Raw genomic sequence first — 110919 nt, forward strand, 5'->3', positions numbered from 1 at the left:
TTTCATACCACTGAGGATTGCCCCACTTTAGCGCAAGGGGTAGCATGGCATCGAGGGTCAGAAAGAAAGGGGAATGCGTCCTCAGTAAAATCACCCTCCCAAACCCCACCCCCCAGAGCAACAGATACTTGCACAAGACACACGTACTTTGAACAGGGGTCCTTCTGCTCCATTGAACACTCATCCAATGGCGTTTGGGTTAATATTTAAGAAAGGAACCAAGGAAAAGGTAACACACTTGAAAAGGAAGATTCTGCTTTCCTTGGGGAGCAAACTCTAAATTTTGTTTTATTTAAATTGGAGCGGGGGAGGTTGCATCCAATGTTAATCCTACCCAGAGCACACCTATTTAACTTAATGAACTCGACTAAAATGAGTCCCGTTAATTTCAACGGGTCTACTCTGTCCATATGTGTGTTTGCAAGCGTAATGACACATCCAATCTCGGATGGGGACAATTTAGAGCAGGGAAACGGCAGGTGGGGAAGGGGTTAAGCAGCCTCCCCTGCCATCACTCTCCCACTCAAAGCATAACCCCCTGGAGCTATTTTTCATTTAAAAGCGGTGTGCTGTATGTACATGAAACCCCACTTATTAGGGTTTCATGACACACCTTGCATATATGCGGATATTGTGTGTGCTTTTCCGCAACACATCACGAAAAGGCTGTTCCCTGTTTCGACTTCTGAGATAACCTGCACAGTCATGAACCTGGTCTGTGATGCCAGCCTTCATTTCAAAACACAGGAAGTGAGTAATGGCATCGCCGTGGGCAGCAGAAACAAGATGCAGTGACCTTCAGACCCCTAAAAGGGACCCATTTCGACAGGCTGAATAAATTGAGCTTGGCGGCGGCAGGTGTTACTGGAAGATTCTGCTGGGATGCAGTGGGGGGGGGGGAGGAAAACATCACATTTGGACTGGACACCCTGTAAGGGGTAGTTCTGAATGAACAACACCTGGAACGGTGAGCTGGCAAAGGCGAGTTTCAGGTATGAAACACAAGAAGTGCAGAAACCCTGAGAAGTAGCCTTCAAGCTCCACACCCCAGTCTGAAGCTCTTCAGAATTGAATGCAGAAGGTTCCATGTTCAATACTAGGGCATCTCCAAGTAGGGCTTTTAGAATCACAGAATTGTAGAGTTGGGAGGGACCCCAAGGGTCATCTAGTCCAGCCCCTTGCAATGCAGGAACCACAGCTAAAGAATCCCTGGCAGATGGCCACCCAACCTCCGCTGGAAAACCTCCAATGGAGTCCTCTACCTACTGACAGAGTCCACTCGGAGGCAGATTTAGGGGAGCATGACTGGTTCGGTCACACTGGGTGTGGAGCCTTGGTGAAGCGGGTGGTGCTGTGGTCTAAACCACTGAGCCTCTTGGGCTTGCCAATCAGAAGGTCAGCGGTTCAAATCCTGCGACGGGGTGAGCTCCCGTTGCTCTGTCCCAGCTCCTGCCAACCTAGCAGTTCGAAAGCACACCAGTGCAAGTAGAGAAATAGGTACCACTCTGGCAGGAAGGTAAACAGATTTCAGTGCACCCTGGTTTCCGTCACAGTGTTCCGTTGCACCAGAAGCAGTTTAGTCATGCTGGCCACATGACCTGGAAAGCTTTCTGTGGACAAATGCCGGTTCCCTCGGCCTGAAAGCGAGCTGAGGGCCGCAACCCCATAGTCGCCTTTGACTGGACTTAACCATCCAGGGGTCCTTTACCTTTGGAGCTTTGGGGACTCTGCCAGGGACACTGCAACTATGATTTAGAATGGAGCACAAGAGGTGGGAAGGGGGCAACTTTTGGCGTCACACAGGGCGCTGCTGAAATTGGAGACTAGAAGATCAGCCACTGGTCCATTCCACTGTCTGACATCTCTTATCAAAGTTCTTCCTAATGTTAAATTGGAATCTCCTTTTTTTGTCATTTGAATTCAATGGTCCAGGTCCCACCTTCTAGAGCACACAGAAGATATTTGAAGGTGGCTATCCTTTCACCTCTCAGTCTTCTCTTCTCCAGGCTAAACGTACCCAACTCCTTCAACCATTCCTCATAAAGTTGGGAATGTTGTGGTGGTGGTTCCAACTTCTATACTGCCCTTCACCCAAGGATCACAGGGTGGTTTGCCATTGCTGTTGACACCCGTCTGTCTGGAGAGACAATGGAGTGTGCCTCCAGGGGTGAAGTCAAACCACTGCATTGGCTGCTGGCATCAAAGTGATCTCTCTGAGGCAGTGTGTATGGAGGTTCTGGGTTGTCCAGAAGACAAGACCCCTCACTTGGCCTTGCTGATGTGGTTTAAAGGAAAGCAGAGTAGCACGTTTACAATATAAAACAGGGGTAGGCAATCCAGCCCGCGGACGGTCCGGGAATCAGTGTGTTTTTACATGAGTAGCATGTGTCCTTTTATTTAAAATGCATCTCTGGGTTATTTGTGGGGCATAGGAATTCGTTCATTTCCCCCCCCCCCAGCAAAATATAATCCAGCCCACCACATGGTCTGAGGGACGGTGGACTGGCCCACGGCTGAAAAAGGTTGCTGACCTCTGATATAAAAGAACAAAAATACACACCATAGTAGCAAACAAAAACAGTACCCTACACAACACACTCATGGATTGTTTAATTAGCTAAAGGCCTGGGAGAAAGGGTATGTTTTTGCCTGGCACTTAAAGATATTCCGGAAGGTAGAGCCGAAATGTCAGCTCCTGACCTTGTAAAAAAACATCAACAGAAATATTATTGTGTCTCTTCATGCAAATAGGATCCTAAAGCCTTAGTGCTATTTCAAAATCATGCCTGGGTCTTTAGCAGGTAAACCTTGACTGCATTCTATTTTACACACTCCAGTCTATGGGCATCAACAGAACTAGGGCCTCTTTCTTTCATTTCGGGTAAAAAAAAGAGAGTTAAAATAAAGGAGATATAAAGAAGGAACAAAAGGGAGCAAGAAAAGGAGAAGGGGGTGGAGAGAAAGAGAGAGAAAAATAGATTATTAGTGGACCCTGAGTCTGGAAAGGTTCAAAGCTGCTTTCCTAGAGCTTCCCATAGGTATCTGGTTGGTTACTGTGAATGCCGGCATAGATGGTCCTTTGGCCTGATTGAATAGGGTTTATGTTCTTAGCAGCTGGGATTCTGAAATCGCCAGCAGCTGCACAGCAGAATAAGCAGGTACAGTGGTACCTCGGGTTAAGAACTTAATTCGTTCCAGAGGTCTGTTCTTAACCTGAAACTGTTCTTAACCTGAAGCACCACTTTAGCTAATGGGGCCTCCCGCTGCTGCTGTACCGCCGGAGCACGATTTCTGTGCTCATCCTGAAGCAAAGTTCTTAACCCGAGGTACTATTTCTGGGTTAGCGGAGTCTGTAACCTGAAGCGTATGTAACCCGAGGTACCACTGTACACACCCAGAAAGATCACTGGTCACAGTCATCCCCACTACAGTGGGGTGTATTATACCGCTCTTTAAAGATTTGCATCTTTGATATATAAATTAGCACATGCACATTTATGTAAATCTCTGTCATCTTGACAATGGGTAAATGGCCACCTGATGCAATCTTGAGGAGGATGCCCTATTGATTACAGCCGCACTTTCTTCTGAGTAAACATGTGCAATACTGGACTGCAAGATGAGACTTTCCTTGCCAATGGGCCCAGGTACAAATTTTATTTTGGGGTGTGTGTGACCCAATGGAACGAGTGTTATTTGTTTATTCCCTGCTTTTAAAACAGTTTTCAAAAGTGGCTTACAGAAAAACAAAGTGTAATAACAACAATAAGAAAAGGTGACACTTAAAATATATAATGTATAAAACGCAGCAGTTTTTTTAAAGCAGCAAATTTAGAAATTCACAATCAAAAGACAGCAAAAGTCAATTCTAAAACACCTTTTTTCTTTTCTTTTTTAAAATCAACATTTGCCTGCTTCCATCCAGCCACTTTATTGAGATGATTTGTTTGAAGGGAAGTTAGATGTTGCGCCATGAAAATGTTATCACACATTTTCCAACACATTTCCTCATCACTTTCCTTGTTGCAAAAAATCCCGTTCGAAATCAACTTTGATTGTGCAGCCTTAATTTGCCGGTACGTAGTTGGAATCCTGCCTGAAAATAGCAACAGCCTGGAAGTGTCCTAAAAACAGAAAGGGAGGGTTCTTGCTGGACCTCCCTGGGAGAGAGCTCCACATCTGTGGTCCCACCACCAAATAGGCCCTGTTCCTGATGTCCATCCATCAAATATTTGCCAAAGCCAAGCCAGAAAGCACAATCACTGGTGCTGTTTGTGAACCTATTTATTTTATTTATTTATTTAACCAAGGGGACTCACCCACACTCCTGCATTTTTGGTCTTGATCCTGTTTGCTCACCAATCCATTCCTGGACTCTTGCAGATAATCAATCAATCAATCAATCAATCAATTAAATTTTCTATGCCACCCTTCATCTGAAGATCACAGGGTGGTTTACAATATGAAAACACAAAATACATACCATAATAACAAACAAAAACAATACCCCCCCACAAAGTTTAAAAGGCCATAGATTGTTTAGTTAGCCAAAGGCCTGGGTGAAGAGAAATGTTTCCGCCTGGCGCCTAAAGATACGCAACGAAGGCGTCAGGCATGCCTCCCTGGCGAGAGCATCCCACAAGCGGGGAGCTACTGCACAAAAGGCCACTTCTTAACTTGCCACCTTCCGGACCTGTCTCAGAGGAGGCAAGCAAAGAAGGGCCTCAGAGGAGGAATGCAGGGTCTGGGTAGGTTCATACGGGGAGAAGTGGTCCCTGAGGCTTTATAGGTCAAAACCAGCACTTTGAACTAGACTTCTGTCAATAAATATGCCCATAAACCGATCCTATGAAGATGATTCCAAGTGGGGCTATGTGAAAGGAATAATCTTCTATTACTGCTTATACAATTAAAGCACATCACCACCAAAAACCAAAAACAGGGTTTGCTCTGTTAGGGGAGAACTACAGTTCCCACGAATCTTTGGGTAGAAAAATGTGCTTCACATGTACCTTGTGCGTGCAGCCTCTCACTGCTGTTGACCGGTTTTGGAGGCGAGAGTCACGTTTAGCACCCTGAGATAGTTAAAAACACCTATACACTCATCTCCTTCCAACCTCCTTTCCCACAAGACATGAAGCCGTGGCCCTTGATCCAGCTAGTGACCCTTCGTAAAGGCAAAATTGGTTGTTTAGGGTCCTAATTTGATTGTCTTCTCCTTTCCCAAGAGGGCCTTGGGTAGCTGGGTGGGGGAGGCATGGCCAAAAACTGCCCTCTTTCTCGAGCGAGTTTCCTACTGGATGCATCAACCCTCTTCTCAGCAGACCGAACTCGATCTGGGGGAGAGTGTTAGCGGAGGCAGTCTCCCAGAACCCAACGGTTAGGCCCAGGTGTGGAATAATCTCCAGCCGTCAACCAGGGAAGCAAGGGGCCAGGGGACGACCTCAGCTTCTAGGCTGAAAAGCCTAAAGCTTGGAAACTTTCGTGGGGGTCTCCGAGAAGACTGGCTTTTCAAAACGAAGGTTTGTTTATTATTATTTTAATGAAACAGACTCGCACACAAGTAGAATGAAGGAGATGGAAACGGGGAGAGCAATAAATATAGATTTTTTTTCAAAAAAGGGGAAAAAAATCAAAGAAAATTGGCCAAGCCAATGGCCCGTGACCGAGTCGGCCTCAGCGACTGTAGTGTGTGACTTTGATTCTCCTATCATAACCCTCCTGAATTAAAAATGCGGGCAATTACTTGCATGGCTTCCCTCCGATGAGGGCCAGGCCTGGGCCTCATTAATGCAAGCGCACAGAGGAAAGTCGTTAGCGCTTGTGAAATGGAATGTTTCTCTGAGAACAGTTCCGCTTGAGGGGGGAATTTAAAAAAAGAGAAGAGAAGAGAAAGAGAAAAAGTCCAGAGAAGAAATTGGGAGGGTAGGGGAGAGAGAAAAGGAAAAAAGTTAAATTTCACACCGTTCTGAGCAGAGCGAGAGTGATGGAGTCACGCAGGTGGCCTGGATGACACCTTCACTGGGGAAAGCCAAAACGACAGCCACCCAAAAGTTAAAACAGAGGTTCTCCTCGCACGTTGCCCACGCTGCGCCCTGTAAAAGGTGAAATTTGACCCACCCACGCACACAGAGGAAAATATAGGCATGTCTCTTTCCTTAAACAGGTGGAGCTGGCTGTTAACTGGATTTCACTGGAGCGCAATAGAAAGGGGGCCACGGGACTGCCATAGGCCAGCTGCCTCACGTCTCCAAGCTGGAAGGCTGATGGTGTTCCCAGTGGGGAGTTTTGCACCTCTCCTTATGTTAGACCCGCAGGCAACGGCGGGCTGAAATTCACTGCCCACTGCCCGCTTTGGGGGTTTGGCGGAGAGGTGCAAGGCGATTAACTCTCCCTCATTTGTAAAGATAATAGTCTTTCTTGTTTGTTTCCGAATTTCACAAAATACGCTGAGCTGGAGAAGGGAACGTGGATAGGTGATATACATACTGTAGTTTGAGGCTGATGGGTATATAAAGGTAAAGGGACCCCTGACCGTTAGGTCCAGTCATGACCGACTCTGGGGTTGCGGCACTCATCTCGCTTTACTGGCCGAGGGAGCCGGCGTGCAGCTTCCGGCACATGTGGCCAGCATGACTAAGCTCTTCTGGCGAACCAGAGCAGCACACGGAAACGCCATTTACCTTCCCGCTGGAGTGGTACCTATTTATCTACTTGCACTTGACGTGCTTTCGAACTGCTAGGTTGGCTGGAGCAGGGACTGAGCAATGGGAGCTCACTCCATCGTGGGGATTCGAACCACTGACCTTCTGATCGGCAAGCCCTAGGCTCTGTGGTTTAGACCACAGCGCCACCCGCGTCCTGATGGGTATATATATTCCTTATTATTATCATTTAGTACATCTGTATCCCATCTTTCCTCCAAGGAGCTCAAGGTGGAGAACCAAGTTCTCCCCCTCTTCCCCATTTTATCTTCACAACAACCCTGTGCAGTAGGCTAGCGTGGAGTGAGTGACTAGCCCAAGGTCACCCTGGGAGCTTCATGGCCCAGTGGGGATTTGAACCTGGGTCTCCCATGCTCTAGTCTGACACTCTAACCACTACACCACACTGGCACAGCAGCAGCTAGGCCATATTGCACCACAGGGGTGGCTGGGCAAAGTTGGAATATAGAGACCCAGTATGGGGGTCAAGGGTGGAGTCTAGAAGATTCTGGATTTTGCAGAAGGGGTTCCTCATAATTTTGTCCCTACTAACATTGGGCTGTTTGAGATCAATTTAAAGAGGGTGCCATAATTACGCCCTTATCTCTAAGATTATAAGAGCAGCTATCCTGGATCAGGCCAGCACCCTTTCTCATTGTGGCCAGCCAGATACCTCTGGAAGCTCAGAAGCAGAACCTGAACGCTCTTCCATTTTCTGATTTCCAATGACTGGCATTCAGAGTAACGTAGTTGCCACCGATAATCTTAATTTGTCTCATCCTCTTCTGAAGCCATCCTAGTTGGTGTAAATCACCACTACATCCCATCGGAGGGAATGCCATTGTTCCACCTTGCACAAGACTTTATTTCGCCTGTCCCGAGTCTTCCAGCATTCAGTTTCATTGGATGTCCCCTGGTTCTAGTATTATGAGAGAGGAAGGAGAAGCTTCTACAAGCTCCGAAGCTCCTATGTTAGTATATGTGATCAATCACATTTGTTTGATCAACACACATCTTTCCTCCAAAGTGCTCAGGGTGACTCACGCTCTGAAAGCCGCGTGGCACCTTCAAGACTACCACATTTACTGCGACACAAGCTGAAGACTCCATTGGTTTCCACAGCATTTTAAGTGACAACGGAGAATTAGAGGGACGCGGGTGGCGCTGTGGGTTAAACCACAGAGCCTAGGACTAGCCAATCAAAAGGCTGGAGGTTCGGGGGCAGTTCAGGGTGAGCTCCCGTTGCTCGGTCCCTTCTCGTGCCCACCCAGAAGTTCGAAAGCACCTCAAAGTGCAAGTAGATAAATAGGTACCTCTCTGGCGGGAAGGTAAACGGCGTTTCCGTGAGCTGCTCTGTTTCGCCAGAAGTGGCTTAGTCATGCTGGCCACATGACCCGGAAGCTGTACGCCGGCTCCCTCGGCAAATAAAGCGAGATGAGCGCGCAACCCCAGAGTCGGTCACAACGGGACCTAATGGTTAGGGATCCCTTTACCATTACTTTAACAGAGAATTGGATAGTGCTGAACTATCACCATCCCTGAATATGGGCCACTCCAGCAGGGTCTAAGGAGAGCCAGAGGAAAGCAATATCTGGCAGACCACAGGTCCCCCCCCTCACCCATCCCTGATGAGCTTCAAGAGAAGAAAGGGGGTTTGCACCTTTAACAATTGTGTAGTAGCCAAAGGAGTTTCAGCAAGTTTGTTCCTTTGTTTTATTTAGCAAAATTTATAGGGTTGGGGTTTTTCTTTGTTCTTAATTGTTTTAATGGGAAGTCACTCTGGGTCACTCTGTGAGGACAGCAACAAACAAAATATTTAAGAAATGCAGTGTGCAATTTCACCCAACTGTCCCCTGTAATGCCAGAGTAATGGCAGCCGATGCCAATTTTAATTTTAATGACCTACGGATAATAGCCATCTCCTTAGAACCTCACCGCTTTTGCCTTCTTCCCCACCTGCCCTTCCCTCCTTACAAGCACCTCTTCTAGATGCAGAGCCAGCTAGCAACTCCCAGGCTGAAGCTGGCTGCTGTTATTATTATAATTCTTGGGAGCTCAATATATATATATATATCTTTGAACCGCCGCGGGGAGGACAAGGGGAGTCAGAGTCATCCCAGAAACACATTCACTTGCAACCTCCTCCTCCATGTTGGCAAGTCAGGATCTTCTGACATCCCATAAATCAAGCCAGCTCAGAAATCGGCTAGGAGGGAAAACACCACCAAAGGAGTTGCAAATGTGGGAGGAGGGAGGGAGGAACCAGAGGATCTATGGGAATGGTGTGCTGCTTGGAGGGGTAGCATTGCAGCTGCACTGAGTGACTGTTGGGTTCCTTGTTACCAACGGAGGCAGGTCCATAAGGGCAAACTGGGCACTGCCCCACCAACCTCAGTCTACCTTCAGCCAGACAATCATAGAATCATAGAATCATAGAGTTGGAAGAGACCACAAGGGCCATCGAGTCCAACCCCCTGCCAGGCAGGAAACACCATCAGAGCACTCCTGACATATGGTTGTCAAGCCTCTGCTTAAAGACCTCCAAAGAAGGAGACTCCACCACACTCCTTGGCAGCAACTTCCACTGTCGAACAGCTCTTACTGTCAGGAAGTTCTTCCTAATGTTTAGGTGGAATCTTCTTTCTTGTAGTTTGGATCCATTGCTCCGTGTCCGCTTCTCTGGAGCACCAGAAAACAACCTTTCTCCCTCCTCTATGTGACATCCTTTTATATATTTGAACATGGCTATCATATCACCCCTTAACCTCCTCTTCTCCAGGCTAAACATGCCCAGCTCCCTTAGCCGTTCCTCATAAGGCATCGTTTCCAGGCCTTTGACCATTTTGGTTGCCCTCCTCTGGACACGTTCCAGTTTGTCAGTGTCTTTCTTGAACTGTGGTGCCCAGAACTGGACACAGTACTCCAGGTGAGGTCTGACCAGAGCAGAATACAGTGGCACTATTACTTCCCTTGATCTAGATGCTGTACTCCTATTGATGCAGCCCAGAATTGCATTGGCTTTTTTAGCTGCCGCGTCACCTGCCTGCTTCCTCAGCTGACCTCGTAGAACTCAGCGGGGAACAGGATGCAGGCAAAATTAGATTTAGCCTTGCCTGTCGGTTGGTTTTGGCTTCATCTACTGTTGGGCTCCCTGCCTTCCACCCCACCAACCCCAATGGGCACCATCCACTACAAGCAAAACGTTAAAATGCCAGGTTTGCATTTGATCAGCCACCTAAGAAGTACCGCGGGGGACCAGACCGTGCCTCTCCTGTAATCCAGTTGCCTCTTTGGTCGCCTCCAGACTGCCAGCAGTTTGTGGGAAGAACTGGACAGCACATCATAAATGTGCATTTGTGCAGCACTCTGTTGCAACAAAGTAACTGGGGGAAAATCCTATAGACTTTTTGCAGTTAGGAAAGTGATGGAGAAATATTCTGAAAAGCATGGGATAGACAAATAATTAATGGGAAGACATATTCAATATCCCACAAGTAAATCAGGATGAACACTCAGTGAAGACTGAACACAGTCTAACCTCCACAAAAGCTTTGTGCAAGCAAATTAGGGTGAATGTTCGTTGTCCCACAACCTCCCTGCAAACAAGTCAAAACGGATGCTCATTAAAGATCAGACATGATCTAACATCTCTGTATGCTTTGTGCAAGGAAATTAGGCTGAATAGCCAATAAACAAGTGTCTGGAGGAGCTCTAAGAGTCTCTAAGACCATCATAAAGATGGCATTCTGGAACTGTAGAGTTGAAAGGGAGACTGAGGGTCATCTAGTCCAACCCCCGGAAGTGCAGGAATCTTATCTGAAGCATCAATGACAGATGGCTATCCAACCTCCAGTGAAGGAGAGTCCACCACCTTCTGAGGGAGACTGTTTCAACTGTCGAATAGCTCTTACTGACAGAAAGTTATCCCTAATGTTAAACTGGAATCCCCTTTATTGTCATTTGAATGCACAGGTTCAGGTCCCACCCTCTGGGGGAGAAAACAAGCTTGCTCCATCTTTCACACATAACGCACTGCATAGCTGGATTACGGCAATGCGTTAAGCATGGGTTTCCTTTTAAAGAGTATTTGAAACTTCAGCCATTTCAGAACTTGGCAGCCGGGTTGGTTGTTAATGTACATTATTTTGCCAATGCTTTAAAGATTTGCAGTAGCTTTTGGGTTATTTCTGAGCACAATTCAAAGTGCTGGCTTTGACCTCTGAAGTAAGACTGAGCTGAAATGGTGTGTGTGTGTGTGTGTGTGTGTGTGTGTGTAGAGGCATGAGGTGAAATACAAAGAAACAATGTAGTACCAGCGATGAACAAATATGTTAATTTCATTTTCTGCTGGTTTCTTGTTTTTCCCCAATCTTAAGACCAGTTCCCCACATCTCCATATCAGTTTGCAATTCTTCTTTCTTTTTTTCCTAAGTCCTCATGAAAATCTAGCATTTTTAGTGCAATTTTCTCTATTGACAACTACCCTTAAACAAGATTTCCAAAATAGAAATTGGGACACAGCGCCACCTAGTGCTTGTGTGGAGTTAGCACAGGATATATTTCCTCATCTCGGTCTAGCGCAGGGATGGGGGGAACCAGTGGCTCTTCAGATATTGCTGTACTCCGACTCCCATCATCCTCAGCCCCAACATGGCCATTGGTCAGCAATGATGGGAGCCGAAGTTGGGGTTTCTCACCATTTATGAACACGTGGGACCTGTTGCCACACAATATTGCCAGCTGCAGTACCGCTGTTCAGGATGCCAGCCAGCCAAGCCCACAGACCTTTTCCCAGGCTACTCCATTCCATCCCCCACCAGCATTTTTTCAATCCCTCCCCCAAACAACCCACAAGGGGTTTCTCAATAGATACTGGTGTGTGCACATGCCTTCAGGCAAACAGAGAACTAGGGCCATGCATCAGTGTCATGAGTCCCCTACTGCTGGACATTTCAGGCAACACAAAACTTTGCACACAGTGACCTGGGAATCTTGGTGGTCCAAGGTGCATGAAGTGGATCATTATGTCCGATCCTGCCTTGGGACCTGCTGGTCAAGGGCAGGTAGTGAATAATAAATACAACTGCTGAAATGTTGGTCTATTTCTGCTAGGTCCAGCATACCTGAAGGAGCGTCTCCACCCCCATCGTTCTGCCCGGGCACTGAGGTCCAGCGCCGAGGGCCTTCTGGCGGTTCCCTCACTGCAAGAAGCCAAGTTGCAGGGAACCAGACAGAGGGCCTTCTTGGTAGTGGCACCCACCCTGTGGAACGCCCTCCCACCAGATGTCAAAGAGAAGAACAACTACCAGACTTTTAGAAGACATCTGAAGGCAGCCCTGTTTAGGGAAGCTTTTAATGTTTAATAGGTTATTGTATTTTAGTGTTCTGTTGGAAGCCACCCAGAGTGGCTGGGGAAGCCCAGCTAGATGGGCAGGGTATAAATAAATTATTATTATTATTATTATTAGTGGGCAAATGTGCGGACAGCAACAAGCCTGCTCCAACCACTGCCTTCCTCCTCTGGGCCTTGGAAGTTGCTCTCCATACAGTGGCCCACTTAGCAGAAACAGACCAACATTTCAGCAGTTGTATTTATTATTCTTATTCACTACCTGCCCTTGGTCCCAAGGCAGGTTACAACAATTTAGCATTCTGAATCAAAAGCAGTCACAGATATGGGTGGGTCCTGCAAACACACATCTCAGGTGGCAAAGGTCAAGGAAAAGAGCATGCATAGAATCAAAGAGTTGGAAGGGACCCTGAGGATCATCTAGTCCAACCCCTGAAATGCAGGAATATGCAGCTATTCCATACGGGGATCAAACCTGCAACCTTGGGGTTATTAGCACCATGCTCTAACCAATTGAGCTATCCAGTGTCACAGACATCTGCTTCCCGCTTAGCTTTCTTCATTTTAGCTGTGTAATCTAGTTTGGGCACCGGGAAGTCATTTTTTGCCCTTGCCATTAACACTTAGCTCATCCGGGGAAATTTTACTCCTGGCCCTGCACCCTACAGAATATTGCAGGGTGGTGACTCGGAAATGGGAAATTTTCTGCCACCGCCCCAGTACTGTGGAATGCCCTTTCCTCGGCCTTGTATGAAGAAGTAACCACCAGTCGCTTCAGATGCATTGCAAAAACTTACCTTTTTGCCCAGATATTCCCTGCTCCATTAGGGTGGAGCCTGATGCCCTGAAATTTTAATTTTCTTTGCTTTTATATGTTTATATACTGCTGAGCTATTGGTCTGACATTGTGCTTTTTGCTTTAATTATATTGTTGCTGCTGTTGTTTTTATAATGTACAGTGCTCAGAGATTTTTAAAAAGAAAAATATGAATGAGTTTACAAATGTTTTAATAAAACAACTAGGCATCAGAAATACATCCCAGGTTCAATCACAGTAGAGCTAAGAATGTCAACGGCCTTAAACCCTGGAGAGCCACTGCCAGTCAGAGCAGACAATACTGAGCTTAGGGAGATTAATGTTCTGTACTCCATATGAAGCAGCTTCCTATGTTCTTAATATGGGAGAACTGGTTACTTGCCCTTATCTAAATTGGAACTCTGGATTAGATAATACTGTTTAAATCCTTGTTTTATCTGTCTAAACCAGCTTCCCCCTCCCTGCTCCTTGGAAAAGTAATGGAAGAGGGTGCAGCTAACCCCAGCTGCCACCCACTTGATAAAAAGCTACAATCAGGAGCTGGCATAACTTCAAAAGCAGACGGGGTCACACCCACTGCAGCTTAGATGGGAGACGGCTGGTGTTTGATGTCCTCTCAAGAGGTTGGCCGGGTTTGGGCTGAAGCCCAGATTGTGCAGTGGGGTGTTGGCGGTTTTCTTCTTGGAACCAGAAACATCTCACTGGCTCACACATGCATTGGTGAATTGCAATGAAATCCTCCTGGTAACAATTGAGGTTTGCTAGTGCGTGCATGTGTATATACGCATGTCTCCTTTCCCCATCTAACCTTAAGAAGCTACAGTCCTAAGACTTACCTTGAAAGATACAACTGTTGTGTACCATTAGGGCACGGTGATCAGCGGTGCTTGGTGAAAACTGCAATAATGATGATGATGATGATGATGATGATGATGATGATGATGATAATAATCATAATAATAAATTACTTATACCCCACCCATCTGGCCAGGCCTCCCCAGCCACTCTGGGCAGCCCCCAACAGAATATTAAAAACAAAATAAAACATCAAACATTAAAAACTTCCCCAAACAGGGCTGCCTTCAGATGTTTTCTAAAAGATAGTTGTTTTCCTCTTTGACATCTGGTGGGAGGGCATTCCACAGGGCGGGCGCCACCACCGAGAAGGCTCTCCGCTTGGTTCCCTGTAACCTCACTTCTCGCAGTGAGGGAACCACCAGAAGGCTTTTGGAGCTGGACCTCAGTGTCCAGGCAGAACGATGGGGGTGGAGATGCTCCTTCGGGTCTACTGGGCCGAGGCCATTTAGGGCCTTAAGGTCAGCACCAAAACTTTGAATTGTGCTTGGAAATGTACTGGAAGCCATACGTGCAACATACAGACCAAGGCAGGGGACGGGAAAGAAGTTGCCTAGTAAAAATGATACCACCAAGGAAGAATGCTCTGCTCTGTGCCTTTCTGTAGGAAGAGGTGTGGTACAGCCCACTCTTTCAGGGCTGTACCACTTCAGACGTGCTGAATGTCAAATACTGAGATCCTGCCCTTAATCCAAAGATCTTGTATATCCAACTAAGTGCTACTCATAGCAGACTTATCGAAATGAATGGACATAAATAAGCCACGTCTATTGTTTCAGTGATTCTGCACTAGAATGTAGTTAACCCTGCCAGAGGTGGATTTAGGGCAGTGCGACCGGTTCCACTGCACTGCGCACTGAGCCTAGGGGATGCCGCATGGTGCCACAGCTATGACATAGTGAGTTGAGCAGAATGGCAGCTGGGAGGTGGGGGGGGCGTGTATCAAATTTTGACCTCGCACAGGGCACCACTGAAATTTGAAAGACCAAAGTTATGCCCTGACATTGGATATAGGTAAAGGGACCCCTGGCCATTAGGTCCAGTCATGACCGACTCTGGGGTTGCGGCACTCATCTCGCTTTATTGGCCGAGGGAGCCGGCGTACAGCTTCCGGGTCATGTGGCCAGCAGGACTAAGTCGCTTCTGGCAAACCAGAGCAGCGCACGGAAACGCCGTTTACCTTCCCGCTGGAGCGGTACCTATTTATCTACTTGCACTTTGATGTGCTTTTGAACTGCTAGGTTGGCAGGAGCTGGGACCGAGCAACGGGAGCTCACCCCATCACGGGGATTCCAACCTCCAACCTTCTGATCGGCAAGTCCTAGGCTCTGTGGTTTAACCCACAGCGCCACCCGCGTCCCTCTGACACTGGGTGCAACCCAATAAATCTTTGACCCGCCACATGTTGTTGAATGTCAACTCCCAGCAATCAGCACAGCCAACTGTGAGGAATGATGGGAGTTGTAGTGCAGCCGCACCTAGGAGGCCACAGGTTCCCCCACCCCTTGCAAAAAATTAAAATCCTAGCCCTTCAATAAATACCAATCAAAAGCAGTAAAACAGGATATATGACCCTGGCAAAACAAAAAAACCCACCAGATCAAGCATAAAACCAGCCACAGAGCCTAAGCGCCTTTGCAGACACCCACATTTTAAGATGATGTCAGAATGGCATGGATGTAGATGCCTGTCAAATCTCAAGCTGGCAGGAAATCCAGAGCACTGCCCCTGGAGAAGGCTTCTCACCAGTATTTCACGAAGGCCCCCAACATAATATGGCCACAACTGTTGTCAATCCCCCCCCCCCAACTCGCTAGCTTTTATCAGTCAAGATTAGGGATGGGGGAGAAATTCTGTCCACCTAATTCACATTTTCTGAAAACAATAAGCGAACTGAAACAACACAGCCAGCCTGTGAAATTTGCACCTCTCTGAATACTGCAGGGAAGTTCTCCCTCTAAGTTATTTGTGGAGAAACGCATCTATTCAGGTAAAGTGTACACAATAAAGCAAACATCTGTGAAAATAGCATGCAAAACATTATCGGGCAAAATGCTGGGCAAAAATTCACTGGTGAATTTTTTTCAAGGCCTTTAACAAGCAAATAAATCACAATCTTATGTGGAAGTGAGGAGTACTGGACTTGAGAGTGGAAGAATGAGAACTGGATAAAAACCAGAACTGATAGATTCTAGAAGTTCATATTGTTGTTGTTGTTTAGTCGTTTAGTTGTGTCCGACTCTTCGTGACCCCCTGGACCAGAGAACGCCAGGCACTTCTGTCTTCCACTGCCTCCCGCAGTTTGGTCAAACTCATGCTGGTAGCTTCGAGAACACCATCCAACCATCTTGTCCTCTGTCGTCCCCTTCTCCTTGTGCCCTCCATCTTTCCCAGCATCAGGGTCTTTTCCAGGGAGTCTTCTCTTCTCATCAGGTGGCCAAAGTATTGGAGCCTCAGCTTCACGATCTGTCCTTCCAGTGAGCACTCAGGGCTGATTTCCTTAAGAATGGATAGGTTTGATCTTCTTGCAGTCCATGGGACTCTCAAGAGTCTCCTCCAGCACCATAATTCAAAAGCATCAATTCTTCGGCAATCAGCCTTCTTTATGGTCCAGCTTTCACTTCCATACATCACTACTCGGAAAACCATAGCTTTTACTATACGGACCTTTGTTGGCAAGGTGATGTCTCTACTTTTTAAGATGCTGTCTAGGTTTGTCATTGCTTTTCTCCCAAGAAGCAGGCGTCTTTTAATTTCGTGGCTGCTGTCACCATCTGCAGTGATCATGGAGCCCAAGAAAGTAAAATCTCTCACTACCTCCATTTCTTCCCCCTTCTATTTGCCAGGATGTGATGGGACCAGTGGCCATGATCTTCGTTTTTTTGATGTTGAGCTTCAGATATTTTGCGCTCTGCTCTTTCACCCTCAATAAAAGGTTCTTTAATTCCTCCTCACTTTCTGCCATCAAGGTTGTGTCATCTGCATATCTGAGGTTGTTGATATTTCTTCCAGCAATCTTAATTCTGGCTAGGGATTCATCCAGCTCAGCCTTTCGCATGATGAATTCTGCATATAAGTTAAATAACCAGGGAGACAGTATACAGCCTTGTCGTACTCCTTTCCCAATTTTGAACCAATCAGTTGTTCCATATCCAGTTCTAACTGTAGCTTCTTGTCCTACATAGAGATTTCTCAGGAGACAGATGAGGTGATCAGGCACTCCCATTTCTTTAAGAACTTGCCATAGTTTGCTGTGGTCGACACAGTCAAAGGCTTTTGCATAGTCAATGAAGCAGAAGTAGATGTCTTTCTGGAACTCTCTAGCTTTCTCCATAATCCAGCGCATGTTTGCAATTTGGTCTCTGGTTCCTCTGCCTCTTCTAAATCCAGCTTGCACTTCTGGGAGTTCTCGGTCCACATACTACTTGAGCCTTCCTTGTAGAATTTTAAGCATAACCTTGCTAGCGTGTGAAATGAGTGCAATTGTGCGGTAGTTGGAGCATTCTTTGGCACTGCCCTTCTTTGGGATTGGGATGTAGACTGATCTTCTCCAATCCTCTGGCCACTGCTGAGTTTTCCAAACTTGCTGGCATATTGAGTGTAACACCTTAACAGCATAATCTTTTAAAATTTTAAATAGTTCAGCTGGAATACCATCACTTCCACTGGTCTTGTTATTTGCAGTGCTTTCTAAGGCCCATTTGACTTCACTCTCCAGGATGTCTGGCTCAAGGTCAGCAACCACACTACCTGGGGTGTACGAGCCATCCATATCTTTCTGGTATAATTCCTCTGTGTATTCTTGCCACCTCTTCTTGATGTCTTCTGCTTCTGTTAGGTCCTTACCACTTTTGTCCTTTATTATGGTAATCTTTGTACGAAATGTTCCTTTCATATCTCCAATTTTCTTGAACAGATCGTTTAAGAAGGCCTTCTTGTTTCTCCTTGCTATTTTTTGGAAATCTGCATTCAATTTCCTGTATCTTACACTATCTCCCTCGCATTTTGCTTGCCTTCTCTCCCCCGCTATTTGTAAGGCCTCGTTGGACAGCCACTTTGCTTTCTTGCATTTCTTTTTCATTGGGATGGTTTTCGTTGCTGCCTCCTGTATAATGTTGCGAGCCTCCATCCATAGTTCTTCAGGCACTCTGTCCAGCAAATCTAAATCCTTAAACCTGTTCCTCACTTCCACTGTGTATTCATAAGGGATTTGGTTTAGATTGTATCTTATCGGCCCAGTGGTTTTTCCTACTTTCTTCAATTTAAGCTTGAATTTTGCTATAAGAAGCTGATGATCTGAGCCACAGTCAGCTCCAGGTCTTGTTTTTGCTGACTGTATAGAGCTTCTCCATCTTTGGCTGCAGAGAATATAATCAATCTGATTTCGATGCTGCCCATCTGGTGATGTCCATGTGTAGAGTCGTCTCTTGTGTTGTTGGAAAAGCGTGTTTGTGATGACCAGCTTGTTCTCTTGACAGAACTCTATTAGTCTTTGCCCTGCTTCGTTTTGATCTCCAAGGCCAAACTTGCCAGTTGTTCCTTTTATCTCTTGATTCCCTACTTTAGCATTCCAATCCCCTATAATGAGAAGACCATCCTTCTTTGGTGTCACTTCTATAAGGTCTTGTAAGTCTTCATAGAATTGGTCAATTTCAGTTTCTTCAGCACCAGTAGTTGGTGCATAAACTTGGATTACTGTGATGTTAAAAGGTCTGCCTTGGATTCGTATCGAGATCATTCTATCATTTTTGAGATTGCATCCCAGTACAGCTTTCGCCACTCTTTTGTTGACTATGAGGGCCACTCCATTTCTTTTACGGGTTTCTTGCCCATAGTAGTAGAATTCATCCGAACTGAATTCGCCCATTCCCGTCCATTTTAGTTCACTGATGCCCAGGATATCAATATTTATTCTTGCCATCTCATTTTTGACCACATCCAACTTACCCAGGTTCATGGTTCTTACATTCCAGGTTCCTATGCAATATTTTTCTTTACAGCATTGGACTTTCCTTTCGCTTCCAGGCATATCCGCAACTGAGTGTCCTTTCGGCTTTGGCCCAGCCGCTTCATCAGCTCTGGATCTACTTGTACTTGTCCTCCGCTCTTCCCCAGTAGCATGTTGGATGCCTTCCGACCTGAGGGGCTCATCTTCCAGCGTCATAACTTTTATATGCCTGTTGTCTTTGTCCATATATATACATATATATGCATGCATGTTTAAAATATTTATATTCCACCTTTCTGCCTGACAACCAATCTCCATGGCAGCTTATAAGAAATGAAAATAAAATGCATTCATCAGTAAGTCTCTGTTTAAAAAGGTGATGAAGGCTCGGAGTGGGACAATGATGGAAACGTCCACCTCCCAGGACACAGGTGGTGCTCTTGTACTGACAATACATACGGTCACCTCTCAGGGATGCTGAAGTGGGGCATCCCTTGGGGAAAGGCTGTAGCTCCGTGGAAGAGCATCTGCTTTGCATGCAGAAGGTCCCAGGTTCAATCCCCAGGCATCTCCAGGTAGGGCTGGGAGAGATTCATGTTTTAACCTGCTGCCAGTCAGTGCAGACAATGCTAGGTTAGGTGCACCATATATCCGTTTTGGTTTCTCTCAGTTGTTAAGGGTGCTCAGATGTGTCAGGGGACCCCTGTTCACTTCACAGAGCAACAGTTCCAGAATGGTTTGCCAGTACCTCTTCCCAGGGAACTCTGGGAATTGTAGCTCTGTGAGGGGAATAAACAACTCAGTACCCTATCAAACTACGGCTCCCAGAATTCTTTGTGGGAAGCCATGACTGTTAAAGTGATAGTGATACTGCTTTAAATGTATAGTGCAGATGGGGCCTGTGTGTTGGTGTCCTGTTACACACTTTCAATGTGAATATTTTGTTCACGTGTAAAATGTCCTTCTTGATTTTAGAAAAAGAAGGTGCGTCCTTCTATCTATTAGAACTGCAGGAAGCCCCAATACACTTTCTGCATCTCCCTGAGCACACCCAAAGACGACAAACACAAGAAAACACAACCCTGGTGGTAGATTGGATAAAGTCAGTTTGCAATCTCCCTTCTTGTGTCAACACAAAATAAGCTAGATATACTGAGGAGGCTTAACTAATCTTGCAATACGTGATCCCAAGGAAGTACCTTCAGCTAATTGTTCCTGGGTCACCCGGTTTGAGGGTGTTCTACAATCTCCACAACAGAGATGAGCCTTTCTGGATTATTCTCAAAGACCCATCTGTTTCTCACAGTGCCTAACTGGATGTTACTGGGAAGCCCACGAACGGGATGTGGAAGGAACAGCCCTGCCTCCTTTCAGTTTCCAAGCAAAGGGATATTCCAACATCTACAGCCTCTGATTCTCAGAAGCAGCAGAAAGCAATCATGGCATGTTCTCATGGACAAACCTGTCCTCCATAAAGTTACAAAGCGGTTGCAATCATCAGGAACAAGTGGGCTTGCACTAAGCTATGGTTCGGATTAGTGTTGTGTGCAAACATGGTCCCTGAGAAGCAATGGAGATCTGATTGGTTGGAACCCAGAACAGAAGCACACTTATTAGGTGGCAACCATACATTGCCATATTCTGAAGGCAAGTTCCCACTTCTTTCATTGGTTAGAAGGTGGCTGGAGAATATATAGGAACATAGGAAGCTATCTTATATTGAGTCAGACCACTGGTGCATCTAGCTCAGAGCTGGAGAACCTTTGGCCCTCCAGATGTTGTTGGACTACAACTCCCATCATCTTTTAAGCATTGGCCATGCTGGCTGGGCCTGACGGGAATTGTAGTGCAACAGCAGGAGGGGCCAAAGGTTCCCCAGCGCTGATCTAGCTCAACGCTAGTAAAAACTGAACAAAAACACAACGGTTGAACTGAGAAACATGGGAATCAGACAAGTGGAGCCATCAAGCTCAATAGTCTCAACGCTGACTTGCAGTGGCTCTCCAAGTTTCCAGGCTGGTAATATTTTCCCAGCCCTACCTGGAGGTGCCAGGGATTGAATCTGGGACCTCCTGCCTGCCCTACCACTGAACTACAGTCCTTCACCTAAAAGTAGATCCCAGTTCTCATGACTCTGAAGCTGTCTTATACTGAGTTAGCCCATTGTTCCACCTAGTTTAGTGTTGTCTACACTGACTGGCAGCAGATCTCCAGGGGCTCAGTTAGGGGACTGTCTCAAACCTCCCAGGAGACGGCTGGGGACTGAATCTGGGACCTTCTGCATACAAAGCAGATCCCCTGCCCCCTGACTTACGGACCTTTCTCTACGGTTGTCTCCCTGACAGAGGAAGCCCTCCATTTAAAATAGCCAGCTCCTCACAAGAGGAACCCTCTGCCCCCACCCTCAAGCAAGGTGGAAGACAATTCAAGCCAAGAGGCAGTCAAGGATGAAAGAACAGAGAACTTTCCACCAGCTGAGCTCAGCAGATTCCCAGCTGAGCCCCATGCAGTTTAGACTTTGGACCCCACCGAAAAAAACCTCTGTGGTCAGTGATGAACCTGCCATGCAAAAAACCCCAATAAAAACAAAATAATTGAGCTGTGCACCAGGGTTTGTTTGACCTAAGATTAACTCTGTGTTTGTTTGCAGCTCTGCAAATTGGGGGGGACGGGACAAAAACACACCCACAACCCTTTAAATTGTGGATTTTTTTAATCTGTCAAAGGGTCACTCGCAGGATTTCCTGGATGAGTCTTTATCATTGGGGGTGGGGTGTTAGAAGAAGAGAAGGAATGGATGGGGAATGAATGGATTCCAGCCAGGCCTCACTCTTATCCGTTTTATTGCTATCTTCTCCCATAGTTACACTGGGGTCATTTCAGCGCCACCCAGGACAGGACAGACGGCAATTTGGGAGACCCAAAATGTCATCCTAATCTAAATTCCAGCAGGTGACTCCTTTGGGCCTCTCTCAGGGCGGCTTGGTACACCAGATAAACGAGGTTTGCTTGGAATGACCTGCGTCAGGCTGCAAGGTGGGACGTTCAGCTCCCCACCCCACGCTGGCCCCCTGGAATTTAATGCAAGAACTTAAGAATGTAAGAAGAGTCCTGTTGGATCAGGCCAATGGCCCATCTAGTCCAGCATCCTGTTCTCACAGTGGCTGAGCAGATGCATGTGAGAAACCCGCAAGCAGGACACAAGCACAAGAATAATCTGCCCACATGCAATTCCTAGAAGCTCCATAGTTTAACTGTGCGGTCTACAATTGCAACTCGGTCTACAATTCTGAATGTTGTTGCTGTTCTATAGGAGGGATTCAAGCGCATATCGGATTTTTAGGTCTACACAAATAAAGTGGGTTAAAGTGCTCTGTTGCTCAAGTACAGTGTAACCACCCACTTTCTGTTTTAAACAGGCGTTTTGCAGTTAGGAAAGCAATGGGAAAATACAATGAAAAGTGTGGGGTGGATGAAACTAATCGGGATGAATGCTCATGGATGGGAAACTGCCCCGTAAACAAATGAGAACCACTGCTCAATAAAGGCCAGTCTTGGGAGGGCTGGCTGACCAAAGTTTGGGGCACAGCCAACAAGGTCAAACTGGAGGACAGTGGAAGAGCTGAAAGCTGAAGAGAGGGTTTTGATTTTTGTTTGTTTTTATAAGCTCTGAAGCGGGGTGTGAGAGAGGTATCGTTGCCCACCAACCGGCATGCAGAATACAGGCTGATCACTTTTCCTTTTATCTCCATCGTTCAAAGGGCTAGACATTCATTAAATGAATTTACAAAAGACGTTTCAGGGAAATTGTCTGGAATACAGTGGTACCTCAGGTTACATATGGTTCAGGTTACATAGGCTTCATGTTACATACGCTTCAGGTTACAGACTCCGCTAACCCAGAAATAGTGCTTCAGGTTAAGAACTTTGCTTCAGGATGAGAACAGAAATCGTGCTCCAGCGGCGCAGCGGCAGCAGGAGGCCCCATTAGCTAAAGTGGTGCTTCAGGTTAAGAACAGTTTCAGGTTAAGTACGGACCTCCGGAACGAATTAAGTACTTAACCTGAGGTACCACTGTATACCCCAACAGGCAAGAGGTTGGTATTTGCACCACACAGACCATTTCTACTGCAGACCCAGAAGATAATTATTTATGATTGTATCCCATTGTGATCTTATGCAGCTGGCAATAGGAGTGAAGACTCTAATCCAGGCATCCCCAAACTCGGCCCTCCAGATGTTTTGAGACTGCAACTCCCATCATCCCTGGCTAACAGGACCAGTGGTCAGGGATGATGGGAACTGTAGTCCCAAAACATCTGAAGGGCCGAGTTTGGGGATGCCTGCTCTAATCCACTGGGGAGTGTAAGGTGATCCATGGTATTAAAATAGGGATATTGCAAGCTGGCCCCTATTGCAACCTGTGAAGTGATGGAGGATATGGGGAAGCATAACAGTTAAACTTAGGCTATTTGTCCATCTAGGCCAGGGAGGTGCCTTCTGCATGCAAAGCTGGGGCTTTCTGCATGCCAGAGACTCTCTCCCCTTAAATATAGATTAAGAAAGCACACAACTTTTAAATGGCAAGCTGGGAATGGAGTTCAGCATTTAGCAAACTTTTTTTTTTAAAGAAATATTTATTAAGATTTTACAAAGACAAATATACAAAAACACATAATAAAAAAATAAAACAAATAAGAGTAAACATACAGAAAAAATAAGAAAAATTAAAAACAATTCTTTTTCATAACTTAAAACTCATTTGCTTGTTTCTTTGACTTCCTCACACCTCCCCTTCTTGTATTCCCATTTAAATAATCAAATCAGCAAATCCTTACCCTCTTTCATTTATCTTAGCAAACTTTTGGAAACAGTCGCCTTAACCCCTGTGGGGTTTGCAGAGTCCTCGCTGGGGCAAAGTCAAGAAAGGAACTATCTTGTTCCTTTTTGAACAGGAAAATGGCATGTTTGACCTCCATAGGTCATGAAGCTATAAAACTGGGTTGTATAACTAACTCAAAGCTGCAACTTGAGCTTTGGACTTCTGATTGCTCGAGGCTTAGGAGGGCGGGAGGGGGGAGAAGGTGGAGATGGCCTTTTCAGGAGCAGGACAAGCCAGGAGAATCTCCACTCCAGTCTCATGCCATTTTCAACCTTTGCCTTCAAAGATTTTGCAGGAGAGCCTCAACATCCAAGCTAAAATATGTGCATCATCTTCCAAAGGGCACCCTCGGTTCACACCAGCGGTGGCACCACAAAATATGCCAAATGCACTTTTTAGTGGTATTCTTCCACCCTTCCCTCCTAAACATATGAAGGAAACCCTCTAGACTTTGCTAGTTCACATTCAATGGAAGCACATTTCAGGTTGCAGCTTGGTGGACCCTGCAATTCCTTACAGCCCATCAATTGCTGGGATCTTCCCAAGTTCAGCTTGCTGTAACTATCTTACATGGCTCTGAAGCAGCCTTTCCCAGATCTTGTTCGAGTACAACTCTCATGTTCCCTGAGCACTGGTCCTGCTAGCTAGGGATGATGGAAATTGTAGTCCAACACCTCCTGGGGAATCTAAGGTTGAGAAAGGTTGCTCTAAAGGGTTGTGAAGACTTATCCTCCAAGAATTTGCCTTTCAGTTGTTACTAGTGACAAACCTGGAACTAGTAGATCACCACAAGCTATATATTAGTTCCAGATTCTGAATCATCAGCTTCTGGGGAGAAACAACAGGGCTGTTGCTTTCATCCCCTGCTTGGAGACTTGCCAGGGGATTTGACTGGGCACTATGAAGACTGGATGGAGCTTCAGATCTGACCCACGAGGGCTCTTATTTATTTTGCTGAACATTGTTGGCCACATTTTAGGGCAGTCCCTAAATGACAGCATGAACTACAATATACTATTTTTAAAAAATACAGTCATATAAAACAGCAGCTGAAAACCTCTGGCAGTCCAGCACACTGGTATAAAGACCTAGCTTAAATAATTAAGGAATAATTTAATAATCCACAGCAGTAAAACACTTTAACACACGCACACACAAATTCTGCCCAGCATCCGTTAAAAGCAGCTTGAAATAAATTGAGCGTGAGAACCATTTAAAGGCCAATGCTGATGTCTCTTGGGAGTGTGTTCCACAGGTATTGAACCTGCCAATCTGACTAATCTTAAAAGAAGGGCCTGCAAGAAGGACTTCTGAGGCTGATGTCAAGACCTTGGCAGACTCATATACTAGCAGGTTGACTCTCACATCACCCATTTCCAAACCATTTGGGGTTTAAAATCAGAAAGCATTTAGAGAAACTCCCTATTAGCTTTCAAGAAATCCTAGGGTTTCCCCAGAATACTGTTTGAAAGCCAATGCAGTACAGGGATGTTGGGGATGAGTCATAGTTCAGTGGGTAGAGCATCTGCTTTGCAGGCCAAAGGTCCCCAGTTCGATCCCTGGCATCTCCAGGTAGAGCTGGGAATGCTCCCATCTGAAGCCCTTAGGAGCTGCTGCCAGTCAGTGTGGACAATGCTGAGCTAAATGGACCAGTGATCTTAACACAGTAGAAGCTTGTTATGGACACTGACACAGGATGGAAACATGTTCCTAGTTAAGTCACAGCGGACTTGTTTTCACTCGGAAAGATTAATTCACCAAGTTGTAATTCCTTGTAGGTATGGGATTCACAAGGCCACAAGTGTCACCTGAGCAAATCCCGGCAGAATGCCAAGAACCAAGAAACACAATCATTTGAATCACAGAATAAGGTGCATAGGAGAGATGGGGAGCCTGTGGCTCTCCAATATTCCTTAGAATATAACTCCCATCATTGCTGAACTTTGGTATGTTAGATGCAGTTCTACCCACAGAGCAAAAACTTTAAAAGCCACTACCCTTAGCTTTCAAAGAAGGCCTATGTTGCTCTGATGCGCCCTGTTGCTTCTTAGGTGATAATAAATCATTCCTCCAGCTGATAAGCTAAGTGGCCTCACCTTGAAACAATTCACAGGGGAGTCTATAAAAAGGGCTGTCTTGCAAACAGAACAACAAGGCGAGCAGCTCAATAAAAGCTGATTCAGGGCAAGGAGGAAAAAACACCTCCACCTTTTAAAAAGGCTGTTAAAGCCCATTCCCCACAAACGTGAGGCTGCCAAAAGAAAAGAAGAGTTAGGAATCAGTCATCTGTGTGATATTGCTTTGAGAACTCTGCTCTCAGGCTTGCATTTGAAATCCCAAGCAAAGTCACAACCACTCTTACACCACTTTATGGCTCCCCACTCCCCCCCAAAAAAGAATCATGAGAACAGTTGTATCAGGGTGCTAACCTCAGAGCTGGAATTCTCAGCATCCTTAATAAACTAGAGTTCCCAGGACTCTCCACAACTGTTCAAGTGGTATAAAAGTGCATTGAATGTATGGTGTGGATCCAAGTTGCTAGTCCTTAGGACATCCTTAGATCGAAGTTCGAGAAACAGTGCAAGAGTGCAGCTCATAACAGTTCAGTACCCAGAAAGGGGCTTTAGAATTCCTCCACTAGTCTCTGGGCATTTATCCTAAACTGCTCTTTGCTGACCTCCTCTGCCTTGCACCATAACTGCCTTTTCTACTCTTACCTTCATCTGGCGGCACCACAGAGGCAGCCAGACAGGGAAGAATCTGCAGTGCACTCAAGGTATGCACTGTTGGGTTTCCTGTCTCAATCTTCCAATATTTGATTTTTATCTCTGCCGATATATCTCAGGGCAGGATCCAACAAAGCCATTGGCCATGTTGCCTGTGACTGATCTCAGCTGTAGTCCAAAACATCTAGGGCTAGAGGTCAGGGAAGGCTGTAACAGACCAACAGCAGAAAGGAAGTGTCAACTGCAATCCACCAGCACAAAACAGCTTCCTTGAAAAAGCAGGGTTTGACCGGAAAAGAGCAAGCTAAACGTGTCTACAGAAACATATCCCTGGTGTCACCACAAAAAAGGCCAGGTTCTGTCAAGCCAAGGTAAATTATAAATTTAGGGTCAAGTCCATGCGTTTTAATAACACCAATTAAGTAAGAAAGCCCCACACAGTCTAACACCTTAAAAATTCCCAAAGGCAGAATAATCAGAGGACTGTGAGCCACTTTGCTGTGCTGTGGGTTAAACCACAGAGCCTAGGACTTGCCGATCAAAAGGTCGGCGGTTCGAATCCCCGTGACGGGGTGAGCTCCCGTTGTTCGGTCCCTGCTCCTGCCAACCTAGCAGCTCAAAAGGACGTCAAAGTGCAAGTAGATAAACAGGTACCGCTCCGGCGGGAAGGTAAACGGCATTTCCATGTGCTGCTCTGGTTCGCCAGAAGCGGCTTAGTCATGCTGGCCACATGACCTGGAAGCTGTCTGCAGACAAACGTCGGCTCCCTTGGCCTATAAAGTGAGATGAGCGCGCAACCCCAGAGTCGGTCACGACTGGACCTAATGGTCAGGGGTCCCTTTACCTTTAAAACAGTCTAACACCTTAAAAATTCCCAAAGGCAGAATAATCAGAGGACTGTGAGCCACTTGGGATGTATAACATTTAGAAGTTTCCAAATAAGGCTTGTTATCCTCTGCCAAGGGAATAAGCCAACTTGATCCAATGTGTTTTGCAATAAAGAATTTTAAACATTTCACCAAGACAGAGGTAAATATTTTTGAAACCCACGAGTAAAAAAAAAAACTGGATGAAAGATTCAACTAAGATCTTTAAAGGGTTTCTGAATAACCACAATACAAGACTGCTTCTAAGCTTGCTAGTTGTGGGAGCAGCACACCCTTAAAGATTCTGAAAAAGGAAGCTGTATAACCATCTAGGCTAGGAGCCTTGCCTGATTTAAGATGCTTAATCGTTTCCAAAATCTCCTTTGCGGTTATGCAGTGCTCAAGAATGTTCCGGCTCACCTCCCTGAGCTGAGATATTTACACAGTATCCCAAAAAATGTTGTCTTGGCTGGGGGAGGCAAACAGGAACCATACAAACTGTTATAAACGTTGGCAAACTCCTCAGAGTTTGCCAACTGTATTTCACTCCTGACTATTTAAATATATTTAAATAGATTTTCCCGTTATCTCTGAAACTCCAGTTTTATTTTTTATGTAATTTATTTGCCATTAAATATGAACCCTCCATATTCATAAAGTCTGTGTTTCTAGTGCAACAGATCAACAAGTTTGATTCCTCTCTAGTACTTCCTGTTCTTTCTGTTTACATTCAAGTGGTTTGTACATCTGACAAGAGCCAGTGACTTTACAAACTTGTTCAAGGTCCTGAATATTTTCCCCCCAGTGTTTTGTGTCTGACCCGCAAACCACCCCCTTTTCAAAGTAAGTGAACCCATCGTGCACTCCTAACGATAAACAGAAGCTGGTTCGCTGACTTGGCAATACTTTTTCAAGTTAAGAGACACAGCAAGAGAGGCAATACTTTTATTTGGAGAAAACAGATTTATTTATTTTTTAGAGGCAAACTGTTGAGTCATAGGACTTTTCTTCAGGCTTAGATGTTGGGAACTGGGTTGGGTGGTTGCCTCGTTAGGCTGTTTGCCTGGACAGATCTGCTTTAGTCACAGCACAAAACTGCAGAAGTTAGGCAAAACAGACACTGCATTCTGCAAAGAATGCATTCTGCCAAAATGGAAATCACACAAAGTCGCCTTAAGTACAAATCAGCAATATATAAAGTATGGTAAGGTAAAGGTAAAGGGACCCCTGACCATTAGGTCCAGTCGTGACCGACTCTGGAGTTGCAGTGCACATCACGCTTTACAGGCCGAGGGAGCCGGCATACAGCTTCCGGGTCATGTGGCCAGCATGACTAAGCCGCTTCTGGCGAACCAGAGCAGCGCACGGAAACACCGTTTACCTTCCCGCCGGAGCGGTACCTATTTATCTACTTGCACTTTGGCATGCTTTCGAACTGCTAGGTTGGCAGGAGCAGGGACCGAGCAACGGGAGCTCACCCCGTCACGGGGATTCAAACCGCTGACCTTTTGATTGGCAAGTCCTAGGCTCTGTGGTTTAAGCCACAGTGCCACCCGCGTCCCATATAAAGTATGGTACTCCTACCAAAAAAGGGAGGGGGGAGGGAGAAAAACCTAGAATTGGATATATTTTAGCTCAGATCAGGCTTCACATGCAACCAGAGATTGTGCCAAGTCTGGTATAATATACAAACTATGGCTGAAACTTTGAAAACATTCAACAGACAGTTGAATAGTTGCAGTTTCCTAAATTTACTCCCATCTCCATAGTACAGGAGGTTTGGGAGATGAAGGAACAGTCATAAATATGGCATGTCAATTCATTCCAAACCATGGTTGGCTTGTTTGTTTTACTTCATAAAATTTATATACCACTTAATTGTAGATAAAATCTCAAAGGGGTGTACAAAAAAAGATACTGTAAAACAATAAAATCATCACTTAAAAAATTACAATAATTTACAGAAGGTTAAAACCACAATAGAGGTTAGGTGTGATGTCTGAACAGAGTCATAGTTTATCCACCCTGATTATTATAAAATTCTGAAAATGGAATACTTTCTTCCCTCAGTCCCTTAACACCAAGGACATAAACACCTGTCATATGACCAGGCCTTTTTGTCAGCTAAAACTCAGTTCCGGCACTTCTCAGGTGGGTGCTACTGCCATTATAAGAAAACAAGGCGTTCATGGTGATTTCCGGCACCTCTTTTTCTAAAAAAATAGCACTATATATGACGGTAGCCAAACTATGTGGGAATAGATGGGGGATGTGATATAACGGAAGGCTACCTCAGACTGCCACGGACTAGCAGGAATGGAGCTCTGAAAACAGGTCATGTGACAAATATGGAAACGTAGAGGAAGGCCCCCTTTCCCTCGGTTTCTGAATCCTCATATTGGGAGAGGAGGAAGGGTTGTTTTTGTTCATTTTATTATTTTAATTATCTAGAACTTTTTGATTAAATGTATTAGTTGCCTGGCAACCCAGGTTTTCTGACCAACCAATAATTTAGAGCCACTAAAATCCAATAAATAAGATGACTGCATATAGGAAGGGAAAAGTTTATTAGTGATTTATTATTATTAAGCACATGACCCATTTATTTTTCATCAGAACAGAGTTGGAAACTGAGAATCTTACTTACCAGGTTCTTTCTATTTGGTCTGAATTTGTGTTTGGCATTTAACTCCCCTTTTCCCTGACAGTACTGGACACTCCGCTATCTCTTCCCTTTCCTTTAATGCCTGTATCTTCCACTATCACGCTCCTCACTTGGGGAAAGAGTTTTTAGGGACCTGAAAGTCTGCCCCATCCATGTCAAAGTGCACTGACTCGTCTACAGAAAGGGGCTTGATTTTACTTGCTGTGTGCTGCTACTGCTTCTGAGGAACCAAGGCAGCCATGTCTAAGCCCCCTACAGGAAGGCTCAAGGCAGTTTTATACTGCCAGCAGCAAAGCTGTCTTTTGTGGCACCCGAGAAGATGCCCTCTGCTTAGGCCACATTCCTTTAAGCTTCCGAGAGTCCTGTGGCACTGTTGTGAGCTTCCAATATGTCTTCTAGATAAGCTACTGTCCCCCTTTTCTTCCGGCATCCTTCCAATAGCTCCTCGATACTCCGCACATGCTCAACAGCCCTTTCCAGGAATTTGCTCCTTTCGGGAAAACTCTCACCTATCCCCACTTCCTCTTCGGAAACTCCAGATTTCAAATACTGCAACATGTAAGATCCAATTACTTCTCCATGCTCAGCCACCGCCTTTTCAATGGCCGGCAGGTCCACCTCGTCTGCCAGGCTCAGCAAATGAAGCAGAGCGTGGCAGAGCTGTGTCTGCAGGCTGGCGCTGTACTTGAACTCCAGGAAGTCTTGGGCCTCCTCGCTTCTCTGCAAGGCCACAACCAAGGCACTCCAGATCTGGGAGAACTGCTCAGGGGTCCCGTAGCACTTCCTTTCGGCTGGCATGGAGAGGGCAGCGGCTGATTTGATGCGGACTTTGAAATTCTTGCAGGACTTGACAACAGAGGTAAGGGCGTTATAGGCTTGGGCGGTCCAAAGGGCTTCTCCTAAAAGAATTGGAACCAGGAAAAAGCAAGGGTCAGGAGACTGGATAAGGTGCTTCACAGCCACATTCTGCCAAAAATCTAAGAGACAGATGGGCTGTTTGGGGGGCTTTTTTTACTCACAGAATGTAGAATTGCTGTAATAAATGTCTAGCTATTGTTGCTAGATAAATGACAGCTGTGCTGGCTGCTAATCAGCTACTAGGCCATGTTCAAGGTCCTGATGTTAACATATAAAAGCCTGAACAACTCAGGACCAGATTACCTGAAAGACCACCTGCCCATGTTCACTTAGATCACCAGTCTTCAACTGGTGGGTCAGGACCCACTCGTAGCTTGTGGCTGATCCAACGTGGGTTATGGCAGCAGCACTACCACAACGCAAAAATATGATAAAAGGTTGAAATGGGTCCCAAAATGCATTTGGGGGCTAAAAGTGGGCCTTGAGTCTGAAAAGATTGAAGATACCAACTTATATCACCAGGGAGAAATTCTACTCATGGCAGCACTGCACGCTACAGAATATCATAGGGTGGTGACCTGAAAACAGACATTATCTGTTACTGCCCCTGTACTGTAGAATGCCCTTATTTTCTGCCATATGTGAAGCAGCAATTGCCAGTTGCTTCAGATGTCTTGTGAAGACTTTACCACTTTTGCTGGGGCTTTCTCTGGCCTATAAAACCAGGCCCCAATTTATTTGTACAAATCTCCTGAACATCTGATTTATTTGCCTTCATGGGGTTTATATAAAAAGTTTTTTATTTTATTTTAATGTATGTTTTCATATTGTATGTAGTGTACATGGCTTAAGAGATTCTCAGAATATTAAGTGGTTTTGAAACACTTTTAAGTAAAATAAAAATGCAATGAATAAATGGAATTTCAGAGGCAGTGTGCCATTGAGTATGAGTGCCATCCTCAGTATGATACAACAGGGGTTTCCTTGGATTCTTACACCATACTGCCTGTGATCTGTAGACCAGGTGCCTTGAAGAGACCAGAAAGGAAATCTTTGCCAATATCCACTCAAAGGACACATGATCCTAGGCCTCATTTTGCACATCCATTTGGGATCAGTAACATACAAGACAAACGAGGCACAGAAACATTGAACCATTGTTTTGCACTCACCCAGCGGCAAGGCAGGATTTTTGAAGACATTCCCAAGTGCGTAGCAGGCGTTCCAGCAGACTTTCATTCTGTTTTCACTCTGCACTGTAGAGATCAAGGCATGTACGGATTCCTCAATGGGTTGGCTGAACCTGGGATTAGCAATCTGTGACGGCTGCAGAAAATGAAGGAGGTTTCCAAGGGCACGGACAGCATTGCTTTTCACCTGGAAGAGAGATTTTGAAATTCTGGTATGTGCAAGAAAATGGCTGCTACCACTGCCTTCAGTCACAGATTTACCCAGGCTGTAAGATGACCGGCTTTGCCTTCTGTGTCACTGTCTTGGGCCTTTAGGTGACTGAGCATCAGAAACAGGACCTTCTCGGTGGTAGCGCTGTAGGTCTGGAATACCCTCCATTCGAAAATCTACCCAGCTGCCTCTGTGGCTTCTTTTCATTGTGAGTTAAAAACAGGTTTACCCAACTACTGCTGGTTTTGTGTTTTAGATTGCTACTTTTAATTTACTTTTGTGTGCATTTTAAAGAGCTTTGCTTTATTATATGTGTTTGCAAAGCCACGCCAAGTACCTATGAGCTGGAGTAGAAATAACCACACTCCACACTCCATCTGGTGTATCACGCGAAGTCTGGGAAGCAGCTTCATTCCATGTTCCTTAAACTGAGGAGTGCACATATTGAACCAGGTTCAAATTGCAATTCGGCCCCAGAACTTTTCAGAACAACCACTCCAAAGTGAAACTACCCCATAATGTTGCTAAGACTGTAGAGAGGAGATAAATGTTTCAGAGGGACAGCCACGTCAGTCTGCTGCAGCAAAACAAGAAGTCGCATAGCATTTATTTTTGTAAATCTCTTTTTTCAGTAACAATCAAGCAGTATATAAATTTTGATAAATAAAAATAAGTTTAAACACTAACAAATTTATTACGGCATAAGCTTTGTGAATTACAAGCCAGTTTGTTTATTCGACAAGACTCGTATACTGCTCAAACAACAAAAAACATCTAAGCACCTAAGAACAGAAGAAGTTGACTTTAACTCTGATGAAGTGAATTTTAAACTCATAAAAGCTTATGTCACAGTAAATTTGTATTTCAGGTGCCACAAAGGCTGGAAAGATGTAAAATAAAGAAGCCACAAAACCTGCCCCCTTGTGGCAAGAGGTCATGTGCAGAACTGCAAAGAAGTGCAGTACCAGACTTCACATTCCCCTGAAAAGAACCGATTTGGAGCTTGCTTACAATCATAGTTGCTTACCTCTCTGACAATGCAGAATCCAAGCTGGAGGCAGGAAACATCTTGAGGAAAATGTACTACATTTCCCAAAACACTCCAGCACCTAGTCTATGTGGGATGACAACTACAGGTCCTGCTTTCAACTGCAAAGTCTCACCACTTCAGCCAGCCAGAGTGACATCACTGCCCTCTATGAATGCACTGGTCATTCCAATGCACTCCTGTTCTGGTCCTGGCTGAATGGTTAAGTGGATACCTCAATGCGTCTAAATAACGAAACACATTTTGGCCACCAACTCTGGAACTCTTGGCACTCCCAGTATTTCAAGGGTGTCTGAATCCAAGAGCTACACACAAGTCCACAGCACCACCAAATACAAAGAGATCGTCAATGTACTTGCCTTGTCTTTGTCCTTTGACGCATCAGTTGCCGACCGCAACATTTTCAGAAGCAGCAGGTCTGAGAATTCATCCTGGAAACTTTGTCCCAACAACTCCCTGCATTCCCAAAACAGGAAAGGGGGATCAAAAGAGGAGAGATCATAATTAGAATTGCTGCAAGAAATGCACACATAATGCCCAACTGAGTAAAAGACGAAACTCAAAACTATGTTAAGTTTGCATCAGACAAAACAGCAGTGCCCTTGGATTGGCAATTTCAAATTGTGGGAAGGGAATCCACGATTAAATTAGGAATCTATTGATTGTTCTTCTACATACTTCCACTTACTGCTTTTTTAAAAAGAAAGAAATGAGTGATGTAAATTGAAGTCCCAAAATCAGATTCATTATGGACCTCCTGCCCAATTCCCACAAACACACACACACAATCTCATTAGGACAAAACAGCAATATCAAAAACTAGGCTCTGGTATAGGCAGGTAAAAAGGTAAAGGTACCCCTGCCCGTACGGGCCAGTCGTGTCCGACTCTAGGGTTGTGCGCCCATCTCACTTAAGAGGCCGGGGGCCAGCGCTGTCCGGAGACACTTCCGGCTCACGTGGCCAGCGTGACGAAGCTGCTCTGGCGAGCCGGGACCAGCGCAGCACATGGAAACGCCGTTTACCTTCCCGCTATAAAGCGGTACCTATTTATCTACTTGCACTTAGGGGTGCTTTCGAACTGCTAGGTGGGCAGGAGCTGGGACCGAAGACGGGAGCTCACCCCGCCGCGGGGATTCGAACCGCCGACCATGCGATCGGCAAGCCCTAGGCGCTGAGGTTTTACCCACAGCGCCACCCGCGTCCCACAGCGCCACCCATGTCCCTACAGCGCCACCCGCGTCCCACAGGCAGGTAGTAAAGTTTTAAATGCCACTGGGGCAACAGCACACAAATAGGCTTGTGTACCAAAACCGATCTTGAAGGTTGGTATCTGGGTCAAACCACTAAAGGGAGAGGACAGGGCCTTCTCTGTGGTGACCCATCAGCTTTAGAACTCTCTCCCCCCCCACCAAGGTGTTATCTTTTTGGCACTGAATAGAACCTCCCCCTTTCCCAAACACTTATTTCTTTTAAATTTTAATTTTATGGGATTCAGTTGCTGTTTTTCCAAATGTCATTTAAATAATGATTTAATAAGATGTTAAAAAAAAAGTCCCAAAGGAGTTTGCTACATACATGTTGATGATCAGAGTGTCTGTCAAGTTGCCCAAGGACCAAGCTGCTTTGGCACGGACGTTTGGAGAACTGTCACAGAGGGAATCCAGGATCGCGTTGGCTGTGTCCGCAACGAACATCACATCCTAAGGATAGATATTGACCATTTTTTTTGGTCCATTTGATTTCACCCTCTTCCCCAGGAACCCTGCTTGGCTGATTTTATATATCACAACCCAGCAAGGGATTTTTGTAGGAGTGTCTAGCTCAGCTGCCACACAAGGGTGTCTGGATACATTTGCAGCTTTTTAGTTTAGAAAAAAGGTAAGCAGAAGGCAGCATGAGTGTATAAAATTAAGCATGGTATGGATAAAGTGAGTAATAGCAGCAACAAAAAGGTCTCCCTGTCTCCTAACACAAGAATTCAGGGGCATCCATTAAAAGTAGAATGCTGGAAGATACAGGACAGACAAAAGGAAGCAGAAAGAATTTGCTTCCACATCAGGCAGTGACGGCCACCAACTTAGATAGCTTTAAAAGAGAATTGGCTAAATTCGGGGAAGGCTATCAATGGCTACAAGCCACAATGACTAAGTTCTGCCTTGACTGTCAGAGGTAGTAGGCTCCTGAATGTTAGTGGCTCGAAACCACAGGCAGAAAGGATCCCTATAGGCATCTGGGGAGAACAGGATCCTGGACTAGATAGACCACTGGCTTAATCCACCAGGCTCTTCTTAAATTCTCCTGCCGGTTGTCGCTGGCTGAGCATTCTTACCCTGCTTCTACCTACGACTGGCCAAGCTGCTCTTATGGTTACCCATGAGAGGGATGGGGCAATTAGAGAGAACTGAACGGAGTCTGGACCATGAGAAAGGACAGGAAATGGGGGCAGAAGAAGAAAACTGAAGAGCAAATAAGCCAGCAGTGAAGCTGTAGCCCTACGGATGTTGGTCTAAAACACCCATAAGCTTCAGATAGCATGTTAATGGTAAGGGATGACGGATGTTGTAGTCCACCAACATTCTGTCTCAAAACAGCTGTCGGCTACATGTTTTCAAGAAGCCTGCAAGGGCAGGAAGGCAATATCTCTTCCCTGTTTAACTCCAGCATGTGGGAGTTTTGCTGACTCTGAATACGGAGTTCATTTTATTCATCTTGGCACGGTGACTACTCCTGTGGCAAAGTTGTCCTAGTGACTTAAGCTTTTAAAAAGCCAACCTTCCTTCAGCTTTGTAAAGAAGCCTGGAGAAGTTACTAGCCTGCAAACTTTAATAGGCTGCTAAGAGGCTAATAGTCTGCATTTCCATGTTGGCCATGAAGGAAAGGAAGCCCCTTGCTCCTTGGTAGGCAGGGAATCACAGGCTACTGGCCTCTTAGCAGCGGTTGGTGGAAGAAGAATGGAGCTTCCGGGTCATGTGGCCAGCATGGCTAAGCCACTTCTGGTGAACCAGAGCAGCGCATGGAAACGCCGTTTACCTTCCCACCAGAGCGGTACCTATTTATCTACTTGCACTCTGACATGCTTTTGAACTGCTAGGTTGCCTGCACGGAATTCCTGGTTGCCTATGACTATCTGGTGCATCACTAAATGCAGAGTTGGCCTTCCTCTACACATTACGGACACTGTATTACATTTTATCCAATATACCCCGTCACCTTGATTGATTGTTAATTACTGACGGGTTGTATGAGGTGCCCAAACCTCACTGGTCTCCTGATACTACAAGGGCCTCTGAGTACATTTTCATCTAATTGGAGCTCCAGCTACTTAAAATCAAGTGCAATTACCCCAAACCGCTAATCTTATCCTTTCACTAATCACAACCTATCATTAAATTAATTGCTTCTCAGTACTCCCCAGTGACCTTACAACTCTAATCTGCTCTTCAGTGTCACGCTCCATTTGTCTTCTCCTTTCTTTGCCATTGCTATTATTCATTTAAAGAAAAAAAAGCCACACACTCTCTTTTTAGCTTCAGCTGTTTGGGTGTTTAGCTTAGCAGTGCTCTCTGAAAGAGCAGCCTGCTTACTAAAGGACTTGCAAACATAGACGTGAGGTTTGAACAGAAATGCTGATCTCAAGCTGTGCTTTGAGAGCCCAAAGGATTGTCAAGTGAGTAGTTATACTCAGTTATATACAGGAGAAATTTATAATATCCATGTCCCACCCACTGGAAAAGGGGGACATTTGTCCAGGACCCAAGTAGGGTGATGTGTAACTAGACCTGTATACTTGCTTCAGTCCCGTGTTGAAAGAAGCTAAGAGCAAAAAGGTCCAAAATTTGAACAGGCTAAAGACATTGGTGCAAATATAGCAGTGATTTTACAGGTGGTTTAATTAAGACTTGCAATCTGCCCTTCGTGGCAAAAGTGACAGAATTTGCAATTGTGTGTGGTGGTGGTGGTGGTGGTGGTGGTGGAGAAAAAAACAGAAGATTTTGAGGGCTTTTGGACCCCTTTCATTTTCTATGCAAGTCAGAAATTCAACACGGACATGAATGCATTTAAACATTTTCATGGCAGTGAAAAAGAACCATAAAACATTATGAAGTGTATGAAATTTGCAGTTGTAAGGGTTAGTGTACAGTCGTACCTTGGTTCTCGAAGGGCTTAGCTGCCAAAACAAGTCGGCTCCCAAAACCGGAAGTGCTCTGGTTTGTGAACGTTTTTCGGAAGCCGAACATCTGACATGGCTTCCGCTTGAGTACAGGAAGCTCCTGCAGCCAATCGGAAGCTGTGCCTTGGTTTTCGAACGGTTTCGGGAGTCAAATGGACTCCTGGAACGGATTAAGTTCGAGAACCAAGGTACCACTGTATATGCATTTTGTAAATGATACAATTTAAATGACCCACAGCACATGTTTAACGTTTCGTAAATTAAAACGCTGAAGACTGATTTAAAATAGGACAGAGGACCACACTTGTCAATGCCACAGCAAAGTGAGAGACTGAACACACTAGCAGACCTCATTCTCTCATGGAACTCACTGTCATAAGATGTGGTACTGGTCTCTTGCTTTGACAGCTTTAAAGGGGAATCAGCCCTCTTCTCATCCCTGAAGTTGCCTATCTAAAATCTATCTTCTACTGTCAGAAACCCTATGGCCCTGAATACCAATTGCTGGGAATCCCAGGCAGGGAGATCACTACTGTGCTTAGGTCCTGCTTGTCAGATTCCAAATAGGCATCTGGTTGGCCAATGTGAGAACAGATGCTGACCTGGACAGGTCATTGGCCTGATCCAGTGTGCTCTTTTTAAGCTGCTGTTGTTGGACTAGATGGGCCACTTGCCTGATCCAGCAGGGCTTTTGCTATGCTCCTATATAAATTATTATTCTTATGTTGAGTGAAGAATTACATCTTGCCTGCCTTGGATTTCACTTGGTGACCCTGAGTTTAGGAGTCTAGTAGCTCAAAGTTAGGTTTCATCTGTATGGTAAAAGCAGAACAGCAAAAAAACCCCACAATTCCCCCCACACACACTAGTAAGTTTTGTGGGCTTATTTACAAGGCTAGACTTAACAACAACACTGTTCCCATTTCATAACAAGATACAGAGCAAAACCAAAAGGAACAGAGGAAACAGAGATCAAGCTATGACCTGCTGGAGAGATGGGAAGACAACGTAGACCCCAAGCGCACGAGCGGCAGCAGCTTTCACCAGTGGATTCTCACTGTGGTTGAGCCCAAGAAGAATAGTGATGCAGAGGATTTGCTTGTCGCCCTGCCCATCGGCAAAAGGAGAGAAGTCATCAGTCAAACATCACACAGCCAAACTCATTTTGTTGAAAGGATTTCGGCCCAGGGTTAAAATGGTAACATTAAACAAAAAACAGAAAATATGGAAGTCTAACAGACTGAAGGTACTGCCAAGGGATTTTAAACCAAGTCACAGTGAGCCACAGTAAAGGCATCATGGCAAACCACATTGGAGGGTTTGTATCCTGGTGTCCTGCAGGGGTGAAGAACCTGGAGCCCAGAGGAAACCTCACCCTGAGCCACACACCCCTGCACAGCCACAACCTCTCACCCCAGGCCATCCCTTTCACCAGCCTTGAATCACACCCTCCTTGAATACTTTTTGCCAGGCTGGAATGTGTCTGTGGTCCCTGACAATGCAGCATCTTGCTTGCTTGGATGACAAAGAGGTAGAAACCAGCCATCCTTACCAAGGCAACGTTTACACCCATTGCTCCACCTACTTTTTGCCTCTTTCATTCCCACAGGAATACTGACATGTAAAGCTTAGCAACATGCTTACCGGGAGACCACTGAAAGCTTCTGGTAAGATGGAAGAGAGAGCATTGCAAGAGCTGGTCTGAAGTGTTGGATGCTGGGCGTTTTGGAGTGCGCTCAGTAAGGGTCCATTCAGCATTCTAGTCCAGAATGTTACAACCTACAGGGAAAGCAAAAGCCTGGTTGCAGTTATAACCCCTAGGAGTCTTTCAGTAAATTGCTACATAGAAACACAGCACTGGAAGAGATCACTCAGTCAATGCAGGGTTCAATGAGAGCATCCCTAACAGGAGACTGTCCAGGCACTGTCTGTTACATACATCCAGTGAAAGGGAATCCTCCAGTTCTAGCTGTAAGGAGGCTTATACTGAGACTTCACCAAATTCTGCTTCCTTGTAAGTTTCCATCCATTAAGTTCTAACCCTGCTGGTTAGAGTAACAGAGAATAAGTCTGTTCCTTAAACCAGTAGGCATAATATCATGTCTCCCCTTAATCGTCTCTGCTCCTGGCTAAAGATACCCAATTTCTTGCCAACTACTTCTCACAAGAGGTGGTTTCCAGACCCCTCACCCATTCATTTATTGCTAAACAAAGGATCTACATTCAGACACTATTTCAAAAGCTTGAAAAATGTAATCAACCACATGCATATTATACACACCAGGTCAACAGGCACCCGTTGATCTGCAGTGACAGCCTCATCTGACTTGTGCTGCTGTATTATACCGACACCAAGCTCATCCAGGAGCTGACAAAACACACATACAAGGAAAATGAATAAACTGAAATACATCCACAAGTATATGGAACAAAACATCATGTGGCTCCTGGTAACTTTCTTACTGATCTGTCTTATTGACCAATTCCCATTCTCCCCAATTTAGAAAATAAAAAACCTCCAGGGAAAACGACAACAAGGCAGTCACAATATATATGTTGCTGTGGTGTCCTTTAAATGTTGTTTTTCAAGTTATAATATGGAAGCTGCTGTTAGCTTAACTGGACGGCCTTTTCAGCTATGGAATTTAACTTGTATAATGCCCTCCACAGAGATGCTTGTCTGACAACCACACAATAGTGTTTTACCAGCCAGGTGAAGAACGCTCTTCTGTTCTTACAGGTCTCTTAAGCACAAGGAGTACAGTCATCTGGTACTTTTAGATGCTTGAACCAAATTATTCCTCTTGCAGGTTTTTAGATTTTAGCTGCTCTTATGCTAGGTTCCTCCACAAACACACACCAGTGTTATTTATAAATTGGTGTTGCTGTCTTTATTGCCATTTCTTAAATTTTGATTTGTTATTACATGGGTTTGTAAACTGCTCAAAGAGCTAGGCTAAATATATATGAATTTAATGAACAAAAAAGTGCATTTATCTGGAACCAAAGAAATTTGGACAGAAGCTATTTTTTTTACCATACAACACCAACACTGGACAAACTCTACAAGCTCTTACTTTTGCCCCGTGGAGCTGGATGGATGGATCTGTTTCCTCCATGCACTTACAAGCCACTTCACCAAGCTCTAGCAGATAGCTCTGGGAGACTGAGAAATACCCCTTGACAAGTAGGGCTAGGACCTGTAATAGATAAAGATGGAGAGAGGAGCATGTGTCAGATAAACATAGGCAGCTACATGACTCCAGCAGTGGGAATCCTCTGGGTCATGGGCCAATCCTGGTCTGTCAGTAGGGCTGCATCTAAACAGCTATAAAAAACGCTCTGAAAACACTCTGCAAAAAACTGTTTTAAAGTTCACAATGGAAAATTTCATAGTGTTCCGATTTCAGCTCTACACCATTTATTGTCAGTGTTATAACGCATTTATAACTTTAAAAAAAAACACTAATGTAGCTTAGTCCTGGGTCTAATTTAGTCCGCAAGACCATTCCTCCAAAACCACACCCACCTGCTTATCAGCTGATGTCACTTGAAATGCCACCTGATGGGCAGGAAGACAGGGATAATTCCTGTATTGGCTGTTCTCAATGGGCACAGCCAGAGCACCATAATGTAACAGCCCCCAACTGAGCAGTTGATAAGTTGGGGCTGAAGCCGGATTCAGGAGGGGTTTTTGCATGGAAACGCCTGCTAAAACAGAGGGAGGAAACTTCATTTTGGCAGCGCCTTGCAACCAACTTCCCTGTGACATCAGGTGATCAACAGGTGGGCCAGCATGTGCTTTCTGACTGAGCTATGGTCTTCAATGTGCCAGAGGACTCCCTTGTTTTAACTGTAGGAAAAAGGTGGCTACTATTCTGGTCATCTAGCCTCATTGACTTACCTGCAAGGACTCCAGCCGAACTGGAGAGGGTTCGTATATGCTAGTGGCTGGCAGGCAGCTGGTGTCGCTATCTGAGTAGCTGTCTTCCTTGGGCAGCACAACCAGAGAGATGCAGAGATTTAGGAGCCAGCAGGGCTCTGCTGGTTCGTTTCCCACAGCAAGGGGCTCCTCTCCTGGAGCTGCTGGGGCTTCTTTGCGCCATTCAGGTACGCCAGAGCATGTAGCTGAATGCGGTATGGCAGAGCGGCAATCACTGATCCCTGAAGAGCTGGGCAGCTGCAAAAGGCGGCGAACCTCCGGCAAAGGAGCCTGAGCCGATACGATGGCTCCTAGCAGTGTGAGGCTTAACACTCGAACATTAACATCTAGTAGAAAGAAACAAAGAGACCTGTGAGGCAGCTGCAGTAAGGCCACGGTCAGGCCACTACCTTGTATGCATTGTATACTCTGGAATCATGGTAAGTCTTAATATGCAGAGATCAGCAACTGGAAGCCCTAGGTCCAAATGTGACTCCCCTTGGCTCGCCGCCAGTTGCCAACCTAAATGGGGGGGTGCTCCAATTCGTGGAGCAGAAATATTTGACACCATTCACCAGGGTTTCTGGCAGCAACTGACAAGTACACCGCTGGGTTACATGCCATAATGCAGCAGACAATTTCTCAGAATGGAAGTTTAATACACAGAAGACCATTAACATGCAAGACTGTGGCACAAACCCACACCCCCAAGGAGAACTGGGACCTGCGCTTACCTTTGTGTCTAATGTATGGCTTTATCTGGTGCCATACTCTCGTCAGCAGCCCAGGCTTCAGACGGCTGTATGGCGCGTTCGATACCAGATTGGCAAGGCACTGGAAACGTGCAAGGAAAAGAGAAGGTGTTAGCAAGTCACTTAAAAAGCAGACACCATGTATGCTTCTTGTATATTTGTACCTACAGAAGGACTGCCTTGGGCAAGGCCTAGTAGCAGTAATAGGTTTAGTAATCCTTATTTCTGGTTGTCTGGAGATTAGCAACAAGAGCATAGCCATCATGGCTAATAGCCACTGATTATGAGAATCTGCACAACTGCTGGAGAAACAATGCATGCTGCAAAAAATTACTTTTAAAACCTGCTGGCGAGCAAACTAGTAGATTTGACAACATAAAGGGAATTCCTGCAGGCAAAGGTTTACCTTGATTATCTGGGTGAGCGTCTGGGAAGAGGATTCAGCCACCAAGGCCAGCAGCAGACAGCGGTGGAGCTCTCGGATGCTGGATGCAATGGAAACCGAGAAGGGTGTGAAGGCTCTCCTGTGATCAACTGCATCTTCAGCAATGGAAAGGAACTGCTTGGAGCCTTCCAAGATGGCCGAGAGAACTTGGAGGGCGCAGGCCCGTGTCTGGAAGAGGGAGGGATTCATTTCATGGGAAGGACAATAGCTCAGTGGTAAGGCAAAGACCCTATAGACAGATGGTCCTGGGTTTGATCTCTACCATCTCCTAGTTAGAAGGAACAGAGATCAGGCAATGGGGAAAGACCCTGGAGAGCCATGGCTGGTCAAAAGTAGACAATGCTGGGCTAGACTGATAAAGAGTCTGACTTGGTATAAAGCAGCTCCCTACAACTTAATAATAATAATAAAATAAGATCGCTTACACGTCAAAATGGCTTCTCAGTGGTTTACAAGATCAATGATTAAATCCATGCACAATTAGAATACACAATAACACAAGCCTGTTATAAAGTGTTAATAGTTTAAAAAAACCCAATTAGATTAGGTAAGACTTTCCTTGAACTTGGGACTTCCCAAACAGGTGGAAGAGCCAGTGGAATGCCAATACTGATGAGGCCTCTCGTAGTTCAGCCACCAGTGAAAAAGCCATCCTCCGTGTTACCACAAGTCACAAGTGCTAGTACCAAAGCTGGGTATTCAAGGGATAAAGAGGACAGGCAGTCTGACATGGACAGGTTGGATAAACCAAGAATGAAAGTCCGCCAGTGAAAGTCTACAGCCGCCAGTGAACTTCTTACCTTTGGAGAAGGGTCTTTTAAAGCAATAGTCATCAAGGATGCAGACTGTGGGCTTCCTATTCCAGGCACATCGGGAACGAACGCGGACCAGTAACCATAGAGGACTTTCTTCTCTATCGATTTCACAGTGGAAAGGAAGCAAGTTAAAGCCCCTTGACGAACTTTAGCTTGGAAAGACCTTGCACCAAACAAGAGAATGCATTTTTAGGTGCACAGAACAAAAAATGAATTTAAAAACCTGGATTAGATTTATTTATTTAGAAAAAGTATTTATATACCGCTAAATCATAAAAGATATCAAAGTGGTTTACAACATCAAAAAGATAAAAACCATACAATAATAGTGTTAAAAATAATCTTAAAGTATACCTTATAGGCTTACACCAACCTTGTTTTACTCTGCATCCCTCCTTCAGCATCAGAATACTCTGAGTCGCTGCTGCTAATTCTTTTCCAGCCCAAAGCACTCAGAGGTACATGGTCATTCCCAAATGACGAGTGTATGTCACTGGAAGCTCGATTCCAGACATCTGAATCAGAATCTTGCAGTGCATCTCCACGTAACTTCTGCTTCTCTGGTTTACCTCCTCTGTCACTTTCTGGCTGCCCTTTCAGCTCTTCTTCCAACTTTCCCTTCTTCTGCTTCCCTTTGGGCTTTTTCTTCCTGCTCTGTTGTTTGAGAAGAGAATCATGCACAGAGAGGGGTAATCAGAGTTTTGGTTTTATATAACGAAACAAGAATAATCTGCATCAGCAGCCAGAGTACATCAACTTCCCCTAACCTCTTCAGCACAATTTAAGGTTTTATTCCTGCATGCCTAAGAAAGCATCTTGTCAGAAATGTCATTCATATACAAAATTTGATCACCGATATGTATGTGAGTAATGCTTTCCCTGAGTGCTCAAAGAGCTTAACACTTTCCCCCAGAAATCCCGATGACTCTGTAGAGGAGATCAACATTATTAACTACAGACATAATGGAAAATATAGAATGCAATGCCACTTTGAATCTGGCAACCATCTGACTAAACAGTCTAATCTTAGATGCACAAGGAATCAAGGAGAAATAACTGGCTACCAGATTCAGTCTAAATCTACACAAACACATACATTCCCTGTGTTACAGAGGAGACACTGTGATCAATAAAAAGTGCTTTGGCTGAGCTCTCCCTGAGGTGCTATTTGAACCAGAGGCTTCTAGCTCACAGCTCATGTGGTTAACCATCACACAACTTTTTCTGAGGAAAGTCTGGCCCCTTTCAAAGTAGGCAAAACTTTCTTAAAAGGGTAAAACCAGCCTCTTTGCTTATTCCCTTCAAACTTCCCCTCAAGCCCCCTTTGCCAAAACCCGATTACAAGGCCATGCTGAAACTCACCTTGTAGTTAAAACAGTGATCTGTACTGAAACAAAAGCATATCCCACCCATTGACCTGTCTCTCCTTCCCCTGAACTCTGTAAACTCTCATGCATTTAGAGATTAATGATTCTAGACAAGCATACAAACCAGGGGAGTGCATGGCATGTATTTTCACTATTCTCTTTTATAGATGGCCCCCTGCCCTTCCGGTATCTGTCGCAAAGTGTCATTGCCTAGACATGCTTAAAACATGGTGAAGCAGAGGCCAGCGAGTGTATTAAAAATGTGCTCAGTCTGTGCAGATGCAGCGTTTGAACTATTTTTAAATGGTAGATCTACACAAATGAAAGATCAATACAAAAATATGTTTACCCCAGTCATTTTAGCATTTCTCAGGTCTGACTTCTCCTGCTTGTCTGGCGACCTGCTGTCATATTGAGGAAGCAATGCTGGATATAAAACTGCCGGCATTTCTATGTTCAGTCCAGGAAGCCCATGGAACATGCACTTCTAAAATGAGAAACACCCCCCCCCCCATGAGAATTGCATTATTTGGTGACAGCAAGTCAATACGCAGTGGGTCCCTTCTTTTTGGAAATGGTCTACTTTAGTGGTTCCAGACAAAAGCTACCCTCCTCTTTCTTCAAGGTGCCTCTGGATTCCTGTGTCATCCCTCCTAATTCTTTTGCTAAACATTCCTAAATTCACTTCAGATTTCTCACTATACATTTTAAAAAAACCCCAGCTTTGATACTCTAAAATTCCTTGTAAGATTTTTAAAGCATGCCAACCAAATCTATCCATGCAAACTAAGCTGAAAATGTCCAGCTAAAACCTGCCCACATAAGCTGCACTCAAATGTAAAAGATGATGATGATGAAGAAACCATGGTTTATCCTAACGGGAATTAGCCTAACCTCCACCAGAGGCTCACATGTTCCCTGTCTCTCCTCTGGCACAACCATAGAGAGATCAGAAGCTTTTGCTTTCATTTTAGGTTAGTGAGTTTAGCCCTAAACTGTGGCTAATCTTAACTATGGTTTGTGGGAAACGTTGCTTTAATAATCCATGGTTTAAAATGGACTTGCTTCAAATGACCATAGATTAACAAGTTTGCTGATTAAAGTGACACAAAGGACAGTTAATTAAAAAAATGGAAGTGAGAGTTTCCCAAGTCTTCCTTGCAGCTGCAATAAAAGAGAAGGGACAGGGCAGCATTCAAACCTGGGGGAGGACGAGGACAAGGCTCATTTCTGTCCTGATACACCAGACTTCCCCATCTGATGTACTCTGGATGTCGTTGGACTAAAACCCCCAACATCCCAACTGTAGTCTAACAGATCTGTAGTCTAACAGATCTAGTTGGTCTTTAAGGTGCTACTGGAAGGAAAAAATTTTTTTTTCTTTTGAGATCTAGAGAACACCATGTTTGGAAATGCTTCGATACACTACAGTTTTATCATGATGTCCAAACTCAAGACACAAATCTAGTCCTAGAAAGTGAAGGAATTTCAAAAGCAGACTGCAAGAATGGAATACAGGAGGTTGAAAAGCATGATCTATTGCTAAGACAAGTATTTGCAGTGCAGATTATGAGAAGCATCCTTGCCAGAAAGTTCACCTTCCTCTATGACAAAAGGAATAGACTTCCATTTTAAACAAGTCACCTTTAATACAGCAAGAAGGGAACCCAGATGATCAGTTTGTGTCAACTTCATCTTCCCACCATTTAAGAGTAACTGGATTCCTTTCAAGGCGTTCTGCAACAACTAGAAGACCGGGGGTGGGGGTGGGGGAGAGAACAACAACATTAGCCACTTGGCCCATCAACTTGGCACTGTCTGAAGTCACAATGTTGTAGCACATGATACTATTAGTGTAAAGCATCAAATTTCATTGAATTTCATCTGCAAATCTTTCCCAAAAGCCAGAAAGTATTTCACAGCATCACACCCAAATTTAGTCACAAGCTCAGCATGTGGCTTTGACCAAATAAGAATCTTTGGGCCTATGATACAGGACTGCACATTAAATCAATTTCAAAATGTTATCAGATTGTTTCACCGGCAAGATCTGCAACATTAAAAACAGGAAAGTAAGAGGAGTTGGCCAACTAATTATGAGTTCCAAGCAAACTCATTGGGGAGGGATATAACTGTGAAACAGAGCATATGCATTCCATTATATGTCATCCCAGTTCCAGTTAAGAGATTTCCTGCACTTCGGACAAGGAAAAGACTTCTTTCCGAGAACCCGGAGCATTTTCCAAAACATGACTGCAAGCAAACCTGATATGCTCCTTCAGCAATAGGTTGACCACAATTTAAGACAACACGATGACCAAGTACAACAATGCAATATCAATATAAACTCTTTATATAATCTATACGGAACATTGAACAATATGAAAAACCAAATAAACAGAGATCTTATAAATCTCTGAAAGTCACAAAATGTGCACTCTTGATGGATTCTCTTGAAAACATAGAACCAAATAAACATGAGTCTTATAAGTCTCTGAAAGTCTTTGTAGACTAAGCAAGTCTCTGAAAGAAGCAATGGGTCAGGTTCTTATCTGATGAAAAGAAGCTGTAAAGCTTTGTTTTATGATGTCCGATGCTGCCGAAGTGGTCTGCAAACAGACATAGTGAACAATGATTCCGGATATACCCACTGTTTTGTAGAATTCTTCTTCAGCACAGCAGAAAGTTATAACTTTATGACCACTGCTCCATTAATATTGCTGTTACACAATTCCATTCACCATATAAATGGGTTTATGAAGCATTTCTGTATCCTTCTGCTGTGCTGAAGAAGAATTCTATGAAACAGTGGGTATATCTTTCAGAGACTTGCATAGTCTACAAAGACTTTCAGAGACTTATAAGACTCATGTTTATTTGGTTATATGTTTTCAAGAGAATCCATCAAGAGTGCACATTTTGTGACTTTCAGAGATTTATAAGATCTCTGTTTATTTGGTTTTTCATATTGTTCTATGTTCCGTATAGATATATAGAGTTTATATTGATATTGCATTGTTGTACTTGGTCATCGTGTTGCCTTGGATATTACTGATAATTGTTTGCAACACAGGTGTTTAATTGTTTGGTTACACAATTTAAGACAGGCACAGAGAATCTTATTTAGCCCAAGGGCCACTTTCCCACATGCACAACCTTCTGGGAGCCATATGCCAGCAACAGGTGGAGCCAAAACAAAAAGCAGGCATGGACAGAGCAGGTGGTGTCAAAAATGGCACAAGTACACCACAAACATACATGTATGTTCAACACACATGCAGACTCTTACCCTGCTCCAAAGCAATTAGGCTTCGGAAAAGGAATGTTATTGTTAAATAAAAGGGACATTGCTGTAGGGCATTGCTGCATTTTACAGTTGAGGAAACCATCCCCAGAAGTGATCGGGAAAGTTGCTGCTTACCAGTGTGTCTTAGACAAAAGGGCCACATTTGCTTACCATGCAAAAGGTGATGTCATCCACCCCAGATCCTTTTGAAGACTGTAAGACACTAAGAAAAGCCTGAAAGCAGAGTTCTCTGTAAGGTTCCTCCAGACCTGATTGCCCAGGTGTGCTAAAAAACAACAACAAGCAGTTAAACCCAAATCAGAGCAGGCGAGAACGTCTATTACAGAGAAAAAAGACCACCACCAGAGCAGTTTTCCTTACCTGAGGCAGAGATTTGCCATGCTAAGCACTGCGGCCCTCTTAAGCTCGGAGTCGGTCTGAGCAGGGCTGCTGAGTTGCACCAGAAGTCCATTTTCTCCCAGCAAATCCGGAAGATACTAAAAATATAAAATACCAGTCCCCACACTGCTAGATACATGATCCAATTATTCTTATTATTCAAATGAAAACGGCTTAATATCTCATAATATCCTGAAGCCAAAACAGACTAATACTCAGCTGCATGAAAGATAAAAATAGAACAATGATGAGGGGCCCCCAACATGACATCCTCAGACACCCCCCTTGGCAACTGCTAAGGCTCCTTGGCCCTGCATCATCCTGAAACCAGATGACTGATAGGGGAATGGCTCCACCTTGTTCTCAACCCACCTTTTGGCACTTAGATCCAGTGTTGTAGACAGAAGCTGCCAAGGCCTGCAGGATTTCAACATGCGTCCAAGTGCTGCACTGCTTCAGCGCAGAGATAAAATAAGGCAGAAGATATTTCAGACTCTCCTCATCAACTATAACCTGCAATTGTATAAAGAAATTGTTTTAAACCTCTATGACATCTCACCTTACCTTTTCCTAAATTAAAAAGTCCTAAATGTTTTCTCATATGAGAGTTGTTCCAGCCCCTTGATCTTATTTGTTGCCCTTTTCTGTACCTTTTGCAGCTCTACAATATCCTTTTTGAGGTGAGGAGACCAGAACTGCCCACAGCACCCCAAATGTAGTCACATCATGGATTTGTATTGAAAGGAACGGTATCAAAAATTTATCTAACCATCCCTCAACATGGTGCCTTTTTCATAGGTGCCGCATAATGAGTCATCATTCTCACACGGTTATTCCCAATGAACCCCAAATCTCAGACCCCATTCATATGAAGTTAGGACTTCTTGCCCCAATGTGCATAACTTTATACTTGCTCAGGAAACTACCTGAGATCAGACTAGTTGTCCACCTAGCCCAATACTGCTTGTTCCGACGGGCAGCACCTCTCCAGGGTAACTGGCAGAAGCCCCTCTCAATCACCTGCTCATGATCCTCTTTATAACTGCAGGTGTTGGAGCATATGCTCTACCAGTCACCTACGGACCCTTCCCATTTCAGAGAATAATAATAATAAATAATAAATTTTATTTATATCCCGCCCTCCCCAGCTGAAGCTGGGCTCAGGGTGGCTAACAACAATCAAATAATCCAACATTCTAAAAACATTTTGTTATAAAAATTAATTAAAATCAAATTGATGGCAACCGTTAAGCAAAATTCTGTGTGGATTGCCAGAGGAGGGAGTCAGGCTGCGCCCTGACCAAAGACCTGGTGGAACAGCTCTGTCTTGCAGGCCCTGCGGAAAGATGTCAGGTCCCGCAGAACCTGCGGAAAGATGTCAGGTCCCGCAGAACCTGTGCTGCAGTATTTATTGCAGTATTCCGCAGAACTCGGAATACTGCAATAAATACTGCAGCGCAACAACCATTCAGTTCTCTGGTCCCAGAAACAGCTGAGCAAAAACCACGTGGGGGCACAAACATTGCACATGTGTGTGAACGCACACCTAGCTTCAATTCACACACTGGATCAGAAAGTAGGGGAGGCCGGGGTGGGAGAAATTAATTTTCTTACCGGAAATCTGTTAAGCAAGTGATGAATCAGCTGGCAAACTTTGTTGACAAGGTGTTCTTGATTAAGTGGTACAAGCTTGCAAGCCTGAACAAGTAGTTCACAGACATCCTGCGAAGTAAGGCACATTCAAGATTTTTAATTTTTTATTTTTAAAATTGACTTTATATGCCGCCCTATACCAGGAGGTCTCAGGGCGGTTCTCAGAACAGAACATGCGTTTCCAGCTGGCCTTTCCTCCCAAGGAGCTGACAACCCGACCCCACTTCATCTTGTATCCTCACGAGGACCCTGCGAGGGAGGGTGAGGGAAGAGAGATTAGCCCATCGTAAGTTGCCCACCCAGGTTCATGGCTCGGGGAGGATTTGAACCCCGGGCTCTCACGTCCTGAACTCTCCGCCCTCCCGCCCCCATTGCACCCCGCTCCCCCCCTTCATGCGCCCCCGCCCACCTCTACACCCTCCTCCTCCTCCTCAGCCCCCTCACCTCCGGCCTCGGCGCTCCCGGCCCCGCTCCCCCCGGCCCGCAAGTCTCGGAGATGAGCTGGTCGAAGAGCAGGTGGAGCTCAGTGCGGCGGCCGCTGTCGCCTCCCGGGGCATGGCTGGCGTCGCCCCCGAGCCGCAGGGCGCTAAGACGGGCGAGGTAGCGCTTCAGGAAGGGCGCGGGTTCAAGCCCCGCCGCTCCCTCTCTTAGCGTTGCGGCCTCGGCCGCCATTTTCCCAGCTCGGCTGCCGGTTGCCAAGGCGACGGAGCCGCGCAGCCGGAACTTCCGGTGGAGAATGGAAAAGCCGCCATTAGCCGTGCCCGAGTCTCAGTGGGCGCTGCTCTAGGCGGCGACGTCTCTGTGGTGGAAAGCCCCGCTTGGCCAGGCGTTGGAATTCGCTTCTCTGGGCAGGCGCTCACGTCCTCGAGCGCCCCCTGGTTGCAGCTTGGCATTTGGCTTGTAGGACTTAAGTCTGAAACTAAGCAAGCCACAAAACTATGACACAGCTGGATATTGCTGGCTGATGTAGTCCAAAATATCCGGAGAGCAGCTCATTGGCAAAGGCTGGCACAGACACTCAGCGATACTGGCGGTCGCTGTTTCAAGTGCCTCGGTTTGCACAGCACGTTATATGCATTGAGATTTGTAACACAAGCTTCTGTTCTGGAGAATGGGTGGGGAAACACTATGAGCTTCAGATTAATCTCCCTGTATAATCTCCACCATCCCTCTGCTGAGCCTTAAATTATTATCCGCTACATTAAATATTTTTATCCCTTCACCATCCCCCTAAATTGTTGTCTCCCCCTTCGTTTTTTTGCCCCTTGCATTTCCCTCTCCCTCCATGTTAGTCACACAAATTACTGAAAAAAGCAAAACAAAAAACACCTGGGTATATTTGCAACCATCTATCTGCCTAAAAGCTGCAATTTTGCCTTCACAACACAGCGCTGCTGATCGTTTTCTTTTGCATAATGTGTAAACTCTGGGTGCTTCATGGCAGCTGTATAAACTTTAAATACAAAGGTCATGATCCTTGCCAAACCGAAGATGTTTTCTCACATGCCTTTGACTCCCGTATGCTCAGTCTTAAAACCCCCCAGTGGGTTAAAAATGGGTGCTTCATTTCGACTGGAACTGCCCTGTTCCCCCCCCCCAAAAAAAGGCAGCAGAAATGCCATACAGCCTCTCTCCTCCTATTTCTGCGAATGAGGGTGGACATATTTGAGATGGGGCAGTCCTCTAACTGAAGTTCTGTCCATCCAAGTATCATTTCAAGGCCAAGGACCCTAAGAAGGGGTGGGGTGTTGAAGAACATAAGAGGTGTGCTGGATCAAAGCTGTTCTAGTCCAGCGCTCTGTTCTCATGGTGCCTGACCAGATGCACCTGGAAAGCCTGGATCTGCCTAACATCACCCTCCCCATTTGTGGTCCTTAGCCATTGTTATTCAGAGGCACACTGTTATGTACTGAAGTTCTCACCCTGGGCCAGCAGGGGGATACTGTAGATAGTTTTTACTCAGGTCCACATATGCAAATAAGGAATTGAAAGTGATGTTCAGTGATTGGATAGTTACAGAAAGTTGTTACTGTTCCCTTGTAGTTGAGCTCTATATAAGCAGGTTGGCTGAACCCTTCAGTTCCGTTCTGTTCTGAATAAACAAGAGCTGTTTGAAGAATTGCTGTGTCATCTAATATGTTCACCCACAACTTAACACACACTGCCTCTGACCAGTGGAGGTGCATCGCAGCCATTGTGACTAGCATGGACAGCACTAGGACGGGGGGGCGGGCAGGGGAGAAGCACTCCCCAAACAAAGAGCATGCGTCCCCATTTGCCCCCCCCCAATGTTGGACTCACCTGCCAACATTTCCCCTATGAAAATAGGGACGTCCTATTCCAAAAAAATTTTATTATTATTTCCAGCCCATCTATTTGACTGAATTGGCCCGGCCACTCTGGGTGGCTTCCAACATATATAAAAGCATAATGAAACATTGAACATTAGAAAATACTTCCCTATACAGGGCTGCCTTCAGATGTCTTTTAAAGGTTGTATAGTTACTTATCTCCTTGGCTCAGGGGTCGCATAACTCCATACCCTCCAACATTTCTGTGATGGTAAAATAGAGACATCCTAAGGAAAAACCGGGACCTTTCAGGATCAAAACAGAAACTGGGATGGCTTCTGTAAATCCAGGACTGTCCCTGGAAAATAGGGACACTTAGAGAGTCTGCTGGACTCCTTTCATTAACATATACTGTTACTTCTCTTTCAGAGATCTTAACTTGGGGATCACAACTTGCTCTCCTGGAAATACAGTGGTATCTCTGGTTACGTACTTAATTCATTCCGGAGGTCCATTCTTAACCTAAAACTGTTCTTAACCTGAAGACCACTTTAGCTAATGGGGCCTCCTGCTGCTGCCGCGCCGCCGGAGCACGATTTCTGTTCTCATCCTGAAGCAAAGTTCTTAACCTGAGGTACTATTTCTGGGTTAGCGGAGTCTGTAACCTGAAGCGTATGTAACCTGAAGCGTATGTAACCCGAGGTACCACTGTATACTTTGCTCCTTCTTCTGTGTTGCCGCTCCAAAATTTGTTTCTGGTGCCTTATCTTTTTCTCATAACTTTCTCATAACTTTTTCTCATCTCCTTTTAAAGCCATCCAAGGACAGTAGGATAATTACACAAGACGAGTCAGGTAACTTTTATGAATGAATGAATGAATGAATGAATGAATGAATGCGAAAGGGACCGTTCATTCATTTTGCACGATTTCTCAGCTGTGACTCAGTGTGGCAAATCACAGCCTTTGTGCTTTGTGTGGGAGCCTTGCATCTTAATGTGGCAATTACCTTTCCAATTAGTGTTTTGTAGTGCAAAAGGGGTACGGAGGTATGCATTCGCAAGCCTCTGTGGTGTTGCTGCAGCACAGCCATAACAAAGAAATCCTTCCAGCCCTGGGGAGCACCTTTCCTTAGAAAGCGGCATATTAGTTGTTTTGGTTAGTTAAGGCCCTGTAGGACATTTCCTGCTTTAAGGCTGAATAATCACCCCAGGCCCTGTGTAGCAGAACACACGCCAGGGGGGAAATAAGGAAGAATGGCATATGGATACAGATATTTACACATTTCTGAGCAGTGAGAGACTCCAGGGGTTCTAAGAACTCTTTTGGGGTTCGGTTTCCTTGGAGTGAAGGTCAGCGGAGACTGTGATGTATTTAGGATATAGGCAACTCCCCATTTAAGCACATTCAAGGCACATGCTTTTTTCTGTTTCCTGGATGTTGTCACCAGCTCTGCTCCTGGATTTGATCTCAGTTCAGAAGAGTCCTTCAGATGAGATACTGCTCCATATCAACAGAAAGGCTGCCAGAGCCGCCACTGTCATCAGCTGAAGCTTTAAGAACTGTAACTTTAGGGACTTGTACTTGAGTTTGCTTTTCCCTCCTCCCTCCTCTTCCTTTTTCCTCATGTGCCATGTCTTCTTTTCTTTTCTTTTAAGATTGCGAGCCTGAGAGCAAGAACCGTCTTAGAACTGATATTTTTGGAAGATTCTCTCAGAGTGCTCTTTCAGCTCATTTAGTGGTGTAAATACTGTAGATAGATAAATACGGCTGTGCCCTCTCTGGATTTTAGTGGGAACTGTGGCCAACTTTCTCTCTGTTTTACTTCCCAAGAGATCTGTTTTGGGGCCTGAGACTGAAACTGTTAAGTTGTGGGTGAACATATCAGACGACACAACGATTCTTCAAACAGCTCTTGTTTATTCACAGGCCAGAACAGAACTGAACTGAAGGGTTCAGTCAGCCTGCTTATATAGAGCTCCAGTACAATGTTACTGTAACAACTTTCTAAAACTATCCAATAACTGAACGTCACTTTCAATCCCTTATTTGCATAACTATCTACAGTATCCCCCTGCTGGCCCAGGGTGAGAACTTCAGTACATAACAGAAACAGTGAGTGGGCTTCTCAGAAAACAACAAGGAAAAACACAAAGGCAGACAGACTCAGGCTGCATACACACAATACATGTCAAGTACACATCCCTTGTCCAAGGGTGCTGGAAATGATAGTTCCATTAAGGATAAACTACTATTCTCAGGATCCTTTGGGGAGAGTGCTTTAAACGTATGGTGCCAATTTGAATTCCGTAATGCCAATCAGATTGGGGTCAGCACTATGGCCAAATCCGCTGTTCCATCTTTTCGATTTAGCCCTGTATTCCCACCGCTGGAAAATCCTCAGCAAATTATACAAGGATCTCCAGTTACCAAGGGTGGATTTTGGGGTTGTTGTGGGGTTTTTTTATATATTAAAAAATGCAATTGCAGGCTAAGCACTGCTCACTTTACACAAATGCCTCTGGTACTGCAGCGGACTTCAAAGGACGTATATGTCATTAGAAATTGTGCAGTTCAAAGCGGGGGAAAATGAGCTGTGCAGCACAAGGCAGCTGTCAGGGGAGCCAAAATAGGTCTCTCTCTCTCTCTCCCTCTCTCGTGTGTGTGTGTGTGTATCCTCCGCCGCAACGCTTTACTTGCTGAATTTTTCATTCATTTTAAGAATGCCTCTCAGGCCTTGTTGGCAAACCATGTTCCTGTTATTATTCATAAAGGAACATCTTGGGTTTTCGGCGGTTGGGGAGAGATGGCTCATTATCACCACAAAGCAATCGTGCGACCCCGTATGTGAATGCTTCTGGGAGGGCAGCAACTCTCACTGAGGTAACCCCGCCCTACAAACAACAACAACAACAATAATATGCAAAATGACATTCTTACACATTTGGCAGAGAAACATACTATTTCGAGCCAGGGCTGGCCCAGGACATTTTGCTGCCGGAGGCAAAACAGAAAATTCCGCCCCACCATGGCCTCCCCCTCATCCATCTCTGCTGCGTTCCTGTCGCCATGCGCCACCCACCCGCCAAAAAGCACAAGAGTTGGATCTGCTGCCCCTCCCAGCTGCCCTGAGCCAGTTTGCTGCCTTGTTGAAGGTTGGCGGTTTGAATCCCTGTGACAGGGTGAGCTCCTGTTGCTCAGTCCCTGCTCCTGCCAACCTAGCAGTTCAAAAGCACAAAGTGCAAGTAGATAAATAGGTACCACTCCAGCGGGAAGGTAAATGGCGTTTCCATGCGCTGCTCTGGTTTGCCAGAAGCGGCTTAGTCATGCTGGCCACATGACCCGGAAGCTGTATGCTGGCTCCCTCGGCCAATAAAGCGAGATGAGCGCCGCCACCCCAGAGTCGGTCACGACTGGACCTAATGGTCAGGGGTCCCTTTACCTTTACCTTACACTGCCGAGTAAAACCTTGGGGGAGGCCCCAGCCCCTTCATTAAAAGTTTCTGGGTGCTCAGGCACCCAAGACCCTGCATAGTCGGTGCCTATGCAATAAATATATTTCCAACAACATGTGTGAAGTACTTGAGTACTTGGGTACTTGAACTGTGCATGATTGGCAAGCGCATGTCTGGATCTCAGATTTCCCACCTGACACCACAGCTTTTCTAGGACATACCTATGATAGATAGATAATACTTTATTCGGCTATAAGCCCACAAGGTAAAACCAATCAATAAATAAAATAGCGTTTTACATTCTAAAATATCAACTAAAATATTTCAACGCATAATCTCCTTCACGTTACATACAATCTCTAGATGTACCATATTGTGGCCTTGAATATAAAGATGGTGGATAGAGTTTACTAGATTTTTAAGAGTCATGCAGCATTCCATGAAGTCTTTTATATGAAAGAACTGAATTCCGGAATCTGGCAACCTGTAATGTTCTATAAGAGTCAATGTCCTGGAGTAGGTAGGCTAGATGTAATTCAGGTGGTTTAGCAACAGTTTCCAAAATGATTGAACTCAGAATCCTTGATCGGGGAACAATGTATAAAGGACAATTAAACAAGATATGGTAAAGGGATTCTATTGATTTGTTGTCACATGCGCATAAAACAGAGGTTTTACCGTTAGAAACTAGGACATACCTATGGTGTTTTGATGATGCTGTGCGAAATGTGTTATGGGAAATCGTGCGAACTCCTCAGAGCCTACGTGCCCTTTGTTCTGGGCTTTTTCTTCCTTGTTTTGCTTGGAACCTTGCTGCAGCGATAAATGATCAGGCTTCCTAGCCACTGTTTTGCTTCAAATTTGCCTGGATGAGGTCTTCTTGCTTGAACCGGACATATTCTGAACCCATAGGGCTAGACCGTAGCGAAGCTGGGAAATGATTTAAGTATAATGATGATAATAATAATAATAATAATAATAATTTATTATTTGTACCCCACCCATTCGGCTGGGTTTCCCCAGCCACTCTGGGCAGCTCCCAACAGATTAAAAACAGAATAAAACATCAAATATTAAAACTTCCCTAAACCGTACCCCAATATTTTGTCCCTTTCATAAGGTACTTCCTTTGCCAAAAGCGTAAAACCAAAAAAAAGACTCAACACCAAAGATTAAAAACAGGATAATTAGTAGAAAGTCCTTGGGCACTTTCTGCATGTTAATGCATGCAGTCTGTTTTGAATAAATCCCAAACTTGTGGGTGCAGTGTGGAGAACTGAACTGAACTTCAGTTGCCAGCCTGAGGTTGGAACAATGAGAATAGGGGAGAAACAGAAACTGGCGGATTCACAGATCGCTAGAAAATGGGGAAAGGATGCTGGGTGTTATGGGGCACGGTTTGGAGAAGGATGTGGCATCCAACCACCGCTGATCTGACACCAGGGGGGAAGGTTAAATGTCACGCCCTGCGCACCCACTGTTGTGGGCCTGCGCCTGCTTCCTTGTATATAAAGCTGCTTTATAGAGTTTAAATTCTAGAGTGCCTTGGCAGGTAGGTGGCATATAAATCCAATACATAAATGTCCACACTTTATACCAACGGATGCATTTTACACATTGCTTGGCTGGAGAATTGCACCAAAACATTTGGGAAAGCACATGCATGCTTTTCAAGGTTGGCTGTGTTTCAATTCAGACATCGTTTTGGAAAAGGTGAGCTTTAAAGGCAAACTGAACCAAATTTCTCCCCATCCTTAATCATCTTGCTGGCCGAGGGCAGAAAGGACCTGTTCCTGCTCAGTTTCTCATTATTCGAGTAGGACTTTGTCCGCTGCTCATTCCGCACTAAAGCCTCTTTCCACCTGACAAAGGAGGGCAGTGATTAGAAAGCCAAACATAAAATAAAAATAAATCATAGTTGCCATGGTACAGGTGATCATGACCGCCTGAAAAGGTTTCCTTCGCAAGCGGAGCAGCCTAGGTGACTTAACGAGTATATTATAAAGGAAGCTTTAGGGCAGGGACAGCCAACATGGGTCCTGCCAGATGTCATCGGACTACAACTCCCATCGTGCTTCTCCATTGGCCATGCTGGCAGCAAAGGTGTCTCTTCAGTATTCAGGGGAGTAGGTGCAGGCTGTCTAAAGACGGCAACTCCATGTGATACGGACCAGAGAAGGGATACATTTCCTCCTCGGGGCAATAGGTTAGCAGCACAGCATCTGCCTTGCAAGCAGAAGGTCACAGGTTCAATCCCTGGCATCTCCAGGTAAGGCTGGTTTCCTGCCTGAAACCCTGGAGAGCTGCTGTCAATCAGTGTAGAAAACACTGAACTACATGGATCAATGAGTCTGAGTCAGCATAAGACAGTTTCCTGTTCTCATGAGGACTCTCTTTCCGAGGATTCCTCGGACGTTCCAAATGTTCTTGGACTGAAGCTCCCCTCATGCTGCCTGGGGTGGTAAACAAATTTAATAAAATCATTAAAAAAACACAAATTCTTAGGTAAATGATTTTATTCTCATTTTATTATTAGGATTCATTTTTGGATAACAAAAATATAATGCACTTACTACTTTTCTAACAAACTGTCTTACATTTTAGAAGGAAAGGCAGTTTGTCAATAAAGGACTAAAGCTGTTTTGCAATGTTTGCATTCTGCCACTAGGTGTCACTATATGTCTTAGTTGCACAACTAATACAGCAAGTAATGCCTTTTTATTTAACAAAAACAAACAAACAAGCAGGGAGACAATCATTGCTTGTAAACAGCTAAGTATGGGATGCTCAATTTAAATTCCCCACAATGCCCTAGGACTATGCTGCATCAAATTGGGGCATTGTTGAAAATTTAAAATGATGGGTGGTTTCCCAGACTCAGCCACAGGTGCCACAATCTTACTGCTAGGACAACAGATAGCACTGGTGAGCCCCACATGGACATTTTGACCCCTGGAGCCTGCCAGAGGGCTCCGATGTTGATGCTGTCTGACAATTCTAGAGAGAAAGCTACCTTAGCAACTGCTCAAACCTTTTTAGCATACTTGAAGTCATTGGTTGCTCAACGGCAGAAAAATAAACCTATTTTGCTCCTTTACCAAGAGAAAGAAGAAAACTAAATTTGCATTTCCTAACCTATATATCAGCAGGCTACACAGAGATGCAATATTCTCTCCCTCCCTCTCTCTCTCACACACCCCAGTCTAAGCAATTTAGCTGCAAATCTCTGCCACCCGACTTGATAAAAGAGCACTCACCATTTTTCACTCTCCACGCATACTAAAAATCTGAAATAATCATGGCAATTAGAGATAATTACAGTTATTTTGAAATAGGAATTCGAGTTGGATTCCGACTCGGCATCCAAGAGAGAGAGAAAGGGGAGGAAAAAAAGAAAAGGAAGGAGGAAGAAAGCCTGAGGAGTGCTGCCCCATTTATCATGCAAACCACTCACTCCTTTAGTTGACGATTTGCCAGATCTTTCTGTTGAAGGATTCTCTGTATAAATTACTGGATGAGAGACAAGTGCAGCAGAAGCTGGCTGCCTGCTGTTGCTTAGCATAGCATGCGGGTTAGTTCTGCAAAAAAGAAAAAAGGCAGAAGCTTGGATTAAAAAATGCAGAGTCACAGAATGGTGCTTGTCACCTCTCATTGCAGCTGCATGCACCTTGTATTAATGTGTTATTTACTAAAGGAAGGGGAAAGGAAAAGCTCTGCCATACGCTTGTCTTTCACTAAAGCAATACGAAGGACTGTACACAATCAGCACACAAACCCAAAAATATTGAAAGCCTGGGCAAGAGTACCAAAAAAGACTGTGGGCGCTGTCTTAAATGTGCGCACATCACAAACCTATTGTTGGAAGATTGGGTGCAACTCAGTTTGCAGGAGGAGGTTCTTTGCATGAGTTAAGGCAGATAGAGTTAGGGACCTCTAGATTCCCAGACTATACCCTACATCTTTAACCTCTTGAGCCAGCCTCAGCCTGGCAAAACCCAGCCAGATGGGTGGGGTATAAATAATAAAACTATTATTATTATTATTATTATTATTATTATTATTATTATTATTCTCACTGTCTCTCCCATGTTAGACAGATGTTCTCATATTGTGCTCTGCTTATAAGCTGCACCTCCTTCTCATACTTTTCTCTGCCTTGTTCTTCTCTAGACTAGAGCAAAAACACTTTCCTATGTATTTCCTACAATAAACACAGTGCCAGATTTACTGAAGTGTGAGCGGTTCCCACGAATTGGGCGCCAAGCAGATGGGTGCAAAATTGAGAAACTCCTTAACTGAGAAGATCCATTTAGGGGCGCCAAATTTTGGGCACACTCAGGGCACCATACAGTGGTACCTCGGGTTACATACGCTTCAGGTTACAGACTCCGCTAACCCAGAAATAGTACCTCAGGTTAAGAATTTTGCTTCAGGATGAGAACAGAAATCGTGCGGCGGCAGTGGGAGGCTCCATTAGCTAAAGTGGTGCTTCAGGTTAAGAACAGTTTCAGGTTAAGAACAGACCTCCAGAACAAATTTAGTTCTTAACCCGAGGTACCACTGTATTATGAAGGATTCCCAAAGTCTGTGCCTGATAAGCAACTTCTTTATTTTCTTGCCTATAATCATTGCGACAGGTAAAGTCTACTTTCAAACTGAGATTCACTAGTTTAAACGCTGTCCACTCTGCACAGAGGTTTCAATAGGTAATAGGCTCTGTTATCCTATTGCATATGGAGATCCATGTTGGCCTTAGCACTCTCTTTCCAGCCAGGATTTGGAGCATTTGCAAGCTGGATCATGGCGAGGGGTAGAATTCTATTGCACTGTCATTAACCAATGGCAAGGGCAGGGAAAATGTGGCACAGTCCAGGCATTAGGACTACAACTCCCATCATCCTTAACCATTGGCCATGCTGATATGGGTTGAACTCCAACAACATCTCGAGGGCCGCAGGTTCCTGATCCCTGAATGATGGGATCATAGAATCATAGAGTTGGTAGTGACCACGAAGACCATTTACTCCAACCCGCTGCAATGCAGGAATCTTTTGCCCAACGTGGGGCTCAAACCCACAGCCCTGAGATTAGGAGTCTCATGCTCTACCAACTGAGCTACCAAGGATGGTTGCTTTTTCATACAAAGAAGAAGAAGAAACACCTCCAAACGTATCTCATGAAAGCCTTTAATTAAGGTAAATTGGCTTGTCAGGAGGAGGAAGAGGAAAACAGTTCCTCTCCATTTTTGTTTTTTGTTTTTTTGCTGTAATTGACTGGTAATATTGTTTGCTAGATTTTGTAATAACTCATCTAGTTGGCATAATAATAATAATGCCCTCACATGCACATGTCTAAAACATTGCAGTTGCTATATTTAACATTCTTACCACAGTCCCTACTTGCTTATAATAAGGAAATCTGGTAGTTAAGAACGGAATAATTTCCTTGCTGAGTCAGACTTTGGTTCATCTCATTTGGCATCCTGTTTCCAAAATACCATATTTTTTGCTCTATAAGACTCACTTTTTCCCTCCTAAAAAGTAAGGGGAAATGTGTGTGTGTGTTATGGAGCGAATGAGGGAAGCACAGCTATCCCAGAAGCCAGAACAGCAAGAGGGATTGCTGCTTTCACTGCATAGCAATCCCTCTTGCTGTTCTGGCTTCTGAGATTCAGAATATTTTTGTTCTTGCTTTCCTCCTCCAAAAACTAGGTGCGTCTTGTGGTCTGGTGCGGCTTATAGAGCGAAAAATACGGTAGGTTTCCTCCTGGTGGAATAATAGCCTAGAGACCCCATACATCCTCCAAGGAGGGATACTTGCCTTCCCCTGGAAAATCATTCAGAGCGCGATAAGAGTCTTCTGAATCAGGCCAATGGCCCATCTAGTCCAACCAGGTGTCCCTACAGTGGCCAACCAGATGATATGGGAAGCCCCAAAGCAACAGTTTTCTCCCAACTTGTGATTCCCAGCAACTCATATTCAGAAGTATCATTGCCTCCGCCCACCACTGGGGTCCAGGTCCTGACAGATGAGCCCTGTCTCACAGCCACACCATGCATTTGAAAAGCACTATTACCAATCGTTTGTTAAGGGCTGCAGCCTCAGAGGGTTGCAGTTCACAGCACCCTTAACGAACTGCGGCTCTTCTCCCTTACCAGTCACAATGGGCAACAGTCATCGCCGTCAAACTGACATTTCTAAGATGTCTGCAGGAGTCTCTGTGTGTGTGTGTGTGTGTGCCCACATCACTGAAAGCTCTGCTCTCCCTGCTGAACACTGCACTCGTTTGCTCTGCAGGAACCTGCCCTCCCCTGATTTAAAGAGCCAAGAGGGTGCTCGTTCTTTGGGTCTAAAAATAGACAGGGAAAACATAATTGCCCTATTGTATACTATTGACAGATCAAAACCAGCCCTCCCGTTTCAGCTGGTGGCTTGTGCAACCATTTAGAACAGGAGTAGGCAAACTAAGGCCCGGGGGCCAGATCCGGCCCAATTGCCTTCTAAATCCGGCCCACAGACGGTCCGGGAATCAGCATGTTTTTACATGAGTAGAATGTGTCCTTTTATTTAAAATGCATCTCTGGGTTATTTGTGGGGCCTGCCTGGTATTTTTACATGAGTAGAATGCGTGCTTTTATTAAAAATGCATCTCTAGGTTATTTGTGGGGCATAGGAATTCGTTCATATATTTTTTTCAAAATATAGTCCGGCCCCCCACAAGGTCTGAGGGACAGTGGACTGGCCCCCTGCTGAAAAAGTTTGCTGACCCCTGATTTAGACGCATATGCAGACCCCGGAAACATAAAGCATCCTCCACATGCTCAGAGATTTAACATCAATAAATTTTGAGGAAGGAGACCCACCTTAGAGGATCGGTGTAGCATGCTAGTTGAAAGACTAGGCTGCCAATCGGAGAGCACATCTACACCTTACATGCAAAGCAGGCATGCGGAACCTTTGGTCCTCCAGGTGTTGCCAAACTACAACTCCCAACAGCCTCAGCAAGCAAGGCCAATGGCCAGGGAAGATGGGACTTGCAGTTCGGAAGCACCTGGAGGGCTCAAGGTTCCTGGCACCTGATTTAAAACACTCTTATGCCACTCTAACAGTCCTGGCTTTCACCACCAGAGTATCCTGGGAACTGTAGTTGGTTAAGGGTGCTGAGACTGGGAGCTCTGTGACAAACTAACTACATTTCCCAGGATTCCGTAGGGGGAGCTGTGACTGTTAAAGTGGTATAAGAGTGTTTTAAATGTACAGAGTTGTACGCAGCAAAATTTTATGCAGCGTAGAGTCATTGAAATTAATGGACCCAGGTGATATCACTGGGGCTTCGCCCTACAACATCACCAGTAGGGCTTGCCCCTATGTCTCAGGTTTGTGCCCTAAAATCTTAAGCTCTGGGATGCTCTTTACCTGGCAACCCTACTCATTAAATAATATGAGATAGCATTAATCTGGTTTCTATTAATATTGGGTCTGATGTAATGTTAACACTGGGAATCTTTTAAAGCACTTTGTGGTTTTGCTTCATTTTCCTCTCTTTTTTTCTATAATGCTTTCGTAAACTCCATTATGCAGCTACCCCTTTTTTCCACCTGTATCATTATACACAGTGTTTTTGACTATTCTGGATGTGTCTTAGAGGCTAGAGTTAAAATTCCTTCTCCTTTTAGCAGTGCATATTCATTTGGTCAAGAACGCAGAAGGCTGCTGGGTACAATTCTACACGTCCTCCCCCCCCCCCCATGTTGCATTGATGCCACATAGGTGGTGGCAAATGCAGCATGCATTTCAGGCATGCAACTCCCACCCCACAACCCCAAAGAATCCTGGGAATTGTCATTCGCTAAGGATTCTGGGAACTGCAACTCTAGAGGGGATAAACTGTAAATCCCAGGATGCTTTGAGGAAAGTCATGTGCTTTGAATGTGGGTGGCAGTCTTGTTATTTGGCAACGTTCTATTTTCTGCTTGTATCATTTATCTACTTCAGTAGAGGAACTCATTCCGTTATTGATTTAATCTTGCACTGGTTGATGCAAACTTCCAAAATATTAGCAGAAATTTCTTTTGTGAGGTGGGGATGTTTTCCAGGCTTTTTGACTTCTGCAAATCCTTTCTGCACCAGCTCAGTGGCGAAGGATTGTGGGGTGATTGGCAACGAACACCTGCTCAGTATTTGTGGCAGGCTGCCCTAGCCTTTACCTGCCCCGTCCCCATAAACTGACATATGTCAGTTTCAAAACAGCAGTCTCCCCTACAGCCACACAAATTGGTAGGAGTTGCAGGCAAGCTGCCTCCTGGGGGTGGATCTCTTCGATTATTGATTGACCACCGTTACTGAGGAACAGACTTTGAGCAAGGGAAAAAGCCTGTCTGCTGGATGATGCCCAAAGGCCCATGTAGCATCCTCTTCACTCACAGTGACCAATCAAATGCCTCAATGAGAGGCTCGCAAGCAACACCTGAGCTCAACACCAGCTCTTCCCACCTGAGACTGCCTTACGCATTGTGGCTAGTAGCCACCTACGGCCCTTGCCTCCGATTGGAGTGTTAAAGTAGCCCAGGGTGTTGTGGACTCACCTTGCCTCATTATCATTGCAGACTCTCCATATCAAACAAAATACTTCAAAAATCAATGCTGAGTTTCATATGGAAAGCAGACTCCAGAACGCCTGGTTTCCCCCCCCCCTTAATTTTTTAAAATAAAAAACCTCCATATTTTAGCCTGGTTGCATAACCCTGAATGATGGTATATAAGAAGCAACCTTTTGGTGCAACAGTTTGGGTACTTCCCCGCCGCCCTCCATAATCTGCAGGGTCCTCCTACCTGCTCCTTGTATTAGAACTGCTAAGGCCTGTTACATCCCTCATTTAAATTTTTATTTGATTTGCGCCCTTTGGGGGTAAAAGGGAAGGTGAACTACCTTTGATTTTATTGCTTGGCTGAAACACATTTAAAAGTTCTACCACACACAGACCCCAAATTCTGCAGCCTGAAAAAAATTGAATTCTGAAGCAGGTGTTGTGTAAATCTGCATGTAATTGCATATCATACTTCAAACAGCCTCTCCTCACATTGGTCAAAAGAATTATTAAAAAACTGAATGCTTTTCCAACCTGTAATTCTCTTCCTAAATGCTACTGCATCCAGGGGTCTCTACAGCATCTCTTCTTCCCATTGAGATGTGCCTTCTTTTGTAGAAGCATTTAGGAGGGGAAGGGAACCCAGCCACAAACTTGCTTTAATATACTTTATTCTGAATATTTCTATTGCCACAATGAGAACTAGTTTTGCTAACACCAGATGCAGTATCAAGCCATCTCACCCTAAGATATCCCAGTCAGAAGAAAAGCACTTTTATCCTTAAATGACTTCTCTGCTGCCTTTCAGGAACAGGTTTCGAACTTTTGGAAGTGGTCAACAACAGTGCTCCTCTAGAAGCACACAGGGGTTTCGGAAGGCTGATATCTCCCTCAGGAGACAGTGTTGGGTAGTGGTTAAGAGTGCTGGAGGCCAGAGCTCAAATCCCTGCCGAGTCGTGAAACTCACTGGGTGACCTTGGGCGACTCGCAACAACCCCTCAGACTTACCTGCTCCACAGGGTTGTTGTGAGAATAAAATGGGGAGGGAGAGAACCACTTATACCACCTTTAGTTCCTTAGAGGAAAGGTGGGATGGAACTGAGTTATAAATAATACCCCGCCCCTCAAAAGTAACTCAAGTTGCACTCTGCATAGAAATTAGACAGTGTTGACCATGTACACACTCTAAGTTAAGAACATATCTTAGGTAAAGGTAAAGGTACCCCTGACCATTAGGTCCAGTCGTGACCGACTCTGGGGTTGCGGTGCTCATCTTGCTTTATTGGCCGAGGGAGCCGGCATACAGCTTCCGGGTCATGTGGCCAGCATGACTAAGCCGCTTCTGGCGAACCAGAGCAGCGCACAGAAACGCCGTTTACCTTCCCGCCGGAACGGTACCTGTTTATCTACTTGCACTTTGATGTGCTTTCGAACTGCTAGGTTGGCAGGAGCAGGGACCAAGCAACGGGAGCTCACCCTGTCACGGGGATTCGAACCGCCGACCTTCTGATCGGCAAGTCCTAGGCTCTGTGGTTTAACCCACAGCGCCACCCACGTCCCTTAAGAACATATCTTTCACCCACAAATCCTGGAAACTGTAGTTTACCCCTACAATTCCTCACACACTTAACTACAGCTCCCAGGATTCACTTTAAATGCCTGGTGTGTATGCAGTCTACATGTCTGAATATCTATTTCCCCCACAGCCCCATTTTACCCTTGGAGAAAGCCAGGGTAAGGGGCAAAACTCATCCCACAATCCCTTGCACTCTAGCCTCTCATCAGCCTCAAGTAGTAAAACAAACTGGACACTGTTCTTAAACGTGCAAATTCCTGCTCTGTGTGTTTTAATGTTTTTGAAAAAGAAATGTTTCATTTCAATCAACTGCACTTAGGAAGGAAACTTTTTTTTTTCCTTTCAGTATCAACATATTCCCAAGTTAAGACTCATGCAGGCAGGGACAGTGGGAAACTTCCTTTTCTGGAGAGCGAATTTTCTGTGTGAGCATGACCATTGAAGCACCTCACTTTAACCCAAGGCAGTCCCTCTTCTGTCCCCTGACATCTTTAGATGGGAGACACAAGTTATCAATTTCAAGAGCTACATGGTGTGTGTTTTTTGGGAGGAAAGGGGTGTTAACAAGCTGGTTCTAAAAAAACTCTGCATGATACTTTTAGGCATACAGTAGTACCTCGGGTTAAGTACTTAATTCGTTCCATAGGTCCGTACTTAACCTGAAACTGTTCTTAACCTGAAGCACCACTTTAGCTAATGGGGCCTCCTGCTTCCTCTGCGCTGCCGGAGCACGATTTCTGTTCTCATCCTGAAGCAAAGTTCTTAACCTGAAGCACTATTTCTGCGTTAGCGGAGTCTGTAACCTGAAGCGTATGTAACCTGAAGCGTATGTAACCTGAGGTACCACTGTAGTTTGGATTGTCGCACAGACACCACAAACGTGTTTTTCAGAGACAGTCTGGGTCACCCTTGTTTATTTTTTCACAGCCAAAAGGGAGAAAAAGTTATTGACATGCTTTCCTTCCCGCCAAATCCCAGGTTATACAAGCACAGATGAATCCCCATCTCCTTATGATCTAAGCTCTGGAGTTCCAACTCCTTAGGTGATTTTTGAGGAGTGGGGAGGTCGGAGTGGTTCCTTCCCCACCTAATTTGTAGACTTCTTAACTGCAAAAGCAACTAGATGTTTCGGCTAAAGCACTTCCATGATCTTGCAAACGAAAAACAGAGAAGGGCCCCTGGAGCAACTGGACACCTTTGCTATAGAACTGAAACCATACAATCTGCTTCTCAAAACGCAGCTAACTGTTGAGAAGGTGGGGTGAGGGAGACACAAAACGATCAGGAAAGGGCTTCTGTACATCAGCCACCATGTTGGGAGTTATGTGGAGATTGGGTGTCTCCAAGTAAAAGCAGAGGCAGACTACAAGCACAGCCAACACGGAGCCACCGATTTGGAACAGGATCTTCCCACACAAAGTGACTGGAAGCGAGGTGGCAAATAAGGCAAGGCTGACTCAAACTGGGATGAGGAGAGGCCTGGTCACAGTTTTCTTGCATCATGAAGACACATGGCTGGGCCACGTGCCCAGCCAATACTCCAGCACAAAAATATGAGGCAGCTCCCTTCGAAATGGCTTTCTGGGGGTGGGGGTGCTATAATGTATTTCGGACCAGGACAACTCACTTCGGATATACGGCACTTAAAATTCCATTTTACAGCTAAATACCAGCTGTCACCCATTTTTACTGTCAAATATTAGGCATGTTTGAGAGACAGTTTTGGATCAAGAAGAAACAAAGAAGACCACCTTTTTTTCCTTTTACAGCCAAGGCAACTTAAAAAGGAGAACAATGCACTCTTTGGGGACAGAAAAGCTGGCTGTTTTTTTGTTTTTTTTTAAGAAACAAAACAAAACATTGAGTACCTCATTTCAAGCCAGATTCCGACCCTTAATTGCCACCTTTTTGGGGGTCTGCTTACAGCCAGCTTCTGAACCTTTTCAAAAGGAATTTAAAAACCAAAGGATTTCTTTAATGGAATTTTAGAGATTCTCTTTTTATTTCATTTCTCCTTCCCGCTTAAAGGCCATTTGTTGAAGCATTTTTAATTTTTATTTTTTTTACAGTTCTCCTAGTGCAAAAGAAAATGAAAAAGAAAAGGAAAAAGAGCAGAAACCGAAAACAAGGAACATGAAAAAGATGCTGCTGCCTTACTTCTCCCAGGCAACCAAAAACAAAAACAAAACGAACAGAATTTTAGGTGGTGTTTTTACTGCAACATATACACATTAAATATAGTTTACAGTCCATGCAGCGGCGCAACCATGGTTGAAGGGTTCCTGGGCCCCCGCCTTCAGTGCACTACAGTCCATGTTCCTCGCCCGCCGTCATCGCGCCCCCCCTCCACTGCCGTCTGCCTGCCTCCTAGCCCGACTTGAAGAGGAGAATTGCAACCTGGCCCAAATAGAAATAAATGAAATGCTTCGTCTCGTGCGTTACGTAGCTGCCGAAATTCCTGCCCACGATGCAATGCCAAGTGGGGTTGTATTTCTTGTCAAATTCCTGAATGGGGAGGGGGAGACAGAGAGAGAGAAGGGGGGAGAGAGAGGAAGTTATTGAAATGCAACAGCATCAAAAGGAGGCAGATCTGTGCCCCAAGGAGATTACAATACAGGAATTGGGAAGTGTGTTTCGGAGTCCAGAGGCCCTCAGCCAGAGCCTGTCTTGGCCAAGCACTGCCGCTAGGCCCATCCTCACACAATCCTGCTCCTGGGCAACCCCTGCATTGTTTCCTTCAGCTTGGGGGCAGGGAGAAGATGGTAGTTTCTGCAGTGGATCAATACAGTCCTGGAGTCCAACCCACCCGGAGGCCAGCTTGAGACATATTGATAGCCCTAACAGCTACACTGAAGAGGTGCCTCCCATAATACTTTGCAGCGTTGCGCAGAACACAGTTAGGCAACTCATCCCCAAGCGGTGCATGGCTTTGTCAGTCAGTATCTTCTAAAAATATAGCACCAGCCACAGAAGGTTGCAGGTTCAATCCCCGGGTAGGGCTGGGGGAGATTTCCTGTACAAAACCCCACTGCCAGTCAGCGTAGACAATACTGAATTAGATGGACCAATGGGTCAGTATAAGGTCGCTTCCAATCGGGGCAAACCATGGGGGCAGGACCTTGGAAACCTGAGTTCAAATCCCCACTCAGCCATGAAGCACATTGGGTGACCTTGGGCCGGTCACAGACACTCAGCCTAACCTGCCTCACAGGGCTGTTGTGGGGATTATATACAGAAGGTGAAAACCACGTACGCCACTTTGAGTTCCTTGGAAAAATAGGTGCGATATAAATACGATGAACAAAGCCTTTCGGTTATAATTAATTTCATAGAATTGCAGAGTTAGAAGGGACCGCAAGGGCCATCTAGTTCAACCCCCTGCGATGCAGGAATATTGAGTGCAGAGGGTAGCAGTAACTCTTCCCAAAAACTGATATTCAGAGGCCTCCTTCCTCTGACAGTGGCGAGATAATCTCCAGAACAAAACATTTATATCAAGGCAGAAGCAGTGTAAAGTGTTACAGGCCTCCTGAATGCCTATTTTTAAAGGCAGGTTTCCCCCTGCTCACGGGAGACATTGCAGTGTTGTTTTATTATTTACCATTTTACTATATTTTCTTTTTCATGGATTTTGTTTCCATTGGTTTCTGTGTATTTCTGGCTAGTGGGGGGCGGGCAGATGAACTTACCGGTGTTTTATGTGAATTGCTGACTGATTCTGCATATTAAGCCAGATATAAATATTAATACTGTACGCTGAAATAAAAAGGCAGCCTTGACTTTTGCCACACCCTTGCCTGGCTGTTCTGTGACAGGCAGACAGCCAAGCCAGCCACATGAAGTCCATTAGCACATGTACCAAGTCAAGGGCTTTATTTTAAAGAGGTCTTGCAAGCTCTTAATCTCCGGGTCATGGGTTTGAGCCCCACACTGGGCAAAAGTTTCCTGCATTGCAGGGGATTGAATCAGATGACCCTCATGGTCCCTTCAAACTCTACAATTCTATGATTCTAAGATGCTTTGACATTGTTTCCCAGCAGGGAAGTAGCCAAGAAATAAGGGGGGGTGTGCAATACTGGTTTGTTTCCATTCTTATTTTTATTATGTACACTGCTTTTATTATGTACACTGTTATTATGTACACACAGTGTGTTTTTAATATTACAATTTTATGTTGTGAACCACCCTGAGATCTACAGGTGAAGTGCAGCATACAAATTTAATTAAGTACTTGTAATAATAAATAATTTGGAAGCAAATAAAAATGGGATTATACAAATCCATCACGGATAGCAGCCTACAGTTGTGCTTTATCAATTCAATTCCTTCTAAAACACGCAGGGTAAAAGTCGGTAACACACAATAAGCTCTCTAAGTACACAATATGTTTTATCTTATTCTTACTGGATCAGATTGTTAATATTAATGTTTGATGTTTTATTATTTTTATATGTGTTGGAAGCCGCCCAGAGTGGCTGAGGCAACCCAGCCAGATGGGCGGGGTATAAATTAAAAAATAGCATGATTTATTTTTACAGCGGTACCTTGGTTTAAGAACAGCCCCTATTTGGTTTACGGACTCCGCAAAACCGGAAGTAGTGTCCTGGTTTGCGAACTTTACCTCGGTCTAAGAACGGAAGTCGAACGGTGGAAGGGCACTGGCGGCAGGCTTCATTAGGGAAAGTGCGCCTCGGTTTAAGAAAGGTTTCGGTTTAAGAACGGACTTCCAGAACGGGTTAAGTTCGTAAACCGAGGTACCACCGTATTTATTATTCTACTGCATTTGCATCCTACCTTCGCTCTAAAGAGCTCAAGGTGGCAGGTGTTTCTCCCCCTCCTCATTCAATCCCCACAACAGCCAATTAATGTTGGTTCGGCTGAGAGAGGCAGTAACTGGCCCAGTAAGCTTCAAGACCAAGTGGGGATCCGAACCTACATTGCACTGGTTCAGAACTTGCCAGCTGCCAAGTAAGGGGCTGGCTAAGAAGAACAGGAATGGGGGGAGACCACATGCCCCAGTCATTTCCTCAGAGATTCTGTCTTGCCATGGCAGAATGCAACTGATGAAACGCTGAGATGACCCAATCCATAATAAATAATAATAAAAAAAAATTATTTATATCCCCAGCCGAAGCCGGGCTCAGAGAGGCTAACAACAATAAAATAATACAACATTCTAAAATCATTTCATTATAAAATTAATTCAAATCAAACTGATGGCAACCATTGGGCTAGAGTTCTGTGAAGATTGCCAAAGGAGGGAGTCAGGCCCTGGCCAAAGGCCTGGTAGAACAGCTCTGTCTTGCAGTCCCTGCGGAAAGATGTCAAGCCCCGCAGGGCCCTAGTCTCTTGTGACAGAGCGTTCCACCAGATCGGAGCCACAGCCGAAAAAGCCCTGGCTCTAGTTGAGGCCAGCCTAACCTCTCTGTGGCCTGGGACCTCCAAGATGTCTTTGTTTGAAGACCGTAAGGTCCTCTGTGGGACATACCAGGAGAGGCGGTCCCGTAGGTACGAGGGTCCTAGGCCGTATAGGGCTTTGAAGGTTAAAACAGCACCTTAAACCTTAAATCAAGGCTCTTTTTCCTCTCTCCCAAGTGCAGGCACCACAATACCTTTTTGATGTATGCCGCTATGTCCTTTTCTATGTTGTACTTCTCCATGGCCTGAGTGGCGCAATCGACAGCATCTTGCTGCATGTCCTCGGACATGTCCGCATTCTTGATCACTGCCTTTCTGTCAGACATGATGGACCTGCCGAGAGGAAGCCAGAGAGGAAGGTCAAGTCATGCTGCAGATCACCACAGATCTGCCACGGCGCCACCCCTTGGAATGGCGGCTTGCAAGGAGGCAGGGCTGGGTTGAGGGGCAGACTGAAGCTGCGCTGCGTCCAATCCAACGGATGAGCCGCCACGGCTGCTTCTCTACCAGCTTTCAAAACAGGTTCAGACATGGGACTAGTCCACAAGAAAAGCACACCCTGCACTGTAGAAGCAGTGGGATGTTTTGTTTGCTTGACCAGCAGCCGTTTATTCTGGCACCCTCCCTCCATCTATTTCAGTCCAACCTGATTGGGAAAAATGTGAGTTTTTAAGCAAGTGGTCCTCCCTTTGTGACTGGGGAAGGGGGCAGTTTGGTGTGTCGCATTTTGTGCAGGCCTGATCTATCAGCACCAGGCTTCCACGCAAATGCACTCTCAACGCAAGGACTGAACACTGCAAACACACCTCCACAGCTCTCACTTCCACTGGCATTGGTATGATACTGCTTTAAATGTATAGTGCAGACGGGACTTTAGTGCAATCAAGATCTGGCTTTACTGGGTAGGAGGAAAAGGAAAACCAGAAGACAACAGTCCACTGGCAGCCTCAGGTGCAACGCTTCAGCAAGTCCCTGTTCTGCATCTTCTTTGAACCGGACACCACGGCTGAAATCCTTGACGTTTTAATGCAGATTTGCACTGCCACACTGGGCCCCTTTTATAAAAATAGAAAGAGTTCCCCAACCTGATGTCCTCTAGATGTCACTGGGACTCTCCAACTCCCACCAGCCAGGATGGCAAATAGCCTGGGGTGACAGGCAGTATGGTGCAGTGGTTAAAGAGTGTTCAAACAGAACCTGGGAGACCAAGACATTCGAATCCTCACGCAGTCAAGCAACTCACTGGGTGACCTTGGGCCATCAGCCTAAACTACCTCCAAGGTTGCTGAAAGTATAAAATGGGGAGGGGGAGAACCACATATACCTCCTTGAAGGTGCAAGCTTGGGGAACCTGGTGAAGAATCTAACCTCTGCAGGTGGGACTACCATATGTTGCCAGTTCCCACCCTCCCTGACCAATTCTGGCCATACTGGTTGGGGATAATTGAGAGGGCCTCAGATTCCCCATTCTGGCCTCCCTCAAGCAGGCAGATTCAACCCCTTTCTTACCTACCAGCATACAGTTAAAACCGCATGTGTGAACACCATTTAAATATCCAAAACATGTACCTGGGACAAAAATCTCCACTTGGAAGGCTCTTTGAAAGAGGAAGAGGGACCAGCGGGCACCAAAGATAACAACAGCGATGGTGCCCGTCTGATACACAACAAGATGGAATCCCAAAGGGTAGCGGAATCCACCCTAAAGGTCCAATTCCTGCTCTGTGCAGAAGAGACCTTCTGTTCAAACGGTCTCTGCAAGAGACTCTCTCTCCTTCAGAGCACAGTGATCAGCTGAGTATACAAGGGGTGAGACAGTTTTTAAGGCATCCTGATCCCAAGGCCTATAGGGCTGTGTGCATATGGAGCACCTTAAACTCTGCTTGGTACTGTTCTGAGGACAACAAATCTGAACAATGCCATCTCTTCCCTTCATATCTCTCTCTCTCATATCAAAACCCCCCATCTCCATTACTCCACTATCACTGAGCTATAAGTACATGTAACTGAAATGAATATAGACTTTTCTATTTTTGGCTCTCACCTCCATTTCCATCTCTTATGGGCAATGCTAGATTTGTAAGCTCCTCAAGGCCACAAGTGCCCACCCATCTCATGAGTTAAATCCTGCATTGGCTGCACACTCAGCAGGGAACAGGCATGGGCAGACAAAGCAAACGGGATTTAACTTCCTGCTCACCAGCAGATGCCCGGGGAGTTAAATCCTGCTCAGTTCTTCAGGATTCCATGCAAACGTCTTCCCGATTCAAGGAGTTTGCATGGAACCCCCTGCTAAAATGAAGGGACCTCTGGTTCTAGCAGCTCCTTGCAAGGTGCTTTGAAACCCCAGCTTCAAAGAACCTTGTACTCGACGCCAGGTGATTGGCAGGCTGGCAACTCTGCCCGCCTGTCAAACTTGGCCAGCAAAGCCGATCCCAAAAGAATCTGGCCCAGGGAGCCAAAAGGTTCCCCACCCATTGTAGACCACACCCCACACTGGCACAGCATAAACAGGACCCTTAACCCTCCCCAGCCAACATTCAAAGGCTGAAGGAGAGCATTTTCTTGCAAGCCTCTACCAACAGATCCCAGGAGCTGCAGTTCCCAAAGCTTTCAATGCCCACACTAATGCATGCAGCCACCACCCACTGAAATAACTTGGCCATACATGAGCTTCCTAAATGGCAGTTGACATAGCCAATCACCCACAGACTTTCACTGGGGTGGGTGGAGAGTCTCTCTACTCAGCTGCCTTAACCACAAACAATGCAGAGCCACAAAAGTGTTGAGCCACAGATGCAAACGCTGCAAGGAAGAAGTGAGGTCGGTCTCTGTGGGCATGTCCACACGACAAATATAATAACCAGGGCTGTGGTTGTGGTTGTTTTTTAAAGGCTGCTCAATCACATCACTCACACCCCTTCCCAACTGACATCTTTTAGGAACATTAGAAACCACCCAACAGTTAATTCATGGTTAATTCCCACGACAGAGAGTAGAAGCCGTGACAGTTAAGCCAGGCTTTTAAAACTAAGTTACTAGTCCACATGATTGACACGCTGCCCGCCTGCCAATCCACAGCCTGTTAATTTGTGCCACACACCATGTGCAAGTTTCAGTAGCCTCTGTGCCTTGGTCACAGGCAACTAGTTCCACTTAGCATAAGCAAATAGATAGCCGTTTTGGCTGGTAGCCATAGGTAAGTTCTAATTCTACTATCAGAGGCAGAACACCAGGTGTGAATACCAGGTATAGGGGGATTGGGGGGGGCTGCTTATGGGCTTCCCATTGGTCACTGCGAGAACAGGACACTGACTAGCAGGGTTTTTCTGCTGCTCTTCAAAAGCAGGTTTCTGGAAGAGCTTTCACTGTGGCGGAAGCTCATCGCAATGAGGAGATTCCCCAGCAACCATCGCAGAAGGACAGTTCCTGGGATTCTCTAATCCACGGCCATTTAGCAAGCAATGAGCGAGCCAGCCTGCCTGCAGGAGGAGTTAAACCGACTTTGCAAATACCAAACCTTATCCACCCAGAATCGTAAGCATTCCCCAGACCCCTGCAGTGTTAAGGAGAAATGCCAGAATGGTTGCAGAGTGGAAGACAGGGAGGGTGGTGTTAACAAGAAGCCCTGAGCCTTCCCAGAACCACAGTTTGCAGGAATCTCTTGAACAGGAGTGAGGAACAGCAGCCTGGAATGTGTCCTGGAACTCTGATGCTGCCTCTTGCTTGCATGGATGGAGAACAGGTGTGTGTGTGTGTGTGTGTGTGTGTAGAAACCAGCCCTGATGTACAAACTACAAAGTCAGCATTTATATGCTTGGCCCCACCCACTTTTTCCTCCAGCCCTGCCCACCACTGCCATGTGGCCCCCGGAAGGTCCTACAAAAGGGTAATAAAGTTCCCCACTCTTTGTTCTCGAAAGAGCTGTTAACTATCAAATTCAAAGATTTGGGAAGGGGGCCCAGCTCAGCAGAAGAGCACCCAGAGCTAGGTGCACACCTGGGCCCAGATTTAATCCACGACATCTCCCATTAGGAGGAGGATCGGGTAGCTGCTGCCAGCCAAAGCAGACAACACTGAGTTCAATGGACGAGCGGTCTTAACCTGGTATAAAGCAACTCCCTGCATTGGTAGCAGAGATGTGTCTGGGGTAATCAGCCAGCAAGGAGATACTCAAGAAACAAAGGGTGTGAACAGCAAGCTGATTAACTGACCCCACCTCACCGCTGCACACACACACAGTCCTTCTATGAAAGAGCTACTGGGAAAATCTTCAACAGCAGCTTAATCAGCTTCTTACACACTGCACCACCCACCGGCAGCTAAGGCAAGCAAGCCAGCTTCCTTATAGGCCAACCACTACTAACGGCGACATAAGAACATGTGCTTGAGCTTGCTTTCCCCTCCTCCCTCCCCATTCTTTTTCCTTGTGTGTCATGACTTTTCTGTTGTAAGCCTGAGGGCGGGAGCTGTCTTAATACAGATTTCTGCAAGCTGCTCCATATAAAGCCTTTTTGTGTGTGTGTGCATTAAGTCTGGGGTATAACTGCCACAAATGAACAATTACTTTTAAAAAAAAAGAGGAAGAGTTTTTCCGTCTGGAAGCACTGAGACTGCATGCCGAGAGTGATTCCCGTCTCTTGGCAGGACCTCAAAAGGGACAGAAGGAATAGCTTTGTTGCAGCCGTTAAAATATTGCTATCCAAGAGTGAGGAAGGAACCCAGAACCCGTTACATAATAGCCATGGCCAAGGTTACAATTATCCAAACCTTTGCAGTCCGTTCCCCCCCCCCCCCCCCAGTTCAAGACGACCCTGTGCATCCCTCACTGCCTGAAAAACAACAACATTATTGCATTTACTATCAAAGAGCTGCTACATTTCCTGGAACTGTAACAAGAGGAAGACTCCCACTTTGCACACACAAAAAACTTTGACAGGATATGGGGTTTGCTACAGTCCTAAACCAGGTGCAAGGAACCAGTGGCCCTCCAGATGTTGCTGAACTTCAACTCCCATCAGCCCCAGCAAGCCTGGCTGATGGGGCGAAGCATGTCAGCAACATCTGCGGGGCCACAGGTTCCCCTCACCTGTCCTAGACAGAAGAAGAGCCGGCCTGTCATTGCTAGCCTGCAAGGCCTCTTGGCAGATGCAGGAAATGGATTCAACCCAGCAGCCACGTTCTTCGGCTTCCACTTGCTCCCATTTCACAGGTGAGGTAAAGAGAGGCCTTCCCTGCAGGAGGAGCGGAAAGCACCCTGGAAGTTTAGGAACAGCATCCAAGGCGAGGGTGATGGTGTCCCAACATGCACTTGGAAACAGAAGCCCAAATGAAAACCAACCCGATTTTGAAAGATCGAGGGGCACCGAGGGAAGCAAAGAGATTAGCCCCCCCTCCACTGGGGTCCCAAAGTGCACACTTCCCCCCAGCAAGTTAATTCGTTTTTATTTTCTTCCATTGAGGAAGCTGCGTTATATACTGAATCAAACAACGCAGTCCATATAGCCCACTACTGCACCTGGGACCTGCACATGGCAATGCTGTCGCTACACCCTCTCCTCTAAAAGTCCGGCCTGTAAGAAATTCAAAGCACCATCCTCAGGGGAAGACTTGCTGCAGAGCCAGGGATGTTGCCAGAACAGGTTGAAGGGCCAAACCGTCCCGCCAGCCAGACGTGTCCTGGGGTCACCCGTCTTCCAGCAGCGTATTAGTTCCACTTGAACTCAACACCAAGCTTATCAGTACCCGTCTCGGCTAAGATGAACTTAAAAAAACAACAACACAAAAACCAGGGAAGGCATTTACGTAGTTCCTTCTAATAGGGTAAGCCAGTCTCTCTGTAAAATATTTACAGCATGAATATGGGGGGTGCAGGGGTAGAAACCCCAAAGGATCTTACACTGGATACATGCATGCAGGCCCCTTGCAACAGCACTGGGGAAAAGGGCTGTGGCTCAGTGGTTAGTGCACCTGCTGTGCATGCAGAAGGTCCCATGTTCAATGCTAAGGTAGAGCTGGGAGAGAGATCGGCCAGTCAGTGCAGGCAGCAGTGAGTTAGACCATGCACCCCCAAACTTGGCCCTCCAGATGCTTTGGGACTACAATTCCCATCATCCCTGACCTCTGCTCCTGTTAGCTAGGGATGATGGGAGTTGTAGTCCCAAAACATCTGGAGGGCAGAGTTTGGGGGTGCCTGAGCTAGACTGACCGACTCAGGACGACGGGAGTCCCTGTGCACCATCTGCCCCTCTGCCCTTATTATGGTCATCACTTCTAGAACAGTGAGGACAATTCAATAATTTGTGTGGCATGGGCTGGGAGGGGAGAGAAGGGACCCTGGGATTCATTCAAAAGCCCTATCATAAAGGAAGCTGTCTTCTCCTTGGCCAGGACCCCCCCTGCAATGACAGGGAAACTTTGGAGGAGAATGCAATGGGGTGGGCAGCATGGGCATAGCCAGGGGGGCAGCTGCCGCCCCCAATCAAGTAAAACAATTGAAATACTTAACTGACCAATCATGTCAGTTCTCCCCCCCCCAAACAAATGTCCTGCCCGCCCAACAAAAATCCTAGCTATGCTCATAGTGGGCATGCACATTATCCCAGGATGCGTCCCCCAGAATCCTTGCAATATACACCATCCTCATGTCTCAGTGATGGGAGTTTTGCTCCGATCCCCCAACAGCCAAGTCACAAGGAGGACAGTAATTGGAGGACCACAAGCCTGGGTTGCAGAAGAGATGCAGCTCAAAAATAGAGCACGCAGGTTTGATCCCCAGCATCTCTGGGCAGGGCCAAGAAAGGATCTCTGCCTGGATCCCTAGAGATCCACTGCCAGGCGGCGTCAACAATGCTGGACCAATGTCCTGACTCATGTTCACGCATGCATGGGGGTGGGGAAGGTGTGTGTGCCGTTATCACCTGCCCAGCCAAACACAAATGCCATAAAAGGCTTGTTTACAACATCAGCCATTTAAAACCCAGTCCCTTTTACTCTTGCAGGGATAGTGCCAGTCTGAGCAGCCTGGCGGGGTTGGCGGGAGGGCGAAGGAAGCAAGAGAGCGGCGGGTGCCACTCTGAGGTCCTTGGCAGAAAAAGTGGGGGGAAAAACACAATAGTAAATAAAACGGCACTTGGGAGGCGGCGATTCTCTTTCCTCCGGCGAGTATCCTCCCTTACTATGAGGCTGCTGCAGTGGGGAGTTTCCCTTTAATACAGCCTCTATCTCTTTTTTTTGGGGGGGGGGGTGAGAAGCAAGGAGAGGGTGGCTTGTAGAGTAAGCCCCAGAGGCCACACCACACATACAATCTTCCTTGGATCGTGCCCAAGTTCAGCTCCACCTGCAGGTTCCAAAGGTGGCAACAGCCTCCCCAGCTAGAAAAAGGCCTCGGCAATGTTTTTTCCCCCTCCCTTTTTTTTTCTTAAAGCCTTCCAAGTCCCTACTCTAGAAGGATCCACGCTCAATCCCATGATCTCGGTTCCCTCCATCCCTGACAGGGACGTCACTGGACCTCAAAGCCAAGGGCACCACCAGCAGAATCCCATTGGCTCTGCTGCAACCCTCCTAGGAAGAGCAAAAGCAGCTTTTTAAGTTTGTCCCACCCTTAAAGGCAACCATCACAGACCTGAACCTGTCCTTTGCAAGAGGAGTTTCCCTCCCCCCCCAATGGGGAGCTAAACAATCCTTCTTCCAGCTCCTATGTCACAAAGGGGCTTCCTAGCAAGGCTTTAGGAATCTTATTTTTTCACCAGCGCTCCAAAAAGTCTCCAGTCTGATTTCAGGCTTGACCTTGGGGGTTTTTTTGGGGGGGGGCATAGTATAAATATTTAATTTATCCGATTTTAAAAATCAATATATGGGGGGGGGGAGAAAGAACTGGCCGCTTGATTCCAGAATGAAATGTTATAATACCAGCTGCATCCCCATCAACACTCACACAACTACTGCAGAGGTGAGCAAGAAAGCCAAGCGGATGGACAGTTTGCACAGACACACACACACACACACTATATATATATATATATATATATATATATATATATTTGGGAGGGTATAGCTCAGAGTTAGCTGAAAGAGGTGGATCCACAGAAACCGCGTCTGCCAAGTTTGGTACAAAGGAAGGTAGATTGCACACTCAATACCCAGCAGCTGTACCCGCTTTGGGGGGAGAGTGGATGGGGGGGGGGGAAGCAGCCTGGGTTGCAATCCTCTGCACCTTTACCTTTGAATAATTGTGTAAAAAAAATATTAAAGTCCCACTGGGGCTTTCTGAACTCAAGAGGGTTTACTTCCGAGTAGGCATGCATGAGATTGCACTAGGCGCAGGAGCCTAAGGGGCGTGGACTAAAACAGGGGAAAAAAGAAAAATAAGAAGGGAGGAAGGAGGGGCGGCCAAAATCAAGCATCCCCATCACTTCCAATGGCCAGAACCCCTCGCTGCTCGCGCAACTATTTGAGCGCGCGCCCCCATCAACCCCTCCGCCCCAAACTCGCCCCATCCGTATGCAATTCTGCAATGGAAAAGAAAAGCAAATAAAACGAATAAGTCACCCGTTTGCAACCGCTTACCTTCACAGTGTTAGGCAAAGCCTCCGATTATTTATATATATATATTTTTTAAATAATAATAATAATAAACGAGGGCGCGCTCTTTCCCCCCTCGGCACGTCGAAAGGCAACGCTGCAAAGGCTTTCTATAGCCTCCCAACGCCTGGGCTCCAATGCGCGTTCCTGCCCCGTTTGCAAAAAGAAAAAAGGGGGGAAGCACCAGCGAAGCGTCCGATGCTGCTGTCGGCGAAGGTGGTTGGAGCGTCGCTCGCTTACTCAGCGCAGCAGCAGCGCCGGCGCCCTCCGCTCTCTTCCCCCCGCGAGCCTCCTCTGGCTGCCTGCCCTGGCCCCCCCGGGCTGAAATAGGCGCCCCTCCCCTTGCAGTAGCTCAGCCACGCTGCGCCTCCATTGGCTGCCGCAGAGCCTCGGCCCACAGCGACGTAGCGTTCTCCTCTCGCTGTTCTCTGTCTACATCTTATTTCATCCCATAATGCCACGAGGAAATTGCAGAACCAATTTTTTTGTATGTGTGGGGTGGGCGGGGGGGGGGGTGGAGAGAGACTAGGGGTGGGGCTGGAGTTTCTCGCTTTTTGTTTGTTATTAAAACAGAGCGTCCACAAATGAGCCAATGAAGAAGCGGGCATTATTATTATTATTTTCCCTGCTCAGGATCTGGGTCTTCTCTCTCGGCTTCCTTCTTCTTCTTCTTCTGCTCTGCCTCTCTCTCTGTTTTCTGGCAGGGAGCTGCTTGGAACAGCTGCATCGCCAGGCAGAACTGCAACAGGTGCAGCTTTATCCCAGCATCACTGGGGGGGGGGTGTTTGAAGCTGCACCTGTTGCATTGCTGCCTTTCAAAGGAGCGCTGCAATTAGGAAATGCAGCTGGTGGGGAGAGAGATATAATTCGCCTGTAGGTAGCAGCCAGATCCTTTGGGTTAGGTAACAGAGGATACAACGTCCACTCAGTGGGACTTACAGTCAGTGGCGTAGCGTGGGGGGTGCAGGGGGGGCGGGCCGCACCGGGCGCAACATCTGGGGTTAGGGCAAATCCATGGGTTAGGGGGCGCAAATCCACGGGTTAGGGGGCGCAAATTACTTGCCTTGCCCCGGGTGCTGACAACCCACGCTACGCCACTGCTTACAGTGGTACCTCGGGTTAGGTACTTAATTCATTCTGGAGGTCCGTTCTTAACCTGAAACTGTTCTTAACCTGAAGCACCACTTTAGCTAATGGGGCCTCCCGCTGCCATTGTGCCGCTGCTGCGCGATTTCTGTTCTCATCCTGAAGCAAAGTTCTTAACCCGAGGTACTATTTCTGGGTTAGCGGAGTCTGTAACCTGAAGAGTATGTAACCTGAGGTACCACTGTACTTCTGAGTAGATGCCCATAGAATAGCACTGGAAGTCTCACTGGCTTGGGTGTTATTTGCAAATATGTTTGAATGGGAGGTGAGGTGGGACTTCTTCAGAGCAGGGAAAAACAGAATGTAACATATACACCCCATTTATATGGTTCTTAAATTGATTGTCTAAGAAAAAGCTGTGTCTTTTGATTCCACAATGAAAATACTGTATCAGGATGTGAGATATTCGTGAATATTTGTTTTTTAAAAAAGTTAAGTTAGCTATATTTTGTTTGTTGGGGGGTGGTCCCTGGAAACCAAATCAGTCAACAGCAAAGGTGAGGAACCTCTTTCCGCCCTGGGGGCTGCATGACGGCGATAGGGCCAGAGGTAAAAATGGCATAGACTAGAGGTATAATCTTCACCTTGGTGCAGCTGGCTACATTCCAGCTATGGAATAGTCAGTGGTTTCCATATGTGCACCCACCGCCCTGTAAATATCAGTCTGTCTACCATCCAGGCAAGCAAGAGGCATTATCATATAATGGGAAAATTCCAGCCAAGCATAATGGCTCAACTGGTAGAGTATGAGATTCTTCATCTCAGGGTTGTGGGTTCAATCCCCACATTGGGGCTGGACTAGATGACCTTTATGGTCCCTTCCAACTTGATAAGTGCTCAAGGGGGGTATGAAGCAGGGCTGGTGAGGGGTGTAGCCTGGGGAGACTGGGTGTGGCTTGGGCAGGGGGCCAGGGAGGATGGCGAGGGCCAGAGAGAGACCTGGAGGGCCTAATTCAGACCTCAGGCCTGAGGTCCCTCAACCCATATATGCGGAGATCAGAAAACAGAGGGACAATTATTCCCCCTGTCCACTGAGGACAATACATGCTTACTCCAAACACCTGCCCTCCCCACTCCGGTGTCTTGGAATTCGATGAGTGAAACACTTTCTCTGCGAACATTTCATTTGCTGGACGAAGGTCACCTGCAGAGCATACATTTAAAGCAAATGGCTTTCCCCCTCCCCGAAAGGATCCTGGAAGCTGTAGTTTGTTAAGGGTGCTGGGAATTGTAGCTCCAGGAGGTGTAAACTACAGTTCCCAGGATTCCTGGTGGGGGAGGGGCTTTAAATGTGTGGTGTGGGTGTCAACAAAGTTTGGCCAAGTTCCAGGCCTGCAAGGATTTGTGTAAGGCACAGAAGGGGAGATTTTATACAGCGTCACTTCTCCCTTTACAGGAAACAGAAGAAGAAGAAGAGTTTGGATTTGATATCCCGCTTTATCACTACCCAAAGGAGTCTCAAAGTGGCTAACATTCTCCTTTCCCTTCCTCCCCCACAACAAACACTCTGTGAGGTGAGCAGGGCTGAGAGACTTCAGAGAAGTGTGACTGGCCCAAGGTCACCCAGCAGCTGCATGTGGAGGAGCGGAGATGCGAACCCAGTTCACCAGATTACGAGTCCACCGCTCTTAACCACTACACCACACTGGCTTTGCACACTGGGGTGCAAAGGACAGGATTTCCTCAGGAACACAGCAGTCCTCATTGGGACTGATGGGATTTGGGGTCCAGCAACATCTGGAGAGCACCAGAGGATTCCTGCATTGCAGGGGGCTGGACTAGATGGCCCCTGGGTGATTCTAGGAGTTATCCTTCCAGAAGGCAGAAGGGATATAGCTCAGTGGTTAAAGCTTCTGAGCTGCATGCAGAAGGTACTGGGTTCAACCCACAACATCTCCAGGCAGAGCTGAGGGAGAGTCTGCAACCCTGGAGAATCACTGCTGGTCAGTGTAACTCAGGTGTGGGGAACCTTTGACCCTCCAGATGTTGCTGAACTACAACACCTTTCAACCCTAGCAAGCACGTCCAAAGCCAAGGAATGATGGGAGCTGTATTTCTGCCACATCTGGAGGGTCAAGGGTTCCCCACACCTGATGTAAACAATATTGAGCTAGCTCAGGGTTCCGCAAACTTGGGTCTCCAGATGTTTTTGGGCTACAACTCCCATCATCCCTAGCTGGCAGCAGGACCAGTGGTCAGGGATGATGGGAATTGTAGTCCCAAAACAGCTGGAGACCCAAGTTTGGGAAACCGTGAGCTAGATGAATATTTGCCATCACTGCTGTTCCTTCCCCATCCAGAGATGTTTTCAAAATACAGTAGAGCTGAACAGGTACCTGTCACGGCCAAGAGGCTGGATCCAGATGGTCTCTTACGCTCATTCCAGTGCCATTATTAAAAGAGGGCCTGGGGGAGGATGAATGAGGATATGGATGAAAGAAGGCAAAACGTTAAACTTACTACACGTCTCTAAAAATATGTATAAGCAACACCTGAGCTTCGCTGACTCACTCATTAAACAAAGGTGTCACGACTGCCAACACACAAGAAAGCTGAAATGTGGTACGCGCACCATCTAATTCATCTTAATTAATGGGCAGTGGGGGAGACTGAAGGAGGAATGAAACTTGAGATCTGAAGGCGAGGGATGGAATGCTGGGCTGCAGAATCCCCTCTGCTAGCAGCCTGATAGGACAGACAGACAGACAGACAGACAAAGAGAAGAATTTGCAGTGGCAATGAACACATATTTATTTATTTGGGACAAGTCAGTAGAGGCTGCTCCATTAGGGCAAATGGGGCACTGCCCCGCCAATCTCGTTTCTCTGGGCACCTCTAGACATCGTTTTTATGGTGTGTTCATGATGGTTTGATCTCATGAAGGGTGTTTTGGCGGTGACACGTGATCCCGCTTTCAATACTATTTACAGCTGCAAACATTTCAAGGCAGACATACTGCTTTTGTTTCCAGTCAACGCATCTCCCACAGCTTCCTGCTGGATTCCTGTAATTTTTAATATCACTAATGTTCTAGGTTGTGTGGGGGTTTTTTTATTGCTGCGCTTTAGTGCAAGAGTACCCCTCTCAATGGCAGTGATATGTGGGGCTGTCCCTGGACAGGTTGCTGCTTCAGGCAAAACAAAATCCTAGCCCTGCCCCACACTAAGCCAGCCACCAGCCAGAAAGACTTGGGTCTTTCAGATTTCAGCAGCACCCAGTGTGAGGTCAAAATTTGGAGCCCCCTGCCTCTCGCCTTCCATTCTTCTCAATTTACTATGACTTACTTGCCATGCAGAGACATTGCCTTGCCAACAAAGGTCCATACAGTTAAAGCTATGGTTTTTCCAGTAGTTAGTGATGTATGGAAGTGAGAGCTGGACCATCAAGAAAGCTGATCACCGAAGAATTGATGCTTTTGAATTCTGGTCCTGGAGGAGACTCTTGAGAGTCCCATGGACTGCAAGAAGATAAAATCTCTCCATTCTGAAGGAAATCAGCCCTGAGTGCTCACTGGAAGGACAGGTCCTGAAGCTGAGACTCCAATACTTTGGCCACCTCATGAGAAGAGAAGACTCCCTGGAAAAGACCCTGATGTTGGGAAAGATGGAGGGCACAAGGAGAAGGGGATGACAGAGGACGAGATGGTTGGACAGTGTTGTCGAAGCTACCAGCATGAGTTTGACCAAACTGTGGGAGGCAGTGGAAGACAGGAGTGCCTGGCGTGCTCTGGTCCATGGGGTCACGAAGAGGCGGACACGACTAAACAACAACAACAACTTGCCATGCTCTGCGGCACCTCCTAGGCCTGGCTCCAACACAGCGGAAGTGGTCAAACTAAATCTGCCTCTGTGCCGCCGCCTCCTCTTCTGCAGCCTGCACGGCTGCCACCATCTCTTCCCTTGGAGTGAGTGGTGGCACAGGTGCTGGGGGCTATGGGGCAGACACAGAGGAGGCAGCTGTGGGTGGATGCAGGCAGGTACAGAGGACGAGGCAGGCAGGCGGTTGGTGGTGGGTGAGGAGGAAGAGCATCTGTAGAGGAGGCATCCATGGCTCTCTCCTCAGAGGCCAGATCTGCCACCTGAGGCAACTGCCTCACCTCGCCTCATGAGCAGGCCGGCCCTGATAACATGGCAACATCCACGAAGCATCGCAGAACAAATAACGCAGAACGATATATGGACAGCCCGGTATAAATCAACTACTGTACTAATGCATGATTATTGCATAACAACAGATTGTAGAACACATTATAGCCCAAAGCTCAGGTTGCCATATGTAAAAATGTCAAAAGAAGAGTTGTTGAGAATTTGTTTTGTTTTTGAACTGTTTTTAAAGGAAATTTGCCAAAGTATCAACACTTCCCATATGGGCTGCCATACGCCCAGATTTTCCCGGACATTTTAACTTATTTCCGGTGGACGAATCTGGGGAATTCCGGATACGTGGCAGCTCTACCAAAGCCCAACTCTGTCCCCTTTCATTATGAAGGTTGCTAACCACACTGAAAATCTGTTGAACCTCTTTGACCTGAGACCACACAGAGAAGAATGAATACCACGGACAGTGATGCCTTTGCCGCGCCACCTTCAATGAGCTGGAAGGGTACTTTCTGCTTGCAGCCCCATTTTCATCAAATTGCGACACTTGTTAGTGATAATTAATTTGTGCATCTGCTAGCACCCAAAGACCACCCTGGTTGCTTCCAGACCACCTGATTATTCAGCCTTCATCCTGGTTTGATTGCCGCATCAGCTGTTGGCTGAGTGTTCATTCTGATTGGTGCACAGGGAAGTTAAAACAAGGTTGTATCAGGAAAACATTAGGGGGCACCCCCACACTTCCCAGTACAGGTAAAGACCAGGGTGCGAGTCTGTGTAGAGGGGTGTGGCCTGGGGAGAGTTCAAAGGGTCAGGTCTGGACCTGGGCCTAAGGTTCCCCATCTCTGCCTTAGACTCTTGAGATCCCGAAGCACTAGATCAGATAGTGTGCAATTTATCGATCGCTGAATATCAAGAGATATTGGGAAGTATTCCTGGATGGCATCTGGGAAATGGCAGGATGCAGTCTGAAATTTGACCCTGTTCCTTGCATTATTTGGCAATGTAAAAACACAAAGGTGGGTGGCTTTGTCTTTACACAGAGTAGGCCTACTGGAAATTAATGGACTTGCCGTATTTTTTGTTCTATAAGACTCACTTTTTCCCTCCTAAAAAGTAAGGGGAAATGTGTTTTTTGTTCTATAAGACTCACTTTTTCCCTCCTAAAAAGTAAGGGGAAATGTGTGTGCGTCTTATGGAGCGAATGCAGGCTGCGCAGCTATCCCAGAAGCCAGAACAGCAAGAGGGATTGCTGCTTTCACTGCGCAGCAATCCCTCTTGCTGTTCTGGCTTCTGAGATTCAGAATATTTTTTTCTCTTGTTTCCCTCCTCCAAAAACTTGGTGCGTCTTATAGAGCAAAAAATACGGTAATTTAATCCTATTCATTTAACGGGTCTACTCTGAATAAAACTTAGCTGAATGCTGCCCAAGGTGCCAAAATATGAAAGAGAGATGCTTATCTATTTTCTAGTGGCAGCTGACTGGCAATTAGCCACATAGGGAAATAAGGAGGCTTGAGATCATCAATTTGTTGGGATGTTCCGAATGTGGGACGTGGCTCATATGGGCAGTGTTTGACTACGGCATCCTGTCAGCACAATGAGTTTTTCTTGCAAAGTGGGACTTCCTCCCCCCCCCCACTCTCCAGATCTGCTCCAGAGGATTGGGGAACCTCTAGAACAGATTTGGGGGTGGAGGGGGAGAAGAGGGGGCAACTGTGCCATCGCTCAAGCAGAAAACCTTGTGCTGGTGGAGCAGTCCCATAGCATGACATTGGAAACAACCCTTCCTTGAATCTCACAGGGCAGACCCCGAAATAAGCTACAGTACAGTGGTACATCGGGTTACAGACGCTTCAGGTTACAGATTCCGCTAACCCAGAAATATTACCTCGGGTTAAGAACTTTGCTTCAGGATGAGAACAGAAATTGTGCAGCGGCAGCAGCAGGAGGCCCCATTAGCAAAAGTGGTACCTCAGGTTAAGAACAGTTTCAGGTTAAGAACAGACCTCCAGAACGAATTACGTAAGTTCTTAACCCGAGGTACCACTGTACTTGATTTTTAAAAATGGTCTGATGAACACATACCATTTTTAAAAATTAAAGATTTTATTATATTTTATTTACTAATATTTTATTATGTACTGGAAAAAAGTCCCCAGCAATCCTCAACTCATAATAGCAAACAATTATAAATCTTATCTGTATCTTATTTAATACTATCAACGGCTTAATTTGCTTCGGGGACTTCTTACTGTGGGTCATAGTATTTGATTTTGATTCTTCCAAAAAAAAAAAAACTTTCAAAATTATTGGGAATGAAACTTACAAATCCTAGACCATTGACCTCCAGTATGCATTCCAATCTGTTTGGGATCTCACTCTGCATTGTGGTCAGTGCAGCTCTCCAATAACACATCACACAGAAAATAAAAGCAGCAGTGAATTAAGTGAAAGGCAGGACAGCGTGGGATTGCCCGTTTTCAGGCACATTGGTACGAAATGCCTTCCAGAGGGCCAATTAGCTGATGGGCAATCTGGACACAGGGACGTCACTGGCGCCGACTCACTCCTGAAGTTCAGAACGCGATCAAAACGAAACTTCCCTGCTGCTCCTCTGTTCATCTGTGAATGGGGTTTCAAATAGAGGGGCCGAGAAAACGACTTCCTCTCCACGGGGCAGTTTGGCAAAGGTGGAGAGAGCTGCCTTTTTGGATAAAGGCATGAATGAAGAAATTCTTCAGTCGGCAGGCTGCCTGGTGTGTTTGAAGGAGGAGCTCCTCTCCTCTGAAGGGAACATAATAGGAGTGCCTTTTACCAGCTAGGCCTGCTTCACAAACGACGGCGGTTCTTGCGCTGTGATTCATGCACCGGCAACCTCCTTGCTCCATTATTGCAATGCTCTCTGTGTGGGGCTACCCTTGGACCTGGTCCAGAGCTGCCAGCTGGTGCAAAATGCTGCAGCTAGGCTGCTGACGGGGACAGACTACGGCCAGCACATAACTCTGGTGCTAAAAAGTCTGCACTAACTGCCCACACAAGGTACACTACAGGGCCAGGTTCCAGGCAAGGCTCTTAACAACCTAAGTCCAGGATATTTGAAAGACCACCTGAGCAGTCTGCCTTCAGCCAACCTGCCCCCCACACCTGCCTGCCTTATTACAGACTATCAGTCTGGGAGTCATCTGGGCTGACAGCTTCTTCTTCCTCAATCTCAGCATTGTAGAATTCAGCAGGGAGGAAGTGGGGAACAAAACTCAAAATAGTGGCCTTTGGCTATCATTGGCTTAGGCTCCCTCTACCACAGAGCCTAGGACTTGCTGATCAGAAGGTCGGCAGTTCGAATCCACGACGGGGTGAGCTCCCGTTGCTCGGTCCCTGCTCCTGCCAACCTAGCAGTTCAAAAGCACATAAAAGTGCAAGTAGATAAATAGGTACTGTTCCAGCGGGAAGGTAAACGGTGTTTCCGTGCGCTTCTCTGGTTTGCCAGAAGCGGCTTAGTCATGTTGGCCACATGACCCGGAAACTGTACGCCGGCTCCCTCGGCCAATAAAGCGAGATGAGAGCTGCAACCCCAGAGTCGGTCACGACTGGACCTAATAGTCAGGGGTCCCTTTAGCTTTACTGTTGGGCTCCCTGCCTTCCTTGCCATGGGGCACCAGCACCCAATGACTGGTACCAGGGGGTTGTTTAAGAAAAACTGCTCCTTTTCCCTCATGGGGTACCCAAGAGCCCGTATAGAGTCCTTATGTAGGTTCTCTATCGGTAGGAGAAAATAACAGAGGCCAACCAGAGAATATTGAGAAGCAAAACAGCTAGTAAGCCTGATCTTTATTAAACTGTTGCAACAGGGAGCTCACACACACACCCCAAACACAGGAGGGAGGAGGAACCCAGAACATCGGTGTGCAAGTTCTTATAGATTTTTGAAATTGCTTCCCCTGTAGCTCAAGACCACCCAAAAAAAATCATACATATATCACAGAAAGAGGGTGGTCCCCAGCAGAAATTTGAGTGTGTTGCTTTTCTCCTGACTGCCAGGATACCTGATAATGCCTTATCTGATTGCCTTTTCTGGGTAGCCTGGCCATTCCTTTGAGATGGTAAATACTTAGTTCCTGAATCTCTTATGCATATTGATAGTGTGCTCAGCTTAACAGATACTTACCAGACTGTTTTTACAAGGAGGTGTAACCCCCTACAGTCCAAAGACAGCTGGAAAGCTTTTCCCATTTCCTTCCTCCTTGCAGAGAAATATTTGAGGTCAATTTGGGAGAGTCAAAATGGCTTCAGGATTGTTCTCCTGTACTATTTCAGACACATAGTTGATATACTTATGTATGTGTTTGCCTTGTACATTTATGAACATTTATTATATATAGATATATGACCTTAGTGGGATGCAGGTGGCACTGTGGTCTAAACCACTGAGCCTCTTGGGCTTGCCGATCGGAAGGTCAGTGGTTCGAATCCCCGCGATGGGGTGAGCTCCCGTTGCTCGTTCCCTGCTCCTGCCAACCTAGCAGTTTGAAAGCACATCCAAAAGTGCAAGTAGATAAATAGGTACCGCTCTGGCGGAAAGGTAAATGGTGTTTCCGTGTGCTGTTCTGGTTTTGCCAGAAGCGGCTTAGTCATGCTAGCCACATGACCTGGAAAAACTGTCTGCGGACAGACGCCAGCTCCCTTGGCCTGTAAAGTGAGATGAGCACTGCAACCCCAAAGTCATCTGCGACTGGACTTAATTGTCAGGAGTCCCTTACCTTTACCTTTTATGACCTTAGAATTCCTATGACAGGGTCCTGCTTCTGGGGCTTTCCGTCCAATCATATTCCCTAAAGAAAGGGAATCTAGTCTCAGGGTCTTTACACACACCCTGGCAGAAAGGGCTCTCTCCATGCAGCAAGCTTGACAGCAGCTGATCTAGCAGTGTCCTACTGTAAACAGTCGATGCCCTTGTGCAAGTGCTACACAGGCTTCGAAAAGGTAGCAGTTCTCAGCTATGGAACAACGAGTCAAGATGAACGGATAGCCAACAGCGGTGAGAGTCAGGAGCTGAGAACAGGAGGTTTGGATTCTGAAATATACTCTGAGTCCTGTAGTGATTTCATACTCTTTATTGCAGCTTGTGAAACAGTGATTGAATTGCCCCCCAAACCTCAGGCTTTTATATACATTATTTACACAATGAGTCCCGTCTGATTGGCTGATTCTGCTTCCCTCCCAGAGCCTGATTGGTCTTTTCCTGCAGGCCAATCAGTTGTTGCATTCTACGATCCTACCAGCCTAATAGGCTGATTAACTTACTCCTGGAGCCTGATTGGTCTTTTCCTGCAAGCCAATCAGTTGTTGCATTCTACGATCCTACTTGCCTATTGTTCTAGGATCCAAGCTTAGTACATAACCGATTCCTAATGGAGTTTGAGCTTTCATGTCCTGCCTCGTGTCTCATCCAAAGCTGGTTGCAAAACCCTAATTGTACAGTGTTTCCTTGACTTAAAAAAATATATCCCAGAACTCCTGAGGATAATCTTAAAACTGCTTAAATCAGATTTGATGGGAGGGGAGTTCTTCCCTCCTGAACTCCTTAGCTGTTTACATGGCAAATCTCTGAAAATCTGTTGCAGAACAACTGCCAACTATCCTGGGCTGGGGAGCTAAGGCTTTTGCAAATTAAATCAACGTTATGATGAAAGGATAGCTGAACGAGTCGGCTTCCTCTTTCCAGATCTTGCTGCCATGCTAGTATTAAAAAGCTGGACATTTCTTGTCTTCCATCCCTCTAAAACTAACTGATCTTCTCCCTCTGTTGATTTCTCTGTTAGCTGAGCTTCTTTTGGTCTTTTCATAAGCATCAGGCCAGAAACTCAGTCCACGCGTCTTTATTATTATTATTTTGGTTTATTTTATTACACTTTCAAGATGCTACAGAAATCAGAGAAAATTTAAATGGAAAATTTAATGTTTCTCCTGCCAAAGTAGATGGGAGCATCTGATGAAACGTGGCATCCCTTTAAGGCTTTGGTATCTGGGGCAGAGCTAGCTCTGTTTACAGTTGCATTTGCGTCAGGGAATTCAGCGCTGCATCCTTCTGAATATGATCAGGAAAATACATTCTTGCCCTGGATTAGGGATGAAGGGGAAATTTGATGCAGGATGCATTTTAAAGCCAAAATGATCAGACCTGTGCGTTGCAAACCAAAGCGCGGCTGTCCTGCAAAATCCGCACTTATCTGAATGTTGTGATGCAGTTTGCCAGCCAGACAACGTTTACAAAAACACATATATCTGCAGAGAACATGCATAAAAATCCGTATATTAGAGAAAGTAATATGTAAAAATGCATCATACCAGAGGAAATTGCTTGGAAAAATGTGAACACATATACATAGGGGTTTATTAGGAGAAATTCATACTAACATGCTGGTGAATTTTCACGAAGATATTTTGTAAAATTGCTGCAAAATGTGGTGAACTGAATTTACGACTAGACCTGTGTGAAGCATGGCTTTCTCAGTTGTGGGACCTGATAGTAATGGACAAGCCAACACCTCATTCACAAGAAAGGAGAGCAGCCAAAAATTCCAAGTCGTTTTTATGCCACGTGCCATGACTTCATCCCATAGGCAACCCTGAATGAACACAGACTCTGCAGACCTTTGGAGTGATGCTTTCGTTTGATAAAAATGATTGCTCTCTGTGATTTCATTTATTATTGCTTTTGGGGGCAGACACACTGCTTTTATTCCCAATTCGTGCATGTCCCATAGTTTCCTGTAACTTTCCGTATCACAAACGTTCCAGGGCGTGTGTGTTGTGTTTTAAATTTTCTCCCACTTCTGCTATGCTATAGGGCAAGAGCTCCTCTCCAGATGACAGTAATGCAGTAACATAGGGGAAGCACCACAGAACAAATAATAAAGTGGAACGATGTTTGGACAGTGTAGCATAAATCCAACACTAATGGACTTTTATTGTGTCAAGTTAGGATACACTCACAAAGCAAAAAATAAATAAAAATAAAGGTCTGAAGAGGTCCCAAAATAACACCACCACTCAACAGATTAGAAACTGTTTACAGTCACCCAGAAGCTTTCACTTTCTCTGTGTTGAATCCATCCCTCTTAATAAAAGCATTATATATCTCTCTCCCCCCCCCACTCTCTCTCTCATAAACACACACACATTTTGCTTCTGGGCTTCTTGAGAGTGTTCAGTCTTCAAATACAGCCGGAATGATGTTAAGTGCAGTAACTTTGCGAGCGCTTTATAGTCCAGTTCCTGAGAGAGAGTGCAGCTCGTGAAATTGGCACCAAAAAACAACAACGAAAAACCTACCCACTTTGCAGGATGAGCACAAAAGCGATCTTTTTCAAGGACTGTCTGGAAAGCCAATGATTGCCATTAGCTCTGCAGACGAATCTTCAGTCCCTCCATGGAGTGACGTTATGACGCTTCGGCAATTTTGAAGCAACAAAGAACAGGGAGAGGCACCTCGGTTTCCTCATAAAGAGATCCGCGCCAGGGATTTTGCAGACCCTTGGCAGGATGCGGTCCTAGGGTCCTCTTCTATCTGGGCACCAGGAAGAAGGGATGTTCTCTTCATTGTCTGCAACTGCAGCCCATTATCTGCATTTCTCTCCAAATGCAAAATTCTGGGATTTCTGGTTCTGATGTATTGTGGGTAAAAAAAAAAAATGGCAGCGGTGGCCATGTTTTCTGTACTGGCAGCCATTGTTTTTATTTATAAAGAAGTAAGTGATAAAGCAAAAGTAGGAAAAATGTGTGAGAAAGGAAGATGCAAAAATAATGCAATAGGTAAAACCGATACACTTCCATACATTGTTCTATAGAATTAAATGATGTTATACTTCTGATACAAATGTACTTATTCATAACCTCCTACATTCTTCATAAACTCATTCCAAATATCACTGTCAGGGAACTGCCATCAGTGCCGGAGGGAGAGAGCAAAATCCAGAGGGATTCCAGAGAGCGTCCCGGGATGGGGAGAGGCAGCCCATCTTCTGGGGAAGAGAATCAGCGTAGCACCAGTGGAGAAGGGGGGCAGATGGGGGAAGCGGCGAGGCGGTCCCATGACTCCTTGCCGGGGACGAGCGGGGAGAGTAAGGGTCCTCCGCTGCCCACGCCCTCCTTGCGCAGAAGGCTTTCGCGCAGAGAGAGTAGGAGGAGACTAGGCGTCAAAGAGCTTTTTTGCTGGAAGAAGTTTAAGAAACGCCCACTGACGGATTCTGCCAGCGATTGAGACAGCCACAGGTGAGTGGCTGTCCGGACAGAAAAGGTTCACTCAGGCAATACAGCCAGGTGTTTGCACCGGCTTACGCACGAGCAACCCCTAGAACCATCACAATCATTATATTTGTCCAAAGGCTATGTCTGCAAGCAGTCCATTCGTAAGTTGCGAGTGTTGTCATATTGTCGATTCATTAGTTAAAGGGAATCTTATCTTCATACTTCCAGTTCATCGGTAGCAGTCTCTTGGCCACAGTCAGGGCTCGTAGAATCCATTTTCCTTGTCCAGTTGTCAACTTCCATACAGTAGGTATATAGTTCAAAAGAATATTCTCCTCTGAAAATTTTACCTTTTTCCGATGCAGGCAGAGTGGTGTGTTTAAGTTATTCAGTTGCATTAAGTTGCTCACGGGACTTAGTTCCTGGTGCATAGGACCGCAGTCTTCACTTTGCAAATTTTTATTTTAAAAAGGATCCTACTGCCCGTCAGTTCCCCCAGGGACTTTGCACTGATAGGGTAGAACAGCCCTTGCCAAACTGATATCCCACCCCATGCTGGCTGGGGCTGATGGGAGTTGTAGTCTTGTTTGTTGTCTGTCTGTCTGTTTGTTTGTTTAGCATTCCGCCCTTTGCCCGAAGATCTGCCAGGGTTTCGAGCACAGGGATGTAACACATGGCATAATTAAGCTGCATTTCCAAAATACCCAGCCCAATAAATAAACAGAAAAGCTGAGGGAGGATTGGGTCAAGATGCCACCGGCAGGCCGGCAAGATATATAGCCCATTGGAGGGGTGAGGAGCTGCGGCTGCATTGAGCAATGTGCTCATCAGCATTCTGCACAGCTGCAACCCAAACATTGCATCAAAGAGAGAGGGAGGCTTTTTGAACAGAGCAAGAGGGCAGCCGGAGGAGTTCAGAACTGTCAGAAGTGCCCTGAGGGAGGAGAGGAGGATGGCAAAGTGAAAAGCGGATGCATTTTGGTTTCGGGCAAGCGTCCTTTTTGCAGGAAGGGTTGTAACTGCCACCATCCCAGCCTCTCTCTAGGGATGGTGGAGAGATTTGATTCAGTTTGATTCTGCACACACTTAAAAGCAAGCTGTCCCGATTCTCACTTACAAGACGAGATCTGAAGAGCAGCTATCCTTCAAAATCTGCACTTTTCAGTTTTGCAGTGAAGTTCTCCAGCCAAGCATTGTGTGCAAAAAAATATGCTGCTGTAAAGTGTGCATGAAATGGCATATATATATATACAGTGGTACCTCGGGCTACAGACACTTCAGGTTACATACGCTTCAGGTTACAGACTCCACTAACCCAGAAATAGTACCTCGGGTTAAGAACTTTGCTTCAGGATGAGAACAGAAATCGTGTGGCGGCGGCGTAGTGGCAGTGGGAGGCCTCATTAGCTAAAGTGGTATCTCAGGTTAAGAACAGTTTCAGGTTAAGAACAGACCTCCAGAACGAGTTAAGTTCTTAACCCGAGGTACCACTGTATATCTATGAAACCAACATATTAAAAGGCATTATGTTGGGAGGAAGCGCTCTGCAATAAAACTTCTATATTAGGCAAAATTGCATACCATCTTGTGTGTGTACATGATGGGTTCTCATGAGGACTTTTTAAAAACAGAGCTTGCAAACTGGTGTGGAAGTGTGGAGAATTGAACTTAAGCCTGGAAAAAGAAGAATCTGAGAGAAACAGAAACTGATGCACGCACTCATACATACTCTGGTGAAGGCCAACATTTTTTGTTTTTAAACTTGCTGCAGCATTCAGACACCAGTTCCCCCCTTCATCTCTGCCTCCTCTTGGTGCCATCTTCTACTATATTGGGGGGCTAGGCCATTGCTCAACCTGCACATTTGCAAATAAGCAGGTTGCAAGTGGGGGCTGCAATAAAAACGTTGCAGCATCGAGTTCTCCGGCTCAGGGTTCCAGCCTGCCTCCAGGTTATTCCACTCCTCTTCTCCTTAGCTTTCCATTTCCCCCCAACATTCCATGACCACTAGGCACCCTGTCTCTCAACAGCCACCTAAGTTCCCTCTTCTCCAAGGCATTTCCCAAGCAATCAGAGACTAAGCCACATGCAGCCAACCTCTCCTCCACCCTTTTCATGTCTCTCTTGGTTCAGGGAGACAGGGGGGAGGGGGGTTTGTTGTAGCAGGAGGGGAAGACACCCATGCCTCTTCACCAGCCAGACTCATCTCTGCCTCTTGGCCACCCTCCTCTCCTACGTAAGCCTCTGCCTCTGATTCTGGACTTCTCTCTGCCACGGACTCCCCCAGCTCACTAAGCCCTGTTGCCTCTTCAGCTTCTGACACCACCTCCTCCCAGTCTTCTCCCTCTTCTCCCTCTGACCACTCATCGTCATCCTACCACCAATCTCTGGGCTCTGGACCTTCTTCTCTTGGGAGTTTTCCAGCTGGCTCCTCCCACCATTCCTTTGCGTCCAACCAGTCCATGACACTACCCCACCAGTCTCACCCTGTCCCCACCCACCCACCTCACCCTGCCTTCCTCCTTGCCTTGGCTGTCTGCGTCCTCCTTCTCACTCTCAGTATTGCCCTTGTACAACTCAGCGGGGAGGAACATGGAGACAAGGCTTGAATTAGTTGGCTTCCCACCCCCTTCATTGGCTCTGGTGCCCCCTTCTGTCCCACCAGTCTCCAGTCTTCAGCATTGTCTCGTCTGGAAGGAAGCTTGCTCTGCAAAGGCAGCCCCACTCTTATCACCTCTCAAGGAAGAACGTGGCCCTGCTTTCCTTGGATGAGAAAGTTCAGCAAAAGTGGAATGGGAATCTTGCTCACTCTTCCATTCCCATGACCTTCCCATTTGTCCGGGTTCAGGTTAGATGGTGGGGGGGTCTTTGCCTTCAAGGAAAAGCCATGAACATTACTCACACCGATGGCTGCAGTTCAGCAAACGAAGCGAGAGGACAGTGAGGAGCCGGTGGCATTTGAATAACCAATGGCTGAAAATTCATGGGCACACAGGGGTCCCTCTCCTTGAATGAATCCGGAAATGCTAACTCCGCAGAGACTCGCGGGGAGGCTGCATGCTTGGCATCCCGCAGTGAGGACAGATTAGTTATTTTTAACACAGGGAAGCGAGCCTGATGCCATCGCTGTCTCTTTTTAGGTGCCAGGTGAAAACATTATTCGCTAGCCAAGCTGGTGTTGTGTTATTGGCAGGGTAGTTAGATATGTCAGCGGCCTTTGCTTGGCTTAGCTGCATTTGCAGCATCAAAGTGACCTCTCCGAGGCGCAAGCCTGGGCCTTGTGTGTGGAGGTCCTGGGCTGCCCAGTCGTGGTCTTGCTGATGTGGTCCAAAGGAAAGCAGAGCAATACGTTTGGCACCAGTTCGGCTGCAGGAGTTGCCAGAATGAGACCTACAAGGCACTGCCCAACTGCCTTAGGGACTCCCCTCCGGATATGTCTAGGGTTTATTCCTTAGCCTTTTCTTCTATCGAAGATATCTGATTTAGGATCAGAGTTTTCCTTCTAGGAGATGGGCTCCCTTCCCCGGTTGAGGAGTCCCATACGCCTTTCATTTTCCTCCTTTTAAATATATTGTTCCTTTGATATATCTTCTCTAATGTATCTTGAGATACCTTGTCTGGTCTACATTTTAGATTTTTATTGCTGTGTTTTTAAACCCGTTTTTAATGTCATTATTATTTTATTTTTACCATGCAAGTTATTTTGAGGCTGGTTTGTTGTTGTTGTTGTCGTTGTTGTTGTTGTTGTCGTTGTTGTTGTTGTCGTTGTGACTTCAGCTGCATGGTTGCATGCACAGATAAGAAAAGGGAAAGAGTAACACTGTTTTCCCTGCCCCCTTGCCCTATATTTTCATTTCACACTTTATGGGGCAAGTGGGGATTCTCTGCTCTGCCAGCGATCACCTGTTTAATTAAAACAGAATTCAAAGGTGTGAAAGGAATCACCTTGTGATGGCATTTCAGTGCCATCAATTAGCTCCTTTTTAATCAGCAAGCTGCATCTACTCAGATGCTGGGAGATTCGGTGCCTTCTTGCAAAGACGCAAAGAGGTTGTGGGTTTACACCAGCTGAAACAGGTGCAGAGGCCTGGTGAGTTGTGGCTGTGGATGCAAACAGAGCTTAGCTCGCTTCTGGGCAGCCTGTTTAATGAGCAATCACCCTGATTTGTTTCCAAAACAATTGCAAGGAGGTTAGATGACATTGACAGTTTATTGAGCATCCATCCTGGTTTGTTTACATGGAAGTGATATGACGTCTGTCAAGCATTTGTTACCCCACACTTCCCCAGGGCATTTCCCCATTACTTTCCTTAACGCAAAAGGTCCAATTGGGGTGTGTGGAATTAGAACTCAGCCTTTACTGCAAAGGAATGGAATTGAACTGGCCCCCACCGTCTTGAGAGACAGTGGAAGCCAAGCGATGACTTGGAGCCCTTACCCTCCAACATTCCCCAGATGAAAATGGGGACATTTCTCACTTCCCCCACAATGCTGAAAGAATCGCACTGGTTGCCAGTAGCTACCAGGCTAGTTCAAGGTGCTAGCTTTGGTGTATAAAGCCCTATACAACTTCGGACCAGAATACCAAAAATATCCCTTTATCCTCTGCATACCCAACTGGATCCCTGCATTCTGCAGCAGAGGGCACCCTGATGATACCATCCAGCCAGGAGGCCCATTCCACATGATGTAAGAATGAACCGACCCTTTGGAACTCCCTCCCACTGCACATCAGGCAGACGTCTCCTCTGTTGTCTTTTTGACACCTGCTAAAGGTGTTCCCCTTTCAATAGGCCTTCAGAAATCTTTATCCCAGTTGGAAACGAACTGTTTTTATTTATGTATTGTTGTTTAAACTTTTTTGTGCTTATAATTTTTTTTTAACTCTGTGTGTGTGTTTTTTTTCTTAAAATGTATACACTGCTTGATTGTAAAAGAAACAAAACCTCGCAGTGGTTTACAAAGAGATATATGTGCAGATGCAACAGATATAGGCAATTGTTTAAGCTGTTTTTATATAGGTGACTGTTTTATGTACGCTATCATATTGTAAATCGCTTCCGGATGCCTCATGGGAAGCAATCCATAATAATAATATTAATAATCATGATGATGATGATGATGTCCCTGTGACAGTGGTCAATTTCAAGGTCAGCGGTGGGCCCATTTGCTGGTGTCTAGGCCCTGGCAGATGCCCAGCCACGTCATTACAAGTTGTTGGAAGGGGGCAGTAACCCACAAGGCTTCTCACTTGAAATATACTCAGAGTCGCAAAGTGATTTCATGCTCTTTATTCAGCTTTAGTGGTGAGGAGGAATGAATGAATGAAAGTCCCCTCAAAGTATCTGCTTTATATACATTATTTACACAATGGGCTGCACATGATTGGCTAATTCCGGAATTCTACTGTAAGCCAATCAAGTTGTGGATTCACTTCTATCTGGAGCATGATTGGGTGGTTCCTGCCAACCAATCATACTGCTGCATTGCTCTAGGACCAATCAGACTGCTGCATTCTGAATCCTATTGTTCTAGGACCAATCAGACTGCTGCCTTTTGGATCCTATTGTTCTAGGACCAATCAGACTGCTGCAGTTTGGATCCTATTCAACTCAGTACATAACACCACTCTTTAGCGGACAGTCACATGGCCCATTCAAAAGAAGCTTTCCTTTTCTCCTGGTGCGCATGGGTTGCCATGCCCTCCGGTGAACCAGCAGAAAGCCTTTGCGACGGTCCCATCTGGGCGTGAGGGAGTGCATCTCCCTTTCAACAAGCCCTCGCCTCCCATAAGCAATTTTTCTTTCTTTCTCTCTTGCTCGGCTGCCACATAAACAGGGAGCAAGCAACAATAGCTGGGCTGTGTGAGCTAAGTGGATGGCACTCAGCTCGGAAGACGTTGCTTCACTTGAGGGTCCATTTCCACCAGTTTGTTCCCAGAGACGCACCCAGGAATGGGGCAGCGTGCTTGAGGGTGGAGAGCAAACAGGCTTGCGCTGGGGAGATCTGACTCCAAGGGTGAAAATCACTGGGTGGCGTTGGGCTGCTCAGTATCTCTCGGACTAGCCAACTTTGCAGGGTTGTTCTGAGGATACTGAGCTAAGCCTCCATGTAGGTGCCAGGAGCATGTTAATTCCATTTAATACAGTATCTGCCTTTGAAAACATGCTTCATTTATTTACAGTGGACGCTCAGGTTGCGAATGTGATCCGTGCGCAATGCACGTTTGCAACCTGCAGCGTTCGCAACCCGCGTCTGTGCATGCGCAGGTTGCAATTTAGCGCTTCTGTGCATGCGCGACCGCCGAAACCCAGAAGTAACCCATTCCGGTACTTCCGGGTTTCGGCGGGTGCGTAACCCAAAAAAAACGCAACCTGAAGCGGCTGTAAACCAAGGTATAACTGTATTTGAACAATTCATACACTGCTTTTTAAAAAACATATTTTTATTAAAGATTTCTTGGTTTACAAAAGTATGTGCAATGTCTCTTTTCTCAAGTTACAATTTCTACAGATCAGTTTCATTTGTTGAGACATTAGTGTTACAGTAGGAAGAAAAGGGGGAAAGAGGTGGAGAGGGGCAAGGTGGGTGGGGTCGGGTGGCAATGCTTCTACTTAGTGTATGTATGGCGTTTTGTGTCAGCGTCGCTTGTGCAGGTTCTCTTTACTATTTGCTTGTACAGTGGTACCTCAGGTTAAGTACTTAATTCGTTCTGGAGGTCTGTTCTTAACCTGAAACTGTTCTTAACCTGAAGCACCACTTTAGCTAATGGGGCCTCCCGCTGCGGCCGCTGCACAATTTCCGTTCTCATCCTGAAGCAAAGTTCTTAACCCGAGGTATTATTTCTGGGTTAGCAGAGTCTGTAACCTGAAGCGTATGTAACCAGAAGTGTATGTAACCCGAGGTACCACTGTATTCCTGTATTCCTTTGGTGGTGAGAGAAGTTGGAGGTTGACCTAGGGTGTGGTTGTTTGTTTGTGAATAGTGTGGTGAACTTTGTTTTCATGTATGAGCGGGGTGGGTGTTTTTGTATCAGGTTAGCCATACTGATTCGTATGCTATTGGTGGATTCTTGTCGTTGTCTTGTTAGGCTGTGTCTGTGATAAAAGGGAGCCATACCGGGGTAAAGGCGTCTTCTTCTATTTGTCCCTGTGTCAGTTTCAGTTTATTGGTTAGTTTTCCTAGTAAGGCAGTTTTCTGTACTATCTGATATCATTGGTCCATGCTTACTCCTGACAGGTGTATACACTGCTTATTCATGTGTTTTGGGGCACATTGCTTGGCCAGAGAATTGCACTGCAAACTTTGGGGAATTGTGACTTTCAAAGGATGGCTGTGTTTCATTTTACCTATTTAGGTGGGTTCGCCTTTAGATGCAAACAGAATTGGCACTGTCTGGGGCTGAGTTGGAGTCTGAAACATCTGGAGGGCACCAGGTTGGCAAATGTTGTTGTATATGAATGGGAGGAGGTGCTATCTTCACCTTTACCTCCAGTGGCAAAAATGTCTCAGGCCGGCCCTGCTGTTTGCTGCAGGAGGGAAGGTGCCAGAGGAATCTTCCTCAAAACAGTGACACGGGGAAGAAAGAATTAATGTATACTTCCCTGCACGACAAGATCCAGAGAGGGGGGGTACTATTTAAAACTGAAGCAGACATGGAAAGTACTTCTGAGTAATTTTAGGAAGAGTTGTGTGGTTCATTCCAAATAAACACCCATAGGATTAGGATGCCTGCAGTAGCTCAATTTTTATTCCACCAACAGGATGGTTATTTCATAAATATTAAGGGCTGCGAACAGTCAGGACAGTCTGTTTCCAAAGACCTCCTTTCTAGATTTAGTGTGACTGCCCTGCAAAAATTAAAAACTGAGAAACAAAATAAAAGTTCTCTGGTATTAAATAACTCTGGAGTCTTATTAATATGTATCCGGGTCATATGCTTTGTGTGATTTTAATATACATATATTTGCAAGTGACTTGTGGTGTGCTGCCTTACGCAAGAGGCATAAATAAAGGCATGCCGCTCTGATGTGTGTGGAATGCAGGGGTGCTCACATCTGGCGGCAGCAGCAGCAGAGGAGGAGGAGGAGATAGCATACTGCAACATCAGCAGTGAGGGCAGGGCGGGGAGAGGCACGCTCAGGGTAAGCTGTGGCTCATGGTGATGTTTTTGGAGAAAATCAGAACCCCACTTTCAAAATATAGGCCATCCCTGTTAGAGTCTGGCACACACACACACACACACACACAGAGAGAGAGAGAGAGGGGGGGGGAGAGAGAGTGTGTGTATATATATTTCAGGGGAGCACAAAAATAATCTGATAAGGCTGAAAGAATAAAGAAAAGGTAAGGTTTCTTACTCCTGACAAACAAAGCAATTCTCTCTCTCTCTCTCTCTCTCTCTGTGTGTGTGTGTGTGTGTGTGTGTGTGTGTATAAAATTTTCTGTTTTACAATTTTAAGTACTCATTTTTACATCCTTAAGGTTTATCAATGACTTCCCTTCTTCTCTTTCCATGGTTCATTTTGCATATCATAAATCCCTGCATATTTTACAAAAACTATACCATTCAGTATTCCATTATTACATCCATCAAAACTTACTTACACTGTTGAATTTATCTTAACGCTGCCAGCGTTTTCAGCTGTGCACAGTTATTTCCCATATATTCAATAAACATTTTCCAATCCTCTCTAAACGCATGTTCTTCTTGTTCTCTTCTTCTATATGTTAAGTCTGCAAGCTGTGCATATTCTGTCAACCTAAGTTGCCATTCTTCTTTCATTAGGACCTCACTCGTTTTCCATTTTGGGGCTAACAAAACACGGGCTGCAGTAGTGGCATAGATAAATAACCTTTTTTGACACGCGGGAATTTCAGTCTGAATTATCCCCAACAGAAAAGACGCTTCTACATGTGGCCAAAATGAAGATAATAAGTTAACACCAGTGCATACTAACCCACAGTGACTAAACTTGGAGAAGAAGCAGGAAGGGAGTAAAGCCTAAGAAAACAACCTATGAACAAGCAGTTCCCTAAGGAGGAATCTGCCAGAGGGAATAATAGGTCACCTTTCTGTCTATGCCCCCCACCTCCCCAAAAAAAGTAACTGGGTCAGGCAAGTGTTGTTGCTTTACTCCCAACAATTCACTATTTGGTCACTAGTAGTGATGTATGGAAGTGAGAGCTGGACCATAAAGAAGGCTGATCGCTGAAGAATTGATGCTTTTGAATTATGGTGCTGGAGGAGACTCTTGAGAGTCCCATGGACTGCAAGAAGATCAAACCTCTCCATTCTTAAGGAAATCAGCCCTGAGTGCTCACTGGAAGGACAGATCCTGAAGCTGAGGCTCCAATACTTTGGCCACCTCATGAGAAGAGAAGACTCCCTGGAAAAGACCCTGATGCTGGGAAAGATGGAGGGCACAAGGAGAAGGGGACGACAGAGGACGAGATGGTTGGATAGTATTCTCGAAGCTACCAGCATGAGTTTGACCAAACTGCGGGAGGCAGTGGAAGACAGGAGTGCCTGGCGTGCTCTGGTCCATGGGGTCATGAAGACACGACTAAACAACAACAAGAAAGTGGCAGACATGCTGGTTTGGCCCTGCGACCATGGATGCCTGGGCTGCGCATGCCACAGGGGCCTATGCGCACGACGGCACTAGTGATGTCAGCACACCCCCTGCAGCATGCTGACGTCACTCACACATGCATTGCACCCGCACACCCTCTGCCACAGTTTGTGGCATATCTGTCAACTTTCAGATTTGAAAATAAGGGATCAGCAGCCTCGAAAATAAGGGACCACCAGCCTCACCTGTCTCGGGGACAGTCTACGGGATATCTAACAATCCGGGATAGCAGCAGGAAGCAGCGGGAAACGGCGCTGGAATAAAGGAATTTCCCGCAAAAAAAGGGAAGGTTGACAGCTATGGTTTGTGGGTGCCCAGGGCCTTCGTGGGAAATTTGGTGGGTGCTCGGGCACCCAGGGCCCCGGGGAGAGGGTGCCTATGGAAAGTGGTCAGCAAGTACGTGGGCCTGTCCAGGTTGGATTGTGGGGGTAAAGGGCAAAGCCTTGGCTTCTCCATTCATATAAAACCAGGGTTGGAAGGGGAGGGGAGGGGAGGAGAGGTCCGGCTGCACTAGCAGGACTGGCTTCTGCTAGCGCAAGAACCTAGCTGAATCTGGACCAATGCATTTTCATACGTCATTTTCACAAACATATTGTTGCTGGCCACCCCAGTCTCCGAGCAATGCAAGATTCTAAGGGTTCCAGGGACTTACTCAGGGTTCAGTTTCCTCTGAATAAGGGACAGCAAAGACTGTGGTGTCTTTATGATATATGGCTTATTTACACATACAGTGGTAACTCCGGTTACGAACTTAATTCATTCCAGAGGTCCGTTCTTAGCCCAAAACCGTTCTTAAACTGAGGCGCGCTTTCGCTAATAGGGCCCCCCACTGCCACCATGCCGCCAGCACGCGATTTCCGTTCTCATCCTGGAGCAAAGTTCGCAACCTGGGGCAACTATTTCCAGGTTAGCGGAGTTTGTAACCGGAAGCGTTTGTAACCTGAAGTGTTTGTAACCTGAGGTACCACTGTCTATACAACCTGAGCCCACAATGGAGGGGCTTGCAGCATTAAGACCTTCAAGAAGGCCTTGCTTCTTCCACAGCCACAGCCTTGGATGCAAACAGAACTCAAGCATCTCTCTCCCTCTCTCTGGTTTCTGCCTGCTTCTGTCTTTTAGGTCACAGACACAACTCAGGGTTTTGTCTTTCTGACTACCAGAGGGAGGAGGCAGAGCCACTCCCTTTGTTACTTTAATGACCTCTATTTAGGCCATTATCAGGAAGCTGGCCTGGCTATTCGAGCAATTGAATATTTGCTGGATCTGGGAATTAGATTGGACTCAGGCATAAAGCCTACCCACCCACCTCAACTCACAACACTGCGTTATTAGGCACACTTCACCCCAGTCTTTGTATTAATATTTCTAGGCATTATTTGGCTGGAGAACTGTATTGCAAAATTCAGACGATGGCAAATTTCATAGGATGGGTGTGTTTCAGTTCTCGCTGTTGCTTCAGAAAGTGTGAATTAGGTGGGTTCACCTTTTGATGCAGTTAAAGCTGAATTTCCTCCTCCCCCCCCGCCCCGCCCCTGATTTCCTTTGGTGAAGTGCAAGAGCCCTATCAGAAGAAAATATGGCAACGTTCTGGTTCATCTCTGGTTTCCCAGAAACTTTTCTGTTGCCTCTCTTGAGCAGCATTCCCCCCCCCCTTACTAACCCCCTCCCATGAAAAGGGCCGGATTTAGGTTTGGTGAAGCCCTAAGCTACTAAAGGTAATGGAGTCCTTTATATGTCCAGCTGTCCTTTGTCAAATTGTCGCTTTTTGTGTGTTGACTATATGCTATATGGTAATTTATGGACCTAATAGTATCTAAAGCCATTTGAACATAACAAAATATGTATTTTATCAAAGTAATATTTATTTCATCTTTTGTTTTGGAAATGTACATCCAGGTTTTTTCCCCTTTAACATTTTTGGGGCCCCCAAGAGAATGGGGCCCTAAGCTATAGCTTGTTTAGCTTATTTAAGGTTAGCAGATGTCCCCATTTCCCGGGGACAGTCCCCAGATTTATAAATAAGTCCCCATACAAAATCCATTGAAATGGAAAAGTGTCCCCGGATTCATTGAAAAAACCCTGGTAACCTTATTATACGTAAATCCAGCACTGCCCATGAATGTCATTCACTTCCTGTTCCCCAAAAACTTACACTTCAAATGATGCAAAGCTGGTGGTGAGGAGCACCCAGGCAGGTTGGAAGAATGAATTATGGGATGGAGCCACTCCAGCAGAGCAATTACGGGAAGCCTTATTAACTCTGCGGGAGTTGTCTCAGAACTTTGACGGTAATTTATGACAGCCGAACTCCCTCGCAAAATAAACACGTCCAGCAATGTTAAGGAAAGGGGGCTGAGGCGAAGGCTGCGTTGGCCAGCTTTCCCTGGAAGAGCCTCCGTCAAAACGTCAAAGCCAGCTCTCCATCTGCAGCATAGTTCACGTACTACCTATATTTCCTTCCCACTAAATCCAAGAGGCAGTGGCAGGCTGGTGCCCATTGGGGCAGACGACAAGGAGGCCAATGGCAGACAGAGCCAGTGACAGAGCCAATTAGTTTTGTCCCCATCCTCTTCCTTGCTGAGCTCTGCAAGGTTAACCCTGAGACTAAGGAGGAAGATGATAGCCTGGGCCAACCCCTGAGCCAGTTTATACCGTATTTTTCGCCCTATAGGACGCACTTTTTTCCCTCCAAAAATGAAGGGGAAATGTGTGTGCGTCCTATGGGGCGAATGCAGGCTCCTTGGCTTCAGCGATAGCAACGCGAAGCCTCCGAAGCCTGCGCTCCGGAGGCTTCGCGTTGCTTTCGCTGAAGCCAGGAGAGTCTGCTCTTTGAGGCTGGCGGAAAACAGCGCTTCCCCCCACTGCCAGCCCCACAAGCTGGGTCGAAAAGCCTGCAGGAGCCGCACACTCTTTAAAGGGTGCGCGGCTTCTGCGGGCTTTTCTAGGAGGTGGGGGAATTCTTTAAAGAGTGCGCCGCTCTTGGGGGCTTTTCCCCAAGGAGGAACAAGGGACTGACTGGCTGTTTCAGTCCCTTCTCCCTCCTGGTCGAAAAGCCCGCAGGAGTCGCGTGCGGCTCCTGTGGGCTTTTGCGGGAGGTGGGGTGGTTTGCGCAGCTTTTCTTATCTTATGTTAGGGCAAGCAACTCAGTAAATAAATAAGTAAATCAAAATAATAATAATCAACCAATCTCCAATTTAGCTCCCAGTACTAACACAACTTCTCTCACTGCATCAACAAACTAAGTATTTTTTTAATTTAAAGCAAAAAAACAAAACCCACAAACCAGGCCCTAAGTCACAGAAAAACTGAGAACTGCAGGTCCAATTAAGTTATTCTCATTGTAGACCCACTTAGGATTGCCATGTTTCAATAAGTGAAAATCCGGACACAAAAGTTGTTGAGCTTTTGTTGCAAAATCTAAAAAAAAAATAAAGAAAGAAAGAAAGAAAAGAAAAGAAAAAAGATATTCCAACATGGGTTTCTATATGCCCAGGTTTTCCTGGACATTTTTTACCAATTTTCAGAAATTCTGCTTTTTCTGATGGATGAATCCTAGATATGTCTGGGAAATTCTGGAGGTATGGCAGCCCTAGACCCACTGAAATTAATGGACCCATGTTAGTCTTGTCTGTTAAGTTTAAATGGATCTATTCTGAGTACAGCTAACACAAGAAACAACCCAATATTTCTGCTTCATCTCCAGGGCTGCCAGAGCAACACGGAGGAAAGTTGTAACAGCTAGGAGTGCCTCCGTGAAGCAAAATGCAGATATCCCTCTCAACCAGAGCAGGAAAAACAGGCATGGTGGGTGGATGAGCAACAGAGCTACAGGCAAAAACTGCTCCCGCTACAATATTTGGAAACTTTGGGTTTCTGTGCTGTGCTCAGCCACTCCCTGAGAAGACTGGGGGAAAGAGCTGCATTATAATCAATACACCGTCTCATTAATAGATAAAGAGAATTCTCATTTGTCACTGAGCAAACAATTTCCTTAGTATTGCGGGGTGGGTAACGGTGCCTCCAACCTTCTGTGAGAAGGGGATTAATATAATTGGAGCCCATTAGACAGACTCTGTAAGACAGGCCTGCAGTAGAAGGGATGATGGGGGGGGAGTGTCAGTGTTTTGGAGGATAAATTCTGCAACCTGTCATTGAACCTAGTGCCTTAGTAGTGGATTTATACTGGACCGTCCGCACATCATTCTGCTTTATTAGTTGTTCTGTGATGATTCCCTAATGCTGTTGCATTATTGCTGCCAAGAGAGTACTCTTGCACTGTAGCGCAAGCAAAGCAGGACAAAGCCAAAATCCCAGAATATTTGCAGTACGTCCAGTTTTTATTGAGCATTTGTTCTGATTCGTCTGCAGGGAGGTTATATGGCAATGAGCACCCATCCAGTGTTCACCCTGATTGGCTTGCAGGGTGTTTCCCTGTCTTCCAATTGCTCAGTCATTCACCCCACAAATTTCAATGGATTTCCCAACCACTTTCCAACTAGCCAACTGACGTCGTCCTTTCCATTCACCCTACAGAAGCTCAGTGTTGTGACTGCCAAGCATGTTCAGCCTTCGCTGGGCTGTTGCAGGACAGGGGCAGGGTTGCCTTTTTAGGTCCCCCCCCCCAATTTTCTGGACTTGTGCAAACCTTGTGTAATGATCCCAGGCAGGTAAGCAAGCCCCGATAAGAATTAATGACTCTCTGGCAGTTTTATGTCACGTTTATTTACAAAAACACATCCAGAGCATGGCTTCTCGCCTGCTCACATTGACGAGAGTTGGTCAGTCTGAATCTCCGTCCCTTTCACAGCAGGAAGAACACCAAATCCCCGCCCTTCCCCTCTTGCCCTTCCGTTGTCCTCTGACCTTATCCAGTCTCCTAGAACGGGGAGAGGCTGGCCTTCCCCCTCCCCACTTCCACTCAACACACTCTCAGTCCTCTGCTTATCTGCTGATTGCCTAGCAACACTCTGGCTGCCTCCTAACTCTCCCGCTTCTTGAGAGCTAACAGTATCTTCTTCAGGAAGGAGGGTCGAACTACCCGTTCCAGGCTCTGTCAACCAGCTTTCCTCTGCAGAGTCAGCGTCTCTCTCCCTTAGCTCAATTTCTGAGTCTGACTCTTCCCCTGTGCTCAGGTGAGCCACGCTCCTGACACCTTGGGGTTTCCCCAGACATACCGAGACCACCCTCTTGTTATTCAGCGGCCCTGTTTGGGCTACAGTTCCAAAAGCACTCAGCAGCCAAGCTTGGTGTTAGTGAGAATGATTATTACAAAGACACTAGAATTATCCTGTGCTGCCTCCCCTGGCTGGCTCCAGTGTCTTCCTGGGTCTCAAGCACTGGCCTTTCCAATCAACTGCTACCTGGGGATGGAGGATAAATTCAATCAGTTAACATTTAATGGCAAATCTATCAAATTTGCACTTTCCAATATAATGCGAGAACTGAAACACAGCTATCGTTTGAAATTCTGAACGGTCCAAATTTCTCTGTGAAGCTTTCCAACCCAACAATGTGTTGCTGGGGGTGGGGGGAGTGTGCATAAGAAAATAATGCATTAGTGAAAATAGCATGCAAAAATACTTTAGGTTAGGAGAAATTTCTTGCAAAAAAAAGTGTGCAGTAGGCAAACTGGTGCATACAAAAATGTGTCTGTTAGGATAAATGTATGCTAAAATGCTGGTGAATTTCCATGAGGATTTAATTTTTAAAAAGGCAAATTTCTGCAGAAATGTGGAGAACTGAAGGCTGTAATGTGTAGAAACTAAGAGAAACCAGAACGGATGGATTCAGCCACCCCTAACTGCAAAACAGGGATGCGGGTGGCGCTGTGGGTTAAACCACAGAGCCTAGGGCTTGCTGATCAGAAGGTCGGCGGTTCAAATCCCCACGATGGGGTGAACTCCTGTTGCTCAGTCCCTGCTCCTGCCAACCTAGCAGTTCGAAAGCACGTCAAAGTGTAAGTAGATAAATAGGTACCGCTCTGGCGGGAAGGTAAACGGCGTTTCCGTGCGCTGCTCTGATTCGCCAGAAGTGGCACATGACCCGGAAGCTGTACACCGGCTCCCTCGGCCAGTAAAGCGAGATGAGCGGCGCAACCCCAGAGTCGGCCACGACTGGACCTAATGGTCAGGGGTCCCTTTACCTTTTAACTGCAAAACAAGTGCTATACCACTGAGCTATGGCTCTTCCTGAGGATCACAGCAGCACTTCCTGAAAGCAAACATGAGATGCTATCATTGGGCTCTTGTTTCTAGCAGAGTGCAGGTAGCCACACTGCCTGCAGTTTTATGGCAACCTCAGAAGGTCCCTGCTGAGTGATGAGTGCTGGGCATTGGGTGTGTGGGTGTGTGGTGGGATGACAACCCCAAAGCTTTGCTAAATTATATATTCTTGATTGGGGCCTGCCATCAGGGAGCCACTGTGTCACACTACTTTAGATCTTGGGGCAGGTTTACACTGTGGAACCAGCCAAAATTAAACTGTTGGCAATTTATCCACACACAAAAATGTGAGCCTGTACAGCAGACTGAAAGCTTCCCTTAGGAGAAAACAAAAGTAAATTCTCAGCCCTTTTGTATCTTGGACAAAACAGAGCAGCAAGAACCTCCATTCATATTCCCCAGGTCCACTCAGTTCAGGCAGTTTGGGGGACAGACAGACATTGTTTGGGGGATGTTAATCAGCTACATCTTTAGCATCTCCTGAGACCTTGGAATTATTCCCATGCCTTTGCTCTGTCTCGACTTGTGAAACTTGACTCAGAACGGGGGCGGTGATGCTGCTTGGGGTTGAGTTAGGGCTTAATAGCTTGCCATCCCCCTATCGTCTGCTAAGGCAGGCCCGAACCATTACAAACAAGCCCGGCAATTAAAAAAAGATAAAGAAATTGCCCACTTTGCTGTTTTCCTTAGTCTAGGGCTGTGTATACGTGAGGTACCTTCAAAGCACATTCGGAATACAGTGGATGCTCGGGTTGCGAACGTGAGCCGTACGGGATGCACATTCGCAGCGTTCGCAACCCGCAGTGGTGCATCTGCACACGTGCGGGTTGTGATTCGGTGCTTCTGCGCATGCGTGACCACCGAAACCTGAAAAAACGCAACCTGAAGTGTCTGTAACTTGAGGTATGACTGTACATTCGTTTCCCGCAAAGAATTCTGGGCACTGTAGTTTGCACCTCACAGAGTTACAAGTCCCAGCAACTCTTAACAAACCGCAGTGCCCAGAATTCTTTGAGGGAAAGGAATGTGCTTTAAAGACATAGTGCATATGCGGCCTATGAGGGGATCTTATTCGTTCCCTCATGGGTAACCTTCTGAGGGGGGCATGCCAGCGGTAGGAGGAGCCTCTGGAGAAAAATGGGAGGAGCAAATGACTAGGACTCTTCCTTAGGCTGTAGTTCAGCTACGAAGATGTCACAGATTTCGACATGCACACACCAAACACAGATACAGTACAATTCCGAGCACAATTCAAAGTGTTGGTGTTGACCTTTAAAGTCCTAAACGGCCTCGGCCCTGTATACCCGAAGGAGTGTCTCCATCCCCATTGTTCAACCTGGAAACTGAGGTCCTCCTCTGAGGGCCTTCTGGAGGTTCCCTCAATACGAGAAGGGAAGCTACAGGAAACCAGGCAGAGGGCCTTCTCGGTAGTGGCACCCGCCCGGTGGAACGCCCTCCTGTCAGATGTCAGGGAAATAAACAACTATCTGACTTTTAGAAGACATCTGAAGGCAGCCCTGTATAGGGAAGTTTATAGTGTTTTATTATGTTTATTATATATGCTGGAAGCTGCCCAAAGTGGCTAGGGCAACCCAGTCAGATGGGCGTGGTACAAATAATAATAATAAAATAAAATAAAAATAATTATTGTTAAGTTGTGGCTGAACATATAAGACGACACAGCGATTCTTCAAACAGCTCTTGTTTATTCACTGGCCAGAACAGAACT

General features: G+C 46.0%; 2 protein-coding genes and 2 long non-coding RNA genes across 7 annotated transcripts; all 4 read right to left on the reverse strand.

The window, feature by feature from the left end:
• Positions 1–9745: 9745 nt before the first annotated feature.
• LOC310750248 lies at positions 9746–26501 on the reverse strand. The gene is made up of 3 exons (XR_014542019.1): positions 26274–26501; positions 13708–13768; positions 9746–11750 (listed from the first exon to the last, which is right to left on the reverse strand). It is a non-coding gene; the product is annotated as an uncharacterized lncRNA (long non-coding RNA).
• A 3197-nt stretch (positions 26502–29698) lies between these two features.
• On the reverse strand, positions 29699–50664 carry HEATR6 (HEAT repeat containing 6). Of its 2 annotated transcripts, none has more exons than XR_014541901.1 (20): positions 50376–50642; positions 49893–50000; positions 48651–48791; positions 48261–48376; positions 48051–48165; positions 46238–46339; positions 44943–45080; positions 43600–43880; positions 43212–43389; positions 42373–42579; positions 41949–42048; positions 41197–41561; positions 40370–40492; positions 39574–39660; positions 38937–39071; positions 38277–38399; positions 34697–34821; positions 33480–33576; positions 30912–32048; positions 29699–30806 (listed from the first exon to the last, which is right to left on the reverse strand). XR_014541901.1 is itself a non-coding variant. In XM_083587465.1 (20 exons), exons 1-20 carry the CDS (start codon positions 50601–50603, stop codon positions 30159–30161), a joined length of 3528 nt encoding a protein of 1175 aa, XP_083443591.1. In that variant the 5' UTR covers positions 50604–50664; the 3' UTR covers positions 29699–30158. The 2 variants fall into 2 exon arrangements, 1 of the variants encoding a protein (XP_083443591.1); XM_083587465.1 differs by having other exon boundaries at positions 29699–30712; positions 31844–32048; positions 50376–50664.
• Positions 45098–46229, reverse strand: LOC310750243. Its single transcript, XR_014542014.1, has 3 exons — positions 45993–46229; positions 45807–45937; positions 45098–45757 (listed from the first exon to the last, which is right to left on the reverse strand). It is a non-coding gene; the product is annotated as an uncharacterized lncRNA (long non-coding RNA).
• A 16059-nt stretch (positions 50665–66723) lies between the features above and the next one.
• Positions 66724–80319, reverse strand: DYNLL2 (dynein light chain LC8-type 2). 3 transcript variants are annotated; one of them, XM_083588087.1, is made up of 3 exons: positions 79827–80319; positions 71453–71591; positions 66724–68345 (listed from the first exon to the last, which is right to left on the reverse strand). In XM_083588087.1, exons 2-3 carry the CDS (start codon positions 71582–71584, stop codon positions 68208–68210), a joined length of 270 nt encoding a protein of 89 aa, XP_083444213.1. In that variant the 5' UTR covers positions 71585–71591; positions 79827–80319; the 3' UTR covers positions 66724–68207. The 3 variants fall into 3 exon arrangements, with proteins under 3 accessions (XP_083444213.1, XP_083444214.1, XP_083444212.1); XM_083588088.1 differs by having other exon boundaries at positions 80026–80136; XM_083588086.1 differs by having other exon boundaries at positions 80082–80129.
• Positions 80320–110919: the final 30600 nt, after the last annotated feature.

Source organism: Podarcis filfolensis (assembly GCF_964270895.1).
Source record: "Podarcis filfolensis genome assembly, chromosome: 15".
NCBI classification, from domain to species: Eukaryota; Metazoa; Chordata; class Lepidosauria; order Squamata; family Lacertidae; genus Podarcis; species Podarcis filfolensis.

Coding starts and splice junctions, on each gene's coding strand:
- HEATR6 (XM_083587465.1), bottom strand. CDS start 50,603: ATGGCGGCCGAGGCCGCAACGCTAAGAGAGGGAGCGGCGGGGCTTGAA. Junction 48,166..48,260: donor ATGGCAAATCTCTGCCTCAG/GTAAGGAAAACT, acceptor GTTGTTTTTTAG/CACACCTGGGCAATCAGGTC. Junction 39,661..40,369: donor TCCAGCTCCACGGGGCAAAA/GTAAGAGCTTGT, acceptor GTGTTTTGTCAG/CTCCTGGATGAGCTTGGTGT.
- DYNLL2 (XM_083588087.1), bottom strand. CDS start 71,584: ATGTCTGACAGAAAGGCAGTGATCAAGAATGCGGACATGTCCGAGGAC. Junction 68,346..71,452: donor TAGCGGCATACATCAAAAAG/GTATTGTGGTGC, acceptor CTCCCCATTCAG/GAATTTGACAAGAAATACAA.